Source organism: Oncorhynchus tshawytscha, linkage group LG04, assembly GCF_018296145.1.
Source record: "Oncorhynchus tshawytscha isolate Ot180627B linkage group LG04, Otsh_v2.0, whole genome shotgun sequence".
NCBI classification, from domain to species: domain Eukaryota; kingdom Metazoa; phylum Chordata; class Actinopteri; order Salmoniformes; family Salmonidae; genus Oncorhynchus; species Oncorhynchus tshawytscha.
The window spans coordinates 46,035,346-46,179,524 of NC_056432.1; the positions used below are offsets into that span (position 1 = coordinate 46,035,346).

A 144,179-nucleotide genomic window follows, 5' to 3' on the forward strand; every position below is an offset into this window, starting at 1 on the left:
TATTTGGAGAGTTTCTCCCATTCTTCTCTGCAGATCCTCTCAAGCTCTGTCAGGTTGGATTTGGAGCCTGGCAGCAGAGCTATTTTCAAGTCTCTCCAGAGATGTTCGATCGGTTTCAAGTCCGGGTTCTGGCTGGGCCACTCAAGGACACCAGTCTGAGCTCCTGAGCACTCTGGAGCAGATTTTCATCAAGGATCTCTCTGTACTTTGCTCCGTTCATCTTTCCCTCGATCCTGACCGAGGCAGCAGTGTAATGATCGCCCATGATCGCTCTTGGCATCTCCCTTTTTATTTATTTATTTATTTTACCTTTATTTAACCAGGTAGGCAAGTTGAGAACAAGTTCTCATTTACAATTGCGACCTGGCCAAGATAAAGCAAAGCAGTTCGACAGATACAACGACACAGAGTTACACATGGAGTAAAACAAACATACAGTCAATAATACAGTAACCCTTGGGGTTCCTTTAAGGGAGGGTTTCCCAAACCTCTTCTCAGGCCCCTCCAGACGTTTCACATTTTTATTTTAACCCTTAACTGGCCCACATGGTTCAATTAGTTAGCTAATCATCAAGCCTTTGACTAATTAAATCAAGTGTGGCAGTTTAGCGTTAAAACAAAAATGTGAAAAATCTGGGGGAGCTGGTGGAGAGGGTTGGGAAACCCTGTTTTAGGGTTAGATGCCCCAGGGTAAAGCTCTGTTAAGGGCGATACGCACCCCCGCCATTAGCTGCAATATGGTCGGTCACCTGTTCCGGTAAGATCAATGTCCTCCGCTGTGATGTTTGATGACAATAATATACAATTAACATGAGGCAGCCAGGACTGGCATATGCTATCTATATAGAGAAAATGGTTACACTTTTTGTTTGCGTAAACAAATACACAAAACTAAATAGGTACATAACACTTACTGTGTCCTGAGGCCTTCTTATCAGCATAAATTTTATCAGCATATCGATTGCGCAACCAGGGGTGGAAAGACCCTGGATCATTGTTACTCTAACTTCCGCGACGCATATAAGGCCCTGCCCCGCCCCCCTTTCGGAAAAGCTGACCACGACTCCATTTTGTTGATCCCTGCCTACAGACAGAAACTAAAACAAGAAGCTCCCACGCTGAGGTCTGTCCAACGCTGGTCCGACCAAGCTGACTCCACACTCCAAGACTGCTTCCATCACGTGGACTGGGAGATGTTTCGTATTGCGTCAGACAACAACATTGACGAATACGCTGATACGGTGTGCGAGTTCATTAGAACGTGCGTTGAAGATGTCGTTCCCATAGCAACGATTAAAACATTCCCTAACCAGAAACCGTGGATTGATGGCAGCATTCGTGTGAAACTGAAGGCACGAACCACTGCTTTTAATCAGGGCAAGGTGTCTGGTAACATGACTGAATACAAACAGTGCAGCTATTCCCTCCGCAAGGCTATCAAACAAGCTAAGCGCCAGTACAGAGACAAAGTAGAATCTCAATTCAACGGCTCAGACACAAGAGGTATGTGGCAGGGTCTACAGTCAATCACGGACTACAGGAAGAAACCCAGCCCAGTCACGGACCAGGATGTCTTGCTCCCAGGCAGACTAAATAACTTTTTGCCCGCTTTGAGGACAATACAGTGCCACTGACACGGCCTGCAACGGAAACATGCGGTCTCTCCTTCACTGCAGCCGAAGTGAGTAAGACATTTAAACGTGTTAACCCTCGCAAGGCTGCAGGCCCAGACGGCATCCCCAGCCGCGCCCTCAGAGCATGCGCAGACCAGCTGGCCGGTGTGTTTACGGACATATTCAATCAATCCCTATACCAGTCTGCTGTTCCCACATGCTTCAAGAGGGCCACCATTGTTCCTGTTCCCAAGAAAGCTAAGGTAACTGAGCTAAACGACTACCGCCCCGTAGCACTCACATCCGTCATCATGAAGTGCTTTGAGAGACTAGTCAAGGACCATATCACCTCCACCCTACCTGACACCCTTGACCCACTCCAATTTGCTTACCGCCCAAATAGGTCCACAGACGATGCAATCTCAACCACACTGCACACGGCCCTAACCCATCTGGACAAGAGGAATACCTATGTGAGAATGCTGTTCATCGACTACAGCTCGGCATTCAACACCATAGTACCCTCCAAGCTCGTCATCAAGCTCGAGACCCTGGGTCTCGACCCCGCCCTGTGCAACTGGGTACTGGACTTCCTGACGGGCCGCCCCCAGGTGGTGAGGGTAGGCAACAACATCTCCTCCCCGCTGATCCTCAACACTGGGGCCCCACAAGGGTGCGTTCTGAGCCCTCTCCTGTACTCCCTGTTCACCCACGACTGCGTGGCCATGCACGCCTCCAACTCAATCATCAAGTTTGCGGACGACACAACAGTGGTAGGCTTGATTACCAACAACGACGAGACGGCCTACAGGGAGGAGGTGAGGGCCCTCGGAGTGTGGTGTCAGGAAAATAACCTCACACTCAACGTCAACAAAACTAAGGAGATGATTGTGGACTTCAGGAAACAGCAGAGGGAACACCCCCATCCACATCGATGGAACAGTAGTGGAGAGGGTAGCAAGTTTTAAGTTCCTCGGCATACACATCACAGACAAACTGAATTGGTCCACTCACACAGACAGCATCGTGAGGAAGGCGCAGCAGCGCCTCTTCAACCTCAGGAGGCTGAAGAAATTCGGCTTGTCACCAAAAGCACTCACAAACTTCTACAGATGCACAATCGAGAGCATCCTGGCGGGCTGTATCACTGCCTGGTATGGCAACTGCACCGCCCTCAACCGTAAGGCTCTCCAGAGGGTAGTGAGGTCTGCACAACGCATCACCGGGGCAAACTACCTGCCCTCCAGGACACCTACACCACCCGATGCTACAGGAAGGCCATAAAGATCATCAAGGACATCAACCACCCGAGCCACTGCCTGTTCACCCCGCTGCCATCCAGAAGGCGAGGTCAGTACAGGTGCATCAAAGCTGGGACCGAGAGACTGAAAAACAGCTTCTATCTCAAGGCCATCAGACTGTTAAACAGCCACCACTAACATTGAGTGGCTACTGCCAACACACTGTCAATGACACTGACTCTACTCCAGCCACTTTAATCATGGGAATTGATGGGAAATGATGTAAATATATCACTAGCCACTTTAAACAATGCTACCTTATATAATGTTACTTACCCTACATTGCTCATATCATATGCATACGTTGATACTGTACTCTATATCATCGACTGCATCCTTATGTAATACATGTATCACTAGCCACTTTAACTATGCCACTTGGTTTACATACTTATCTCATATGTATATACTGTACTCGATATCATCTACTGTATCTTGCCTATGCTGCTCTGTACCATCACTCATTCATATATCCTTATGTACATATTCTTTATCCCCTTACACTGTGTATGACAGTAGTTTTTTTTGGAATTGTTAGTTAGATTACTTGCTCGTTATTACTGCATTGTCGGAACTAGAAGCACAAGCATTTCGCTACACTCGCATTAACATCTGCTAACCATGTGTATGTGACAAATAAAATTTGATTTGATTTGATTTGATTTCTTAGACCTTTTTTTTGTCCAAAGCTGTGTTCGAATACTCATACTAACCTCACTAACCGTAGGGTAATAAAAGTGTGGAAAAGTGTGTGTGTATGTGAAAACAAGTAAAAATGTAACAAAGTTTTGCTGTGTGCCTTCACTGTCTTCCTCTTCCCTGGGCCTGCTGTTTCAACATAGCACCAAGAACCTGACTGTCTCCCTGCCTGTATCCTGCTTTTCTCGCACTCTTTACCATTTGTAATGTGTGAAACTACATAATGTCCTGTGGGAACCTGCATAATGTTATTACAATACGTTATTTTGATACATTGTAAAAAATAAAATAAAAATTAAATCTGAATTTTCCCACTCTCTATCCCAGCAAGGTGCAAGTTGGGGGAGGGACACAACAAATAAATAGCTTTGCATGTGTGGCTCCTTACCACAATCAATCAGTTTGGCAAAAATAATCTCTGCTCAGAGGGCAATAAAATCATTTTTTTTCAGAGAGAGAAGCTAGTGTGGAAGGAGCATCTTCCACTTTGGAAGATTAAGAATATTCCGAATATGAGGATCATTGTCTCTGTCAATTCGGATTCTGACAGTGAGTTGGAAGAAGAGGGTGAGATTGACCCTAGTCCATCCCCAGCATCAGCAGCCTGGAGGAGGAGCAATATGGATGTCAAAAAGTTGTGAAATTGAATGGTCTTATTGCCCAAGGAATGAGCCACCTCGCATTGTTGCCAATGTGATGAGAATGCAACCTGGGCTGACGCAGATGGCTGTTTCTCATGTGCAGGACATCAAGTGTTCTTTTGAACTGTTCATCCCAGAAACCATTGAGAAAATCATTCTGGACTGCAGTAATTGGAGGGAAGGCATGTTTTTGGAGAGAGATGGAACGAGATGGACCAAACACATTCACATGCATACTCTGGGGTTCTTATCCTTGCTGGTATTTTCAGATCCAATGGGGAATCCACAGAATCCTTTTGGGATGCAGAAACTGGCAGAGAACTTTTACATGCAACAATGTCTCTGGAAAACTTCCAAATTTTTTCCAGGATTATCCGCTTCGATAACCGAGTCACCAGACCAGCTCGGCAGCAGAGAGACAAGCTATTTGCAATCAGGTCAGTAAACAAGTGGATGGACCGCCTTCCCGTTTTACAACCCTGGGCCCAACGTTACTGTTGATTAGCAGCTTATGCCATTTAGGGGCCACTGCCACTTCAGGCAGTACATATCGTCTAAACCTGCAAATGATGGAATCAAGATCGGGGCTGCCTGTGATGCTGCTTCATCATATACGTGGAACTTGCAAGTGTATACAAGGAAGCCAGATGGAGGAGCCCCTGAGAAGAACCAATGGATGCGGGTTGTCCTGGACGTGACATAGGGACTCCGTGGCCACAACATCACATGCAATAACGTTTTTACTTCTCACAAGCTGGGGCAGGAGCTAGCTGATGACGGTAGGAACAGAACGAAAAAAACAACCCAGAGCTCTCAACTCAGCTGTTGAATACACGGAACAGGCCTATCAATTCCTCTGAGTTTGTGTTCACAGCCGACACGTCCCTAGTATCCTACGTGACAAAGAAAGGCAAAAATCTGGGACTCATGAGTACGTATAGGAATGGGAGATTCTGTGGCCAGCAACATTTAAAAAAAACTGAAATCATAATGGATTACAATGCCACAAAAGGAGGGGTGGACAATTTAGAGGGTTGGACAATAGTATGGATATAGTTACATTCAGCAAATATGAAGTATACAAGCAGAGGACACCATTTCCGTGCTTTTAGGGCCCATAATACAATTCTTCAGAAAACGGGCATGGCTTCACGTTTTCAGATTTGAAGAAAATGGCGGAAAATATGCCAAATGTTTAAAAAATGTTGAGCAATGTAATAAAGTATTGACTTTTCAAATAAGTTACCTAACAAGTAATGTTGGCTGACAATTTGTTAGCTACACTATCCTTACGAACCGCATAGCATTACAGCAGAATGCACCGGTATATTAGCTAGCTACAGTGTCTTGCAAAAGTATTTCTCCCTTGGCATTTTTCCTATTTTGTTGCCTTACAACCTGGAATTAAAATAGATTTTTGAGTTTGTGTCATTTGACTTACAAAACATGCCTACCACTTTGAAGATGCTAAATATTTTTTGATTGTGAAACAAAAACAAGAAATAAGACCAAAAAAAAACAGAAAACTTGAGTGTGCATACAGTAACTATTCACCCCCCAAAGTCAATACTTTGTAGACCCACCTTTTGCAGCAATTATAGCTGCAAGTCTCTTGGGATATGTCTCTATGAGCTTGGCACATCTAGCCACTGGGATTTCTGCCAATTCAAGGCAAAACGCTCAACATCAGTTGAATATGGCCAGTGTCAGTAAACATTGTCAAAAAAGCATGATTAAATTGTTGCCAGCAGCACAATTATAGTCACCAACGCTCAGGATAACATGAAAACAGCCTGACCATCTCTGCTAGGGAATAGCTAGCAAGTTAGCCAGTTAGCTTGTGTGCTTGTCGGCTCAACCCTACTCCTCACCCAGAGCGTCCAGTGTGCGCTCTGAACGCTTCGAGAGGGAAACACTCTCAATTTACAATGCCCAGAGTGCACTCTGGCACTCCAGATTGAATTTCATAACACACCGGGCTGCATTCCAAACACTTAACAGACACACCCTCTCCCCTCAGCCCTCAAATTAAGTGCCCGGAAATTCGTCACTAGTTCGTCCCGCGATGATTGTGGTTTCAGCCACCAATAGCTTATGGGTGTTTTATATGCATTACAGTCAATTATGATTACATGTCTAATTATATTAACTATATAATTATTAATTAATATATGCCTATTGTATGATAGCTAGCAAATGAATTATCTAACTAACGCTAGCCTGCCTAGCTACTTCTGAAGAAGGAAAGAAAATATTTCTACAATTTGCAAAAGCTAACCAAACAAAAACATCATTACTTTTATGAGACGTGTTTGTGCATTAGTAGCACAATTTCTGACTTATTTACATTCTCCATATTGACGTTGAGGTTAAGTTTTCGCAGACTTTTCTTAGTGGATGTACAATCGTCGCAAATGTAATTATAGGGAGTTTCAATCCCCGAAGTGAACATAAATGTACACACGCAAACTCCATTAAAAACGAGGGCTGAGGGGCTTGGGTTGCAAACTTCCCTTGCTTGGCTAATCATTTGGACCGACGACAAATATGGCTGCGGGGATTCCCTCAGGGCATAAGGCGAAGGTAAGTGGACGAAGGTGTGTATTTTATGAGTTTGAAACGCAGCCCCAAGTCGTAAAATGTCTAACTATTAATTTGTTATGCTAACAAGCTAGCAAGAGGTTGCATAGCAACAGCATCAACTTCCCGTAGACAGGCCAAGCGTTAGTACGCTCAACTGAAAGGATACCATTCATTTACAGTAAATGAACTAGTATATAGTATATATTCATTCAAGTATGTAGTATGTTAGTATGGGTATTCGAACACAGCTCAGGTCTTTGGTGAATTATGTTGCCTCTGCTGTCCCTCTCTATCCATTGGACAGGGAAAAGTCTAGTGGCAGGAGCAGGTACCTGTCGCTTTGCAGCTCACTACTTCTGATCTTACAGTATTTATTAAAATCAAACATGTAATTTTAATCACAGAGAGATTTCCATTCTAACACAACAACATTGTGGTATGTACCCACAATTCAACTGCCCTAAAAATATACTGGGGAAATGGGAAGAAATATCACTTACAGCTACATGTTGAAATTATAATGCTGTGCGATAATGAGCTTCTCAAAGCGCCTCCTCAAATGCCACCCATACCGCATCACGCTCTTTGCTTAAGCTCATTTGGTAGAACATAAACATTATTGTATGTTAACGTAGAAAAACAAGTACCAAAATGTAATGAGTACCTTTGGGTGTCAGTGATTTTCTTCAGGAATGTAAAAATGTAAAAGTAAAAGTTGTCAAAAATATAAATAGTAATGTACAGATACCCCCACAAAATACTTGAGTAGTACTTTAACGTATTTTTACTTAAGTACTTTATACTACTGGTTATATTGTGCAAAATCAAAAGGCAAAGCCTCTACAGTTGGCTAACACTCAAAGGTTTTTGCTATTTATCTGCTGAAATTCATGAACATCTCATGTGCAAACATTTCTGGTGTTATTATTTATGAACTAGAATTGTATATTCACATTTACACAATTGGTATACAGACATCAAAATGACAACAGTTTACAGTTTAAAATGTGCAGACACCAGTGTTATCATATTTCTATGGGACACAAACAGGCCTTACATAAACTAGCCACGCCATCAAAGATCGAATTGAAAGGCAAAATTGTTGATTATATGCAGGGCAATTGTTCATTTTAAATTGGATGCGATATTCAGTACAACCACAGCAAGCGGGTAGGGTAAACACACGCGAGGGAGGTTCAGAACGTAGGAAGGAGAGAAGCTGGCTGGTGGAGAAGATGGCGGATGGGGACAATGGGAGTGAGCGCGGTGGTGGCGGGTTTCAGCACTACTAGCGGGATCAGGAGACCCAAGAGCTATCCTTGAAGCGGCTGGACATCCAGAACAAATGATTCTACCTGGATGTAAAGCAGAATGCGAAGGGCAGGTTCATCAAAATCGCAGAGGGGGGCTCGAAAAGTCGACCGACCCTTTCCTCCTGATAGAGCTGCTGTAACCGAGTCAGGTTTATAGGCCTCCTTGCAAGCACACGCTTTTTCAGTTCTGCCCACACATTTTCTATAGGATTGAGGTAAGGGCTTTGTGATGGCCTCTCCAACACATTGACTTTGTTGTCCTTAAGCCATTTTGCCACAACTTTGGAAGTGTGCTTGTGGTCATTGTCCATTTTGAAGACCCATTTGCGACCAAGCTTTAACTTCCTGACTGATGTCTTGAGATGCTGCTTCAATATATCCACATAATTTTCCTCTCTCATGATGCCATCTATTTTGTGAAGTGCACCTGTCCCTCCTGCAGCAAAGCACTGCAACAACATGATGCTGCCACCTCCGTACTTCACGGTTGGGATGGTGTTCTTCAGCTTGCAAGCATCCCCCTTTTTCCTACAAACATAACGATAATCATTATGGCCAAACAGTTCTATTTTTGTTTCATCAGATCAAAGGGCATTTCTCCAAAAAGTACGATATTTGTCCCCGTGTGCAGTGGTGATCCTAACTGCCTAAAACAGGGAATTTTTACTCCGATTAAATGTCAGGAATTGTGAAAAACGAAATTTAAACGAGTTTAAATGTATTTGGCTAAGGTGTATGTAAACTTTTGACTTCAACTGTACATACTTTATTAATGTAAATTGAACATAACTGGATAGGTGTAAACAACATGGCTATAGCTGCAGCTTGCCTTCTGGTATGCTAGGTGAAATATTCAACACTGCTTATACCTATTCAACAATTTCAGATCTACAGTTCCTAGACTAGGGGGAAGCATCTAGGGGTTGTTTCTGAACAATACTGACCATCAGGGTGTCAGAGGCAAAGGGTGTGTGTAATATGGTTGTCAGGGTATGTGTGTGGTTGTCTGGGTATGTGTGTGGTTGTCTAAGGTGTGGAGGAAATCGAACAGCAGGAAGCTGTACTTCTCCCTTTGTCAATATGTGCGTCCCAAATGGCACCCTATTGCCTACCAGGTCACATAGGGCTCTGGTCAAAAGTAGCGCAATACGTAGGGAGTAGGGTGCCATTTGGGATATTCTCAGTAGGCGTCAAGCAGATGGAAGGTGAAGTGATACTGCTGGGAGAACATAAATGAAACCCCATAAACTGTGTCCCAAATTCTATTCCCTATAGTGTACTATTTTGACTAGAGCCCTATGACTCTGGTCAGAAGTAGTGGACTATATAGGGAATAGGATGGCATTTGGACCATCCCCTGTCCTGACATGATGACTGTAAAGGCCGTAAAGTTGTGGAATCAAGTTGTGGTTTTATAAAGTACAGTCATATTTGACATGTTTTATGTAATGTACTTTAACTCTCATTGATATCAGAGAGATAAGTGATGGTCAAGCAATGGATGATTAGGGTTGTGTCCCAAATGGAACCCTCACTACATAGGGAGACATTTGAGACGCACAATAGATGCTCATGACAGAGTGAGCGGGCCAGGTTAGGAATTTAAAGTCACTGCATGGTCAATCCGACATCTGCATTGGCTGGGAAACGTCCTCTGCAGAAGTCAGGGCATTCATACTTATTGTACTTTGTGAAGCAGTGCAAAGCTGTTGAGTAGAGCTGTTGTCAAGGAAGTGAGTTTGTATTTATACAGGACCTCCCGCCCCACATACCGCTAACCAGTCATGTCAATACGGAGCCCTCTGCATTTTTTTTACAAAATTTGGGAGGAGCACGGTGTTGTGAAACGGAGCTCAACTTGGACTCTAAATTCCTCCGGAGGCTCCTCAATTGCATAACACCGTCCATACGGAACCTAGAGACACTTGGGTTAACACTTGTGTATTGACAACTGCCATGGGAAGTGATTTCGGTGGGAGTAGAGTGAAGTCAATTTAGCAATTTCCCCACTAATGGTTAAAATTAGGGAATGGGAAGCTGATCGTAGAACTTTACCTAGGGGAACAGCTTGGAAATATTCCATTGTGACACAATTAGCAGATTTGTGGAATTTTAGCAGCTTCTGAGAAAAGTGCTGTTTTTAGCACTGACACTCACAGTTAGTGATTTATTTATTGATGACAGCTGTATGGGAATTAATCACAATCAAGAATAAGAAAACAAGTTCTCTTTCAACTACTTGTTTCGATGTATTCCTATGGGAAATAGTTATATTTTCCTAAGTTCAAAGAACCAATCACATACAGTACCAGTCAAAAGTTTGAACACACCTACTCATTCCATAGTTTTTCTTTATTTTTACTATTTTCTACATTGTCGAATAGTTGTGAAGACATCAACGCTATGAAATAACACATATGGAATCATGTAGTAACCAAAAAATAGTGATAAACAAATCAAAATATATGTAATATTTGAGATTCTTCAAAGCAGCCACCCTTTGCCTTGACAGCTTTGCACACTATTCACATTATCTCAACCAGCTTCATGAGGTAGTCACCTGGAATGCATTTCACTTGTGCCTTGTTCATTTGTGGAATTTCTTTCCTTCTTAATGTGTTTGAGCCAATCAATTGTGTTGTGACAAGGTAGGGGTGGTATAAAGAAAAAAGCCCTATTTGGAAAAAGACAAAGTCCATATTAGCGCAAGAACAGCTCAAATAAGCAAAGATAAACTATAGTCCAGAATTTCTTTAAGACATGAAGGTCAGTCAATGTGGAACATTTCAAGAACTTTTAAAGTTTCTTCAAGTGCAGTCTCAAAAACCATCAAGCGCTATGATGAAACTGGCTCTCATGAGGACCGCCACAGGAAAGGAAGACCCAGAGTTACCTCTGCTGCAGAGGATAAGTTCATTGGAGTTACCAGCCTCAGAAATTGCAGTCCAAATAAATGCTTCACAGAGTTCAAGTAAAAGACACATCTCAACATCAACTGGTCAGAGGAGACAGTGTGAATCAGGCCTTCATGGTCAAATTGCTGTAAAGAAACCACTACTAAAGGACACCAATATGAAGAAGAGACTTGCTTGGGCCAAGAAACATGAGCAATAGACATTAGACCGGTGTAAATCTGTCCTTTGGTCTGATATGTCCAAATGTGAAATTTTTGATTCCGACCGCCGCGTCTTTGTGAGACACAGAATAGGTGAACGGATGATCTCGTGGATACAAGATGGCGCCGACAGATAGGAGCTTGAAGCAGATCTGCCCTAAGCAACTTTGCAGTATTTAGTTTATATATATATATATATATGCCTTATATTATTAGCCCAGGAATAATTTTGTGTTATTACCTACAGCCGGAAATAACTTTTGGATATCAAAGCGGCATAACTCACCAGCATTACGACCGGGAATATGACTTTTCCGAATTGGATCTTTGAACTGATTCCAGAGGCTGATCCAAAACACTGCCGGCTGAGAAGAGATATTTGGAGTGGACTTCTTGTCCGACTCAGGAGGTGCGCACACCGTAGTATATTACTCGTTAATGTTCAGTCTCTGGATAATAAAGTAAATGAGCTCAGGGTGAGAATCTCCTTCCAGAGAGACATGAGGGATTGTAACATACTCTGTTTCATGGAAACATGGCTCTCTCCGGATATACCGTCTTTGTCCATACAGCCAGCTGGGTTCTCAGTATATCGCGCTGACAGGAATAAATTACTCTCCAGGAAGAAGAAAGGTGGGGGTGTATGTTTCATGACTAACCACTCATTGGGTGATTGTGATAACATACAGAAACTCAAGTCCTTTTGTTCACCTAACCTAGAATACGTCACCGTCAAATGCCGACCGTATTACCTCCCAAGAGAATTATCTTCGGTTATAGTCACAGCCGTGTATATTCCCCCTCAAGCAGATACCACGACGGCCCTCAAAGAACTTCACTGGACTTTATGGAAACCACATATCCTGAGGCCACATTTATTGTAGCTGGGGATTTTAACAAAGCAAATTTGAGGAAAATGCTATCGAAATTCTATCAACACATTGGCTGTAGTACTCGCGCTACTAAAACACTCGATCACTGCTACGCCAACTTCAAGGATGCCTACAAGGCCCTCCCCCACCCTGCCTTCAGCAAATCTGATCACGACTCCATTTTGCTCCTCCCTTTCTATAGGCAGAAACTCAAACAGCAAGTAGCTGTGCTAAGGACTATTCAACGCTGGTCTGACCAATTGGAATCCACGTTTCAAGATTGTTTTGATCACATCTTGCTTCCAGACAAGCTAAACAACTTCTTCGCCCACTTTGAGGATAACACAGTGCCACTGCACACTGCCCTATCCCATCTGGACAAGAGGAATACCTACAATACATGGATGAATATACACAAGATATCCTAAGAATTATATGTACAGCAGTGGATACACTATATAGCCAAAAGTTTGCTGATACCTGCTCGTCGAACATCTCATTCCAAAATCATGGGCATTAATATGGAGTTGGTTCCCACTTTGCTGCTATAACAACCTCCACTCTTCTGGGGAAGGCTTTCCACTACATGTTGGAACATTGCTTCGGGGACTGGCTTCCATTCAGCCACAAGAGCATTAGTGAGGTCACTAATGTTGGGCAATTAGGCCTGGCTCGCAGTCAGCGTTCCCATTCATCCCAAAGGTGTTCTATGGGGTTGAGGTCAGGCCAGTCAAGTTCTTCCACACCGATCTCGACAAACAATTTTTGAAAGGACCTCGCTTTGTGTACAGGGGCATTGTTATGCTGAAACAGGAAAGGGCATTCCCCAAACTGTTGCCACAAAGGTGGAAGCACAGAATCATCTAGACTGTCATTGTACGCTGTAGCGTTAAGATTTCCCTTCACTGGAACTAAGAGGCCTATTCCTCCTCCACCAAGCTTTATGGTTGGCACTATGTATTCGGGCAGGTAGCATTCTCCTGGCATCAGCCAAACCCAAATTTGTGCGTAGGATTGCCAGATGGTGAAGTGTGATTCATCACTCCAGAGAACGCATTTCCACTGCTTCAGAGTCCAATGGCAGCAAGCCACTCGAGCCAACATTTGGCATTGGCTTTTGTGCAGTTTGCTCGGCCATGGAAACCGATTTCATGAAGCTCCCGATGAACAGTTATTTTGTTATGCGCTTCAGCACTTGGCGGTCCTGTTCTGGGATCTTGTGTGGCCTATCACTTCGCAGCTGAGCCGTTGTTGCTCCTAGACATTTCCACCTCATAATAACAGCACTTATAGTTGACCGGGGCAGCTCTAGCAGGGCAGAAATTTGACCAACTGACTTGTTGAAAAGATGGCATCTTATGACTGTGCCACGCTGAAAGTCACTGAGCTCTGCAGTATGGGCCATTCTACTGCCAATGTTTGTCTATGGAGAATGCATGGATGTGTGCTTGATTTTATACACCTGTCAGCAACAGGTATGCCTATAATAACTTAATCCACTTATTTGAAGTGGTGTTAACTGTCAAGGCTGTGGGTAACTGGTGAAAGGAGTCAGGCGCAGGAGAGTTGAGATGCGTGGACAAGTTATTTAATTCAAGAAAACACCAGTATTAACACAATACTATGGCACTGGAAAAATACCGGTACCACGAAATAAACGGGTGTAATAACAAAACCCGGCAACGATATACCAGCCATCAGACACAACCTTACAAAAACAAAAAACACGCACACAAACATGGGGGAAACCAGAGGGTTAAATAATTAACATGTATTGAAACCAGGTGTGTAAAAAACAAAGACAAAACAAATGGAGAATGAAAAGTGGATCGGTGATGGCTAGAAGGCCGGTGACGTCGACCTCCGAATGCTGCTCGAACAAGGAGAGGGACCGACTCCGGCGGAAGTCGTGACATTAACATACTTTTGGCCATAGTTTATAAACATTGGCCTAAATGTAGACACATTTTGCTGGAGGGCAATGAGGATATTTGGGATCTTTCCCCAACGGCCCTTTCTCCCAAGCGATTTTATGGCATTCCATTGTTTTGGTTGAGTTCAGTTGACTTATTTAACGCATATATGTGGACAATTACCTGGTTTGCTCCCCCACTCGGGAACAAGCAATACGAGACACAGCTTCTCTTGTAACCCACCTCTCCGAGCTAGGGTTTGAAAACTAGATAAAAAGCTGTTTGGTGCCAGCACAGAGAATAGAATATCTAGGTGTTATGCTAGACCCTCTCTCATCAGGCATCTCTTTGGGACAGGCGCATTGCATCGTCCCGACAGTGCCTCTCCCTGTTCCACATGGGCACTTGGTCACATTCCGAATGTGTCTCCGTGTGCTGGAGTTCATGGCTTCCACCATTTTAGTAGTACTGTGGATGAGAGACTTCCTGCATGGGTATCCTCCCTACGTCTGTGGTCCCGAAGTCACCTCAATCCTAATGGTAAAGGTGACCTCAGCATGTCTTTCAGCTCTCTGTCATTGAAGGACTCCTTCGCTCTTTGTTTTTGGACCACACTCAACGAGCTATGTAGGGCCATAAACAAACAAGAAAATGCACATCCAGAGGTGGCATTTCTGGTGGCCGGTGATTTTAATCCAGGGAAACTGAAATCCGTTTGACCTCATTTTTACCATAATGTCACCTGTGCAACTAGAGGTTACATTTACTCTACACACAGAAATGCATACAAGGCCCTCCGTTGCAAATCAGACCATAATAATATCCTCCTGCTTCCTGCTTACAAGAAAACACCCAAACAAGAATTACCAGTGACACTCTCAATACGGAAGTGGTCCGATGAAGCGGATGCTAACCTACAGGACCGTTTCGCTATAGCAGAGACAGGAATATGTTATGAGATTCACCTGATAAAATTGAGGAGTTTACTACATCAGTATGTATTTCATTCCTGTAAAATGAAAAATGAAGGATGGCACGTTGCACAAGCCCTGCACTTTTAAAATGTCTGTGTTCCTATGGAATATGCACATGTTTAGAGCGCCACCATTAGGTGAAGAATTAGACAAATTGCTAATAACAAATCCATTTGGAACAATAAATTGGTGACATATGTTATTTTAAACCTAGACTTTCCAATCTCTTAATCCCCAACACAGGAACATTTAGGGGAACATTTCTGCTGTATCTCTGTAGTAGTCACATTGTTTCTGACTCTCAGAATCCCACGGTTCTTATATTTCTAACAGTACTAAGCATGCGTTTGTAGGACTGTTTTGAAACCGAAATGTACTTCATGAGGGCAGTATACAATATTACGTGTCGTTTAGAAAATGCCACCAGAGGGCATCGGGGGTTTAAAAGGTTAAATTCAAGATCCTTTAATTCATTTATTCACATAAATCCACCCTGTCCCTTGGCAGCCAGTACACTTCTGGAGGTATTCAAACACCTTTCTATTAGTATCTCTTGTATGGAAGAGCACAACTTGATACCTGGTAACTACAGTATGGTACTAGCTATAATACATACTGTAAAAGTCTGCTCTTGAGCGGGAATCAACAACCATATCTGCCTGATAAGACTTGAAGTCTCATACGTTCTCTCTTTCTTACACCATGATCATTCTTATCGAGCTTTGGGAGTCTTGTGCTTTTCTGTGGCAATTATTTATTGCTTATGAGTACTTGCATTTATAATGCACATCTACATATTTGTACTTAGTTTATTATCACATGTTGGCTAAATACTAGACAGATCTTCATTGTAAATAAGTAATGTAGAAGTTAAAACTCATATCGAGGTTTCCAAGGCTGGACCCCATACTGAAGTCAACGTTTCGCATGGATGGACAGGATGAGGTACCTGTATGTAAACAGCATCCCAGGTGTCTTGGTTTGTCATTACAGTCATTGAAGCAACACACCTATGATTAATCTGAGTCTGGAATATACATTGGAATGTAAAGTGCATATGTTGGTTTGTGAGAACTCCCTATAATTAATTATGTTTGGATAAGCACATCTACTTCTTTATCCTCACCTCTCCAACTTGGACATTGATTTCTGTTTCAACAGTCAGTCTGGTTAGGACGAGCTTCAGCGGTCGCTCATTGTGAGGTGAAAGCATGTGACATCGGTCAAGTATCCGTGGCTCTATTCTGTAAAGATGAAGCGTTACAGATTCCGCCGTAGAAATGTAAAGACAATTTCTGATTGAGCGGACATATGTAGAGTTAAGCGTGAATGCAGTGAGCTGCTAAAGTGGTGTTGTGGCAGAATTGGGGTGAGCTTTTGTAACTTCAAGATGTATGCTCTGTTCTGTGTTGAACTGTGATGTTGTGCATTTCATAGACTCCTGTTATGTCTGCACCCTAACACAAGGCAATTGTGTTCTGAAATTGTAAAAAAATAACTGTGGTGTAAACAATATGATTGTATTATCACCTACCACTATATAAGGGACATGTAGCCTGACCATTTTCTCTCTGAGCTCCTTCCCTGTCCGCAATCAGAGTGATCTACCTTGTTGCTCATGTATTACAGATTCACTATTATAATTATAAATTAGACTCTCCTTAATATTCAGATTGAGTTTACCACATTACCTTGAAATTTCAATCACCCCATACCCCTATGATTTCAGGACATTTCAAGTGGCTTCATCTCCTCGCATCCTCGCTTTCATCTGGCTCCTATTCACTAGAAAACAAGCATAAGGAAACAGTCTGAAACAGGGAAGCACTGACAGAAAAACACCTGTTTTCATTTTGCTACGGTGTGTACTAATGAATACCAGTGGCGTGTATTCATGGATGCCAAAGGAAGCCAGGCTTCCTAAAAATATTGACCAAGAAAAAATATTTAAAAAACAAACAATTGTTTATTTTTTGTCTCTCTGTGTTTCATAATTTTCCTTCAATTCGCAAGATGCTGAATGTATCTCACCGGAGAAAGCATCCGAGCAAGCAAAACAGCACCCTTCTGTCTCGCTACGTGTAGGCCATCTATCTGATGCTGTCTAGTCAAAACGAGTATGAAATTGTTGCCGCCCATAGCATTGAATGGAATGCAAGGGAAGCCAGACAGAGGCCTCCCTTGATGAAAAAAAGCATAACAAATTTAGTAATCAGCATTGAGCTAAACTGAGCGAGCTCAACTATGAATGGTCCTGGCGCACCAAAAAAAACGTGATAAAACAAAGGTGTGGTTGAATTTATTCTGCCACTGTATCTTCCCCCTGGTCTTCTGAAATATTGAACATTTTGAACTGTTATTATGGTGGCGATTTGACACAATTACAATCATGGCCTTGAGTTAGACTCACTGTTCTGGTCTCGGTCCTGAATCAGTCTCCTTTAGGTGGCCTCGAAAACAACACTGTGATGCTGCACTGAAGACAAACAACTAGACAGTTGAAAGCTACATTCCTAGAGGGTGGGCATCATCCACCACCACCCTTGTACCTATTCCTGTACTATTAGATCAGGATTGATAGGCTAGGAAGAAACCAGGAGAGGAAGCACCACTTAAGAGTATTAGGATGTAGCCCTTAGTCTTCTTCAGCGTAGACCAGCTGAATATTGACCTGGTCTCTCAGTGCCTCGTTCTCTCTGTACACGTACAGATGGCCATTCGGGATGAGCCCGGAGCTGCCTTCATCCTCTCCGTCTCACTCCCTCGCCACATCTCTATCCTCCTCCTGGACCATGAGGTCAATTGAAGGAGTTAACACAGAGGTCGTGCTCCTGGAGGGAGGCGGGGTAGCGGAGTGCAGACCTATTGATCCTCACAGAGCGCCTGGCGTGGGTGAAAAACCTCAGCTCCTGTCCATCCCCCCACGCGGGCCACCGCCAACTCCCTCTGCTGGCTCCTGAAGCCACTGCGGGTGGGAAAAATCAGAGAGAACAGGTTACAGTACATACAGATGGTGATGATTTGAAATAGCAGCTCCAGTCAAAAATAGTGCAGGGAATAGGGTGCCAATTCAGACAAAGACATGGTGATGGATACGTGACATACACCAACCTGACTACTTGTTGTATGTAATGCATGTAGTGGCTGGGCACAAATATGTGGCATAAAATGAAGCCCTAGTCGGTGTATGTAAACTCCAGGCAGGGCCCAGACCAGCCAGAGATACAGATACAAAGTCTCTGCTTAGGTTAAATTGGCTGTACATCAAAACAAGTGGCGGGCTGCCGTTTTATTGTTTTTTTGAATCCCAGGTTGCACCTTTAAAATGGCTGACTGGATCAAGAGTAGTCAATCAGGACAATGTCAAACGAGGCAGTGAGGCCAGAGGTCACACAGTGAGAGGTCAAACGTACCCTGGAGTGGCTGTGATCTTGTACTTGACCACAGACGATCCTCCTCTGTCACCACGGATCAGGGCTTTGACAGTTGTGGGTGTGGCCATAGGGTCTGGTGTAGAGCCAGGCTCCACACTGTTCTCTTCATCCTTCTCCTCCTGTCCCTCAGCCCCATCTGACGCTACAGAAGACTTACCTGGAAGTAATAGGGATAATAATAACAATAATAAAGTTAGTCAACTACTGAGAAGTATGCATGCACTACTGTAAGTCTCTTTGGATAAAAGTCTCTGCTAAATGGCATTTAAAAAAAGTGCTCCGTTCTCTGTTCAAAGGCATTGCTAGAATTTACTAGTCCCAATTACCTTACTGGTAACATGAGTCAGAAAACTGAAAACTGTTCTGTTGTGAAATCACATGTTTCGCCACTATAATAGGGTTGAATGGAGGGAGTTCACAATGCATGTAGACCTATTATCGCATCATGGTGACTTAATTTTTTTGTGACAGGTAGGCCTACATTTTCTGCAGCATAGCCTATGCTACAGTAATATTAAGAGTCTAATTTAACCAGCTCCCTCTGGCTATCTGGGGTCACCTTGTTTTTTAACTGTAGAGATGATTTTTTCTCATTGCAGCTGCAGAGTTTGAAAACAGCCTATCACTCAAATATCGTTGCTTTAATTCAGTGTACTCTCTCGCTGTCTCTCTCTCCATCAACTCCATTCAAATTGCATCCAAAATAGAGAATCCTGTTCTAGATTGATATACAGTATGCATGTCCTAGCCTACCACTTTCAGGTAATAAATTCAAGGCAGTATTAGCCTTATATTTAGCTAATTAGTGATGGTTTATGCATAATAAGCTTCTCACTTATAGCTGCTGTCTCTTACGCAATATGCAAGCACCTGTGTTCCGCTGGCCTCTGCTTAAAAAAATGCCCCTTGCTCTTGGAGTCTGACTGTTTTAAATGCCATGATGAAACAACTTAGTTAAGGCATGCTCTTTTTCAGAAGCAAAATTATCTGAACTTTTTAAATGTTAAAGCAGCTCAGCCCTGGTAGGGTCAAAACAGAAAGAGAAACCCTGTGCACAGCAGTGCATCCAGATCCGGGTGCTGGTTTTGGCAGGAACAACTATGGCCAGGATTCAATTCAAGGCCCATTATAGCTCAACACACTAGGTAATTTATGCTTGAGCCGGTTTGAACAGCATTTACTACCACCAATATGATTTTATGCAAACGTAGGGGAAAATGCCTATAAAAGTCACTTTGCCTGCTGGAGGAGAGTTGTGACAGTCTTTTCTAGGAAACCTTATGTGACCTAATATTTAGGAAGAGGTATCATTTAATGGAGCCTGAAGGAAGAAACCCCAGATTATCCATTATGCTGACCAGATACTCCATTGGCCACTCTAACAATCAAAATAAATGTCTTCAAAAATGGAAGGCGGAGGCAAGGTCAAGTGGGAACATTCAAGCCAATGAGAGGGCAGATACGAGTGTGATAACAGGTACAACTCCAATAAAGTGTTTTTTCTCACATGTCCTACTGACATTGAGTGTGTAAAACATTAAGGACACCTGCTCTTTCCATGACAGACTAAGCAGGTGAAAGCTATGATCCCTTACCGATGTCACTTGTTAAATCCACTTTAAAATCAGTGTAGATGAAGGGGAGGAGACAGGTTAAAGAAGGATTTTTAAGCCTTGGATTGTGTATGTGTGCCAATCAGAGGGTGAATGGACAAGACAAAATATTTAAGTGTCTTTGAACAGGGTATGGTAGTAGAAGCCAGGCGCACCGGGAAAGGGGATACCTAGTCAGTTGCACAACTGAAGGCATTCAACCAAAATGTGTCTTTCGCATTTAACCCAACCCCCCTGAAATGCAGGGAGCTGCCTTAAATCGACATCATCCATGCCTGGGAGCAGTTGTTAGGGGTTAACGGCCTTGCTCATGGGCAGAATTGCAGATTTTACCACCTTTTCCACCTTCGAACCAGCGACCTTGAAGTTCAAATGAGGAAAAATGCCTTCCTCAGTTCGGTTTGCCCCCTTTAATTTTTTATTTATTTTATCCTTTATTTAACTTGGCAAGTCAGTTAAGAAAAAATTCTTATTCACAATGACAGCCTAGGAACAGTGGGTTAACTGCCTTGTTCAGGGGCAGAACAGATTTCTACCTGGTCAGCTCGGGGATTAGATCTCGCAACCTTTCGGTTACTGGCCCAACGCTCTAACCTCTAGGATACCTGCTGCCCCCTTTAGGTCACAATTGAAGTGTTTTCTTCCCAGACTTAATGCTAGGCATTATCACTGGGATATGAGGTTCCACCAGGGCCTGAGCCTATGTTAAAAGTGTTTTTAAAAAGTACAAAGTGTTAGAAAGTTGTCCCTATGCTCAATTTACCCCATAAAAACAGGGTAAGTTGTGCCAAGAGACCACTTTTTTGGAACAAGCTATGTTTTCAAAACTGCTATGTTTACATGAATTCTGATTATTTCCAAGGATACACAGAATCCAGAAATATTATGAAGAGAACTTTGTTAGAAAGAATACCATATTTCCCTTGATGAATTGATGCTGAATGTATCTAAAAACAAGTGTAAAATGCCACACCAGTGAGCTGAACCTTTTAGGGGCATCCAGTTAAGATGGGGAATCAACCTCAGAGCTCAGACACTCGTTGGAACTTCTATCTCAAATAATAATTCCTTGCATCCTTCTCAAACGTATTAGAGGAGAAAATCCACTGTCCCTGCCTTCAGACCTTCTTCTCCAACACGTTTTGAGACTGAGGCGAGGAGAGAGGATGCGAGGAAAGATTGAGATAGTCATTGTTTAACAGGGATGTTGCTGCCTCATTACCTTGTGTCTCTTCCTTTTTTAACATCTCAAACACATCAGTCCGCAGCTCATCAACTGGCTGGAGAGAATGGGGAGAGGAAATAGATAAGAAATAGATACCAAGGGAGGCAATAATTTTTCTTTTGATTACATGATGTTTAAGGAAATCTTCAGAAACAGACGAATCTCAGAAAGAGATTGATGATTGACATAACTAGACTCCCAGCCAGGTGGTTTAATAGTGATACAGAAAGGAGGGAGTGGGGAGTGTGGGAGGGAGACAAAGGATAGAATGTTTCAACTGTGGGACCACTCGTACTGCTTCCTCAAACAGGAGAGAAAGGCAGAGAGAAAGCCAGAGAGGGAGTCGTAAAGGAGGGAGAGGTAATAATTAATTAATTAAAATAGTCATCATCATTGAATTTACAGTGCATTCGGAAAGTATTCAGGCACCTTGACTTTTTTCACATTTTGTGGTGTTACAGCGTTATTCTAAAATGGATTGAATAGTTTTTTCCCCCTCATCAATCTACACACTATACCCCATAATGACAAAGCAAAAAGGTTTTTGAAAATGTTTGCAAATTATATTACATACTGAAATATCACATTTAAACAAGTATTAAGACCCTTTACGCAGTACTTTGTTGAAGCACCTTTGGCAGCGATTACAGCCTTGAGTCTTCTTGGGCTACAAGCTTGGCACACCTGTATTTGTGGAGTTTCTGCCGTTCTTCTCTGCAAATCCTCTCAAGCTCTGTCAGGTTGGATGGGGAGCATTGCTGCACAGCTATTTTCAGGTTTCTCCAGAGATGTCCGGGCTCTGGTAGGGCCACTCAAGGACATTCAGAGATTTGTCCCGAAGCCACTCCTGCATTGTCTTGGCTGTGTGCTTAGGGTTGTTGTCCTGTTGGAAGGTGAACCTTCACCTCAGTCGGAGGTCCTGAGCGCTCTGGAAAAGGTTTTCATCAGGGATCTTTCTGTGCTTTGCTCCATTCATCTTTCCTTCGATCGTGACTAGTCTCCTAGTACCTGCCCATGAAAAACATCCCCACAGCATGATGCTGCCACCACCATGCTTCACCGTAGGGATGGTGCCAGGTTTCCTCCAGATGTGACGCTTGGCATTCAGGTCAAAGAGTTCAATCTTGGTTTCATCAGACCAGAGAATCTTGTTTCTCATGGTCTGAGAGCCCTTTAGGTGCCTTTTGGCAAACTCCAAGCGGACTGTCATGTGTCTTTTACTGAGGAGTGGCTTCCGACTGGCCACTCTACCATAAAGGCGTGCTGCAGAGATGGGTGTCCTTCTGGAAGGTTCTCCTATCTCCACAGAGGAACTCTGGAGCACTGTCAGAGTGACCATCGTGTACTTGGTCACCTCCCTGACCAATGCCCTTCTCCCCCGATTGCTCAGTTTGGCCAGCCGGCCAGCTCTAGGAAAGGTCTTGGGGGTTCCAAACTTCTTCCATTTAAAATTATGGAGGCCACTGTGGGACCTAGGGACCTTCAATGTTCCAGACATTTTTTGGTACCCTTCCCCAGATCTGTGCCTCGAAACAATCCCGTCTCGGAGCTCAAGGACAATTCCTTCAACCTCATGGCTTCGTTTTTGTGGGACTTTATATAGACTGTGGGACGTTATATAGACGGATGTGCCTTTCCAAATCATGTCCAATAAATTGAATTTACCACAGATGGACTCCAAATCAAGCTGTAGAAACATCAAGGATGATCAATGGAAACAGGATGCACCTGATTTCGAGTCTCATAGCAAAGAGTCTGAATACTTATGTAAATAAGGTATCTATTTTAAAAATTTGTAATCAATTTGATAACGTATCTAAAAATGTGTTTTTGCTTTGTCATTATGGGGCATTATGTGTAGATTGATGAGGGGGGAAAAACAATTGAATACATTTAAGAATAAGGCTGTAACCTAACAAAATGTGGAAAAAGGGAAGGGGTCTGAATACTCTTCGAATGCACTGTATATAGCGCTTTTCTAGTGATAATTTACAATCTAAGGTTTTATATCCTCTGAGTATGAATAGATTATTTTTATAATATCCTTAGAGATTGAAAGTATTGTTTAGGTTCAAGTTCTTTGTGTTTGGGAAGTGTAATTATTTAGTGGATTGCAGTGGACTGTAGGAATCTATACTTTCAATAACTCAAGGCCTCTGATAAGAAGTCCTGTCATATGCACGGAGGAGTACGGAGAAATCCTGGGTACTGAAGTATATATTTGTGGAAGGGAGGTGGCGAGAGCTGAAGGTATAAGTGGACACAGCGGCAGGTAGCCTAGAGGTTAGAGCGTTGGACTTGTAACCGAAAGGTTGCTAGATCGAATCCCTGAGCTGACAAGGTAAAAATCGGTCATTCTTCCCCTGAACAAGGCAGTTAACCCACTGTTCCTAGGCTGTCATTGAAAATAAGAATTTGTTCTTAACTGACTTGCCTAGTTAAATAAAGAAAAAATTAAAATGTATTCAGCTGATACTTCTTTGCTGAGTAAGCATTTGAAACATTCAGAGTTTGGGCTCTTCTGCATGATATATACATTCATCACTAGTCACCGAAAGTGCTTTACATAGTAAGGGAGGAGAGAGGGATTAGGTAAAGGGTGTACGCTATACCTCTGACAACACCCAACCTGTACTGCCTCTTCAAACAGGGGCAGGACCTGCAGAAGTAAAAATAAAAAATAAATAAAAAGTGGTATAGGAGGTAGAACGAGAGAGCGGGAGGGAGAGAGTCATAGGTAGGGATGAGAGTATGTTACACATCTAGCATCACGCGTAGTGCCCCCTCAAACAGGGTCAGCACCTCCAGATTGCCCTGGAGTTCCATCAGGCGAACCTGTCAGATCCAGTACTTAGAGAACTTCCCGCTGTCACGGCCGTCCTCCTCTTCATCTGAAGAGGAGAGGCGAGAAGGATCAGACCAAAATGCGGCGTCGTAAGTGTCCATGGTAAATCTTTAATAAAGAAAGTACTGACACTGTATACAAAACAATAAACAAATGACGACCGTGAAGCTACAACATAGACAATCACCCACAAACAAACAGTGCAACCCAGGCTACCTAAGTATGATTCTCAATCAGAGACAACTAATGACACCTGCCTCTGATTGAGAACCATACTAGGCCGAAACATAGAAATGCCCCAAAACATAGAAAAACAAACATAGACTGCCCACCCAACTCACGCCCTGACCATACTAAATAAATACAAAACAAAGGAAATAAAGGTCAGAACGTGACAGTACCCCCCCCCAAAGGTGCGGACTCCGGCCGCAAAACCTTGACCTATAGGGGAGGGTCTGGGTGGGCGTCTGTCCGCGGTGGCGGCTCTGGCGCGGGACGCGGACCCCACCTCACCATTGTCTTAGTCTGCCTTATTGTCCGCCTCCGTGGCTTTCTCACCATGGCCACCCTCCTCAATGACCCCACTGGACAGAGGGGCAGCTCGGGACAGAGGGGCAGCTCGGGACAGAGGGGCAGCTGCTCGGGACAGAGGTGGGGCAGCTGCTCGGGACAGAGGGGCAGAAGCTCTGGACAGAGGGGCTCTGGCGCCTCAGACTCCGGCAGCGGCGCCGGACAGGCGGGAGACTCCGGCAGCGGCGCCAGACAGGCGGGAGGCTCCGGCAGCGGCGCCGGACAGGCGGGAGGCTCCGGCAGCGGCGCCGGAGAGGCGGGAGGCTCCGGCAGCGGCGCCGGACAGGCGGGAGGCTCCGGACAGGCGGGAGGCTCCGGCAGCGGCGCCGGACAGGCGGGAGGCTCCGGCAGCGGCGCCGGACAGGCGGGAGGCTCCGGCAGCGGCGCCGGACAGGCGGGAGGCTCCGGCAGCGGCGCCGGACAGGCGGGACCACCTGCAGGGAGGAGACAGAGAGACAGCCTGGTGCGTGGGGCTGCCACAGGAACCACCAGGCTGGGGAGACCCTCAGGAGGCTTGGTGTTAAAAGGAGGCAACTGAAGGACCGGGCTGTGGGGGAGCACTGGAGCTCTGGTGCGCAACCTTGGCACCACTTCCCCAGGCTGGACAACTACTCTAGCCCGGACCCTCCAGAGTGCAGGCACAGGTTGAACCGGGCTGTGGATAAGCACGGGAGATCTAGTGCTCACTACACGCATCTCTCCCCTAGGCTCCACTCCCACATTTGCCCGGCACGAGCGGAGCGCAGGCAGAGGACGCACTGCACCCTCCCAGCGCCCCGGAGACACAGCACGCAGAGCCGGCGCAGGATAACCTGGACCAAAACTGCGTACCGGCGACCAGACCCGCTGAGCAGGCACCATACACCATGGCTCGATGCCCACACTCTCACGGCACTTTCGGGGGGCTGCCCTATAGCGCACCGGGCTATGGGCACGCACTGGCGACACCGTGCGCTTAACCGCATAACACGGTGCCTGACCAGTAATGCGCTGCTTATAATAAGCACGAGGAGTGAGCTCAGGTCTGCTACCTGGCTCACTACCACACCTCGTCTGCCCCCCCCAAAAATTTTTTTGGGGCTGCCTCTCGTACCTGTCGCACTGCCGTGCTGCCTCCTCATATCGCCGCCGCTCAGCTTTCGCTGCCTCCAGCTCTGCTTTGGGGCGGCGATATTCCCCAGCCTGTGCCCAGGGTCCTCTCCCGTCTAGAATCTCCTCCCATGTCCAGGAGTCCTGTGATGCTGGCCGCTGTTTTTGCTGTTGTTGCTGCTGCTGCTGCTGCTGCTGTTTACCACGCCGTCCTCCTAGGTCCTTGGTCGGTGGGTGATTCTGTCACGGCCGTCCTCCTCTTCATCTGAAGAGGAGAGGCGAGAAGGATCAGACCAAAATGCGGCGTCGTAAGTGTCCATGGTAAATCTTTAATAAAGAAAGTACTGACACTGTATACAAAACAATAAACAAATGACGACCGTGAAGCTACAACACAGACAATCACCCACAAACAAACAGTGCAACCCAGGCTACCTAAGTATGATTCTCAATCAGAGACAACTAATGACACCTGCCTCTGATTGAGAACCATACTAGGCCGAAACATAGAAATGCCCCAAAACATAGAAAAACAAACATAGACTGCCCACCCAACTCACGCCCTGACCATACTAAATAAATACAAAACAAAGGAAATAAAGGTCAGAACGTGACACCCGCCATGGGCAACCTGGACAACATCTCCTGCACCTGTGTGGACGGGCAGCCCTGTAGGGGGTAGATGTTGACCCACAGTCAGAGACACGTACACACAAACACTCTTTACCAAATCTTTATGAGGCTATTACAAATTACACAAATATGTTAATCAACCGTGTTGTATTTTCCTACAACAAATTACCAGATGTGCTATTCAGTAAAGGGCTCTGCCAGGCCACGCTGGAAAGATATGAAGGTTCAACGAACTTGCTTGTTTTTCTCATTTATGATGTGTGTAAGAACTGATCAGACCCCAAAAGAAGTGATGTTGAACATCTCGGCTATTTTCCAATTATCTCTCTATCCTCTCAAAGTCTGCCATTGATCACTTCACTCTCCTATGCCTCCACAAATCCAATGGATTTTTTGGGAAGTAGTGTGGGACGCACCCCTTCTTTCCCCACCACAGGTCATAAGAGGTTTGGGAACAATAAACAACAATCTCTTCGTTATAACATTGCTACAGGAAATTAATCATTACTGTTGCGACCACGTGAACTTCAAGGGGAACTAAATGTTACTAACAGTTCATAATCAAGTGAAGTTAATAGCCACAGGTTATGCACGTATGTGCGCCTTACACAGCCTGGAAGAGTTGCACCACGAATAATATTACTGTTCTAGTGGAATTAAAACATTATTTCAACCTGTGGGTTGTCTCAGGGTTCAAAATAATTATGTTGTGGGTTGGAAACGTTTTAAATGAAGATCACACTTTTTACAAACCCAGGAGCTTGTTTGTGAGCGGCGAGGCAGCCATAAGGCTACCAGCCATGCATGCATTGAGTGTGTGTGGAGCAGGGAACTGTCCATTATTTGTGTGGCACGGAAACATTCTAATTTGTCCACTTGCAAAGCTTTATGTTCCCTCTCCCCACGTGAGAATACGACACGTTGCCAAGTTTACTTACCCTGGCTAGCCCAGCTCACACGAAAATGGCTAACGTAGGCCTAGCCGGAGAAATAAAAATAAAGGTTTTGATGGGGGAATACATTATAGTAGCAGGTGCTGCGAGAGTGAAATCCCCCGTTTGAAAGGACAAATGGATATACACAGCCTGCACAGACCCACAGGTTGAAATAATGTTTTATTTCGATAATTCAGTCAATTATAACATTAATTCAGGCTTTTGTTCATTAGACCATAGGCTATGCAGGCCATTAAAGTGTAAACCAGTACAGTTTGACTACCCCTACTAAATAAATGTAGCCTATTTTTGCAGCCTATATTCAATTCTGGGAAATGTTTATTTATGTTTTATTAGGCCTAAACCATTTGATTATCGAAACAATATCGAATGGAAAGGGTATTGTTTTGATATGTAGGCTATAGGCTTTCATTAGGTGGAAGGATAATTAAAAGGCTTTTTTGCAAAGCGATTTGAGTTGTCAATGTGAGGCATATTCAAATATTGAATAGAATGCAGACAAATTCATTCAGGCAGGGAAGGGGAATAATAATAATAGTAATTATTGTTATAATAAAGCCTACCTACTATGGAGGCATACAAATAATTAAATCCCAATTTCAGCCCAACCCCTTAAAAAAAAAAGCATTCTGGTGAGAAGTTGTAGGTGGGGGAATTGATCATAAATATTCGTTTTGGTGGTGGGTAAACATAGTTGTACCTGATCCCAACAGTTTCTCACTAAAGCATACTTGCCAGAAGTCCACTGGCATGCTCTGATAATAACATTATGTGCATCACGAGAATTGGATAGTTAGCTCACAGTAGTAAGGTGCAGAGATCCTGACTTCTATTGCCACTTGCGGTGTAACTTCAAATCCCCCATGGGGTACCCAAAAAAATCTTTGAAATGTGGACTCACTTTTGTTGCAGTATTGTTTGGGAAGATAAGTGCAATCGTCACCTTTAAAATTAAGATGCGGGGCTCAATTCAATCCAAACCGCATTGCAGTATTTACACAGTAGCTCTTTTTAGAACGGTCTCATAGATTGGTTACTGTATAAATCCTCTATGGGCTGAGATCCCGCTAATGGGATCGATATGACAACAGCCAGTGAAAGTGCAGGGCACAAATTCAAAACAACAGAAATCCCATAATCAAAATTCCAAGCATACAAGTATTTTACACCATTTTTAAAGATACCCTTCTTGTTAATTTCTGATGTATCAAATACTTATGTCATGCAATAAAATGCAAATGAATTACTTAAAAATCATACAATGTGATTTTCTGGATTTTTGTTTTAGATTCCGTCTCTCACAGTTGAAGTGTACCTATGACAGAAATTACAGACCTCTACATGCTTTGTAAGTAGGAAAACCTGCAGTGTATCAAATACTTGTTCTCCCCACTGTATTAGCAACTGGGCCTGAGTAGCAGACAGTTTACTCTAGGCACCTTATTCATTCAATCTACTCAATACTGCCCCCAGCCATAACAAGATAAAAACTATAACTAGGTCGACCCCCTCATAGATATGCTTTCACTTTTCTGAATTACAACTGTGTGGGCACGGGATTAATATTTAAAATAACTATGAGCCAACTGACTAAACAGACACCACCGATCAGTCATTACAGTTAGGAAAAAATACAATGTGTTGACACCAGTGTCATCCACTTCTTGTTAGGATGAATATAGCTACAAATATAAACAATGATCGTGGATTTCAGGAAACAGCAGAGGGAGCACCCAACCTATCCACATAGACAGGACAGCAGTGGAGAAGGTGGAAAGTTATGTTCCTCGGCGTGCACATCACGGACAAACTAAAATGGTCCACACACACACACACACACACACACACACTGTGGTGAAGAAGGCGCAATAGAGCCTCTTCAACCTCAGGAGGCTAAAGAAATTTGGCTTGTCACCTAAAACCCTCACAAACTTTTACAGATGCACAATAGAGAGCAACCTGTCGGTCTGTCACCGCCTGGTACGACATTGCACCGACCCCAACCGCAAGGCTCACCAGAGGGTTGTGCAGTCTGCACAACACATCACTGGGGCCAAACTACCTGCCCTCCAGGACACCTACAGCACCCGCTGTCACTGGAAGGCCAAAAAGATCATCAAGGACAACAACCACCCAAGCCACTGCCTGTTCACCCTGCTACAATCCAGAAGGCAAGGTCAGTACAGGTGCATCAAAGCTGGGACCGAGAGACTGAAAAACAGCTTCTATCTCAAGGCCATCAGACTGTTAATCAGCCATCACTAACACAGAGAGGCTGCTGCCTACATACAGACTTGGCAAATCATTGGCCACTTTAATAAATGGATCACTAAGTCACTTTAATAATGTTTATAATGTATACTGTATTTTATACCATCTATTGCGTCTTGCCTATGCCACTCTGTCATTGTTCATCTATATATTTATTTATATGTATATATTCTTATTCCATTCCTTTACTTAGATGTGTGTATTAGGTAGTTGTTATGGAATTGTTAGATTACATGTTAGATATTGCTGCACTCTCAGAACTAGACTAGAAGCATTTCGCAATAACATCTGCTAACCATGTCTGTGACCAATAAAATTTGATTTCATTTCATTTTTTATCATCATAGCCTACATGTTTTTTTTACTTCGTAAAAGTACAGATGTGTATGAAACAGAAAGCAAAAATGTTGAACTTGGTCATATGCGCCTTACTGCCTTTTAAAATTTTGTGTAAAGCCAGTAGTCTAGTCAAAGTAGCATCATGCAAAATATTGCCACACTCAACTAACCAAGACCATTGCCAAACAAGGCGCACTGTCAGCTGTTTTTATAATAAGCCTTGAGGTGGTATCACCCAGTACATCTATAAAGGGTGTATTTCATACTGAACCCCTCCCTTGAGATAACTCAGAAACACCTTCTCAAGGTGCCTCAACATCACCATTTCAATGGTAGAGTTGAACCGCTAGGGCCAAGAGCTAGATTTACTACTAAAAAGACCAAAATATATCACTTTTGCAACAAACTGTCAAAATGAAGACCCAGATTATAAAAGTATTTCACTATCACAAGTCTAAAACTACTTTTCTCAGAAAAAAAACAGATTTCATTATAGTTACTATGAACACTTCTATGCGGGTGGGTTGGTTGCAGTGAAAAAGCTGTCCTGATGTCAGGTATTGGGTGGGGCTTGGAATTAATGTGCCCGGTGTGGGGCAGCTCCAAAATAATGGCCCGTGCCAGGTTCTCATTTATAAACGTTGTGTGCCCAAATATGGGCACAAATATGCCCAAAAACACACGTGTGCCAGTTTAAATGCTTAAATTAGCATTTATAAAAATGTAACTTGATGTGCTTATACTCCCACAAACTTTAGGCCATGTGTACACACAGGCAAAAAAGTAGCCTATAGTAGTAGCCTTGTGCAGGAATATACAGTGCCTTGCGAAAGTATTCCCCCCCTTGGCATTTTTCCTATTTTGTTGCCTTACAACCTGGAATTAAAATAGATTTGGGAGGGGGTTGTGTATCATTTGATTTATACAACATGCCTACCACTTTGATGCAAAGTATTTTTCTTGTTAAACAAACAAGAAATAAGACACACAAAAAATTACAGCTGCAAGTCTCTTGGTATAAGCTTGGCACATCTAGCCACTGGGATTTCTGCCCATTCTTCAAGGCAAAACTGCTCCAGCTCCTTCAAGTTGGATGGGTTCCTGCTGGTGTACAGAAATATTTAAGTCATACCACAGATTCTCAATTGGATTGAGGTCTGGGCTTTGACTAGGCCATTCCAAGACATTTAAATGTTTCCCCTTAAACCACTCGAGTGTTGCTTTAGCAGCATCATTAGGGTAATTGTCCTGCTGGAAGGTGAACCTCCATCCCAGTCTCACATCCCTAGAAGATTAAAACAGGTTTCCCTCAAGAATTTCCCTGTATTTAGCGCAATCTACCATTCCTTCAATTCTGACCAGTTTCCCAGTCCCCGCTGATGAAAAACATCACCAATGCATGATGCTGCCACCACCATGCTTCACTGTGGGGATGGTATTCTAGGGGTGATGAGAGGTGTTGGGTTTGTGCCAGACATAGCGTTTTCCTTGATGGCCAAAAAGCGACATTTTAGTCTCATCTGACCAGAGTACCTTCTTCCATGTTTGGGGAGTCTCCCACATAGCTTTTGGCGAACACCAAAAACATGTTTGCATATTTATTTTTAAAGCAATGGCTTTTTTCTGGCCACTCTTCCGTAAAGCCCAGGGTTACCTTTGTTGCTTCTCTGATTAATGCCCTTGTCACACCCTGACCTTGGAGAGCCGTTTTATTTCTCTATTTGGGTAGGTCAGTGTGTGATGTGGGGTGGGCATTCTATGTTCTATTTCTATGTTTTGTATTTCTTTGTTTTGGCTGGGTATGGTTCTCAATCAGGGACAGCTGTCTATCGTTGTCTCTGATTGGGAACCATACTTAGGCAGCCCTTTTTCCCACCTGTGATTGTGGGTAGTTAACTTTGTTTGTGGCACTTAGCCCTGTTGAGCTTCACGGTCGTTTTCTTGGCGACATTTATCTTAAATAAAAATAAATCTACGCTTACCACTCTGCACCTTGGTCCTCTTCTTCAGACGCCAGTGACAGCCGTCCTTGCCTGGTCCATGAGTTTTGGTGGGTGACCCTTTCTTGGCAGGTTTGTTGTGATGCCATATTCTTTCCATTTTGTAATAATGGATTTAATGGTGCTCCGTGGGATGTTCAAAGTTTCTGATATTTTTTTAATATCCCTCCCTGATCTGTACTTCTCCACAACTTTGTCCCTGACCTGTTTGGAGAGCTCCTTGGTCTTCATGGTGCCACTTGCTTGGTTGTGCCCCTTGCTGAGTGTTGTTACAGACTCTGGAGCCTTTCAGAACAGGTGTATATATACTGCGATCATGTGACACTTAAATAAAGTCCACCTGTGTGCAATCTAACTAATTATGTGACTTCTGAAGGTAATTGGTTGCACCAGGTCTTATTTAAGGGCTTCATAGCAAAGGGGGTGAATACATATCCACGCACCACTGTTCCGTTTAAAAAAATTAAAATTCACTTCACCAATTTGGACTATTTTGTGTATGTCCATTACATTAAATACAATTCAAATTCAATTTAAAATTACAGATTGTAATACAACAAAATAGCAAAAAAGCCAAGGGGGTGAATACTTAGTCTTATTCATAACAAAAAAACAGTTAGCTAAATATAATAACTAGATGCAATCATTTACTGTAAGCAAGAAGAGCGAACATTTATTTTCTTTTATTTGCATTTTAAAATAATTACAAATAGACATTTATTTTGCTCTATGCATCTGAAAGAGTGTGGTTTATAACATACAGTCGAATTTAACAGGTGAACAGAAAGTTTTTTTTTTTTGCAGTGTGATAGCTACCACTGTAAGTAGGCCTACTGCAGTTTTCATTTTTTTCAGAGTAGACATGTTTCAGATTTCCCAGGCAGTGCAGTATATTTAGGTTCAGAAAATTTAAACGATCTGTTTACAGGTCCACAATAATTAGCAATTGTTTTTGTCTTTTAGAAACGGTCAGATACAACAAAGGTTGTAAATTATGCCCTAGGACTCTGTGTTCCTCCAAATGTCTTGCTCTCACAGTGAAGGCAGAGGCTGAATCACAAATGGCACCCTATATCAGTGGTTCTCAAACCTCGGGAATCCCAAGTTGTTCCATGCATTTGATCTATTCCAGAACTAGCACACCTTGAACTTGTCCACTAATCATCAAGCCCTTGACTAGGTGAATCAGCTGAGATATTTCAGGACTACAACAAAATTGTGAAACAGCTGGGTGTCCCCGAGGAGTGGTTGGAGAACCATTGCCCTACACAGTGCACTACTTTCAACCAAAGCCCTGACCGTTTCAGCATAATTCCACAAGTATATGTTATGACTTTACTTTCGTTAATCTGATGACTGTTATTTATCGAATCAACTATGTTTAATTGTTACCTGATTAAATTTAATAATGTAACCATTAACTCATTAGGAATTTGGGGCACCACAAGAGTGGTCCTTTAAAGAGTTACAATCTCCCGAATTAAACTCCTAAAGGTCTTTACCGATCACAGCCATAAAACAGTCAACGTATTAATAACCTCTTATCATATCTTCATTCTGAACAGTCGTAACCTCCTGCATCTGCAAAATCCCCAGCCTTATAAGGCAGTAATACACAAATTGTGTAATTAATTATGTATTTACTAACTAAATAAATGATAACACAGGATAAACATAGACACTTAAGACATTAGAAAAAATGAAGTCTGTTTTTATATCCGTTGAGAATGACCATAGTTCCTCTGTCACGCCCTGACCATAGTAAGCTGTTTTTTCTCTGTGTTGGTTGGGGTGTGATAGTGACTTGGGTGGGTCATCTAGGTGTTTTTGTATTTCTATGGTGGCCTGATATGGTTCCCAATCAGAGGCAGCTGTTTATCATTTTCTCTGATTGGGGATCATATTTAGGTAACCATTTCCTCATTTGTGTTTGTGAGATCTTGACTATGTGTAGAGCGTCAGCACTATTTTGTATAGCTTCACGTTTCTTTTGTTCATTTTGTTGGTTTGTTCGGTGTTCATTCAATAAAAGAGAATGTACTCATACCACGCTGCGCCTTGTTCTCATTCTAACGACGGACGTGACAGAAGAATCCACCAAAAATGGACCAAGCAGCATGTACAGGAGGAGTGGACTTGGGAGGAGATCCTGGATGGAAAAGGACCCTGGACGCAGGCCAGGGAGTATCGCCGTCCTAAGGAGGAGATAGAGGCAGCGAAAGCGGAACGGCGATGATACGAGGAGATAGCTCAACGGAGCAAGAACGAGAGGCAGCCAATCTCCCCGTGGGGGGGCTCACGGGGAGATTGGCGGAGTCAGAGTTTAGACCTGAGCTAACTCCCCGTGCTTACCGTGGGGAGCGTGTGACTGGTCAGGCACCGTGTTATGCAGTGATGCGCACGGTGTCTCCAGTACGCATTCATAGCCCAGTGCGCTCTGTTCCAGCTCCGCGCAGTTGCCGTGCTAGATTGGGCATTCAGCCAGGATGGATTGTGCCGGCTCAGCGATCCTGGCATCCGGTGCATCTCTTCTGCCCAGGATATCCTGCGCCAGCTCTACGCACGATATCCCCAGTGCGCCTTCACTCCGGGCTGGAGAGAGCATCCAGTCAGTGCGAAAAGTGCAAATCAATCCCAGAGGGTTGTGCCAGCTCTGCGCTCTAGACCTCCAGTGTGCCTCCACAGTCCAGTACGTCCTGTGCCTTCTCCCCATACTCGCCCTGAGGTGCGTGTCATCAGCCCGGTGCCACCTGTACTGGTCCCACGCATCAGGCCTCCAGTGCACCTCCACAGTCCAGTACGCCCTGTGCCTCCTCTCCGCACTCGCCCTGAGGTGCGTGTCATCAGCCCGGTAACACCAGTGCCAGCACCACGCATCAGGCCTCCAGTGCGCCTCCACAGTCCAGAGCTTCTGGCGAAAGTTCCCATTCCAGAGCTTCTGGCGAAAGTTCCCATTCCAGAGCTTCTGGCGACTGTTCCCGGTCCAGAGCTTACAGCGACAGTTCCCAGTCCAGAGCTTCCGGCTATGGGCCACAGTCCAGAACCTCCAATGATGGGCCACAGTCCGGAACCTCCAAGAATAGACTAACGAGTTTCAGAATAAAGTTTCAGAAGAACTTTAAAAGTTATTTGTTTCTGGACATGTTTCTGGACATTTTGAGCCTGTACTCGAACCCACAAATGCTGATGCTCCAGATGCTCAACTAGTCTAAAGAAGGCTAGTTTTATTGCTTCTTTAAATCAGAACAATAGTTTTCAGCTGTGCTAACATACAGTTGAAGTCGGAAGTTTACATACACTTAGGTTGGAGTCATTAAAACTCGTTTTACTCTACAAATGTTTTGTTAACAAACTATAGTTTTGGCAAGTTGGTTAGGACATTTACTTTGTGCATGACACAAGTAATTATTCCAACAATTGTTTACAGATGGATTATTTCACTGCATCATAATTCCAGTGGGTCAGATGTTTACATACACTAAGTTGACTGTGCCTTTAAACTGCTTGGAAAATTCCAGAAAATTATGTCATGGCTTTAGAAGCTTCTGATAGGCTAATTGACATAATTTGAGTAAATTGGCGTAATTTGAGTCAATTGGATGTGTACCTGTGGATGTCTTTCAAGGCCTACCTTCAAACTCAGTGCCTTTTTGCCTGACATCATGGGAAAATCAAAAGAAATCAGCCAAAACCTGTAGATCTCCACAAGTCTGTTTCATCCTTGGGAACAATTTCCAAACGCCTGAAAGTACGACGTTCATCTGTACAAACAATAGTACGCAAGTATAAACACCATGGGACCACGCAGCCATCATACCACTCAGGAAGGATACATGTTCTGTCTCCTAGAGATGAATGTACTTTGGTGCGAAAAGTGCAAATCAATCCCAGAACAACAGCAAAGGACCTTGTGAAGATGTTGGAGGAAACAGGTGCAAAAGTATCTATAGCCACAGTAAAACAGGTCCTATATCGACATAACCTGAAAGGCCACTCAGCAAGGAAGAAGCCACTGCTCCAAAACCACCATAAAAAAGCCAGACTACGGTTTGCAACTGCACATGGGGACAAAGACCGCACTTTTTAGAGAAATGTCCTCTAGTCTGATGAAACAAAAATAGAACTGGCCATAATGACCATCGTTATGTTTGGAGAAAAAAGGGGCGGCTTGCAAGCCGAAGATCACCATCCCAACCGTGATGATCGGGGGTGGCAGCATCATGTTGTGGGGGTGCTTTGATGCAGAAGGGACTGGTGCACTTCACAAAATAGATGGCACCATGAGTTAAGAAAAATTGTGGATATATTGAATCAACATCTCAAGACATCCGTCAAGAAGTTAGTTTGATAGCAAATGGGTCTTCCAAATGGACAATGACCGCAAGCATACTTCCAAAGTTGTGGCAAAATGGCTTAAGGACAACCAAGTCAAGGTATTGGAGTGGCCATCACAAAGCCCTGACCTCAATCCTATAGAACATTTGCAGGCAGAACTGAAAAAGTGTGTGCGAGCAAGGAGGCCTACAAACCTGACTCAGTTACACCAGCTCTGTCAGGAGGAATGGGCCAAAATTCACCCAATTTATTGTGGGAAGCTTGTGGAAGGATACCCGAAACGTTTGACCCAAGTTAAACAATTTAAAGGTTAATGCTACCAAATACTAATTAAGTGTATGTAAACTTCTGACCCACTGGGAATTTGATGAAAGAAATAAAAGCTGAAATAAATCATTCTCTCTACTATTATTCCGACATTTCACATTCTTAAAATAAAATAAAGTGGTGATCCTAACTGACCTAAGACAGGGAATTTTTACTAGGATTAAACGTCAGGAATTATAAATGTATGGGCCTCTGTATGCCTATGTAGATTTCCATAAAAAATAAAGTCATTTACAACATTAACAATGTCTACACTGTATTTCTGATCAATTTTATATGGACAAAAAAAACTTGATTTTCTTTGAAAAACGAGGAGTGACCCCAAACTTTTGAACGGTAGTGTGTGTGTGTGTGTGTGTGATATGTATACATATATATATATACAGTGGGGCAAAAAAGTATTTAGCCAGCCACCAATTGTGCAAGTTCTCCCACTTAAAAAGATGAGAGAGGCCTGTCATTTTCATCATAGGTACACTTCAACTATGACAGACAAAATGAGAAAAAAATCCAGAAAATCACATTGTAGGATTTTTAATGAATTTATTTGCAAATTATGGTGGAAAATAAGTATTTGGTCAATAACAAAAGTTTATCTCAATACTTTGTTATATAGCCTTTGTTGGCAATGACAGAGTTCAAACGTTTTCTGTAAGTCTTCACAAGGTTTTCACACACTACTGCTGGTATTTTGGCCCATTCCTCCATGCAGATCTCCTCTAGAGCAGTGATGTTTTGGGGCTGTTGCTGGGAAACACGGACTTTCAAAGATTTTCTATGGGGTTGAGATCTGGAGACTGACTAGGCCACTCCAGGAGCTTGAAATGCTTCTTACGAAGCCACTCCTTCGTTGCCCGGGCGGTGTGTTTGGGATCATCGTCATGCTGAAAGACCCAGCCACGTTTTATTTTCAATGCCCTTGCTGATGGAAGGAGGTTTTCACTCAAAATCTCATGATACATGGCCCATTCATTCTTTCCTTTACACGGATCAGTCGTCCTGGTCCCTTTGCAGAAAAACAGCCCCAAAGCATGATGTTTCCACCCCCATGCTCCACAGTAGGTATGGTGTTCTTTGGATGCAACTCAGCATTCTTTGTCCTCCAAACACGACGAGTTGAGTTTTTACCAAAAAGTTATATTTTGGTTTCATCTGACCATATGACATTCTCCCAATCTTCTTCTGGATCATCCAAATGCTCTCTAGCAAACTTCAGACGGGCCTGGACATGTACTGGCTTAAGCAGGGGGACACGTCTGGCACTCCCATCTTAGCCACAGCTGCATGCATGGCCCTACTCAGAGCCTTGGCCTGCCTTTGGTTCCCTGTTATCCCGGCGGAGGCTTGAGAGGCAGGCTTACATGTCCGAGTGGTGGCCCCTCCGGCTCCTCTAACCTGTGCTTTGGTGGAGCCCTCTTCACAGGCTCAACCACTTGGATCGAATCTCTGGCTGCGTTTTTCCCTTTCTCCCCTGGCTTCATAGCTGCAGTCTTGGATCCAGGTAGACCAGTAGGGCTTTGGATGGTTGGTTTAGGCCCAGTGACAGGTTGCCTCAGCCCTGCTGGTTTACTGGTTCTCCCTGGAAGTGGTTTAGAGTCAATTCTGCTGAGAGCTTGGCTCCTCCTTTGCCCATTGTCCACAGCCGAGGCATCTGTCCTCTGGTTATGTTTTACTCACGGTAGTGACTCAATTAATTCTCCCCTGAGTGGCCCCCACAACTGGCCTCTGAGCCACTGGGATTGTGCTTGGGCAAACTCTGTTTAAGACAAAGGTGGTGGTGGGGGTTGCATCAGGTGCAGGGATGGTGGCTATGGGGTATGTATTTCTAGGCTGCACCTGAGCAGACATGAGGCCTGTCTTGGTTTTAGCCGCTGTACTAAGACTCATTCTCACACTGCTAGATGTGCTGGGGCGGGTGCTGGCTGTATTGGAGTGTGTGCTCGATGTATTGGTATTGTTGGTGTGTTTCCCAGTAGTGTTTGGCAGTGGTCTGGTTGTGTTGGCAGAATATGTCCTAACAGTGTTGGCCAGAAGTTTGGCAAAGTTAGGGCATGCATTGCTAGCTTTAACAGCTGGGTTGGGCTCAGTTCTGGGGTGGTTGGTGGTGCCTGGGCATGTTTTTGTAGGGAGAGTGGAGTGTGGTCTGGCTGGCACTATTTTCATGTGGGCAGGGTGACAAGTGAAAAGCATGAGCTGGGGCATACACAAAAAAAGTTGGTAGAGGTGCTGAATTACGGCGAGTAAACTGTAGACTATACAAATAAAGAGTTGCACACTGAGTGTACAAAACATTAGGAACATCTGTTCTTTCCATGACATAGACTGACTAGGTGCATCCAGATGAAAGATATGATCCCCTCTTGATGAAACCTGTTAAATCCACTTCTATCATTGTAGATGAAGGGGAGAAGACAGGTTAAAGAAGGATTTTTAAGCCTTGAGACATTGTGCATGCGTGCCATTCAGAGGGTGAATGGGAAATACAAAATATTGAAATGCCTCATGGTAGTAGGTGCCAGTCGCACCGGTTTGAGTGTCAAGATCTGCAACACTGCTGGGTTTAACACAATTAACAGTTTCCCATGTGTATCAAGAATGGTCCACCACCCAAAGGACATCCAGCCAACTTGACACAACTGTGGGAAGCATTGTCGTCAACATGGGCCAGCATCCCTGTGGAACGCTTTCAACACCTTGTAGAGGCCATGCCCCAACAAACTGAGGCTGTTCTGAGGGCAAAAGGGGGTGCAACTCAATATTAGGAAGGTTTTGTACACTCAGTGTGTAAGCTGCCAGTAATTTATTGGGTAAACCACCAAAGTTTTGGAGTTACTGTGCCTTCTTCAGCGTAATATCATGAGTGCTTGAACCAGGTTACTATGACAGATCCCTCACTATTGTCATTGGTTGCACTAATTGTCTACATAACCTGGCTCATGCATTCATGATATTACCTTGAAGGTGGCACAGTGATGCCGAAACATTGGTGGTTTTCCCAATAAATTACTGGGAGCTTATATATAGTTTGCGACTATTTCTATATATGTGTAATAACAAAACAACATCCGTTAATATAGCTAGCTAGCTTAGCAACTTTTCTGCTTTGAATCAACAGTGGTTGCTGGATCGAATCCCAGAGCTGACAAGATAAAAATCTGCCGTTCTGCCCCTGAACAAGGCAGTTGACCGACTGTTCCCCGGTAGGGCGTCGTTGTAAATTAGAATTTGTTCTTAACTGACTTTCCTAGTTAAATAAAGGTTAAATAAATACTAAACAGTGGGCCCAACTTCTCAACATCAGTAAATTATAATTGATAGTGCGCAAACTGCCAAGCTTGCTTTGAGAGAGTGTCAAGGAGGAGAGAACAGGGAGAATTACTTACGTCATCCTTCACTGCAGACATGCTGCTTCTCTCTGCTTTAATGTCATCACGGAGATAAGGTCTGAAATACGTAATGTGTGATAAGACATTATTTACACAAGTCCATGGATAAGACATGTCAAACTGAAGTATTGCCATTAATGGCAGTTAGTTACTTCATACAGGCCATAGATACTGTAGCTGTCTAGCCAGGCAGATGTATTACTTTGGGTTGGGGGGCTTCAGTTTTCCCTTGACTGCTAAGTACTCCATCAACTTCTGCTTGCGCAATTCTGTAAAAGAAAGAAGCAACGTCAATTGATAAAAATACATGTTTGTTCATTTTATTTTTTAAAGCATTCAATCTTCAATAGCTCTTACACAAAGTGTGCCAAGACTATGAACATGATATATTGTGAATCAGGGGAAGATGGATACAAATCCACAGCGTTTGAAGATTTAAGGCAAAATAAATAACATTTCAAAAACAAATTAAGCCGTGAATTTTTGTCCATCCTCTCCCGATTCAGAATATATAACTTCCATAGTTATGGCACACTGTGTAAGAACTATTGAAATTGAAAGCCAGAAAAAAAGCTGTGGATTTTTCTCCATCTACCTCTGATTCAGAATATACCATCTTCATCGTCATGGCATGCTTTGATCAATAACTATTGACCGAATATCCAGTAAAAAAATATTTTGACCTCGGTAACGCCAATGTGCCCCGCAACATTGTTGTTGCAGGATGATGGCTGTTCTCAAACTTTACGAACTAGCTAACGTTAACTAACTACGTAAAACGACATTCACGTACACTACTCTCCGTTGAGCTACGTTTGCATTTAGCTAACCGTACACCTTACCTTTTCTGTGGATTTTAGTCACCATTTCTTCCGCCTCCATTGCTGTTTGTACGAAATCTAGTCACTTGAGAAAAGTTTTATTAGTGTAAATTACTTGCTATTTCAATGGAATAAAAGTTACGGTTCGCTATTAGCCGGCTTCCGAGTTGGATGACCGTTCAAAACGATTTATCACTGTCTTGAACGCACTGTATTCAGAGATTTCCTAGTTTCCAGTTGATTTGAACGCGGCATTAGACGCTCCTGACACCTGCCAGATCTACAACGTCTGAATAGCAATATCATCCTGCGCCTAACTATGCGCCATTACAGGGACATCATTTGGAAAATGGCCAAGGGGAACAAGTTTCTGGATGAGAAGAAGCTCCGCATCAAAGAAGCTCTGATAATGCAGGATCAGGCTGCCAGAGAGAAAATGTGGCCGCTTATACAGAGGACAAGAGGGAAAGAAGGCTGGGTTCAAGGGCCCACACGCGTTTATCCAAGGAAGAATGATATTGGAACTGTGAGTACTACCAAGAGTAGAGTTAACGTACTACCACAAATAAATGCACTACAACTGATGAACACTTGCCAACTAAAAAAAGGAAGTAAATAGATGTGTTATTCTGCTACCTCAGCCGAGTGTAATTTTCCGTCGGAGTAATCCTCTCAAGGTTCACTGTTTGTTTTATTGTTCACATTACTACTTGTGTTATCTAATTTGTGTTCTTTCTTTTTTTAATGGGGGAGTTAGTTTTCAATTCACTCAATATCGTTAGTCTGAATGCTAGGGGTTAGAGAAATCTATTTTATTTGTAGCTTTATTTTTATATTGTAAATGCAGTAACGCAGATTTTGTCCTTCAGGAAACTCATCCGGGTGAAAGTGATTTGAAATTTTGGAAAGCACAACCAGATGCAAAGGGTTATACCTGGACCAACAAAACTAAGTCACGTAATTAGAATAGATTTATTCCTAATTTCCCCTTTTTTGTTACAATTTGTTATAGAAGTAGATCATCAGTTGGCTTCCTTTTCTGATCATCACTTGATTTCCCTGAATTTACAAGCTACCAAAAGATCAAAAGGTACTCGAGGATACTGGAAATGAAACAACACACTTCTTAAAGATACTGATCTCATTGAAAACATCAAATCATTAGCTAAAGATATTTTTGCAAGAAAAGACTTGGGTCATGGAAGTAGATGGGAATTCTTCAAATATAAAGTCAGAGTGGTAGCCATTAAACGCCCAAAGAGCTGATGCAATTAAAGAACCTTAAAGAAGCTTGACAGTTTTCTAAAGAAAGATAATCTATCTGAAGAAGAGGAGTCTGTATTAAAATCTTTACAACTAGAATTAGAACAGACTTACACGGATCTGGCAATGGGTGCCTTTGTAAGGTCAAGTGCAAAATGGATTGAAGAGGGTGAAAGAAACACTAGTTCCTTTTTTGCACTTGAAAAGAGAAACTACAAAAGAAAAGCAATAACTGCACTCAACATCAACGATGTTTTATGCAAAGATCCCATTACAATATCATCATTTGTCAATTCCTTTTATGAAAAGCTTTACAGCTCTCAATTTCAGGAAGAGGGTTGTGAAATCTACATTTGCCACATTCAGAATTATTTCCCTGTGATTGAGGATGATTTCCACTCAGTTTGTGAATTCAAAACTGATTTCCACTCAGTTTGAGGCTCTGAATTCAATGAAAAAAGGAAAACACCTGGCCCTGATGGCCTGTCAGTTGAATTCGATAGACAGTTTTGGGAGTTACTAGAAGAACCAATTTTTTATGTTTCAAGATTGCATTAAGTGGGCAATGGTCTCCACTATGAAACAAGGCCATATTTCATTGATTCCGAAACCCGATAAAGACCCTTCTCTCATTGACAATTGGAGACCAATTACTTTATTAAATAGTGATTACAAATTGATTGCTCTGGTTTATGCCAAAAGATTAAAGAAAGGAATAGATACCATTATAAATGAGATGAGACTCAAACAGGATTTATGAAGGGCCGTTGCCATAAGCTCTAACATTTGTTTAGTCTTGAACCTTATAGATTATTCAGATGCAATTGACTCTGATGTGGTTGCCTTATTTTTGGACTTCTGAAAAGCCTTTGACACAACTGAACATGAATTTCTCTTTAGGTCTCAAACTTTTTGGATTTGGTGAAAATTTGATCAAAATAATTTGCATGTTTTACAAAGATATAAATAGTTCTGTGTCACTAAACCTTAATACTTCCAAAAGATTCAGTATCAACAGAATTGTACGACAGGGATGCCCAATTTCGCCATTTTTATTCATTTTGGTTGTGGAACTTCTATCTCTCAATATTTCTGAATAATGCAAATTTGTATGGCTTAAACATTTTTACCAAAGAACTCAATTTCCCAACTGGCTGATGACACTACTATTTTCTTAAGAGACAAAGACCAGGTCGCCCATGCCCTTAATGCTATAACTGTATTTTCTATTGCATCAGGATTAAAACTGAATGTTTCTAAATGTGAAATCTTATGTTTATTTGACTCTGATGATAAAGAAATAGAAAATATTCCTGTAAAGGACTCTGTTAAATATTTAGGAATACATCTGTCAAAAAACACAACATTTGAATTTCTCTCCTAAAATTAAGAAAACCAAAAATATATTCAATAATTGTCTACAAAGAGATCTTCCTATACTTGGGAGAGTACTGTCCAAGGCAGAGGGACTGTCTCATTTTGTGTACCCCTCATTATCGTTATGAGTAAATCCTGCTACTTGTAAAGAGATCAATAAGACCTTTCTTGACTTCATCTGGAAAAATAAGTCTCACAAACTAAAAAAGTCAGTCCTTTCTAACAATAGAGCTGAAGGCGGTGTAGAAGTGTTGGATTTTTTGGACATAAATAACACATTTAAACTGGTTGATAAGATGTTTGATCAATACTGATTCAATATGGTATGTCATTCCAAATAATGTGTTTAATAAGTTGGGAGTCTTCAATTTTTACTGAAATGTAATTATATTCCTGAAAGATTACCTGCTAAATTGGCTAGGTTTCACCAACAAGCTTTAATGGCCTATTTTCCCATAAAGCTCATTGTTCTACCCCAGCTGGCATGAGAGGAATATTGACTTTGTTCTTGATGTTTTTGACAACAAGGGTAATATATATATATATATATATATATACCCCTTTTTTCTCCCCAATTTCATGGTATTCAATTGTTAGTAGCTACTATCTTGTCTCATCGCTACAACTCCCGTATGGGCTCAGGAGAGACGAAGGTTGAAAGTCATGTGTCCTCCGATACACAACCTAACCAAGCCGCACTGCTTCTTAACACAGCGCGCATCCAACCCGGAAGCCAGCCGCACCAATGTGTTGGAGGAAACACCGTGCACCTGGCAACCTTGGTTAGCGTGCACTGCGCCCGGCCTGCCACAGGAGTCGCTGGTGCGATATGAGACAAGGATATCCCTACCGGCCAAACCCTCCCTAACCCGGACGACACTAGGCCAATTGTGCGTCGCCCCACGGACCTCCCGGTCACAGCCGGTTGGCGACAGAGCCTGGGCGCGAACCCAGTCTCTGGCAGCACAGCAGTACAGCGCCCTTAACCACTGCACCAGTGGTCTAACTACACTAATGAAAACTCTTCTTAGCTTTGGTATTTTAAGTTTTGTGACGACCCTCCCACACTGTCTGCCGAATTCTTAAGACACACCCTCGTCCACTTACCCTCGCCTTATGCCCCTGGGGGAATCCTCGTCTCCATCTTAGGGGTCGTTCCAAATGTTTAGCCAAGAAAGGGAATTTTGCAAGGTAAACCCCTCAACCCTCATTTTAGTCGGCTTTGCGAGTGTACAATTATGTTCACCACGGGCCTAAAACACCCAATAATTAAATTTGCTACAATTGTACATCTGCTAAGAAAAGTCTGCGAAAACTTAAAAACAACATTCATGGATAATGGAACACTGTCACGTTTTGACCTTAGTTCCTTTGTTTTGTCTTTGTTTATATGGTCAGGGCGTGAGTTGGGGTGGGCAGTCTGGTTGTTTTTCTATGTTTGGTTTTTGTGTTCGGCCTAGTATGGTTCTCAATCAGAGGCAGGTGTCGTTAGTTGTCTCTGATTGAGAATCATACTTAGGTAGCCTTTTTTCCACCTGTGTTTTGTGGGTGTTTATTTTCTGTCTTTGTGTTATGTGTGTATGTCACCAGACAGGACTGTTTCGTTCATTTAGTTATTTTTGTATTGATTCAGTGTTTTCTTTAATTAAAATTATGAACACTTACCACGCTGCATTTTGGTCCGATCCTTACTCCTCCTCAGACAAAGAGGAGGAAATCCGTTACAAACACACAAGTGTAAGTAAAAACGAATGCAAATATGTTAGAAATTGAGCAACTAATGCACATGACGGCACAAACACGTCTCATAAAAAGTAGATATGATTTTTCCTTCTTCAGCAGTTCCAGCTAGGTAGCCTCTCGTTAGTTAGCTAATTAATTTGCTAGCTGTCATACAGTAGGAGCATTGTTAATAATGATATATTTAATATAAGTAGACATACACTCTTAATTGACTAGCACATATAAAGCAATCACAAGCTACCGGTGGCTGAAAACACAATCATCGTTGAATGAACTAGTGACGAATTAAAAAAATAATTTATTCCGCCCTTGCCCTGCAAGTGTATACTAGTCAGACTTCATAATACGTCATCAGAAGTGTCCACTTAATTTGAGGGCTGAGGGGATAGGGTGTGTCTTAAGTGTTTGGACCGTATTCTTTGCTCTTGTTTTCCGTAAAGCCGGAAGTGTCGTCAGTGAAATGGGTATATCTGGGCTCCAGTGTGTCCCGGGGATAAATACACCTTTCCCCCATACATTGAAGAGACTCTTCACACAGACACATTGTTGTTTTTGCTTGTGGCATTTTGGAGCTTCTTTGTGTTTTTGTTTTGGCACCCCTCATTATCACCATCTATGCATGCATCCACTCACTGGCACTACTGACTACACACACCATTGTTACTTGTATATAGTTTACGTTGTTTAATTAATGTTTGTTACGTCTTTATCTCTGTGTTGTCTCCCTCACTGTTATGGGCTATGAGCCAGTGCAGTAACAGTGTCAGCTAACCACACCCAGAGCCATGTATTTAGAGCAGTAGCGACCTGTCATTTTGAGCCCCACATTTTAGCAAAAAATACAAAGAAGTAGAAATACACTTTTTTTGTACTTTTTTAATCATTGAAAAAAAAGTTGCATACAAACATGATCTCTTTTTTTCTTTCTTGATTAAGGCAGCTCCAACATGCAGGTGTTTCAGCTTGCTCAGTGCTTTCTGTGGTGGGGCAGCCAGTGGAAAATACGGAGCGTAGGGGTTGGTAATGTTCTCTAGTTGCGCAGTGATTGGCTCAGTGTTCTGTCACTCATGGAGACACTACATCGCTGCCAAATCTAGTGGTAGGGCTCGAAAATTCAAGCTCCTTGGGTGCTGCCATAGAGTTACATTAGAAGTGTTCATCCAAGAAGGCTCAAAGTCATTGGCCACGGATAAAATGACATCGAATCACGTTATGTCTACATTAGCTTTGATTGGACTGATCATGTCAACATCATACTTTCAAAATCTTAGCTAGCAGTAATCATCATGAAATAAGTCAACAATCTACTGACAAATCCATTTTAATCCTTGTCATGTGAATATAAATAATTAAGAGAAATAATAGATGAAATATATTGGTGCTAATCATCCATTGGACATAAACATTCCACAACAAGTTGTAAATTGCAAATTCAACAATGAGTGGTTTCGAAGGAATCAGTTGCTGCTAACTGCAACCATTGCAAAGCAATCACTAGCTTGCTATTCAGTGGAGTGGGTGTGGAGTTTCAAGTCTGTGTCTCTTTTCCAAGCTTAAAATGATAAACATTCAATATTGGCCATGCTGTCAATCCAGCATGATTTCTGCCTCACTTAAAACAACTTAACTCCAGACTGGGAAATCTGACATCAGTGAGTTCAAGACAACTGGGAACTCAGGAAAAAACGAGCTGGGAAAATACGTTTTGAATGGTTATCCAACAACGGAATTGTAAGTCGGGAACTTGGGACTCTTTCTAGCGCTACGACCTGAAGATCATCATCATGATATGACCTTGTTTTTTTCAGAGTTTCCAGTTGTCTTGAAAGCACCATAAATCCAGAAAATGCCAGACTTTGATGGCAAAATTTGCCCACGAAGGGCTGCAGTGCCACCTTCCTGTTCAAGTGAGCACAGCACAACAAGGTGAGTCCAAAAATGTTTGGTATGCTGCTGAATAAATGATGTAATATGCCAAGGAGATATGTATACGGTAGCTAAGAAAGTAATACTAATTGTCTGTTGTGTAGTAAGCTGTTAGTAGCCCATGTGCCTCATCCTTATAATTTGGTATATTTTCCCCTCTTAATTTCGCCCAGTGTTCTGACTTGGTGCTGCACATGTAGCCTATAACCTGTTGTAGAGAAATGTAATCATTGAATATTGTACAAGCTTTCATTGTCTGCTTATATGCCCCTTTTATTTATCCTTGACACGTCCTGACCATAGAGAGTCCTTATTTTCTATGGTGGAGTCGGTCAGGGCGTGACTGGGGGTTAGTCTAGTTTATTATTTCTATGTGGGGTTCTAGTTTTGTTTTTCTATGTTGGTGGATTTGTATGATTCCCAATAAGAGGCAGCTGATAATCGTTGTCTCTAACTGGGGATCATATTTAGCCTTTTTCCCACCTGTGGGTTGTGGGATATTGTATTCTGAGTAAATGTAGCACCGGTTCGTTGTTCTTTTATGGTTTATTGTTTTTGTTAAGTTTCACTATTAATAAATGATGTAGAACCCAACATTCGCTGCGCCTTGGTCCATTTCTACAAATGATCGTGACAATCCTACCATTCTGACTTGGTGTACAGGGAGAATACTGTAAGAATGGCCCATGTTCTGAATTCTGTCGCTGTACATTTCAAAAGTGCTGAACAAATAGTTATATTGACTACGTAGTGTCCTAGCTCTATATATATTTTTTAAAGTCAGAAAATGAGGCTGAATGAACTGTTTCGCTGCCAGACAAGGCTTCGCTGATAGCCAGGTCTAGCAATAGTAAGGTGTTGGGACAGCTTTAGGCTCTAACAGTTTGTGGGCACCATTTGTCACAGTTATAGTGCAATTAATGTATTGTTCAGTGTTTGTATTGTGTATTGTTTAGTGGCTTTGCTGGCATGCATCCCCAAAAATGTTTTTTGTTTGCTCCACCAAGAATTTGTCATCGCACCAGAGGGTGGCAGAGACCGTCCTAGAGAACTTTTATTGGACTCAGGTGTCTTATTATTTCATGATTGTCTCCCTGTTACAAGAGGTGTGATTTCTGTGGTCATCTGCAGACGCTTGAATTGTTTACTGTGTGCAATTGGTTCCTGAGTGAGTAGTCAAGACTTAGTGGTGTTTTTTCCAAGTGTACTGTGATCCTGCGTCTACCGTATCACAGTAAAGTATTATGTTTATCCTTTAACCACTGATTCCTTCTCTGGTCTCTTCGCTGCACCTGGGTCCAACCTTACCACGTCACAGATTTACATGCTAAAATCACCACTGATTTATAGAGTTAGAGGCTAATGCAGTTTCTACATTATGATGCATTTACATGACACTTCAACGTTCTATGGCAGCCATGGTAGCTCCCCATTAACATTACATGGAGAATATAACAATTTTAAAAATGATACAACTGAATGTATAGACTGAGCATCATGATGCATTTACACAGAGGAAGAGGCGGTGCGAGATGTTTCACTCGCACCAAAATATGTCTAAAACAAGCACAATGCATTTCTATGGGCTTATTTTGTACCTAAGCTTGGGTGTATTGTAGAGCCCACTTGTCACACAGTTACAGTCAACAATGCTCTGGATATCATGAAACCAGATCTGCTAGGGCGAGTAAAATGGTCAGAGTGAGGTGTTTTCTCATTTGTGTCTGGAAGTAGCTAGCCAATGTTAGCTAGTTAGCTTGGGTGTTTGACTGCCGTTGTGAGGTCAGAACGCTCTACTCCTTGGCCAGAGCATCCAGTGTGCGCTCAAAACACTCTGAATTTTTTGAACGGACAACCTAACAACACCTAGATCGCACTCTGGCACTCCGGAGTGAATTTACGAACACACCCCTTGTCTTTTGCCTTCCCTCCTTTGGGACAATGACTATCATTGTTAGGGTGGAGACATGAGCATCTCCTCATTTTATACAGATTTCTGATTTACATGACGCTATAACATTCTATGTTAGCCATGTTAACTACCCATGAACATTTAATGGGGATTATTGAAACAATGCCCTCTAACTGAATGTCTAGAATTAGAACAATATTAAACATTCTAAAAGTTGGCCAAGTGCAGCATTCAAAACAACTGGGAACTTGGAAATATCAGACTTCAGTGTGTTCAAGACAACTGGGAATTTGGGAAAACAACTTGATCTGGCTGTGAGAAATTGTTTTGAACGGTCATCCAACTCAGAATTCCAACTCGGGAACTCTTTAGGCTCTTTCTAGAACTCCGACTTTCTGTCCTGAAGATCACTGATGTCATGATTTGACCTTGTGTTTTTCAGAGTTCCCAGGTGTCATAATTCTACATATATGACTCTGACCACATATGTTATGGTGCTTTGAAGACAACTGGGAAATCTGGAGAGAAAACAAGGTCAAATCATGACATCCATGCTCTTCAGGTCGGAATGTTGGCACTCTAGAAAGATGAGTTTCCAACTTGGAATTCTGAGTTTTTCCCAGTTGGGGCTCATTTTTTTCAGGGTTCCGAAATTGTCTGGAATTCACTGAAGTCAGAAGTCGTAGATTTCCCAGGTGCGACTTGTTTTGATTGGATATTATAGCAATCTATCAGTCGATGATGTAGCACTCAACCATACATTGGTTATTGTGTCACATCGCCTTTGCTGTAGAATGTAGCCATAAGTATGGTTCTATATCTATGGGTACGCCCAGAGCCATATATAACATTTTCTTAATATATGGCTCTGGGTACTCCTACTAAAGTTGTGAATTTATAGAAAATTCATTAACATAGTGGTGAACTATGATTTATATACATTTGTCATCTTTTTTTTATTGGTGTGTTGTGGTTCTGGTATTTGGTCTCCCAATTACCATGTTATTACAGTACCATGAGAGAAAAAGATATATTCAATTTAAATATGTTTATTAAAAAGAGCACATAAGAATTTTAAATGTTTGCATGTATCAATGAATATGTGCAACATCAACAGAGCCAAATAAATACATTGATAAATAAGTATAAATTACTGAATTATAGATATATTAATAAATAGTAGAACAATAATGACTTAGTTTTCATTTTAAGCATATTTCGATTATATCAGGGGTGCTTACCACAATATTGACTACGTCAATACACCCCAATGGTAACATGCTGTACTCAGTACATACTCTAAACCTCATGAAATTCTTGTGTCTTACAAGCAATACACTTAAATCTGTTGATGTGCGTGCACCCACAGTGGCAACCCAGTCCTGATCACAGAGGCCCAATAGAATCACATGAATTGTAGAGGATCTCTATTGGAGGCCTTGGCCTGACTGGTGTTGTGTCAGTGTTTGCGGCCATCTTAGTTGTGGCGCTGGATGGTGAAGGTGGTAAGGCGGTTGGGGGCTGCCTTCTGACACATGTCCACCGGTTTGGTGTAGTCCTGCTGCATGTCCGTGCTGATGAACCAGTTCCTGAACCTGGCAGACTCCAGGGTACTGATGTCAACCCCGGTGTTCCGTCTGTAGAAAAGGAAACGCACCATGTCGCTCTGCTGGCTGATGGACTTCAGCTGCTCCTTGTCCGCAACCTCCTGAGGAGAGAGAGAGAGGATCAGGGGTTAAACTCAATATTAACGGTCAGAGGTCACCACCAGGAGTGAATATAAATGTTTCTCTGGCTATTGGTTTAAGGATGTGGCTGTTGGAACAAAACCTGTCCACACTGTGGCTCCCCAGTACCAGGGTTGGCCACCCCTGCCCTAGCTATCGAGTCTTATTTAACTACACTGCAACTATCTCCTACATTCCACATGTAGTAGTATGGGGTGCCATTTGTAAGGCTGAACGGTCTATTTTTCTAGGCACTTTTCCCCAAAATGTAGTTCTGTTTATTCAGAAGTAGTAGTATTAACTCAGTAGTATTTATCCAGTCATAATATTATTCAGTAGTAGTATTATGCATTATTATTATTATTCAGTTCTAGTATTATTTATTCAGTAGTAGTTTTCATTCAATAGTAGTATTGTAATGCTCCGGGTGTCGTGGGTGTGGAGTCAAATGCAGGAAACAGAGATTTCAATGCTGTGCGTCTTTTAATAGCGCTTAACACACCACAGGGTGCTCACAAAAGTAACGTTCCCAAACACAGGGAATCAAAATGTACAATGGAACAAATCACGACCAGGCACAAAACACGTACCTCTACAACAGAGCCGAAGGTTACATAGAAATAATCCCGCACAACAACCAGGCGGGCCGGCTGTCTAATAAAGACAAACTAATTAACCCTACACAGGTGCTACCACTAAACATACAAGGAGGGGGAGGAAAAACAATCAGTGGCAGCTAATAGGCCGGTGACGACGACCGCCGAGCGCCACCCGCCCGGGAAAAGGAAACACCCTCGGTTGGACTCGTGACAAGTATTCATTTAGTAGTTGTGGTATTTACCTCTAGGTGCAGGGTGGGCCTGCCTCCCGATTTGGAGCAGGACAGGTAGAGGTTGGATCCCTTTATGCCTAGGGCTACAGGTCTGGCTTCAGTCTCAATGGGGACGGGCGTGACGTACGAAGACAGGTTCAAATGCACTGGGACAGAGGAGAGGAGAAGAGAGTCAGTCAGCATCATTCATCAGAACTCAACTGTGAATTAAAATCATCTTATTTAATTAGTTCATATATTTAGCATGTGATAAGGCCACACAGAGGGCCAAAAATGATTACAGACAGCTGTGATAATCTGAAGTACCCAAATGGGCCACTAGATGTCTTGTGATATATTACACAAAATCCTTGAAATTTGGGACTGAGCCTCAGTTGTTAACATACCTTTGTGGTAGCTGCTGCCTCCCTGGAGCATCATGGCGTGCAGCTCCATAGCCTCATTCATCAGGACCCAGCACTTGTTCTCAGAGTCAGTGACGCTACACTCATACTGTGATGTACTGCTGAACCCTGCTGCCCTCCTCCTTGTTGAGGGCGCCGACTCCAACTCCAACACTATATGTTCTGGTGAGAAGAGAGAAAAGGATGTAGGAGATGAGTGAATGGTTGTATGAATACACTTGATTGAGCTCCCGAGTTGCACAGCGGTCTAGGGCACTGCATCTCAGTGCTAGAGGCATCACTAGACACCCTGGTTCGATTCCAGGCTGTATCTTAACTGGCTGTGATTGGGAGTCCCATAGGGCGGCGCACAATTGGCCCAGCGTCGCCCAGGTTTGGCCGGTGCAGGCCGTCATTGTAAATAACAATTTGTTCTTAACTGACTTGCCTAGTTAAATAAAGGTTAAATGTCAAAAATTATAATTTAATTCCATCCCTACTGGTCTATGGGCTCTGTTAAGATATCCACACTACAGTAGCATACCACTTTTAATGAAGCAATGTGTTGGGCATGCATTTTAAATGGTATTCTATAGTGTGATGTTTGGAACATAGGCCAGTGGTGATAGCTAATGGTATTGTGTGGTACACATTGGAAATCCCCTTAGGGGTAGCCTGGTCCCAGATCTGTTTGTGCTGTCTTGCCAAATCCTATGGTCATTGTCATACCAAACAGTACAAACTGATCTGGGATCAGGCTAGCCCCTTAGGGTGCTCCTCCAGTCCATTGTCTTTGACCTTGCTCCCTACCTTCCACAGCACTCTCCAGCAAGAAGTTGAGCAGGTCCTTGTCCTTGAACTCGGTTCCCATGGTAACCCCCTCGCCACCCTTTAACCTCTCCATGGCGATGATGAGGTTGGCAATGTGGCGCATGGTGATGGGGTGATGGGATACCTCCAGATCCAGACCCTGAGGCAGCTTGGAGCTCCATGCTGTGCTTTCAGAGGTGTTCTGCACAGGACACACACAGGGGAAGAGGAAATATTACATTATATGTTGTATCAGTGTAGAATTGTTTTGGGGGGGGTTTAACATTTCCTGTATAATTAAATTTGAATGTTTTATGTCCAACTGTATGTCTTGTCCTTGTAGTAGCTGGGGACTCACCTTTATTAAACTGTAGTTTGACTCAAAATCCATGTCTGTGTAGTTAGATCTGGAAAATAAAAGCATCCGTTTGTAAAGCTCTGTCCTGTCCATAATATATTGGCATCATGCTTAGTCAGTTGCTTAAAGATGCTGAAGAGTTGAAAGCTCATTCAGATCTGATGTTAACAGTAAATACATATGCAGTTCAAACTAAATAAACATTTTAAATATGAGTTATTACTAACACTATATAGCAATAAATAATGCTACCACAATTAGCTGTATAATACATGGACATCAATACAGTAGAAGTATTATTGCAAACATGAGTAAAGTATAAAGTTAATTTACCTTAATGAGTTGTTTTGAAGTTTGTAGGTAGGTAGCAGTGTCTTGTATTCAGTCCTTAGTTCTTGTGAATCGTAAATTGTTCTCTGAACCAATGTTTTCTGACTACATGTTGTGAGCTGTATGTCCTATATACACCCTGGGCACACACTGGGAATTTCCCTCTACACACAGGAGGAAGTGGGATGGTTTTACCAGACCAGCTAGCACATTGTATTGTTTAAAGGGACAATCCGCAGTTCAAACTATAACAAAGCGTCCTCCCGCCCGTATCATTAAAAAGCTGAGGGATGGGGCTGGAGAAATGTAACCACTCTCAAATTCAGAGACAGAGCTATGAATGCAATTACTGACCATCCACGATATTTAAAAAAAATAGTTTTAACCATGTTTTGAAGCTATATAGTGTTTGTTTATATGTTCTGTTTACAAACATTGTAGTGAAACCAGCTATGTTTTGGGTTCTGATGGGGTACTATAGATATGCTGAAATATGCTCGTGAGGCATTTATAAATTCAAGAATCAATGTGTATGCCTAAATGTCATTAATTTTTTCCAAAAAGGAATGTAACACCTGCAGATTGCCCCTTTAATGATGTTGGTGATGAAATACTGGACAGTTTGACGTACAGTATTACACTCATATGTTAAATTCTAGCTTGTGTACATGCTCGTTACTGACGTGCCACTTATTGTATTGATTTATCTTCTTCTGGTTGATGTCATGTGCCTGTTTGTCTGATACTGATGTGTTGAGGCTGCTGTCGTGCTCCAGGTCTCTCAAAGAAATATGTTTTTTAACTCAATGGGACTGGTTAAATAGAAATGTTTTAAAAACAGGATACTAATGCATTTGCCTTTTTCCCCTGTTGATAGAGTAAGTGTATTGTAATAGTGCCAATATACTTTATTAACGACATTCGTGTGTTTTCATGACTTCAAATCTCAATATAACTAAATGAATAGAAGATAAACCATTGTTCATGTCAACACTAAGTAAGATGAGTCCGATTAAGCAACTTAACACCTGACTTTATAATAAAACGTATTATAATACTACCTTGTAATTTTACTTGTAAATTACTTTTCATACATTACGGTTAAAGTGCAAAGAATGGTCTATAGTTGAAATGACTGTGGTATCATATGTTGTTGTTTTTCCCTACTCAATTTAGTTACAAGCACTGACTGACTGTAAAATACATGTAGCTCTGGATAAAAGCCTCTGCGAAATGACAAAAAATGTAATGTATATGTAAATACGAATACAATATTTACTGTATGTTTAAATCCATCTTCCTAAAGGCCTAGGAAACTAAACTTCATTTCTAAAGTTGTCTGAGGTCATAAAAATAAATGGAGAGTAGGCTTAATCCTGTTGTTCCCTCAGGTGAAATACTATAAGTTTTTGTTCTATTCTATCATTTCCTAATCTTGTCATTTCTGCTTATGTCAAGCATGCTTAAATGTAATGAATTTTCAGATGTGAGTAAATTCCTTAATCCCGGCTCATCATATTGTGAAGTAACAAGGGACTTCCTCTACTATTTCCCCACTTCCTGAAGTACTGTAGTTGTCACGAGAGGTTAGAAAAATAGACCACAATCTGCCAGGACAACAGACAGACAGAATCTTGGACTGTGTCCAGCTACCTACTACCATATTAGCATATCTTTGCCAGTCATTGTTAGAACCCATTGAGTGAATCTCCCAAATTCACTAAAATATCAGGAATATTTGTATAATATCTGAATTGGAAACATGCTCAATCTGGTCAATATGTTCAATAATATGCCACAAAATGAGTCTTCTTCTAATGTATTATGTTTGGCTCACTAACGTTTCACCTGTATAGAATAACCATTGGACATAACGAAGAAAGTTGTGTAACAGTATATCAATCCTTATCACCCCTGTAGGCTGTATGAAACCTACCAAGGTATAACTATCTGGCGTGTGTCTAAAAATGTTACCTATTCCCTACATAGTAGACTACTTTTGACCAGATAAGTAAAATATGGACCCTGGTCTAAAGTAGTGCACTATATAGAGAAATGGGATACTTTCCAGACACAGACGGTGTCTTTTTGGTTATGGATCTCACAAAACCGGTTTACCAACGGATTTCCCAGTGATTCAACATGTTTAGAAAGCCGTCGAGGATTTCTCAAGATGATATTTGACACCCCCCACTTCCGCTCTTAAAATCTTTGTATTTCACTTCCAGATTCACACTCATGGTATTAGGTTTAGGCCTACGCCATTTCTGACCACAAAAACTAAAATGTCACCAATATTGTCACACAATGCCACCACAATGCCACCTCATTCATGTTTGAAATAAAATAGAATAAGTATGTTTTATTTGACTGGCTTAAATACAGTTGAAGTGAGAAGTTTACATACACCTTAGCCAAATACATTTAAACTAAGTTTTTCACAACTCCTGACATCTAATCCTTGTAAAGAATTCCCTGTCTTAGGCCAGTTAGGATCACCACTTTATTTTAATAATGTGAAATGTCAGAATAATAGTAGAGAGAATGATTTATTTCAGCTTTAATTTCTTTAATCACATGCCCAGTGGGTCAGAAGCTTACATACACTCAATTATTATTTGGTAGCATTAACTTTTAAATTGTTTAAACACGTTTTGGGTAGCCTTCCACAAGCTTCCCACAATAAGTTGGGTGAATTTTGGCCCATTCCTCCTGACAGAGCTGGTGTAAGTGAGTCAGGTTTGTAGGCCTCCTTACTCGCACACGCTTTTTCAGTTCTGCCCACACATTTTCTATAGGATTGAGGTCAGGGCTTTGTGATGGCCACTCCAATACCTCGACTTTGTCCTTAAGCCATTTTGCCACAACTGTGGAAGTATGCTTGGGGGTCATTGTCCATTTGGAAGACCCATTTGCGACCATGCTTTACCTTCCTGACTGAAGTCTTGAGATGTTGCTTCAATATATCCACATAATTTTGCTTCCTCATGATGCCATCTATTTTGTGAAGTGCACTAGTCCCTCTTGCAGCAAAGCACCCCCACATTATGATGCTGCCACCCCCGTGCTTCCCGGTTGGGATGGTGTTCTTCAGCTTGCAAGCTTCCCCCTTTTTCCTCCAAACTTAACGATGGTCATTATGGCCCAACAGTTCTATTTTTGTTTCATCAGACCAGAGGACATTTCTCTAAAAAGTACAATCTTTGTCCCCATGTGCAGAGGCAAACAGTAGTCTGGCTTTTTTATGGCAGTTTTGGAGCAGTGGCTTCTTCCTTGCTGAGCGGCCTTTCAGGTTATGTCGATATAGGACTCCTTTTACTGTGGATATAGATACTTTTGTACCTGTTTCCTCCAGCATCTTCACAAGGTCCTTTGCTGTTGTTTTGGGATTGAGTTGCACTTATCGCACCAAAGTACATTCATCTCTAGGAGACAGAACGCGTCTCCTTCCTGAGTGGTATGATGGCTTCGTGGTCCCATGGTGTTTATACTTGCGTACTATTGTTTGTACAGATGAACGTGGTACTTTCAGGCGTTTGGAAATTGTTCCCAAGGATGAAACAGACTTGTGGAGGTCTACAAGTCTTGGCTGATTTCTTTTGATTTTCCCATGATGTCAAGCAAAGAGGCACTGAGTTTGAAGGTCGGCCTTGAAATACATCCACAAGTACACATCCAGTTGACTCAAATGATGTCAATTAGCCTATCAGAAGCTTCTAAAGCCATGACATCATGTTCTGGAATCAGACAGACATTGCCATCGTAATGCAAGGGTGCTCTCTTGGGGTTCCACACCATCCTGGGTAAACAACAGCTCACTGCTCTCCGACCAGGACTCTCATCCACAGAAGGGAGGCTTTGTAGACAGTTGTCTACATAGAAACAGCATTCTATACAGAAGCGCACATCTTCTTCATGGTCGCTGTGGTCGAACACATACTTCTGAAGGGCAAACGAGGCGCAGCAGGAGCTACATGTTGTCCCAAAGTGAAGAACCTGCCACTCATAGCCATCAGGGAAATCATCACGGATTAGGTCTCGCCACAGAAACCGGAGAAGAGGCTGATCTCGGGTAGCAAGCAGACTTGATGGAACATCCCCTTTATGTCACTGAAGAAGGACTCCAAGCAGAGTAGCTCCCAAGGTAGATCCGGGAAAGAGTTGTTCGTTCAAGCTCTTGCCACCAATATCTGAAACACTCTATTGCATCTACCGGTAGCACATTGTCGAGGGCCACCTTCAGTCTTGTCGAGGGCCACACTCTTGGGTCTTCATTGATGAAGTTGGGGATGTTAGGAGTTGGTCCACGGTAGGAGTGCTCCCGGCTGGGTGCAGTAGGGGACAGGTGAGTACCAATGACGATCAGGTGAGTAGGCCCAGCGGCGATAGTCAGGCGAATAGTCGCAGCAGCAACGGTCAGGTGAGGGCTGACGACAATGGTCACGTGAGTAATCGTAGCAGCAACAGTCAGGTGTGGGCTGACAATGGCAATCAGTTGAGGGTTTACAACGGTAATCAGGCGCAGGCTGACCGTACTCCTCAGGTGAGTAGTCCCAGCGGCGTCGGTCAGGTCAGTAGTCACGGCGGCTACAGTCAGGTGTGAGCTGATGGTGGCGATGAGGTGTAGGCGGCCCGTAGCGGCCCAGTGAGTAGTCACGGTGGCGACGGTCAGGTGTGGGCTGACGATGACGATCAGGTGTGGGCTGACGATGACGATCAGGTGTGGGCTGACCACAATGGTTAGGTTTTGACTGACATTGTCAATCATGTGAATTCAGCCCTCTAAGTGGCTGGTGATGCTCCATCTTCACTGTTGCGAGTCAACCTGGGTAATGACTTGAACGGTTGGGGACCCATTGAAGTGGATGAATTTAGCTCTTCCGATAGCTCCAGAATCTCCAGTGTCAACTGTGGACGGTGGACCACAGCTTGTTACTGCATCCGGCTCGAATGGGTTGTTTAGGAATTCGAAGGACCAATAAGAAGGGATAAAAACTTAGGTGCTGGATTTTAGGCCGGTAGCAACCACAACAGGGTGTCCGTTCAGAACATGAGGGAGCAGTAGTTTCAGTTCAAGGGTTTAATGAAGATCCACACACACACACATACACCACCACTCTCTCTTATAATAATTGTGGTTCTGTAAAGAAAATAGGAGAACTTAGGGTATGGGTAATATATAACTATTTGCATGTCAACAAACTAAACAGGCTATGTGGACCCAAACACATGTTAGATGCACAAAGAAACAATAGAGCAATGTAGAAATATATACACATTATAAATTACCATGAGCATGAGCGATCTACAACCACATTCAAATGCTAACAAATGCTAATTAGCATACCAAAAAGTAATGCATTCCGGATGACAATGCTAATGTTCATGCTAACTCTAGCGGGAGAACGAGCGCTAACTAGCTAGCTAGCAAGTTTAACACAAATTGTTCATACAGTGCATTCGGAAAGTATTCAGACCCCTTTCCCTTTTCCACATTTTGTTACATTACAGCCTTATTCTAAAATTGCAAATTTTTACTTAAAAATCATGCAATGTGATTTTCTGGATTTTTGTTTTAGATTCCGTCTCTCACAGTTGGAGTGTATCTATGAAAAAATTACAGACCTCTACATGCTTTGTAAGTAAGAAAACCTGCAAAATCGGCAGTGTATCAAATACTTGTTCTCCCCACTGTACATATGAGATGAGTAATGTAGGGTATGTAACATTATATAAAGTGGCATTGTTTAAAGTGACTAGTGATACATTTATTACATCCAATTTTTATTATTAAAGTGGCTAAAGATTTTAGTCAGTATGTCGGCAGCAGCCATTCAATGTTAGTGATGGCTGTTTAACAGTCTGATTGCCTTGAGATAGAAGCTGTTTTTCAGTCTCTCGGTCCCAGCTTTGATGCACCTGTACTGACCTCGCCTTCTGGAGGATAGTGGGGTGAACAGGCAGTGGCTCGGGTGGTTGTTGTCCTTGATGATCTTTTTGGCCTTCTTGTGACATCGGGTGGTGTACGTTTCCTGGAAGGCAGGTAGTTTGTCCCCGGTGATGCGTTGTGCAGACCTCACTACCCTCTGGAGAGCCTTGCGGTTGTGGGTGGAGCAGTTGCCGTAGCAGGCGGTGATACAGCCCGACAGGATGCTTTCGATTGTGCATCTGTAAAAGTTTGAGTGTTTTTGGTAACAAGCCAAATTTCTTCAGCCTTCTGAGGTTGAAGAGGCGCTGTTGTGCTTTATTCACCACGCTGTCTGTGTGGGTGGGTGGACCATTTCACTCTGTCTGTGATGCTGAGGAACTTAACTTTCCACCGTCTCCACTACTGTCTCGTCGATGTGGATAGGGGGGTGCTCCCTCCTGCTGTTTCCTGAAGTCCACGATCATCTCCTTTGTTTTGTTGACGTTGAGTGTTAGGTTATTTTCCTGACACCACACTCTGAGGGCCCTCACCTACTCCCTGTAGGCCATCTCGTCGTTGTTGGTAATCAAGCCTACCACTGTAGTGTCATCTGCAAACTTGATGATTGAGTTGGAGGCGTGCATGGCCACACAGTCATGGGTGAACAGGGAGTACAGGAGAGGGCTGAGAACTCACCCTTGTGAGGCCCCAGTGTTGAGGATCAGCAGGGTGGAGATGTGATTTCCTACCCTAACCACCTGGGGGGCGGCCCGTCAGAAAGTCCAGGACCCTGTTGCACAGGGGGTGGTCGAGACACAGGGTCTCGAGGTTAATGATGGGTTTAAAGGGTACTATGGTGTTAAATACTGAGCTGTAATCAATGAACAGTCAACAATGAACAGAATACTTACAAAGGTATTCTTGTCCAGATGGGTTAGGGCAGTGTGATTGCGATTACGTCGTCTGTGGACCTATTGGGGCGGTAAGCAAATTGAAGTGGGTCTATGGTGTCAGGTAGGGTGGAGGTGATGTGATCCTTGACTATTCTCTCAAAGCACTTCATGATGACGGAATTGGGTGCTACGGAAGTGAGTGCGATACTCGTTTAGCTCAGTCACCTTTCTTGGGAACAGGAACAATGGTGGCCCTCTTGAAGCATGTGGGAACAGCAGACTGGGATAGGTATTGATTGAATATGTCCGTAAACATACCAGCCAGCTGGTCTGCACATGCTCTGAGGACGCGGCTAGGGATGCCGTCTGGGCCGGCAGCCTTGCGAGGGTTAACGCGTTTAAATAATTTACTCATGTTGGCTGCGGTGAAGGACAGCCCGCAGGTTTGGGGAGCTGGCTGTGTCAGTGGCACTGTATTGTCCCCAAAGTGAGCAAAGAAGTTGTTTAGTTTGTCTGGGAGCAAGACGTCGGTGTCCACGACGGGGCTGGCTTTCTTTTTGTAATCTGTGATTGACTGTAGACCCTGCCACATACGTCTTGTGTCTGAGCCATTGAATTGCGACTCTAATGGGTCTCTATACTGATGCTTAGCTTGTTTGATTGCCTTGCGGAGGGAATAGCTACACTGTTTGTATTCGGTCATGTTTCCGGTCACCTTGCCATGATTAAAAGCAGTGGTTCACGCTTTCAGTTTTGCACGAATGCTGCCATCAATCCATGGTTTCTGGTTGGGGAAGGTTTTAATTGTCACAGTGGGTACAACATCACCGATGCACTTGCTAATAAACTCGCTCACCAAATTAGCGTATGTTGTGGTCTGAGGCAATCCGGAACATATCCCAGTCCACGTGATCAAAGCAATCTTGAAAAGTTGAATCAGATTGGTCGGACCAGCGTTGAACAGACTTGAGCATGGGTGTTTCCTTTTTATGGGCTGGAAGCTACCTAATGGAGTTGTTGTCAGATTTGCCGAAAGGAGGGCGAGGGAGGGCTTTGTAAGCTTCACGCAAGTTAGAGTAGCAATGATCCAGAATTTTGCAAGCCCAGGTCGCATTTGATATGATGATAAAAGTTAGGGAGCCTTGTTTTCAGATTAGCCTTGTTAAAATCCCCAGTTACAATAAATGCAGTCTCAGGATATGTGATTTCCAGTTTACATAGAGTACAATGAAGTTATTTTAGGGCCGTCGAGGTGTCTGCTTGGGGGGATATACACGGCTGTGATTGTAAAGGAAGAGAATTCTCTTGATAGAGAGAATCGGCATTTGATTGTAAGGAATTCTAGGTCAGGTGAACAAAATTACTTGAGTTCCTGTATGTTGTTATGATCACACCACGTCTCATGAATCACAAGGCATACACCCCCACCCTTCTTCTTACCAGAGAGATGTTTGTTTCTGTGGCACGATGGGTGAAGAAACCGGGTGGCTGTACCGACTCTGATAACATATCCCGTCATGTGCCTGTTTACTAATGACTGGCTTCCGTCTGGCCCCTCTAACATAAAGGCCTGATTGGTGAAGTGCTGCAGAGATGGTTGTCCTTCTAGAAGGTTCTCCCATAACCACAGAGGAACTCTAGAGCTCTGTCAGAGTGGCCATGCGGTTCTTGGTCACCTCCCAGACCAAGGCCCTTCTCCCCAGATTGCTCAGTTTGGCCGGGAGGCCAGCTCTAGGAAGAGTCTTGGTGGTCCCAAACTTCTTCCATTTAAGAATGATGGAGGCCACTGTGTTCATGGGGACCTTCAACTCAGCAGAAATGTTTTGGTACCCTTCCCCAGATCTGTGCCTTGACACAATCCTGTCTCTACGGATAATTCCTTTGACCTCATGGCTTGGTTCTTGCTCTGACAACTGTGGGACCTTATATAGACAGGTGTGTGCCTTTCCAAATCATGTCCAATCAATTAAATTTACCACTGGTGGACTTCAACCAAGTTGTATAAACATCCGAAGGATGATCAATGGAAACAGGATACACCTGAACTAAATTTTGAGACTGATAGCGAATGGTCTGAATACTTATGTAAACAAGATATTTCTGTTTTTTATATTTAATAAATTAGCAAACATTTCTAAAATGTTTTCAAAACCTGTCATTATGGGGTATTGTGTTTAGATTGCTGAGGATTTGTTATTTAATCAATTTTAGAATGAGGCTAAAACATAACAAAATTTGGAAACAGTCAAGGGGTCTGAATACATTCCGAAGGCACTGTATTTACAACAGACAGCTCCAAACAACAAGACATCAGGATGTTGGCACTTACATTTAGCTGCGCATACCATAAACATCAGAAAGAAAAGCAATTTCTTCTAGAATAAATTAAACTGGTTGGTCGTCAGAATGGAAACTACAGACTGCCTGAGGCCCTGCCTGGTCGGCTGGTCATGCCAACCAGGCATAAGTCCCGGGGGGAAAAGGCTGCGAAGTGGGTAATACAATTATGATGATTGGCGTGACCTTATTCCAACAGTAAGGCCAAAAGAAAGTTGGGGTCTTGGAAAGGAGATGAGTTGGCTGTTTTTACAGGTGTAATCATCTACTTCTCTGTGGACGTGGATGAACGTAAGCACCTGCCTCTGATTTGATGTGTAAGCAACATGGATGAACATCTAATTATGACGTGAGACTGTGAGAGCTGGTAGCCCATACCACCTAGACCTGTTCTCCTTCTCCCTGGGCACGCCCTCCGTGAGTGTTGCAGCACATTATCATTGTCTGTTTGAGTATGTGAATGAAACGTATAAACCTATTGATATTTGTTTGTGAGATCTGATATTGTCTGATTCCCATGCTCCACTCCTTGATGTAAAATAACCTGTTATGTTTAGCTTAGTCTTGAGGACCTCCCATCGTGTATAAAAAAGGGAGCGTAGTACAACGTTCTGGGATAGTTAATTCATCAGGAACCCACTGATAATTAGAAAACAACTTGAGTGAGATTAAAAATTGCATACAAGGACATTTACTAGGGCTTTTGCAGTGCATCGCCGGACGAACCATGTCTCGGGCCCTGAGAAGGAACATTTTAATGGACCGCCACTTGGCAATGGAGAGAATTTTGCAGTATGAGTTCATTTCCTGCAATTCTACACATTTTGTCATGTGGCAGAGAACTTTGTTACAGTGCATTTATGTTCCAAAAAATTATTTGGAGGATTACGAAAAGGAGTACTTTGGATACCAATATCCCTGTGAGGCTCCAAGGCCCATGTTGCCCAGGGTTAAGAACATATTGTATATTCAAAATATTACATTGTATTGTATTACACCCTCAAAAATTATTCCATGGATCCCTTGGCCAAAATTAGATTAATCTGTTAGTAATATTCATATTTTGGGGGGAAATTGCCATGCTGTAGAAGACGGTTGGGGGCTAGCTGATGATATCCCTCACTACCAGCCACAGGGTTGACATTTGAAATGGGTTAAAGTCAGAATGGCATTATGTCAGCACTGTAAAAAAAGAAAAGAAAAAAAGTAGTTTCAACAAATTATTATAAAGTAACTGGTTCCACAGCCTTTTTTAACTAAAAAAAAAATGGTTGGCCCAAACTCAGGCAATAATTCAGTCAACATAAAATGATGTGTTTGCTCAATTTGTCTCATATGTTCATTCAACTATTATTTGGGCATCTTAACAAAAAAAAGCTTTCAGCTGGTAACACACACTATGCTTTTAAAACTTCTTTGGGATCGGTGTCCCGTCTACGGGACAGTTGAGCTAACGTAGGCTAATGTGATTAGCATGAGGTTGTAAGTAACAAGAACATTTCACAGGAAATAGACATATCTGATATTGGCAGAAAGCTTATATTCTTGTTAATCTAACTGTCCAATTTACAGTAGCTATTACAGTGAAATAATGCCATGCTATAGTTTGAGTAGAGTGCACCATTTTTAACATGAAAAGTTATTAATAAACAAATGAGGCACATTTATTCAGTCTTGATACAAAAATGTGAACATTGATCCAATGAACCATTGCATTTGTCTAAAACGTTGCACATACACTGTTGCCATCTAGTGACCAGAATCTAATTTACACCTGGGCTGGAATGATACACTAGGGCCATTCTCTTGCATTTCAAAAATTGTATAAATAGTTTTTTCTTTGTATTATCTTTTACCAGGTCCATTCTCCTACATTCAATTCACATTTTAACAAACTTTTAAGTGTTTCCTTTCAAATGGTACCAAGAATATGCATATCCTTGCTTCAGGGCCTGAGCTGAAGCAAGGATATGTCATTTGGGTATGTCATTTTAGGCGAAAATGGGAAAAAAGGGGCAGATCCTCATACAACGTTTTTAACATAGATTATTTGACACAGGTTGACATGCGCTGTGTGTACAAAACATTAACCATGTACCAAATCTATAGTAGTGGTCCAAATGCACAACATTGTTTTACCAAATAATCACTTTATATTTCCTCTCAATTTATCAATGTTTTGTAAATCAAACACAGTACAACTGCAGATTCCAAAAAGAACACAGTCACCAAATGGATATATTCTCTGTAATATCTTTGCGCTGGACTGGTAGGCCAACACTCACCTCCTTTAAAATAACAAGTGTTAACATTGATCCTGGAACCAAAACTGGACTCTACACCGAGTGTATAAAACATTACGAACACCAGCTCTTTCCATGACAGACTGACCAGGTGAATCCAGGGTAAAAGCTATGATCCCTTATTGATGTCACCTGTTAAATCCACATCAATCAGTGTATATGAAGGGGAAGAGAAAGGTTAAGGGAAGATTTTTAAGCCTTGAGACATGGATTGTGTATGCATGCCATTCAGAGAGTGAATGGGTAAGACAAAAGCTTGAATTGCCTTTCAACATGGGCTAGCATCTTTGTGGAACAGTTTCAAAAAAAATGGTATGGTTGAGAGGAATGAGGCAAAAGGTATGGCAAATAAATCTGGCAGCCCAACTGATTGGCAAACGTACTGCAAATTAAGAAATCACGTGATTAGGCTAAATAAAAATAAACTACTACTATGAAACAAATTATATAAATAATGATAGTAAAAAGCTTTGGAGCACCTTAAATTACATTTTGGGTGGACAAGCCAACTCGGCGCCATCATTCATTGAATCAGATAGCTAATTTATCATAAAACACACTGATATTGCAAACTACTTTGACTTTTTCATTGGCAAGATAAACAAATTTAGGGATGATATGCCAGCAACAAACGCTGACACTACACATCCAAGTATATCTGACCAAATTATGAAAGACAAGAATTGTACTTTTGAATTCCGTAAAGTCAGTGTGGAAGAGGTGAAAAAATGGTTGTCTATCAACAATGACAAGCCACTGGCGTCTGACAATCTGGATGGAAAATTACTGAGGATAATATCGGACTCACCACCTGGATTTGGCCTTATGTAGCGAAATGTGAAATTGTGTTTTTTACATTGGATAACAGTAGACATTGGATAAATGGTATATCATACACTGCATTTGAGGAACAATGGGAAAGTAATTCTGCTTTTGAGAAAATCGCCTTTGAATGTTTTGGTATCTAGTGAAGAGCTATTTGTCGACACCCATTCAGCATCGTTCACACTTAAGCTTTAGCCCCACCCATCTCGTTTCGCTCTCAGAGCGCAGACTTCACGATCTGGCCGATGACTTGTTTTACCTCTTGGATAACATGAAAAACAGACTAACCAGCTCTGCTGGCAACAATTTCATTACGCTTTTTTGCAGACGTTTACTGATACCGGCCATATTCAACGGGGGATGTACACACGTCACGTAATGTTAGCTTGTTAAAACAACAATGAACAAAGTGCCAACACTGCCTAACATTAGGCTCTAACTAGAAAAGCAAACAGCTCTGGGGAATGAATAATAACGTCCGCCAGGGAGCCAGCCAGCTAACAGTATACTTTAGCTTAAGACATAGCTGGCTATCTAGGTAAACAATGAACCTTACTAGGTAAACAACGTTTACGATCACACATGTCACAAAGTTAGCTAAAGAGCCAGCCAGCTAAACAACAATAAGCAAAGTGGCAACAATGTCTCAGTAGGCTGGACACATGACATTCTGTTGTCATCAGAGGCCACAAAATACCTTTCGCGCTTGGAATTCTGAGCTCCCCCCATTGTTTTCATATGGAGATGCACGCTGGTATATTTCGCCAAATATCTCGCAATGTGTATATTCTGATTTTTTTCAAGTCGGACACGTATTCTGTTGCCATCAAACGCTAGAACAGAAATAGTCAGAAGTTGCCATTTTTTCCCTACTTCCTAATTATGCAGACATAAGCACACTTGGCACCATCGAGGTTCGGATGTTTACTTTCTACACAAGTTATTTTTCAGTTACGTCCTAAGAACAGATTGTAGTGGTCAAATAAAAAGGGATACATTTTTTGGTGCCATTTAGGGGCGAAATGTAATTCTAAGCGTCACTCCAGTCAAAACAGACTGTGAATGTTCGACTCCATTAATTTTCTATGGGTTTGCACAAGTGTTCCAGCTTAACCAACGTTCTTTTGCCATTTTTCAGCCTTGGGTGAATTTGGACTCTTCTATTGTCCAGCCTAGCCACAGTGCTGGGAACTAACCAACCAGGTCCAATGTTAGCTAGACTAACTAGAAAAGCAAACGATCTGGGAAACAAATAATGACGTCAGCTAGCTAGCTAACAGTACACTTTAGCTTGAATTAAAACCACTTTCTGTCAAAATTAGAAATGTATAATATATGACGATAAACTATCTTATTTTTACGTTCAAACGGCTCTCCTGTGAAGTCGTGACTTGCGACATATGCCTAGTTTCCTGAATCGGGTCACGTATTGCCACTCCTATTTTTCACATCTTCAATTTAAGCCTGCAAGAAAGTGTGTGCCCTCAGCCCTGGAGGGAAGCTAAAGTCATTCTGCTACCCAAGAGTAGCAAAGCCCCCTTTACTGGCTTAAGTAGCCGACCTATCAGTCTGTTACCAACCCTTAGTAAACTTCTGGAAAAAATTGTGTTTGATCAGATAAAATGCTATTTTACAGTAAACAAATTGACAACAGACTTTTAGCATGCAAATAGGGAAGGAAACTCAACAAGCACGGCAATGAAATCAATTACTGATGATTAGCTGAGAGAAATTGATGATTGTGGGGGCTTTCTTGTTAGACTTCAGTGCAGCTTTTGACATTATCGATCATAGTCTGATGCTGGACAAACTTGTGTTAGGGCATTACACACCCTGCTAAAATGTGGATAAAGAGTTACTTGTCTAACAGAACACAGAGGGTGTTCTTTAATGGAAGCCTCTCAAACATAATCCAGGTAGAAGCAGGATTTCCCAGGGTAGCTGTTTAGGCCCCTTGCTTTTTTCAATCTTTACTAACGACATGCCACTGGCTTTGAGTAAGGCCAGTGTGTCTATGTATACGGACTCAACACGAAATACATCAGCTACTACAGCAACTGAAACACTTAACGAAAAGCTACAGTTTCAGCATGGCTAGCAAGGAATAAGTTAGTCCTAAATATTTCCTAAACTAAAAGCATTGTATTTCGGACAAATCATTCACTAAACCTTTAACCTCAACTAGATCTCGTAATGAATCATGTGGAAATTGAGCAAGTTGAGGTGACTAAACTGCTTGGAGTTACCCTGGATTGTAAAGCTGTCATGGTCAAAACATATTGATACAACAGTAGCTAAAATGGGGAGAAGTCTGTCCATGATAAAGCACTGCTCTGCCTTCTCAACGACACTATCAACAAGGCAGGTCCTACAGGCCCTGGTTTTGTCACACCTGGACTACTGTTCAGTCGTGTGGTCAGGTGCCACAAAGAGGGACTCAGGAAAATTTCAGTTGGCTCAGAACAGGGCAGCACAGCTGGCCCTTAAAAGTGTACAGAGAGCTAACATTAATGACATGCATGTCAATCTCTCACAGCTCAAAGTGGAAGAGAGACTGACTTCCTCATTACTTGTTTTTGTAGGAGGTGTTGACAAGCTGAAGGTACCGAGATATCTGTTTAAAATACTAACACACAGCTCGGACACACATGCATACCTCACAAGACATGCCACCAGAGATCTCTTCACAGTCCCCAAGTCCAGAACAGACTATAGGAGGTGCACAGTACTACATGGAACTCTATTCCACATCAGGTAACTGATGCAAGCAGTAGAATCAGATTTAAAAAGCAGGTAAATATACACCTTATGGAACAGCGGGGACTATGAAGTAACACAAACATAGACACAGATACATGCATACAAACACATGATAACATACGCACTATACAAAGATGTACATATGGATTTTGCGTTGTAGATATTATAGTGGAGTGTGGGCCTGAGGGCACACACTTAGTATGTTGTGAATTCTGTAATGAATGTATTTTTATACACAATTATATAACTGCCTTAATTTTGCCTTGGCATCAGCTAATGTGGATCATAATAAATACAAATACAAACACCTTGTAGAGTCCATGCCCTGACAAATTGAGGCTTTTCTGAGGTCCAAAGGGGGTGCAACTCAATATTAGGAAGGTGTTGCTAATGTTTGTACACTCAGTGTACATTATTACTTTGCATGGTCATTTATACAGTGATTATGCAACATATCTTTTGGTTCACAGCATGCCGATCATCCTGCTATGCCACCATGTTTGTATCAATTCTCAGTTAATCCAACTATACTTTTGACAGATCTGATATTTACTTTGAAGTGCAAAGTGTAGCAATAAAAAAATCAGTCATTGACACAGACATGGTGGTGCAGCAGGAAGCTCAGTATGCCTTGAACCAACCGGTTGTGAGTTCAAATCCCAGGTATGAATAATTGAATAATAATTACTGTATAAATGATCATGTACTTTGTGTTAAACATGTACGTTGAAATTATTGAATGTCAAAAGCACCGTCTGTGTGTAACTAGTTCCACAACATTTTAAATTGACTGAAAGTTCTCAAGTTGAAGCCAAGTTTGGCTCAACTAAAAATTGTAAGTTCAGGTAACACTTTGATCAAATAGTTGAGTAAACTAAAAAAAGTGTGGAACCAGTTTCTTAATTATAATTAGTTTAAACAACTATAATTTTTTCCAGTTAGGATGTGTGTATGTCTGTGTGTTTTTGCACATGTACATACACGTAACTGCCAAAATAAAGGAAATCCCAACAAAGTGGCTTAATAGGGCATTTGGCCACCACGAGCCAGAACCGCTTAGATTCTACAAGTGTCTGGAACTCTGTTGGTGGGATGTGAGACCATTCTTCTACAAGAAATCCCATCATTTAGCGTTGATGGTAGTGGAAAACACAGTCTCAGGGATCGCTCCAGAATTTCCCAAATTCTGGAGTGTCGGAAGTGTCGGAAGATAGTTTGCCGGGAGTGGTGGTCAAAACGGGGGACGTGGTACCCTCCAGTCGAGGCTGGCCGAAGTCAGGTGACTGGGGGATGGAGTCCTGATGAGACGACATCACACCATTCTGGTACTGGGCCTGCGAGATCTGAGAGAAAGGAAGGGAGAGATGGAGGGAGAAGGAAGGAGAAAGGGATGGAGAGAGGGAGAGAGCGAAAGAGAGACTAGAGTAAGAGGAACAATGATCATTGTAGGTTATGGTTGGGAATCCTTTCAAATGTATTGTATTTCTAAAGCTTGGCATTTGCTTTGATATAATTATGCAGAGAATTCAGTCTCTTAACTTTCTGCACCTTAGCTACTTTGTTGTGTTAGATTTCTCCAATGGATGATGGTCCTCCTTACCTTGACAAACTGCAGGTCTGTGAGAGCTCGTACGTAAAAGTCGGGGGTGTATGTTGGTGAGGGGATAGTGAACTGAGTAACGAGCTGGCTATTGCTGCCGCTGACAGACAGAGACGCTGTACTATCTTCAGCGCTCAGAGATGCTGTCCTGTTCAAACCACTGATGTGTGACGGACAGCGGAACCCTGAAACACACACATAAAATGTAGCGTTAGTCAGCAAAAAAAAACACACATGTGCAGACGCATGCACACAAGGATATGGCGATGGCACACAAAAAATGCATACACACTCTAACACAGGTAAAACTGTAATGAACTGGTAGGCTAAATGTGAATAATGTGAATGCCACTGTCAAACCAGGCAAAGGTGCATTCTAGAGACATTAATACAGTTAATGCAAGAGACATTACTTCTCAAAGCAAACACACATACAAACACACACATATCCACTTTATGTTAAAATGGCCTGTGAGAGAAAGTCAGAAGTGAAACACACACACACAAGACATCTGTTAATTTCACACTGATACCACCAAATGTTGCACTTCGGAATGTTAGGCTACCATTGAATAACATACGATGCCAGTGCCTCAGTGAAGCAGAGCCACATGGATTTATAAAACACCTTAGCTGTCTGAACAGCAAAAAGGCACATGGAATCTGATATTTCAAGACACTCCAACTTGCTGTTTGGACAGTCAGAATTACGAAACTGATTTGAAAAACAAATGACCCCATTTTGAAATCATCAGACCCAACATGGAAATTAGCATTAAAACTACACAATTTTCTCTGCATCCCATGGCAACGTTTATTGAATTGCAGGTAATTAGTCTTAAACTTACAAAATGTTGTCTCTGCCAACAAGAGGCGTGTGGACCGTTTTTGTCATGAACAGTGCTTGTGCCTATAGATATAGACGTGGTGTGTGCGCAATGCTGGAAGGGGGGCCTGAGTGAAAAGGTTTGGGAACACCTGGAGTACAGTAGAGTATGGTACAGTACAGTAGTTTAATTCAATGGAGTAGAGTATGGGACAGTAGAGTTTAATTCCGTAGAGTACAGTATAGTGAATTAAAGTTTAATTCAATAGAGTAGAGTACAGTTGAATTCAGTAGAGTACAAAACAGTACACTATACTTTACTTTTCTTTGCTTTACCTGTACTCTAATGTGCTCTACTGTATTGTACTTTACTATAATTTTCTTTACTGTACTGTACTCTGCTGTGCTTTACTGTACTATACTGTACTGTTCTTTCCAAACTTGTGAAAGATAGATTTGCATTTGCCAAGGCAGTAGCTTCTCTGCCTGGGGTCCAAACACATCAAGGCACTTACATTGCATATAAAACAAAATATAAAATATAGACGTCTATGATTGGTTCCGTGGATGTTGAAATCACGGCCTGTCCAGACTGCACCAAAAAAGACTCTCGGTCCGGATGGGACCAAAAAAAGATGTCCTTAAGACTTCGCCTGACCATAAATGCTTAGTGGGATGCCTCTGTTGACTGGAAACGTTATTTTGCTGAAACCGAATTGTTTAGATTTGGTTTATCAAGGGCGCCAGGCTACGGAAACGTCGGCAATGTGCCATCTGTCCGTAAACAACGGCTCGTGCGGGACGAAGTAAAATATAATTTGCTGAAGGAGCAATCACAAAGCACTCCTAACCAATAAATTGGAAAACTGTATGCCCTCCATGACAGTGCCATAATAATAACAAGTCCTAAACCAGGGGTTCACAAACTTTTGGCCTGTGACCCCATTTTGAGATCAAATTCTTTTCACAATCCGGCCAGTGTTTACTTTTGTAATTGACACTGTGACAAAAATCTGTCAAAAATACTGTCAGACTGATTTGTAAGTATGGTTTGAAGTGAATGAAATGCATCAGAAAGGTATTGGGAAGTTTAGGAAAACATCAAGGAAGCTCATTCAGCAATAATTGTGTGAATGTGCTTATTTATATAATGAATATGAGTTTGCGGGGATAAAATAATTCAATATTAAAGAATTAAACCTCTCACTAAAAGCATCAGTCATACGAAGGTTATACTTAAACCTGAACTGGAGAACCAGATGCTTTTAGTGAGAGGTTTAATTCTTTAATATTGAATTATTTTATCCCCCCCAAACTCATCACTTGTTCAAAAATTGAATTTTTCACTTTATCCAGATTACAACCTCTCACTTTCAGTTAATCGAAAATGGATCATTTTCAAAATATCTCCCTTTCAAAAACAAGCCATACACAAAGCTGGTTGTAATTTCAGTTCCATCCTCCAGAAAAGACAGAATAAATAGTATGACAAAATATACAAATGGATTAAAAAATATATATTATGAAAAAAGGAATTATCTTTGTTACTGATATTATGAATAGGAAAGGTGGAGTTATGGAACTATATATGGAAACGTTTGCTCTATCCAAATTGGAGGCAAGTGGAAGGGGTAGATGGTAGGAAATAAGTTTGTTTGCCCTTTATTTGCCTTTACAACAAAAAATGTAATAAATACATATCAGTTTTACTATAGGACCAATTTGATCTTGTCCCATGTTTTCCTCAGATTACACAGACCCACAAAGAATGTGAAAACAAATCCAATTTTGATAAACTCTCATATCTATTGGTTGAAATACCAGTGTGCAATCACAGCAGCAAGATTTGTGACCTGTTGCCACAAGGAAAGGACAACAAGTGAAGAACAAACACCATTGTAAATTCAACCCACATTTATGTTGATTTATTTCCCTTTTGTACTTATCGATTTGCACATCGTTACAACACTATATATAGCCATAATATGCCATTTGAAATGTCTCGAGTCCTTTGTAACCTTTGTGAGTGTAATGTTTACTGTTTATTTTTGATTGTTTATTATCTAGTTCACTTGCTTTGGCAATGTAAACATATGTTTCCCATGACAATAAAGCCCCTTGAATTTAATTTTGAATTGAGAGGAGAGAGAGAAAGATTGAGAGAGAGAGAGAGAGAGGAGAGAGAGAAACAGACAGAGCATATCATGGAAGAGAGAGAGGACTTGCCTAACGTGGGAGCACTGAGGGCCATGACACCGTAGAAGGAGAATGGTCCTGTCTCAAACTTCATGTTTTCGTTCCCGGCCTCCACTTCCACTCGCCCCTGAGAGACACAGAGAAACACAGACAATGGATCAGGGACAAGCAACAACACAGGGTGTCACTGTAATATTAAAATCTTGGGCGTTCCTGAGATGACAGAAAACAAAGACATGATACAGTCCCTACAGAGGAAATCCCGAATAAGCTGGAATGCCAGTTTGAGAGGCCACTTGAGATACAGTCCCCCACAGGCCCACCCAGAAGAGAGCAGAAAGAGGGAGGCCTGCCGCGGCCCATCAAATCAAATTTTATTGGTCACATACACATATTTAGAAGATGTTATTGCGGGTGTAGCAAAATGCTTGTGTTCGTAGCTCCAACAGCGCAGTAGTATCTAACAATTCACAACAATACATACATCTAAAAGTAAAATAATGGAATTAAGAAATTTATAAATATTAGGATGAGCAATGTCGTAGTGGCATTGACAAAAATACAGTAGAATAGCATACAGTATATACATATGAGATGAGTAAAGCAGTATGTAAACATTATTAAAGTGGCCAGTGATTCCATGTCTATGTATATAGGGCATCAGCCTCTAGGGTGTAGGGTTGAGTAGCCGGGTGGTAACCGGCTAGTGAGGGCTATTTAACAGTCTGATGGCCTTGAGATCTTTTTCAGTCTCTCAGTCTCAGCTTTGATGCACCTATACTGACCTCGCCTTCTGGATGATAGCGGGGTGAACAGGCTGTGGCTCGGGTGGTTGATGTCCTTCGTGATCTTTTTAGCCTTCCTGTGAAATCGGGTGCTGTAGGTGTCCTGGGGGGCAGGCAGAGTGCCCCCCGGTGATGTGCTGGGCAGACCGTACCACCCTCTGGAGAGCCCTGCGGTTATGGGCAGTGCAGTTGCCGTACCAGGCAGTGATACAGACCGACAGGATGCTCTCAATTGTGCATCTGTAAATGTTTCTGAGGGTCTTAGGGGCCAAGCCTCATTTCTTTGTTATTTCTACATTATCAGGTGAAGGAGGATATTCTCAGAGCAGCGAGAGAGAAGAGACAGGTGACATGGCAGGAATCTACAATTATGTTCTTCCCAGTCTATTCCAAATGAGTTAACGACCGGAGGATGGCATTCAAACAGGTAAAAACTGAGATAAAACTCAATGAAGCCAGGCACAAGTTTGACTCACCAGACGAAGCCTCAGCTTCATCCAGAGAAGATCCGCCAGAGAGAACCATTGAACCCAGAATTCTATTGGATGCAGGACTATCAAGGTCTGTCATTAATAATCATTACTATTAATAATAATAGACTCAGCCCTAGGGCTGGATTTGCCTGGACTGTTTCTTACCAGTAGGCTATTTTTATTTAATGTTTTTCTCAACAACAAAGAAATCTTTATATTTTTTAAGGGCCTTCAGATTAGCTCTATTTAAAGATTAAGTGTGAATTCAATGCAAAGCTATGCTTTTCCAGTAGGTGGTGACAAAGAACTATAGCCATAGATATAACAATGAGACAGATATTCCACAGGATGTAGAAATGTGAAGCAATCGCTTCACGTTTCCAGTCACTACCAATTACAGTGCATTCGGAAAGTATTCAGACCCCATGACCTTAATGAAAAACTGCTCCAGAGCACTCAGGACCTCAGACTGGGGTGAATGTTCACCTTCCAACAGGACAACGACCCTAAGTACACCGCCAAGACAACGCAGGAGTGGCTTTGGGACAAGTCTCTGAATGACCTTGAGTGGCCCAGCCAAAGCCCGGACTTGAACCCGATCAAACCTGAAAATAGCTGTGCAGCGACGCTCCCCATCCACCCTGACAGAGCTTGAGAAAATCTGCAGAGAAGAATTGGAGAAATTTGTCTAGTACAGGTGTGCCAAGCTTGTAGTGTCATACCCAAGAAGACTCAAGGCTGTAATCTCTGCCAAAGGTGCTTCAACAAAGTACTGAGTAAAGGGTCTGAATACTTATGTAAATGTATATATTTCAGTTTTTTTATATACATTTGCAAAAAATTCTAAAAACCTGTTTTTGCTTTGTCATTATGGGTTATTGTGTGTAGTTTTATGAGGAAAATAATAAGCCTGTAACATAACTAAATGTGGAAGAACTGTACATACTGTCACGTTCGTCGTATAGAGGAAACCAAGGCCGAGCGTGGTCCCCGGACTGGGGACCGTCGCTGGAGACCCTGGCCTGGAGACCCCGGGCTGTGGCCCGTCGCTGGAGGCTCCGGACTGTGGCCCGTCGCTGGAGGCTCCGGACTGTGGCCCGTAGTTGGAGGCTCCGGACTGTGGCCCGTAGTTGGAGGCTCCGGACTGTGGCCCGTAGTTGGAGGCTCCAGACTGTGGCCCGTAGTTGGAGGCTCCGGACTGTGGCCCGTAGTTGGAGGCTCCGGACTGGGTACTGTCACAGGACGCTCTGGACTGGGTACTGTCGCTGGACGCTCTGGACTGAGTACTGTCGCCGGATGCTCTGGACTGGGTATTGTCGCCGGACGCTCTGGACTGCCGAGGCGCACTGTAGGCCTGGTGGGTGGTTCCGGGACTGGTGGTACTGGGCTGGGGACACGCACCTCAGGGCGAGTGCGGGGAGGAGGAACAGGGCGTACTGGACTGTGGAGGCGCACTGGAGGTCTGGAGTGTAGAGCTGACAACCCATCCTGGCTGGATGTTTATTTGCAGGGCGCTGGCACAGGACGCACTGGGCTGTGCAGACTCACAGGAGACACAGTACGCAGAGCCGGCGCAGGATATCCTGGTCCAAGGAGGTACACTGGAGACCAGGAGCGCTGAGCCGGCACCCTCCTTCCTGGCTGGATGCCCATTCTAGCCCAGCCAATGCAAGGAGCTGGAATAGAGCGCACCGGGCTAGAATAGCATACTGGAGACACCGTGCGTTCCACCGCATAACACCACGCCTGACCAGTAACAGGAGTTGTCTCAGGTCTCCAACCTGACTCATGCAATCTTCTCGTGTGACCCCCAAAAATGTTTCTTGGGGCTCCCTCTCGGGCTTCAGTGCTAGCCGTGTACCCTCATAGCATCACCGTTCCTCCCGTGCTATCTCCACCTGCCTCCATGGTAGGCGATCCTCTCCTGCCAGTATTTCCTCCCACATCCAGGATCCTTTACCGTCCAGTATTTCGTCCCATGTCCATGCTGTCTGCTCCAAACGCTGCTCCTCCTTTTCACGCTGCTTGGTCCTTTTATGGTGGGTTGTTCTGTCACGTTCGTCGTATAGAGGAGACCAAGGCGCAGCGTGGTAAGTGTACATAACTCTAATGAAAGAGAGAACACTGAACAAAACTATACAAAACAACAAAACGAACAGTGAAACTATATGGCTAGTGCAGAACAGGCAACTAAACATAGAATAACAACCCACAAAATAACCAAAGAACATGGCTACCTAAATATGGTCCCCAAACAGAGACAACGATAAACAGCTGCCTCTGATTGAGAACCAATCTAGGCAACCAATGACATATAAACACCTAGACTAGAAAATCCCCTAGACATACAAAACCCCTAGACAATAAAAGATAAACAAACCACCCTTGTCACACCCTGACCTAACCAAAATAATAAAGAAAACAAAGATAAGTAAGGTCAGTGCGTGACACATACGCTTGCTATGACTTCTTTATAACTCAATGACCAATATAGCTGAATTAAAATGTGGAACCTTAAATGGATTAACCATGTAATCAAGAAAAAGAAAACGTTAGCATTTCTCAAGTCTTCTAAGGTGGATATAGCTTTTGTACAGGAGACACATTTGAATAAAAGGAATCAGAAAAACGAAAATGCTCTTGGGTGGGAAAGGCTTTCTCTGGCCCAGGTACAGGCATATGCAGGGGAGTATCTATTCTCATACATAAGGAAGGCCGTGAACTTAACCAAAGTGCTAATTGATTCAGATAGACGTTATATAATAGTTTACAGGCTCTGGATGGGAACTTCAGGTGTTCTTTGCAATATACTGCATATGCACAGGCACAATTTTTTTCATGTCTTATCTTAACTCTCTTAGAACTGGGTGACATCCAAATATTGTTGGCGGGTGATTGGCAGCTGCAATAAGACTTCTAGCTAGGGATATAGGCTTAAAAGATACCTAGAGGTTAATGTACCCGATGGGAGGGACTATTCTTTCTCCCCCCCCACCCACAATGTTTACTTTGGGATTGATTACTTCCTAATCTCACAGTTACTATTGGATATATCTCTCAGTGCTACTATAGGTCATATTATAATTTCAGACCATGCTCCTGTGTTCATATGCCTTTCCAAGTTTTCACAGACTCCTAAGAGCCGCAAGTTGTACTTGAACATGTCTCTGTTAAAATATAGTATATTCATCAAAATGATTAGTGATGAAATATCTATTTTTTTAGCAAACTAGCAAGAGGCAGGAAAGTACTCTGACGGTTTGGAGAGATACTCTTAAAGCATATTTGAGGAGGAGGATTATATCTTATGCTTCATTCAAGAAAAAGACAGCCAATCTACTCTCCACCAAAGTAGAATGTTAGCTTAAGGCACTTGACACCTTATACACCCTAAACAGAGACAGAACTAAGTTAAACAAGATAATCGCTACTATGAGTTTAATAGATTATATCATAAAAAAGCTGAGTTTGCACTGTTCCACCTTAACCAATCTTACTGGGAGATGGGTGAAAAACCTGGCCGCTTGCTGACATACAGACTAAAGCTGCAAAACAGTAGGAACCATATAGCTGGCATACGGTTGCAAGATTGTGCAATTTCTACCTCTTCAAAGCAGATAAATGAGGAGTTTAGAGGCTTCTACAACACCCTTTATACATCACAGGGTGTACTGGACAAACAAAAGTTGGATAGCTTGGTTGCACACCTGAATTTACCACAACTCTCAGATAAGAATAGAGATTATTTAGATGCACCACTTACGGTTGAAGAGATCTCTTAAGTTTTCAAGAATATGCCTTCTAACAAGCCTCCCTTCTGACTTCTATAAAAAGTTTGAGACAATTATTACTCCAGGTTTGCTAGAGGTAAATGCATATAAAGTTGGATCTTTTCAGCAATTATCTCTCATCCACAAAAAAGATCCACTTGACCCGATAGGATATCAGCCTATTTCTCTTATTAATAATGATGAAAAGATCTTAGCAAAAATGCTTTAAACAGATCGTCGGTCATTGGTAGCATCATCAACCTGGATCAGACTGGCTTTATCCCCCACTTACACGATTTGGCATTTAAGACGTTATATGACACTCCTTATGCCTGTGTTTTAACGAATGGTCTCATATCCAACCCTTTCCAGTTAAATAGAAATACAAGATAGGGATGGCCTTTAAGCTCCGGTCTATTTGTGCTAGCTTTGGCCCAGAAACTGAGAGGTCACCAAATCTGGTCAGAGAGCGACGCCTTCATGGCACGCCAATGACGCGGCCGGTCTTCACTTGATCGAATCTAACTTTGTAAAATAATCACCAATCAGGGTGAAACAAAGCTAGCTAGATAGCCAATGAGCTGAGCCAATGAGCTGAGCTTTACGAGAGTATCAGGAAACCCTGTATCCGTCGCAAAATGTAGCTGCTAACCTTGTGCAACAGCATGCCTTTTCGTTTTGGACAAAAATTATGAGAATTTTCAGAGTTAGGGAGCTATGAAAACTGGTTGTTTTGCAAATATTGAACTTGCAATATGGCTACTAATACTGAAAAGCTGAATCAAAGTCCAAGTATACAGATTTGCCGATATTCTTGCAGAAAAAGTTAATATGAATGCAAATGTCTCCTTCACGATTTGCCCAAATGTAGCTGGGTGACTTCACAGTAAATGTCATGCCGTTTGCACATACTTCAAGTTATCCATCTGAACCTTTGCACATACACTGCGGCCATCTTGTGGACACCATCGGAATTACAACCAGAGTCATGGCTAGAAGTGGGACCTTTCTGTTGCATTTCAAAGATGGCAGTAGAAAAAAAATGGTTGTTTTTTTCATTGTATTTTCATCTACCAGATCTATTGTGTTATATTCTCCTACATTCAAGTGTTTCCTTTCAAATGGTACAAATGATCCTTGCTTCAGGGCCTGAGCTACAGGCAGTTAGATTTAGGTATGTCATTTTAGGTGAAAATTGGAGAAAAAAAAGGGGGCTAAGTTTTATTAATTGATAAAAAAGTATATATATTTTTGGGATTGTTTTAATCTTACGGTATAATCTTTGTAAATGATATCATAAATAGGACTGGTGGAGTTATGTCACACATGCAGCTAACAAAAATATATGGAAATGTCTGCTCTACTCAAAATTACAACTAACTAATTGCAGCATTACTGCAAAAATGGAAGAGGCAAGTTGAAGGGGAAGAAAGTAAGGAACTCGTCTAATGGCCCTGCATTAAAGACCAAAATCTAATAAAGAAAATAGTGATATATAAAAAATGATTCCAGTTTATTTAAAGGACCAGAAAATTGACATTTACATGGAGCTAACTCCGTAAATAGCACTGCTCGGTGATTTAACAACTCATAGTCAATCGATCAATAATATAATAATACTCTTAGCAAAAATGTATTAATTAATTTACAATCGGTAGAAACTATGAGGATAGAAAGGTTCAGAACTTTTGTGAAACATCACAGTACAGTTGAAAAATATATGGCAGATACAAATCAAAACTGGATGGTCTTCAGAGATAGATGGGAGGGGTTGAGGGTAGCTGAAGGATGGGACTAAAAATAAACAGAAGTAACAAACAAAAGTAACACAGTAAATCATACTGTGTCCGTAACATTTGTTTAAACTGCAAAAAAAGAAACGTCCTCTCACTGTCAACTGGGATTATTTTCAGCAAACTTAACATGTATAAATATTTTCATGAACATAACAAGATACGACAATTGAGACATTAACTGAACAAATTCCACAGACGTGACTAACAGAAATGGAATAATGTGTCCCTGAACAAAGGTGGGGGTCAAAATCAAAAGTCACAGTCAGTATCTGGTGTGGCCTTAAGTACTGCAGTGCATCTCCTCCTCATGGACTGGACCAGATTTGCCAGTTTTTGCTGTGAGATGTTACCCCCCTCTTCCACCAAGGCACCTGCAAGTTTTGACACATTTCTGGGGGGAATGGCCCTAGCCCTCACCCTCCGATCCAACAGGTTCCAGACGTGCTCAATGGGATTGAGATCTGGGCTCTTCGCTGGCCATGGCAGAACACTGACATTCCTGTCTTGCAGGAAATAATGCACAGAATGAGCAATATAGCTGGTGGCATTGTCATGCTGGAAGGTCATGTCAGGATCAGCCTGCAGGAAGGGTACCACATGAGGGAGGAGGATGTCTTCCCTGTAACACACAGCGTTAAGATTGCCTGCAATGACAACAAGCTCAGTCCAATGATGCTGTGACACACCGTCCAGACTATGATGGACCCTCCGCCTCCAAATCGATCCCGCTCCAGAGTACAGGCCTCGGTGTAAAGCTCATTCAGTTGACGATAAACGCGAATCCGACCATCACCCCTGGTGAGGCAAAACCACAACTCATCAGTGAATAGCATTTCTTACCAGTCCTGTCTGGTCCAGCGATGGTGGGTTTGTGCCCATGGGCGATGTTATTGCCGGTGACTTTTGGTGAGGACCTGCCTTTACAATAGGCCTACAAGCCCTCAGTCCAGCCTCTCTCAGCCTATTGCGGACAGTCTGAGCGCTAATGGAGGGATTTTGCGATCCTGGTGTAACTCGGGCAGTTGTTGTTGCCATCCTGTACCTGTTCCGCTGGTGTGATGTTCGGATGAACCGATCCTGTGTAGGTGTTGTTACACGTGGTCTGCCACTGCGAGGATGATCAGCGGTCCGTCTTGTCTCCCTGTAGCGCTGTCTTAGGCTTCTCACAGTATGGACATTGCAATTCATTGCCCTGGCCACATCTGCTGTCCTCATGCCTCCTTGCAGCACGCCTAAGGCACGTTCACGCAGATAAGCAGGGACCCTGGACATCTTTTTTTTTGTGTTTTTCAGAGTCAGTAGAAACGGTTCTAAGAATTCATAACTGTGACCTTAATTGCCTACAGTCTGTAAGCTGTTAGTGTCTTAACGACCGTACCACAGGTGCATGTTCATTAATTGACTATGGTTCATTGAACAAGCATGGGAAACAGTGTTTAAACCCTTTACAATGAAGATCTGAGAAGTTATTTGGATTTTTACAAATTATCTTTGAAAGACAGGATCCTGAAAAAGGGACATTTTTTTCTTGTTGCTGAGTTTAGTATGTATAACCTGGAAGTGGAACCCTAAGTGCTGTTGTAGTTTACTCCAATTAGGGGAACAGTGGTAGGGTTATGTGAAAATAATGAAGTAAAATATATTGACAAATATTTATATATTATATATACAGTGCCTTGCGAAAGTATTCGGCCCCCTTGAACTTTGCGACCTTTTGCCACATTTCAGGCTTCAAACATAAAGATATAAAACTGTATTTTTTTGTGAAGAATCAACCACAAGTGGGACACAATCATGAAGTGGAACGACATTTATTGGATATTTCAAACGTTTTTTAACAAATCAAAAACTGAAAAATTGGGCGTGCAAAATTATTCAGCCCCCTTAAGTTAATACTTTGTAGCGCCACCTTTTGCTGCGATTACAGCTGTAAGTCGCTTGGGGTATGTCTCTATCAGTTTTGCACATCGAGAGACTGAAATTTTTTCCCATTCCTCCTTGTAAAACAGCTCGAGCTCAGTGAGGTTGGATGGAGAGCATTTGTGAACAGCAGTTTTCAGTTCTTTCCACAGATTCTCGATTGGATTCAGGTCTGGACTTTGACTTGGCCATTCTAACACCTGGATATGTTTATTTTTGAACCATTCCATTGTAGATTTTGCTTTATGTTTTGGATCATTGTCTTGTTGGAAGACAAATCTCCGTCCCAGTCTCAGGTCTTTTGCAAACTCCATCAGGTTTTCTTCCAGAATGGTCCTGTATTTGGCTCCATCCATCTTCCCATCAATTTTAACCATCTCCCTGCTGAAGAAAAGCAGGCCCAAACCATGATGCTGCCACCACCATGTTTGACAGTGGGGATGGTGTGTTCAGGGTGATGAGCTGTGTTGCTTTTACGCCAAACATAACGTTTTGCATTGTTGCAAAAAAGTTCAATTTTGGTTTCATCTGACCAGAGCACCTTCTTCCACATGTTTGGTGTGTCTCCCAGGTGGCTTGTGGCAAACTTTAAACAACACTTTTTATGGATATCTTTAAGAAATGGCTTTCTTCTTGCCACTCTTCCATAAAGGCCAGATTTGTGCAATATACGACTGATTGTTGTCCTATGGACAGAGTCTCCCACCTCAGCTGTAGATCTCTGCAGTTCATCCAGAGTGATCATGGGCCTCTTGGCTGCATCTCTGATCAGTCTTCTCCTTGTATTAGCTGAAAGTTTAGAGGGACGGCCAGGTCTTGGTAGATTTGCTGTGGTCTGATACTCCTTCCATTTCAATATTATCGATTGCACAGTGCTCCTTGGGATGTTTAAAGCTTGGGAAATCTTTTTGTATCCAAATCCAGCTTTAAACTTCTTCACAACAGTATCTCGGACCTGCTTGGTGTGTTCCTTGTTCTTCATGATGCTCTCTGCGCTTTAACGGACCTCTGAGACTATCACAGTGCAGGTGCATTTATACGGAGACTTGATTACACACAGGTGGATTGTATTTATCATCATTAGTCATTTAGGTCAACATTGGATCATTCAGAGATCCTCACTGAACTTCTGGAGAGAGTTTGCTGCACTGAAAGTAAAGGGGCTGAATAATTTTGCACGCCCAATTTTTCAGTTTTTGATTTGTTAAAAAAGTTTGAAATATCCAATAAATGTCATTCCACTTCATGATTGTGAATACTTTCGCAAGGCACTGTACAGTACCAGTCAACATTTTGTACACACCTACTCATTCAAGGGTTTTTCTTTATTTTTATTATTTTCTACATTGTAGAATAATAGTGAAGCCATCAAAACTATGAAATAAAACATATGGAATCATGTCGTAACCGAAAATCAAAGTAGCCACATTTTGCCTTGATGGCAGCTTTGCACACTCTTTGCATTGTTTCAATCAGCTCCACTCGGTCCACTCGGTCCACTGCGGTCCAAATCATCCCAAACCATCTCAGTTGGGTTGTGGTCGGGTGATTGTGGAGGTTAGGTCATCTGATGCAGCACTCTATCACTCTCCTTCTTGGTCAAATGACCCTTACACAGCCTGGAGGTGTGTTGGGTCATTGTCCTGTTGAAAAACAAATTATAGTCCCACTAAGCGCAAACCAGATGGGATGGCGTATCGCTGCAGAATGCTGTGGTAGCCATGCTGGTTAAGTGTGCCATGAATTCTAAATAAATCACAGACAGTGTCACCAGCAAAGCACCCCACACACCAGCACACCTCCTCCTCCATGCTTCATGGTGGGAACCACACATTCGGAGATCATCTGTTCACCTACTCTGCGTCTCACAAAGACACAAAAATCTCAAATTTGGACTCAGACCAAAGGACAGATGTCCACCTGTCTAACGTCCATTGCTCGTGTTTCTTGGCCCAAGATAGTCTCTTCCTATTATTGGTGTCCTTTAGTAGTGGTTTCTTTGCAGCTCTTCCACCATGAAGGCCTGATTCATGCAGTCTGGCTTAACGGCTTACTGGTGCTCTTCCATGTCGCCCCTAGTAGGGGTGCGGCACTTGAGTGGGTTGAGTCTCTGATGTGATCTTCCTGTCCGGGAAGACGCCCCCCTCGGGTTCGCGCAGTGGGGGAGATCTTCGTGGGCTATGCTCGGCCTTGTTTCAGGGTAGTAAGTTGGGGGTTGAAGACATCACTCTAGAGTGTGGGGGTTGTGCTTTGGCAACGTGGGTGGGGTTATATCCTGCCTGGTTAGCCCTGTCCAGGGGTATAGTCGGACGGGACCACAGTGTCTCCCGACCCCTCCTGTCTCAGCCTCCAGCAATTATGCTGCAATAGTTTATGTGTCGGGAGCATAGGGTCAGTCTGTTATATCTGGAGTATTTCACCTGTCATATCCGGTGTCCTGTGTGATTTTAAGTATGCTCCCTCTAATCCTTTCTCTCAGAGGACCTGAGCGCTAGGACCATACCTCAGGACAACCTGACCTGATGACTCCTTGCTGTCCACAGTCCACCTGGTCATGCTGCTGCTCCAGTTTCAACTGTTCTGCCTGCGGCTATGAAACCCTAACCTGTTCATCGGAAGTGCTACCTTGTCCCGGACCTGCTGTTTTCGACTCTCTCTGCCGCACCTGCTGTCTCTAACTCTGAATGATCGGCGATGAAAAGCCAACTGACATTTACTCCTGAGGTGCTGACCTGCTGCACCCTCTACAACCACTGTGATAATTATTATGTGACCCTGCTGGTCATCTATGAACATTTGAACATCTTGGCCATGTACTGTCATAATCTCCACCTGGCACAGCCAGAAGAGGACTGGCCACCCCTCAGAGCCTGGTTCCTCTCTAGGTTTATTCCTAGGTTCCTGCCTTTCTAGGGAGTTTTTCCAAGCAACCGTGCTTCTACATCTGCATTGCTTGCTGTTTGGGGTTTTAGGCTGGGTTTCTGTATAGCACTTTGTGATATCGGCTGATGTAAGAAGGGCATTATAAATACATTTGATTGATTGATTGATTGATTGATTCATGCAGTCTCCTCTGAACAGTTGATGTTGAGATGTGCCTGTTACTTGAAATCTGTGATATCACAACTCAGGATATGACCCAGATGCAGACACGGGAGGAGGATAGTACAGTTCTCAGATTATTTATTGGAAACACGGGGCAGGCAAAGGGCAGGTCGAGGCCAGGCAGAGGTTCTTGATCAGGTCAGAGTCAGGCAGGTACAGGACGGCAGGCAGGCTCGAGATGAGGGCAGGCAAAAGGTCAGAACCGGGAAAAACTACAACTAGAGAAACAGGAAGGTCGGAAAGAACACTGGTAAGACCTGACAAGACAAGATGACCTGGCAACAGACAAACAGAGAACACAGATATAAATACACAGGGGATAATGGTAAGATGGGAAACACCTGGGGGGGTGGAGACAAGAACACAGACAGGTGAAACAGATCAGGGTGTGACATGTGAAGCATTTATTTGGACTGTAATCTGAGGTGCAATTAACTCTAATGAACATCCTCTGCAGCAGAGGTAACTGGGTCTTCCATTCCTGTAGCGGTCCTCATGAGAGCCAGTTTCATCATAGTGCTTCATGACCTTCATGTCTTAAAGTAATGATGGACTGTCGTTTTCTTTGCTTATTTAAGCTGCGAAGGAAAAAAAATCCACAAATTAACTTTTAAAAAGGCAATCCAGGTGACTAGCTCATGAAGCTGGTTGAGAGAATGCCAAGAGTGTGCAAAGCTGTCATCAAGGCAAAGGGTGGCTACTTTGAAGAATCTCAAATATAAAATATATTTTGATTTGTTTAAATAATTTTTGGTTACTACATGATTCCAGGTATGTTATTTCATAGTTTTGATGTCCTCACTATGCAGACAATTACATTGATGGAAGCCACAATCTGTCTGCAATATTAAAGCTGATCTCAACCTAAAGAGAAAAATCAATAAACAATATAAAATAGCTCTAAGAGAATTACCTGGAAAGACTCATAGCTGTAATCGCTGCCAACGGTGATTTTAACATGCATTGACTCAGGGGTGTGAACAGTTATATAAATTAGATGTTTCTGTATTTCAACACAGGTGAGGGGCATGAGGGTAAGGGGGAGGGGAGGAGAGACCGCACATGTCACCTACTGCTCCACACCTCCTCCCTCCTATGTCTGAACAGAAACATCCCACTGACTCGACCCAGCTCCCCATGGAGGCATGTACACGACTGCAGTATATTTTGTGGAAGTGCTGGGGATGGCCAGGGAGTGTGTGTGTTGTGAGTGTGTGCAGTGCCCAGGGTTGAGTCACACAGTAAAGGAGTATACAAAAGAACATATGGACTTACAAGTAACAAACTCAATGGTTTACACAAATCAAAACCATATATGGTATGTTTAACGCAGGAGAGGGGTGGAGAGCGAAATAAAGAATCTATCCAGAGAGAAAGTGGGAGGAGGACACAGGACAGACGGTAGAGAGTGAGGGTGGAAAAGAAATAGGCGAAAAGCTATGCGTTATCCATCAGCTTTAACAATATACCGCACTGACAGCAGACACACACACGCACACCGTCGGTGAGTCTGCTATTGAGCACACATAGTCAGACAGGCTTTTAGAATATGCTGAAATCATCCCTGGACAAAGGCACCTCTGGAGCACTTGCTATCACTCAGTCCTATAGTTATTAACCTGGATATAAAGCCTTTTCATAAAGTACAGTTTACACCAGACCTGGGTTCAAATACTGTTTGAAATAATTTCGCAATACTTTATATGTATGTGCTTGATTGACCTTGGTTTAATTGGACTGATAGAATAGTCCCAAAATGGCAAAATCTGCCAATCTGGTACTTCAAGTATTTAAAGATTTCAAATAGTTTTTGAACCCAGGTCTGGTTTGCAGTGCAACACAAAACAGCATAGTCCATTACATTATGAGAAATATATAGTAGGTCAGGGTATCCAAAGTTCAAAGTTCAGACTGAATCATCAAAATATGTCTCTTGCATTTGATGCTTCCTGTTTTCAAGCAATGTGGACAGAAACCATGAGATTGAGATCATGATTCCTTTATTATTTGTGAGATAGTGCTCAGCTTTTTCATATTGTCGGCTCAGGGATTCGAATTAGCAACCTTTCAGTTACTGGCCCAAGGCTGTAACCTGCTAGGCTGACTGTCACCCCTGATTGGAGAGGGTTTCCAAGGTGTGTGTGTGCTAAGCCCTTGTAGGGGTCAGAGCTCTCCGTCAGCCAGTTATGACCCCTTCACTGGGGGGTCAGGAGCATGCGTGTGCCTGTGTGTTTTGCTCTCCCCTCTCCAATCAGTTTTCAATTGCCACACAGGCATCTCAGACCTAGCAAAAATACATTTCCTGGGAAACATTATGTAGTCATACATTTCCTGGGAAACATTAAGTAGCCATTTTGAGTCAACATCAATGTCGGATTCACCTCTGGGGGGTCCTGAGTGTGTGTGTGTGTGTGACCGCAGCCTGCGGCACGGTCTGACACACACACACACACACACTTCTGAGAAACCATGCAGAGAAATCATCAATAACAACACACACACACACGCAGGTAGGGAGGCACAGACGAAAGCACACACGCGCTTATTACTTCATTTCGATCCAAAATGTACCTTTGTGAGTAAGCTTGAGTAAGCTTGTGTGAGACTAGCAAACATAGGCTACACACACACAAACAACCCATCCCACCCATAATCATTCTCCCATCCCAACAATAATAATTCTCCCCTCTCTCCCTCATCCACCTCTCCCCTCCCTCAGTCACACCAAGGAATACATTTTTGTGTGATGATGACAATATTCAGGAAACTGAAAGACAGAAAAACAAACAAACAGAAATGTTTATATACATACGTAATGGTTAGTACCAGGATAGACACGCACACACACACACACACACACACACACACACACACACACACACACACACACACACACACACACACACACACACACACAGTAGCTATAATGGCGGTTGAATGAAGATTGGGGTTCCCATGCCTATGCTCTTTCATAAACAAATGCAGCCCACACACACATAGTACATTTCCGGGAACAACCAATTCATTAATTCGTGACCACACAGGTCATAGTACCACAAACACAGTTACTATAGGAACCTCATGATGTGTACAAACATATGATTACACAAAACTAACCGAATATCTCCTCTTTCCATCTCCTCTCTGTTCCTCTCTTTCTTTTACAGGCAGTCCAATCCCCCTGTAGGAGTATAACATTATTTTCAAGAGCAACAATAAACAGTGAGGGAAAATTCCCATTCCATCTCCTAACATTCTATTGTTGGCAACATGGCTTTGCATGTTGACAGTGTTGCTCTCCCACCCCTAAACATAGCTCTATGGATTATTCCACCTGTGGGGTCTCCTATGTCGCCCACTGGGTGTATACCATTATCATGAGTGAGGGGTGGGGAGGCGAATAAGTTGCTCAACGATAACTGGATTACTGGCCCTGGATAATGACTATTTGGGGACCCTAATGCCATCAATGACTTATGTGAAATCTATGGGGTGGGGGGTTGGGTGTTTGTGTGTTTCTAGTGTGTGTACACAAAGTGGGGCAGAGGCTGGCTGGGGGGTTAGAGGGGGGGTTGGTATTTTTAGCCTTAGCACAGCTCTACCAGACCCCGGTCCATTACAGCACAGCTCAACCAGACCCGGTCCATCACAGCAGAGCTCTACCAGACACGGCCCATCACAGCACAGCTCAACCAGACCCGACCTATCACAGCACAGTGCTACCACACCAAGCCCACCTCAACTCAGCCCAGCTCTACACAGCACCGACCACTATCCTAGGGTCTATTAAAACACTGTCGAGGGTAGGGCACCACATGATGCAGTCCACACCATGTATCATTCACATCATCAGCCCTCATATGCTGAGAGTTTGGAGCGTCGGCAGCCACACTGCCCTCCACACCACCCTCCTCCTCATTCCCCCACAACCGCCCTCCCAGGCTAGTTTTGGTTAACTTCCTTACTCCCATCCCCAGGACAGGCCCAATTGGTGGGGATAGGCAACAACACATTCGACACGCTGACCCTCAACACAGGGGCCCCTCATGGGTGCGTGCTTAGTCCCCTCCTGTGCTCCCTGTTCACCCACAACTATGTAGCCAAGCACGACTCCAACACCATCATTAAGCTTGCCAATGACAAGACGGTGGTAGGCCCGATCACCGAGGACGATGGACATGCAGTGTGGTGCCCGATCATGGTCCATACACACCAAGGCAGTCATGAAGAGGGCACAACAACGCCTTTTCAGGAGGCTGAAAAGATTTGGCATGGAACCTAAGGGCCTCAAAAAGTTCTAAAGCTGCATTATCGAGAGCATGGTTGCATCACAGTTTGGTATGGCAACTGCTCGGCATCCATCCTCAATGTGTTACAGAGGGTAGAGCGTATGGCCCAGTACATCACTGGGGCCAAGCTTCCTGCCATCCAGGACAGAGGAAGGCCCTAAAAATTGTCAAAGACTCCAGCCACCCAAGACCAAGACAGTTATTTCTGTTACCGCATGGCAAACAGTAATGGAGTGCCAAGTCTGGGGAAAAAAAACTCCTCAACAGCTTAACAGCTTCTTCAAATTCCTTGGTGTCCACATCACTAAGGACCTAGCATGGGCCATAAGACTGCTGAACCCTTAAAACTTCATTCCACGGGACGGTTGAGCTAATGGAAGTTATGCGATTAACATGAGGAGTACTTTGGATACCAATATCCCTGTGAGGCTCCAAGGCCCATGTTGACCAGGGTTAAGAACATACATTGTAGATTAATAATATTACATTGTATTGTATTACACCCTCAAAAATTATTCCATGGATCCCTTGGCCAAAATTAGATTAATCTGTTAGTAATATTCATATTTGGGGGGGAAATTGCCATGCCGGAGAAGATGGTTAGGGGTTGGGGGCTAGCTGACGATGTCCCTCACTACCAGCCACAGGGTTGACATTTGAAATGGGTAAAAGTTACAATGGCATTATGTCAGCACTGTAAAAAAAAAAAAAGTCGTTTCAACGAATTATTATAAAGTAACTGGTTCCACAGCCTTTTTTAACTTAAAAAAAATGGTTGGCCCAAACTTAGTCCGTTAACTCAGGCAATAACTCAGTCAACATAAAATTATGGGTTTGCATCTTAAACAAAAAAAAGTTGCAGCTGGTTACACACACAGTGCTTTTAAAACTTCTTCGGGATCGGTGTCCCGTCTACGGGACAGTTGAGCTAACGTAGGCTAATGTGATTAGCATGAGGTTGTAAGTAACACGAACATTTCCCAGGACATAGACATATCTGATATTGGCAGAAAGCTTATACTCTTGTTAATCTAACTGCACTGTCCAATTTACAGTAGCTATTACAGTGAAAGAATACCATGCTATTGTTTGAGGAGAGTGCACAATTTTGAACATGAAAAGCTATTAATAAACAAATTAGGCACATTTGGGCAGTCTTTTGAACATAAATCCAATGATTCATTGGATCAGTCTAAACCTTTGCACATACACTGTTGTCATCTAGAGGGCAAAATCTAAATTGCACTTGGGCTTGAATAATACATTATGGCCTTTCTCTTGCATATCAAAGATGATGGTATGAAAAAAATACAAATGAACAGTTTTTTTTTTCTCACAAACTTCAAATTGTTTCCCTTTAAATGGTACCAAGAATATGCATATCCTTGCTTCAGGGCCTGAGCTACAGAAAGTTAGATTTGGGAATGTCATTTTAGGTGAAAACTGAAAAAAGGGGTGGATCCTACTCAAAATGGCTACCTGGACTATTTGCATTGACCCCCTTATTTATTAGATTTTTTTTGCACTGGCTCTCTTGCACAGGCTCGATGTACACTCACTGGACCAAACCACACAACATACTACACTGACATTCCAACACACACAAAACACAAGAGGGCAGAGCAGGCCCCCTCTCACAACGATGGGGCCATAGGGAAGCACTTCAAATTGGTGTCCACATCACTAAGGACCGATCATGGTCCATACACACCAAGGCAGTCATGAAGAGGGCACAACAACAACACACACACACACACACACACACACACACACACACACACACACACACACACACACACACACACACACACACACACAGAGGAAGAGGGAGAGAGCACTGGGGGAGTGGAGGCAGGTTAGGGAAACGCAGGATGAGAAGTAGAGGGTGTGGCAGGAGCAGATGCAACACTCAGACCATGAGAAACAAGATTCTCTGGTCTGATGAAACCAAGATTGAACTCTTTGGCCTGAATGCGTCACCTCTGGAGAAAACCTGGCACCATCCCTACGGTGAAGCATGGTGGTGACAGCATCATGCTGTGGGGATGTTTTCAGCGGCAGGAACTGGGAGACTAGTCGGGATTGAGGGAAAGATGAACGGCGCAAAGTACAGAGAGATCCTTGATGAAATCCTGCTCCAGAGCGCGTCCTCAGACTGGGACAATGACCTTAAGCACATAGCCAATATAACACAGGAGTGGCTTCGGGACTCTGAATGTCCTTGAGTGGCTTAGCTAGAGGCCGGACCTTAACCCAATCGAACATTTCTGGAGAGACCTGATACTAGCTGTGCAGCGACGCTCCCCATCCAACCTGACAGAGTTTGAGAGGATCTGCAGAGAAGAATGGGAGAAACTCCCCAAATACAGGTGCGCCAAGCTTTTAGCATCATACCCAAGAAGAATTGAGGCTATAATCACTGCCAAAGGTGCTTCAATATGTAAAAGTGATATTTCAGATGTTTTATTTTATTATACATTAGTTAATCATTCTAAACCCTGTATTTGCTTTGTCATTATGGGGTGTTCTGAGTAGATTGATGAGGGAAAAAACGATTTAATCAATTTTAGAATAAGGCTGTAACGTAACCAAATGTGGAAAAAGTCAAGGGGTCCTAATACTTTCCAAATGCACTGTACTTTCATAAAACTCTGTATTATTGGCTAAGGGCTCGTAAGTAAGCATTTCAGCTGTTGTATTCAGTGCATGTGACAACTACAATTTGATTTGATTTGGCACTTATGCCCCGAATTGCAGTCCCAACCCTGCAACGGGAGCCACACCAAGGCCTCTTGTGTACACCAGAATGGAGCATTGGCAGTCCCCTGCAGCAGTTCCACCCCTTTGGCGGAAGCTTCATCCGGGTGGACTGAGCCAACACTGCTCTCCCAGTTCCCGCCCCAGTCCCTGCATCCAGCAACTTGAGGGAGGTCTGTCAAATACTCAGTCTGCTCTGCTCTCATGTGGTTGGCCAGTGACCTTGGCAAAGTCTCAGCTCACTCACCAAAAAGTTGCAGCTGACCCTATGCCTGTTAGCACTTATGGGAATGAGCTGAATACCCCCTCTGACTTTAAATCTCGTAGGAGGTTTGGACTAATGCACCTAAATGTGCGACGTATGATTTAAAACATGTACACAATTGACATTTGGGTCCAGGACTTGTGTCCTGACATTCTGGTTCTCTTGGAAACATGGTTAAGTGACCAAGTGAAGTATTTGCATATGGTCTCAGTGATGTTTGTCCCATAGTATGTATTAGAGATACAAAAATACCAATCTTCATTTATTTAAGAAGATACATTTTCTCCTCAAGGGTTATTACATGTTCTACTCTGATTTATCCACTGTCTCCTGTATTCCTGACCCTGAGTTGGCACTAGAAAATGTATCCTACATTAAAAATAGATCTAACCCTTGGTTTTCATCAAAGCTATCTGAGCTCATTCAGAAGAGAAAGCAGGACTTTCTTAACTGTATCTCTAACTGCTGGTGAAATTTGAGAATGCACGAAAGCATACACATTCCTTATCTTCCCTGCCTAAGCAAGTTCTGTCTGACTCTGGCATCATAAGTGAGGAGAATGGGAAAATTGATGCTTTTCATCATAATTTATCATCTCGGCAGGCTTTTTATTCGAGAGAAACAGTGGTTTCATTGACCCTAGTCAGTCAATCGACTGCGCTTCCCTCTGACTCGATGGTTAACCCGTCAACTTCTAGTGAATCTTTGTTTTCATTTCAACAATTTACTATCTGTGATGTCCTAGATGCCTTGCTTAAGATTTATGTTTTAAAAAATCTACTGGAGCTGACATGCTTGATCCATTTTTGCTGTTGATACATTGCTATGTTTTCATTTATTTACAAAAATACCCACTGTACCTAACATCATAACTAAACTTTATACACACGAGTTAACACACTCAGTCTCACGGATGGCTAACTCTGGAAATTCCTTAGGTCGCTAGTGAGTTAGGTGAATCCGATTGAAGTTTTCTTGCACCTCATTTGTGGAACAATCTTGAAAATATTCTTAAATGTGATGTTTCAGAAAGCTAATTGAGGACCTTTTTTACTGATGACCGTGTTTTTCTTTTTGCTTCCATTTTGTATTTATATACAGTGCAGTCGGAAAGTATTCAGACCCCTTACTTTCTCCACATTTTGTTACGTTACAACCTTATTCTAAAATGGATTAAATTACCTTTTTTCCCTCATCAATCTACACACAATCCCCCATAATGACAAAGTGAAAACAGGTTTTTATAAATTTTTGTAAATGTATTAAAAAGAATAGCTATCTTCTGTATACCACCCCTGCTGTGACGTTGGTATGAAGAGATTCGGGAGACAGGCGCAGGAATGCGTAACAGGGTTCTTTATTAAGCCAAAATTACTGTGTGCCGCGTGAAGGCACGGGGACGAAGACCAAACAAGCACGCAACAAAACACAGGGTAGAAACCCAAAACAAAAGAGTGAGGAGTACCTCGAATAAATAACACACACACACACAATGATTAACACACGGGAAGAGACCCGTAATCATCTGCGGAATCACAATGGCACGAAAGCCAAAACACACAGCACAGGCACTCACACGCACCAACGGACATTGCAACAATAATTGACAGCACCATGGTGAAAAAGGGCACATATATACAAATACAATCAGTGGGAATAGGGGCCAGGTGTGCGCAAGGAATGTTCTAGAGCAGGGGTGTCAAACTCAAATACCCAGTGGGCCAAAATGTTAAACCTGAACAAAGTCACGGGCCAACATTGAACAAATTAACCTTTTAATATGGACCCAAACAAGTTTTGCTTTAACATTGAATATGGAACAAGCATCGCTTATTACCATACAATATATAATTTAATAGTGGAGATATGCAAAATCGAATTTCAAATGAAAAAACACATCAATGGCATTCATTTATTAAATAAATAAAATTTAAATAAAAATTGTATGCCTCTTTTCTATTTGCAGCCTTCTGATTTAAATACCAAAATAAACTTTTTCCACTGGCTAATAATTTTACAAATAAAATGATAATAAATCAATCAACCATTCAAGCCCATGCCTTGTAGCAAGAAAAAGTGCATAAAGAAAACGTTAATTATGGCACACTGGTCTAATCTGATGTGCCCAAGCCAGATACCTGGCATCTCTTCTTGGATGCTAGTTCATCAATGTCTGGGCTCAAGCTCTGAGCTGAAGAAATCCTCAGTATCGAGCGAAGATGTTCATCAGTCAGACGTCTCCTGTGAGTTGTTTTGGTCATCTTCATCGAGGAGAAAAGTTGCTCGCATAGATAAGTGCTGCCGAACATGGAGAGCATCTGAGCAGCTTGGGTGCGGAGCTGAGGCATTGTGTCAGGGATGAACCGTGGAAACTGTGCGGCGCCCACAGCATCATACTTTGACTCGTGTCGTTGCACTGGAGTTCAATCAGCTCCATTTGGATGTTGGTTGGTGCATTTTCCACATCAACTGCGAAGGGATTACTAAGCAGTTCAAACTTGCATTTCTGGGCATCGAAGTCGGCAAATCGCCGGCTAAACTCAGCGGCGAGAACACTGAGTTTTTCAGCAAACTGTGCACATGGGAACACGGCGGTAGAGATCTGCGCTTTTATGGATTGGCAGCAGGGAAAATGGCAAGGGTTTCCTTGCAGCATCTGATTCTCCCACAGGCACAGTTTAGTTTTGAAGGCCCTCACTGCAGCGTACATGTCTGTGATGATGCGCCCCCGCCCCTGAAGCTGCAGGTTCAGCGCATCGAGATGGCTCGAGATGTCACAGAGAAAGGCCAGCTCACACAGGAACTTTTGCTCCCGGAGCTCTGCTGTATCCTTCCCTTTGGTTTCCAGGAATTGACATATTTCCTCACGCAGCTCGAAACATCTGTTCAGTACTTTTCCTCTGCTTAGCCATCTCACCTCTGTGTGATACGGCACGTCTGCGTATTCCGAACCACACTCCTCCAGAAAAGATTTAAACTGGTGGTGATTTAGACCTTTGGCTCTTATAAAGTTAACTACCTGTGTTACTGTGGTCATAACATGTTCCATCTTTAGGGCTTTGGCACACAGTGCTTCCTGATGTATGATGCAGTGGTAAACAGTTAGCTCACCTGCACAGTTCTCTTCCCGCATCTTCTCCCGAACCATGCCCACCAGTCCACTCTTTTTACCGCACATCGCTGGCGCACCATCTGTCGTTAATCCAACGAGTTTATCCCACGGCAGCTTTATTTCAGTTACACATTTGGAAACCTCCTCAAAGATTTCCTTTCCTGTGGTTGTGCCATGCATTGATTTGAATCCTAATAGCTCCTCCGTAACACACAGATTTGAGTCCACTCCACGGATGAAGACTGACAGCTGAGCAGTATCAGATGCGTCGCAGCTCTCATCCACAGCGAGGGAGAACGCAACAAAATCTTTTCCCTTTTCCATCAGCTGGTCATACAGATTGGTGGCAAGATCACATGTGCGATCAGCTACTGTGTTCCTGCTCAGGCTCACGTTTGAAAATGCTTGTTTTTTCTCTGGGCATACGAGGTCACAAACCTTCATCATGCACTTTTTCATGAACTCTCCCTCATTAAAGGGCCGGGCTGATTTTGCGATCTCTGCTGCCACTATATAACTAGCCTTTACAGCAGCCTCGCTTTGTGATGTGGCTTTTTTAAACATATTCTGTTGTGAAACCAAACTTCTTTTCATCTCCTCTACTTTCTGGCTCCTTTGAGTCATGTCCAGGTCCTTGTATTTGTCATGGTGTTTCGTTTCATAGTGTCGTCTAATGTTGTACTCCTTACTTACAGCCACGTTGACTCCACAAACAAGACAAACAGGTTTGTCTTTTACATATGTAAACAGATATTCTGCCTCCCACTTGTCCAGAAAGCTCCTGTTTTCTGCCTTTCTTTTCGCCATTTTTGGGAAGGGTTAGCTCGCTGACAGTTGTAGCGTCTATGTTGCTATGACTACTGTCACAGAGGAGAGAGAGTTTCTGGGTCCTGTCCTGATTGGCGCGTGAAAACAGCAGAGCATTATGGGATTCGTAGTATTAGTGGTGAATGCGCTGTATAATACCGGCGGGCCAGCTCTAGTAGTAATTTGGTATTGTCTCGCGGGCCAAATATAATTACCCCGCGGGCCAAATTTGGCCCACGGGCCAGAGTTTGACACCCATGTTCTAGAGGGATCCATGACACCTTGTTGATGATACCTTGTTACAACAACTGATTGGCTCAAGCGCATTAAGAAGGAAAGAAATTCCACAAATTAACTTTTAACAAGACACACCTGTTAATTGAAATGCATTCCAGGTGAATGCAGGTGACGCAAGACAGTCGCTTTGAGGAGCGTGTGACCCTTCAGACGCCATGCTTTGCGGTTACACGTACTGTGTCTCCGATACGCATCCACAGCCCGGTGCGCTCTGTGCCAGCTCCCCGCATTTGCCGTGCTAGAGTGGGCATTCAGCCAGGACGGATTGTGCCGGCTCAGCGCTCCTGGTCTCCGGTGCGTCTCTTCGGCCCCGGATATCCTGCGCCGGCTCTGCGCACTGTGTCTCCAATGCACCTTCACAGCCCAGTACGTCCGGTACCAGGGCCCCGCAGTTGCCGGGCTAGGATGAGCATCCAGCCAGGACGGGTTGTGCCAGCTCTGCGTTCCAGACCTCCGGTGCGTCTCCACGGCCCAGTATATCCTGTGTCAGGATCTCCTGTGCGTCTGCCCAGCCTGGTAAGCCCTGTGCCAGCTCTACGCACGAGGCCTCCAGTGAGTCTCCCCAGCCCGGTGCGTCCTGTGCCAGCTCTACGCACCCGGCCTCCAGTGATGATCCATGGCCCGAAGTCTCCAGTGGTGTTCCATGGCCCGAAGCCTCCAGTGGTGATCCATTGCCCGAAGCCTGCAGTGATGATCCATGGCCCGAAGCTCCAGTGATGATCCATGGCACGGAGCCTCCAGTGATGATCCATGACACAAAGCCTGCAGTGATGATCCATAGCACAAAGCCTGATGATCCATGGCACAGTCCAGAGTCCAGAGTCTCCAGCGACGGTCCCCAGTCCGGAGCCTCCAACGACGGTCCCCAGTCCGGAGCCTCCAGCAACAGTCCCCAGTCCAGAGCCTCCAGCAACGGTCCCCAGTCCGGAGCCTCCAGCGAGGGCTCCCAGTCAGGAGCCTCCAGCGAGGGTTCCCTGGCCGGAGCCTCCTGCAACGATCGGTGGCTCGGTTTCTCCAGCAGTGGTCCGTAAGTACCCGGCGACGATCCCCGCACCAGAGGTGCCACCGAAGTGGGGGGAGCCTCAAGAGGAGGCCTCTGCGTCCCACACCGGAGCCTCCACCAAGATGAGATGCCCACCCGGACCCTCCCCTATAGGTTCAGGTTTGCGGCCGGAGTCCACACCCTTGGGGGGGGTACTGTCACGCCCTGACCTTAGAGAGCCTTATCTATTTGGTTAGGTCAGGGTGTGACTTGGGTGGGCCTATTTTCCACCTGAGTTTGTGGGATCTTGACTTTGTTAGTTGCTGTATAGCCTGAAGAACTTTACGTTTTTTTTTTTTGGTGTTCATCTAAATAAAGAAAGATGGACGTTTACCACGCTGCACCTTCTTCTCATTCCAACAACGGGTGTAACAGCTGTCATCAAAACAAAGGGTGTCTACTTTGAAAAATCTAAAATCTAAAATATGTTTTGATTTGTTTAACACTTTTTTGGTTACTACATGATTCCATATTTGTTATTTCATAGTGTTGATGTCTTCGCTATTATTCTACAATGTAGAAAATAGTCTAAATAAATAAAATCCCTTGAATGAGTAGGTGTGTCCAAACTTCTGACTGTTAGTGTTTTTATTTCGTTTTTATATTTGACATGTATATTTTCTGTAATTTATGTAATTCAGGGCTCGTCTGTAAAAGCGACCTTGGTCTCAGTATGATTCCCTGATTAAATCAAGGTTAAAACATGAATAAAACACATTTTTTGGTGTTTTGATACACAGATAACTGACAGCATGGTACGCATAGTGTCTTCTCCTCCCTCCCTTTTCCACCTCTCTTTCCCCCTTACATAAGAGGGATCAATTACTAAAGGCCAGGCCCCTCTGGACCCAAATATATCTCTCTTTTTCCCCCCCATCCCTTCCTTCCTCTGCACTTACACTCTCTCGCTCCACCCTCCCCTCTCTCACCCACTGTTCACCACACACCATGCCCTCTCCAGGAGCCCCCAGTACCTTCCGCTCCATCCCTTGCAGCCTCTAACCTCCTGCTGCAGTAACGCTACCCCCTGACTATACCCCCTGCCCTGCCCAGCATCTCAATAGTCTAGTGGCCTCCTCGTCTCTTATCCTCTGCTTTATCTGAACGGATATGAATATACAGGTTTGGGAGCGCTACAGTATATGTTGAAGAGAGTGTAGGTGTGAGTCCAAAGCCGTCATTCTCAACAGTCCTTAAATAGAATGGTTAATCTGGCTGTGTGGTTGATTGATTATTTTTATCCAACCTTCATTTAACTAGGCAAATTCTTATTTACAATGACGGCCTAGGAACAATAGGTTAACTGCAATGTTCAGGGGGCAGAACGACAGATTTTTACCTTGTCAGCTCAGGGATCTGCTCTAGCAACCGTTCGTTTACTGGCCCAACGCTCTAACCACTAGGTTACCTGCCGCCCCAAAATGTATAGGCTCCCTCTGGGTTAGTGTTGTTACACAAAAAGCTTCCCTCCATCAACCCAGTTCATTGTTGAATAAGGGTTGGGATTAAAAATGCTTTGTGGACCCTTTTGTGACCCCACTCAAGACAGGACGGGGAGCTGCCATTTGTTGACATGTAGCAAGGGATGTTAGAGCGTGTTGCTCAGGCCTATATAGTGCAGTATGAATAGAGTGAGCAATGATTAGTGAACTAACAAAGGAGGAACCTTTCATGTGGGAATTTGATGTAGCATGTGATTTGGTGGGTGCACAGAATCCAGTTTTGGACCAGAATTAACGTGTTAGTTGTTTGTTATACTTGTTTGTAGAGGTTATAAAAGAGTTGAGGGAGAAAAAGAGAGACAGAAAGAACAATCGACCATTGAGAGGCCTTACCTGCAATATGAGTATGAAGTAGTCAACTGCCTTCCCTCTCTGGTAGACATAGTGTTGAGGACAGCGTTTGTCACTGTCATTAAACTTGATCTCCTGGATCACGTCTGGGCGTCTTAGAATCCTCAACAGAACCTTGTCTGATATCTGGGACGGGCTGAACAACGTCACCTCTGGATGAGGCAGGAAGATAAATATATTGTACATACAATATGTAAGGTACGTAAATGCATATATGAGATCTGGTATGGGCTGATTAACCTCTGGATGGGAGAGAGACATACAGTATACTAGACGTATATTATAGACAGACATTTATGAGGCTGTGGTTTATCACAGCTATATATTGAATTGAAATGATCCAAAGATAAAGTAGTCCAACAATATGCTGCTTGTCTTTAGTGGTGATGGCATGATGTCAGCAACATCACAGAGACATAAAGACAGAGAGAGAGAAGCAACAGAAAGAGAGGAGACAGGAGAATGACAGCATCAGAGAGTGGTGAGATAGACTGATATAGACACTGAAACAATCCCAGTAGTGACAAAAGGGAAAGACAACGAGACTTGTAGAGGCAGACACAGACAGGCATGCTGTAACACTGCTCTGTCTGTTATTTTAGAGAAAGAGGTAACTGCAACGGCATTCTCGCTCTAGCTGACAGCATGCTACAACAGACCACATGACTAGTGGTGCTAGCAACACTTTGTGTTACATAGATTACTACAAGTGAATCATTTATGTAATTACATTCAAACAGGTTTGAGAATGTTTCATTTTTACAATGAATGTTTAATACCTGCAGGAATTGAAACCATGACCTTGAGTTGTAACTGTATCTTACCAATTGAGAATCAAATATTGTGCTATATGGTGATTCTATAGTGCATGTGAGTGTTCTGCTTTGTATGGTGTGGTTGGGAGGTTGATTGCCCCAACATGTCATTATTTTGGTTCGTGGGCAGGGTCACATGTTCTAACCTGTAGTCAGGAAGCGGTGAGCGGCCAATAGCAGTTGAGGGGAGATCTTGACTTTGGATTCGCTCTCGCTCTGTTTGAAGGCAGAGAAGTTCCTCTTGTTCTTATTGGGTGCCACCTTTTTCCTGTTTCTGCTGTTGTCAGCTGGGTGGGGGAGAGACAACATAAAGGACAGGTCAGAATCAGAGATACATCCTTATGTCTTATATAAAACCAATAACAGCCTTTTCCAATACCCTTTTCACACTATCCATCCTGAACCTTACTGAACCACACTGTGGTAACAATTCACATTGTCCATTCCAGCATGGTGGATGCATAAACAGGTGAGCAAAGTACAGCTCAGCTTTGTTTGGCTCAGTAAGTGTGAAAAGGGTATAGCTTGTATCTATTATTTCAGTGCAAGTAATTAATGTGTTACAGGCTCATATGACATAAGAGAAGATGCAATAAATGTGTTATGAGCGTGTTACATTTTATAGACTCACTGTAGAGGTCAGACTCATCCAATATCTCTGATTTGATGATCTCCTCGATGACGTCTTCCAGGGTGACCAATCCCAGCACCTCGTAGAATGGATCCCCCTCCCCCTCGTCATTCACCTTCTGAACAATGGCCAGGTGGGACTTACCTGGAGAGAGAGAGAGGGGGGGGGGGGTTAGGAGTTGATCAATATATTACAGTGCAAAGTTAATGTCCATGGAATGTTAGAGCCATGCATGACTTTGTCACTGCCTCCAGGACATACTTCTAGTCACCAATATTAAAATATCATTGTTAGCCTACGTTAATACTAAGTTAATGCTAAAGGGCCAGTATGACTGCATTAAAACAACTACCTGCCCAGTCCCAATTTTACCATACACTCCTCTGCTTGCCCTGCTTTGATCGCTGACAAGATGTTGTGTATCCGTATGTCATTAAGACTGTCTGTAGCCATGGTCACTGTTACAGTACAGCAAACACATCGTAACACAGTGGTATTCAAAGTCGGGGTCCCGACAGCTAGTGGGGTCGCAGGGGAACTGCACTAGGGTCGCTAAAATGTTTTAGGAACAAAAAAATGTACAGTACAGGTTATTGTATGGGTCAACATGCAGACGTTTTTGAGAAAGATCATTTGAAAGATACAATTTCATTGAGTAAATGTATTCATTGGTTTCTTTTCATTTTGATACATACATTTCCATTAAAATGGGCAAAAATGGCTTTTGTAGCAAAAACCTACTTCTCAAGCAATAATTTTGTTAGGACTGTTCGGGAATGGTCTGAGTTAGGAGGGGAAAACTGAAACTGAGCTGTTATTGGCAGAGAGGTTTGTCACTCTCTTTGATATTGGTCTATTAGCAAATTTACCACATGGTGATTTCACCATGTAAAACAGAAAAACTCCCACCCATGCAAACCTACTAATTAGAAGGTCCTGTGTAGATTGTATTTTCAACCAGCAACTACACTACATGACCAAAAGTATGTGAACACTTGCTCGTCGAACATCTCATTGCAAAATCAATGGCATTAATATGGAGTTGGTCCCCCTTTTGTTGCTATAATAGCCTTCTGGGAAGGCTTTCCATGAGATGTTGGAACATTGCTGCAGAGACTTCCTTCCATTCAACCACAAGAGCATTAGTGAGGTTGGGCACTGATGTTGGGCGATTAGGCCTGGCTCGCAGTCGGAGTTTCAATTCATCCCAAAGGTGTTCGATGGGGTTGAGGTCAAGGCTCTGTGCAGGCCACACTGATCTCGAAAAAACAATTTCTGTATGGACCTCGCTTTGCGCACAGGGACATTGTCATGCTATAACAGGAAAGACCTTCCCCAAACTATTGCCACAAAGTTGGAAGCACAGAGGCATCTAGAATGTCATTGTATGCTGTAGCGTTAAGATTTCCCTTCACCGGAACTAAGGGGCCTGAACCATGAAAAACAGCCCCAGACCATTATTCCTCCTCCATCAAACGTTACAGTTGGCACTATGCAATGGGGCAGGTAGCATTCGCCTGGCTTTCCGCCAAACCCAGATTTATCCGTCGGACTGCCATATGGTGAAGCGTGGTTCATCACACCTGGGAACGCGTTTCCACTGCTCCAGAGTCCAATGGTGACTAACTTTACACCACTCCAGCCAACACTTGGCATTGTGTATGGTGATCTTAGACTTGTTTGCGCGTGCTCGGCTATGGAAACCCATTTAATGACGCGATTTCGATTTCAAATTATTTTGTTTTGTTTAACACTTTTTTGGATACTACATGATTCCATGTGTTATTCCATAGCTTTGATGTCTTCACTACTATTCTACAATGAAGAAAATAGTAAAAATACAGAAAAAACCTGGAATGAGTATGTCACACCCTGATCTGTTTCACCGGTCTTTGTGCTTGTATCCACCCCCCTCCAGGTGTCACCCATCTTCTCCATTATCCCCTGTGTATTTATACCTATGTTATCTGTTGCCAGTTCGTCTTGTCTTACCAGCATTCTGACTCTGACCTGATCACAAACCTCTGCCTACCCTGACCCCGAGACTGCCTGCTGTCCCTGTACCTGCCTGACTTTGACCTGATCACAAACCTCTGCCTGCCCTGACCCCGAGACTGCCTGCCGTCCTGTACCTGCCTGACTCTGACCTCATCACGAACCTCTGCCAGCCCTCGACCTGCCCTTTGCCTGCCCCGTGTTTCGAATAAATCACCTGAGAACTGTACTCTCCTCCTCCCGTGTCTGCATCTGGGTTATATCTTGAGTCATGATAGAGTAGGTGTGTCCAAACTTTTAGACTGGTACAGCCTTATTCTGAAATGGATTAAATAAAAACAATCCTCAGCAATCTACACACAATACCCCATAATGCTAAAGTGAAGACAGGTTTTTAGACATTTTTACAAAAAATAACCTTATTTACACAAGTATTCAAACCCTTTGCTATGAGACTCGAAATTGAGCTCAGGTACATCCTGTTTCCATTGATCATCCTTGAAATGATTCTACAACTTGATTAGAGTCCACCTGTGATAAATTCAATTGATTGGACATGATTTGGAAAGGCACACACCTGTCTATACGGTCCCACAGTTGACAGTGCATGTCAGAGCAAAAGCAAGCCATGAGGTCGAAGGAATTGTCCGTAGAGCTCCGAGACATGATTGTGTTGAGGCACAGATCTAGGGAATGGTACCAAAACATTTTTGCAGCATTGAAGGTCCCCATGAACACATTGTCCTCCATCATTCTTAAATGGAAGAAGTTTGGATCAACCAAGAGTCTTCCTAGAGCTGGCCGCCCGGCCAAACTGAGCAATCGAGGGAGAAGGGCTTTGGTCTAGGAGGTGACGAAGAACACCATAGTCACTCTGATAGAGCTCTAGAGTTCCTCTGTGGAGATGGGAGAACCTTCCAGAAGGACAACCATCTCTGCAGCACTCCACCACTCAGGCCTTTATGGTAGAGTGGCCAGACAGAAGCCACTCCTCAGTAAAAGACACATGACAGCCCACTAGGAGTTTGCCAAAAGGCACCTAAAGACTCAGACCATGAGAAACAAGATTCCAAGATTGAACTCTTTGGCCTGAATGCCAAGCGTCATGTCTGGATTGAACCTAGCACCATCCCTACAGCTAATCATGGGGGTGTGAGCATCATGCTGTTGGGATGTTTTCAGCAGCAGGGACTGAGAGACTAGTCAGGATCGAGGCAAAGAGAACAGAGCAAAGTACAGTGAGATCCTTGATGAAAACCTGCTCCAGAGCACTCAGAACCTCAGACTGGGGCAAAGGTTCACCTTCCAACAGGACAATGGCCCTAAGCACACAGCCAAGACACCGCAGGAGTGGCTTCGAGAAAGTCTCTGAATGTCCTTGAGTGGCCCAGCCAGAGCCTGGACTTGAACCCGATCGACCATCTCTGGAGAGACCTGAAAATAGCTGTATAGCAACGTTCCCCTCTAACCTGACAGAGCTTGAGAGGATCTGCAGAGAAGAAGAATTGAGGATGAAATCGCTGCCAAAGGTGCTTCATTATGTAAAAGTGATGTAGTGCTGTAAACACTGCCAAATTTGCATACATTTCTAAAAAAAACTGTTTTCGTTTTGTCATTAGGAGGTATTGTGTGTAGAATGCTGAGGATTTTTATTTTTTAATCCACTTTAGAATAAAGCTGTGACAAATTGTGGAAACAGTCAAGGGGTCTGCATATTTTCCAAAGGCACTGTATATATAGAAACACACTCACACATATATACTCTGGACTCTGACGTTGCGCGCCCTAATATTTCTATATTTCTTAATTCCATTCTCGTACTTTTAGATTTGTGTGTATTGCTGTGTATTGTTAGATATTACTGCGCTGTGGGAGCTAGGAACATAAACCTTTCGCTACTCCCGCAATAACTTCTATGAAATATGTGTATGCGACCAATAAAAATGTATTTGATTTGAAAACAGTAGAGGAGAGGCCCTGTGTTAAATCTCATAAAGTGGCTGTTGATATGTGCAGTTACAAGAGACTCTTTTTTTCTTAATTTCTCCATTGAATTCTAAGTAGGCTATACTGTATACAACTTTTCTACTTGTATAGCCACTTTAACCTGTTAGTGTCCTTTTTATGACTCTTTCTGCAATGAAAAGCAGAAGAAAATATATACAGTGTACTATTAGTATGATCAAGAATTAGGACAGAATGACAGGCTTCTCTCCTGTTAATTTGTAGCAGCCTGTTTAATTCCCAGAAATAAAAGTGTATACAATATGTACAGGTCATTCAGAAAGTATTCACACCCCTTGACTTTTTACACATTTGTTATGTTACAAAGTGGGATTAAAATTGATTTAATTGTCCTTTTGTGTAACCGATCCACACAGAATTATACATTTAAATGGAAAATAGAACACTAATATATCTTTACTTCATCCACCTGAGTCAATACATATTAGAATCACCTTTGGCATCAATTACAGCTGTGAGTGATTTTGGGGTAAATCTCTAAGAGCTGTGCATACCTGGATTGTACAATATTTGCCCATTAGTCTTTAATAAATTATTGTTTTTGAGACGTTAAGTCAAAACTATAACTAGGCCATTCAGGAACATTCATTGTCATCTTGGTAAGCCTTGGCCTTGTGTTTCAGGTTATTGTCCTGCTGAAAGGTAAATTCATCTTCCAGTGTCTGTTGGAAAGCAGACTGAACCAGGTTTTCCTCTAGTATTTTACCTGTGCTTAGCTCTATTTAGTTTATTTTTATCCTAAAAAAACTCCCTAGTCCTTGCAGATGACAAGCATATCCAAAACATGATGCAGCCACCACCATGCTTGAAAATATGAAGAGTGGTACTCAGTGATGTCTTGTTGGATTTGCCCCAAACATAACGCTTTGTATTCAGGACAAAACGTAAATTTCTTTGCCACATTTTTTGCAATATTACTTTAGTGCAAACAGAATGCATGTTTTGGAAAATGTGTATTCTATACAGGCTTCTTTCTTATCACTGTGTTAATTAGGTCAGTATTGTGGCGTTACTGCAATGTTGTTAATCCATCCTCAGTTTTCTCCTATCACAGCCGTTAAACTCTAATGGTTTTAGATCACCATTTGCCTCATGGTAAAATCCCTGAGTAGTTTCCTTCCTCTCCGGCAACTGAAGTAGGAAGAAAACCTGCATCTTTGTAGTGTATGGGTGTATTGATATACCATCCAAAGTGTAATTGATCACTTTACCATGCTCAAAGGGATATTCCGTGTCTGCTGTTTTTATTTTCACCCATCAACCAAAAGGTGCCCTTCTTTATGAGGCATTGGACAATCTTCCTGATCTTTGTGGTTGAATCTGTGCTTCAAATCAACTGAGTGAGGGACCATACAGATAATTGCATGTGTGGAGTACAGAGATGCAGTAGTCATTAAAAAAAATCATGGGGTATTATTACTACTATTATTGCACACAGAGTGAGTCCATGCAATTTATTATGTGACTTGATAAGCACATTTGACTAGAGACAATTCAGCTTTTCATTTTTAATACATTTCTAAAACATTCAACAACAACAAAAAATCTGTTTTGACATTATGGATCTTGTGTCTAGAGATCAGTGACACAAAATATCATTTTAATCCATTTTAAATTCAGGATGTAGCACAACAAAAAGTGGAAAAAGTCAAGGGGTGTGAATATTTTCTGAATAGCTTTTTAGTGAATTTCCATGAATTAAAAAACCCTGCAGAAGTCTCAACAGCCAATTATTGCAGGATATCCAATGATATGCAGTAACAACAACTACCAGTGTTTCGGTTCTCAAACCATAGTAAAGAGGAACGACAGTCCTGCAGGCATGGTCAGTGAGTCAGTGCTGTGTGTGTGTGTGTGTGTGTGTGTGTGTTTGTGTGGTTGGTTGTGGTTGTAACAGACAACCTTACACAATTCACCCCTTCTCACCCAATATGAGCAAACAGTGTGGTTGAGGAAGTGGTCTGGGTTTAGGGTCAAGACATTAGTCAGATTCCTTTGCAGAATGTTCGGTCTGTTGCAAAATGTGGTTACCGTTTACCTTTTATGATAGACACCAAACTGAAGCAAAAGGGGAGGGACCTACCTGAATTTGTCCAATAGAAACTCTTGTTTTCGTTGAAAAACTTTTTCCGCTTGGAGTAAACGGATGCCTAATGCCTATGTTGACATTATCACCCTGTGTGGTATTTCAAGACAAAGACTTTGCAGTTGTACCCAAAACAATAGATGTTCTGAGGCTGAGAGAGAGAATGAGGGATATTAAGATGGCCTCTAAATCGTAATTTGTCACTTTCATGACACTTTGTTGCCCTGTTTATGCTTTTAGCAAAATCAGATCTTGAGGTAAAATTGATTCAACTGACAGTTCAATAGGCTTGGAAAGATTTGTGAAAGCTGCAATGAATTTGTACTTCAGGAAGGCTACGTTCACATCACATTTCTCAGGTTGTGTTTCTCCATCTCTGACCTAATTAAATCATATGACCACAGAGCCTCAATGTATTGGTTAAGTGTTGGTCAATTCTTAGGCTTGACCTGTTCTGTGTGTGTATGTGTGTGTGCACGAGACATTCAAAGACTCATTCAGTGAATCAGCAGCAGAACACTTGGGGGTCAGTCTTGTTAAATTAGAACACATCACACTGGCCTCACACATGCTTCACACCGACCAATGAAAACCTCAGCAGCAGCCAGTAGTTAGTGAGGAGTGAGGAGAGGAAGCAACACCTAGGCCTAAGTCCTCTTTCCAGCTGTTTGATAGAGGGAAAGAGAGTGAGAGCGATAGAGAGAGAAACAGAAAGGGAAACACCCTGGCCTTGCGTTGTCTAACACACAAAGGAGGAGTAGACAGAGAATCACTCATGTCTGACTGTCTCGTGCCAGGTCTTGTCAGCACGAGGATTAGGCAACATCTTGACAGTAGTCATAAAGGTGTGTGTGTGTGTTTATGTGTGTGTACGTATGTGTGGTGTGTGTGCATCACTTGTTCACCTGAAGTAGTATGAAGTTGCTTAGATACCGATCTAAGGTCATAATGTTCCTAGATATATGCGCCAAAGGTCAATTTACAGTTAACCACCCCAGAGCGGTGTGTCCCGAGCTCAGCCCTATGTGTCTGAGGGAGTGCCTTGTACAGGTGGAAAATGTTGCTGGGTACAAGGTTCAGAGGGCGATGATTGACTATGAAGACATCTGAAATAATGTGCCAACTGTTTAAGATAAGAGATGAGGAAGAGAGAGGGAAGGGAAGAGAATGAGAGAGAGGAGAAATCAAATCAAATTTTATTTGTCACATACACATGGTTAGCAGATGTTAATGCGAGTGTAGCGAAATGCTTGTGCTTCTAGTTCCGACAATGCAGTAATAACCAACAAGTAATCTAACTAACAATTCCAAAACTACTGTCTCATACACAGTGTAAGGGGATAAAGAATATGTACATAAGGATATATGAATGAGTGATGGTACAGAGCAGCATAGGCAAGATACAGTAGATGGTATCGAGTACAGTATATACATATGAGATGAGTATGTAAACCAAGTGGCATAGTTAAAGTGGCTAGTGATACATGTATTACATAAGGATGCAGTCGATGATATAGAGTACAGTATATACGTATGCATATGAGATGAATAATGTAGGGTAAGTAACATTATATAAGGTAGCATTGTTTAAAGTGGCTAGTGATATATTTACATCATTTCCCATCAATTCCCATTATTAAAGTGGCTGGAGTTGAGTCAGTGTCAGTGTCAGTGTGTTGGCAGCAGCCACTCAATGTTAGTGGTGGCTGTTTAACAGTCTGATGGCCTTGAGATAGAAGCTGTTTTTCAGTCTCTCGGTCCCAGCTTTGATGCACCTGTACTGACCTCGCCTTCTGGATGATAGCGGGGTGAACAGGCAGTGGCTCGGGTGGTTGATGTCCTTGATGATCTTTATGGCCTTCCTGTAACATCGGGTGGTGTAGGTGTCCTGGAGGGCAGGTAGTTTGCCCCCGGTGATGCGTTGTGCAGACCTCACTACCCTCTGGAGAGCCTTACGGTTGTGGGCGGAGCAGTTGCCATACCAGGCGGTGATACAGCCCGCCAGGATGCTCTCGATTGTGCATCTGCAGAAGTTTGTGAGTGCTTTTGGTGACAAGCTGAATTTCTTCAGCCTCCTGAGGTTGAAGAGGCGCTGCTGCGCCTTCTTCACGATGCTGTCTGTGTGAGTGGACCAATTCAGTTTGTCTGTGATGTGTATGCCGAGGAACTTAAAACTTGCTACCCTCTCCACTACTGTTCCATCGATGTGGATAGGGGGGTGTTCCCTCTGCTGTTTCCTGAAGTCCACAATCATCTCCTTAGTTTTGTTGACGTTGAGTGTGAGGTTATTTTCCTGACACCACACTCCGAGGGCCCTCACCTCCTCCCTGTAGGCCGTCTCGTCGTTGTTGGTAATCAAGCTGATGATTGAGTTGGAGGCGTGCGTGGCCACGCAGTCGTGGGTGAACAGGGAGTACAGGAGAGGGCTCAGAACGCACCATTGTGGGGCCCCAGTGTTGAGGATCAGCGGGGTGGAGATGTTGTTGCCTACCCTCACCACCTGGGGGCGGCCCGTCAGGAAGTCCAGTACCCAGTTGCACAGGGCGGGGTCGAGACCCAGGGTCTCGAGCTTGATGACGAGCTTGGAGGGTACTATGGTGTTGAATGCAGAGCTGTAGTCGATGAACAGCATTCTCACATAGGTATTCCTCTTGTCCAGATGGGTTAGGGCAGTGTGCAGCGTGGTTGAGATTGCATCGTCTGTGGACCTATTTGGGCGGTAAGCAAATTGGAGTGGGTCTAGGGTGTCAGGTAGGGTGGAGGTGATATGGTCCTTGACTAGTCTCTCAAAGCACTTCATGATGACGGAAGTGAGTGCTAACGGGGCGGTAGTCATTTAGCTCAGTTACCTTAGCTTTCTTGGGAACAGGAACAATGGTGGCCCTCTTGAAGCATGTGGGAACAGCAGACTGGTATAGGGATTGATTGAATATGTCCGTTAACACACCGGCCAGCTGGTCTGCGCATGCTCTGAGGGCGCGGCTGGGGATGCCGTCTGGGCCTGCAGCCTTGCGAGGGTTAACACGTTTAAATGTCTTACTCACCTCGGCTGCAGTGAAGGAGAGTCTGCATGTTTTCGTTGCAGGCCGTGTCAGTGGCACTGTATTGTCCTCAAAGCGGGCAAAAAAGTTATTTAGTCTGCCTGGGAGCAAGACATCCTGGTCCGTGACTGGGCTGGATTTCTTCTTGTAGTCCGTGATTGACTGTAGACCCTGCCACATGCCTCTTGTGTCTGAGCCGTTGAATTGAGATTCTACTTTGTCTCTGTACTGACGCTTAGCTTGTTTGATTGCCTTGCAGAGGGAATAGCTACACTGTTTGTATTCGGTCATGTTTCCGGTCACCTTGCCCTGATTAAAAGCAGTGGTTCCCGCTTTCAGTTTCACACGAATGCTGCCATCAATCCACGGTTTCTGGTTAGGGAATGTTTTAATTGTTGCTATGGGAACGACATCTTCAACACACGTTCTAATGAACTCGCACACCGAATCAGCGTATTCGTCAATATTGTTATCTGACGCAATACGAAACATATCCCAGTCCACGTGATGGAAGCTGTCTTGGAGTGCTGAGGAGAGAGAGAGTGAGGGGTAAGATAAAAGAGAGAATGTAAGGAAGAGAAAGAGTGAGGAAGGAAATAAAGAGAGAGGCTCTGAGAAAGCAGATGAGTCACACCCACGCAACAACTTCCTTAAACCATAGGCTTAACAGTCAACAGATCTTCACAACAACCTCCACAGCTTTCCAACGATGTGACATCACCAGGCAGTACAATAGTTAATAGACCAATAAGAAAGAGCATAAATGATAAACATGCTGTTTTCCATGCCATTACAACAGTGCAGGACAGAAAGTTAGCCTATAACCTGGATATTGACCACTGACCAGACTTTTTCAGTGATTCATGTAGGCCTACACTCTTCAGAAAAAATGGTTCTGGATAGCACCTTTTTTTCTAACAAATAGTTTTCAGTTTTCCACTCCCCACTCAGACCAAATCCTAGACAGTCCTAGCAAAATGATTGCTTAAGAAATTTTAGCTATTTGCTAAGAAGTTATTTTAGTTTCTTTTTGACTATTTTAATTGGAAACAATCACAGTAAGGTTACCCTGAAATTATTTGATATTGAGATTTTAAAAAACAGCTGCATTGGACCTTTAAACAGAAGGATTTTAACGGCATTTTGTATTATGCTAATTAGATGTTTGCACAGGCATGGACATCGACTCAAGGACCAGACATAATGTCTAAAGGGTAAGGCTAAATTTCTAATTTCATAGACAATGAACAACATCGGGCTGGGTTATCATGAAGCAATGTCACTCATGCACGCATATACACGCTTCCTAACAACTGCCCAAGCACAGTGTAGGGTGGCCATATATCTGCCAGTACAGATAGACAAGGCTCAGGATCACAATGACAATCTATAGACAGTTGACAACTGGCGTGGAGACACAGCAGCTGTGTGAAGAGACTAGGGATATATTTAATGATGTAATGAATCTACAGGTAGCCTAGTGGTTAAGAATGTTGAGCCAGTAACTGAAAGGTCACTGGTTCTAATCCCTGAACTGACTAGGTGAAAGATCTGTTGATGTTCCTTTGAGCAAGGCACTTAACCTTAATTACTCTTGAAAATTGCTGGATAAGAGTGTCTGCTAAATGACTAAAATGTACATTAAATCAGTGACTGATACATTGAGGAATAATAGAGACTTTAGCCATATATTTATGATTATTTGTTACTTTATTTAACTAGGCAAGTCAGTTAAGAAAAAAATATTATTTACAATGACAGTCTACGCCGGCTAAACCCGGACGACACTCCGCGCCGCCCTATGGGACTCCCAGTCACAATCATGTGATGCAGCCTGGATAAAGAAAAGGTTTGTGATATTATCTCTCTATGACGAGGAAATGATGAGACATACATACCATGGAGCATCCTTTAGGATGAGGAATACACACACTTCATGAGAAATCGATGAGTAATGTTGTACTACATCAGAGCACAAATGATAAACATGTTGTTTTTTCATGCCATTACAACAGGAAGCTAGTCTATAACCGGGACATTGACCACTGACCAGACTTTTTCAGTGATTCATGTAGGCCTACACTCTTAGAAAAAAATTGTTCTAGATAGAACCTTTTTTTCTAAGTAAGTATTTTACCCAGGACCATCTACACCACCATCTACATCATGGGTTCCCAAACATTTTTGCTCCGCGACCCCATTTTGAAATCAAACATTTTTTGCAACGCCACCATGTAAAAAACGGATGTAATCAACGGCCAATGTAGACTTTCTTAATTGGGGCTATGACAATCTTTTACAAATCAGTCTGACTACTTAAATCTGAAGGAAGTATGGTTTGAAGTGACTGAAATGCATCAGGAAGGTTGGGAAGTTCAGAAGATCATCAGGCAATCATTTTGTAAGAACTTCATCACTAAACAGGTTACCATCCAACCCTTTTATGCGAGTAAAGTGGAGGTCGGATAAAAAATGTCATGACAGGCCTGATGGAAACAGAAAATGTTTCAGGTAAAGTTTCCAAATGTCTACAAAAACAAAATACACTAGACCAGGTGGGATTATTTTGTGTCAGTAAAATGAAATATGCGAGAAATATCAGTGGAAACGCTTATATACGCACACGTGTATATAATAACCATCATATCGAAGTAAACTTGGAGTCACGCAATGACATGTTGTGTGGTCCTCCCACTAAAACTCCTTGGGAAAGCGTGCAGTTTATTAGGCTACAGATGATTTAAGTTATGATGAACTTCACAGGGTGTTGAAATTGCAAGGTAAATATCTAGTCTTATTTTTGTGATATGATCATCAATGTTTGGCTGCTGTTTGACAAATAAAAATCATTTGGTATTTTTGTCCATAATAATCTCTTCATTGTCTGCTATACTTGAGCTCTAGCTCATTGCCAATACCAGAGTGGGCACACGCAACATAATGCAACATTTTGGGTGAGAAACCCATCAGTAAAATGCAATGGAAACCCATTTACCTTAAAATGTATATTTGGTACATGGGAATTTAACTGCAAAAGGTATTTTATATAGAGTAATGTCATCATGCACAGCCTTTTATCTCCATCAATTTGATGGAAATCATATTCATAATCATCATAATATTTTATAGCTTAAACCTTTCAAAAGATAGAGCAACATTTGGAGGAAGAAAACAGAAACAGCTGTGTTTATTACAACTGCATCTAGTGGCTACCGGAAGTTACTGACACTACCTATCACACCTTGACCTGTTTCACCTGTCTTTGTGCTCGTCTCCACCCCCCTCCAGGTGTCTCGGTGTCGGCGAACCATATCGCATTTTGCAGCGTACAGTAGGTTATACCTCTAGTCCATTCGCACATTGTTCATGCCAATGACATGTGGTAATGATCAATAATGGTGCAATAGCCTACAGTTTTCTTGATATTTTGTTTGAATTATTGTACCATCCCGGATTATGTTGTGTATTGTTGATTAAATCAATATTTTTAAACCAAAGAGTATTGTCTACCAGGGTGAGTGTGTCTAAAGTCGAGGGATCATGCAGTGAAGGAATGGCACCGTCACTGGCTTCATCAATAAGTGCATCGATGAAGTCGTCCCCACAGTGACCGTACGTATATACCCCAACCAGAAGCCATGGATTACAGGCAACATCCGTACTGAGCTAAAGGGTAGAGCTGCCGCTTTCAAGGAGTGGGACTCTAACCCGGAAGCTTATAAGAAATCCTGCTATGCCCTCGGAGGAACCATCAAACAGGCAAAGCATCAATACAGGGCTAAAATTGAATCATACTACACCGGCTCCGATTCTTGTCAGATGTAGCAGGGCTTGCAAACTATTACAGACTACAAAGGGAAGCAAAGCCGAAAGCTGCCCAGTGACACGAGTCTACCAGATGAGCTAAATTACTTCTGTGCTTGCTTCGAGGCAAGTAACACTGAAGCATGCATGAGAGCATCAGCTGTGTGATCACTCTCTCCATAGCCGATGTGAGTAAGACCTTTAAACAGGTCAACATTCACAAGGCCGCAGGGCCAGACGGATTACCAGGACGTGTACTCCGAGAATGCGCTGACCAACTGGCAAGAGTCTTCACTGACATTTTCAACCTGTGACTGAGTCTGTAATACCAACATGTTTCAAGCAGACCACCATTGTCCCTGTGCCTTAGAACACAAAGGTAACCTGCCTAAATGACTACCGACATGTAGAACTCACGTCTGTAGCCATGAGGTGCTTTGAAATGATGATCATGGCTCACATCAACACCATTATCCCAGAAACCCTAGACCCACTCCAATCTGCATTACCGCCCCAAAAGATCCGCTGATGATGCAATATCTATTGTACTCAACACTGCCCTTTCCCACCTGGACAAAAGGAACACCTATGTGAGAAAGATATTCATTGACTACAGCTCAGCGTTCAACACCATAGCGTCCTCAAAGCTCATCACTAAGCTAAGGACCCTGGGATGAAACACCTCCCTCTGCAACTGGATCCTGGACTTCCTGACCGGCCGCCCCCAGGTGGTAAGAGTAGGTAACAACACATCCGCTACGCTGATCCTCAACACAGGGGCCCCTCAGGGGTACGTGCTCAGTCCCCTCATGTACTCCATGTTCACTTATGACTGCATGGCCATGCACGACTCCAACACCATCATTAAGTTTGCAGATGACACAACAGTCGTTGGTGAGACAACCATCAATGATGAGACAGCCTCTAGGGAGGAGGTCAGAGACCTGGCCGTGTGGTGCCAGGACAACAACCTCTCCCTCAACGTGATCAAGACAAAGGAGATGATTGTGAACTACAGGAAAAAGAGGACCGAGCACACCCCCCTTCTCATTGACGAGGCTGCAGTGGAGCAGGTTGAGAGCTTCAAGTTCCTTGGTGTCCACATCACCAACAAACTATCATTGTCCAAACACACTAAGATAGTCATGAAGAGTGCAAGGGAAAGCCTATTCCCCCTCAGGAGACTGAAAAGATTTGGCATGGGTCCTCAGATCCTCAAAAAGGTTCTACAGCTGCACCATCGAGAGCATCCTGGCTGGTTGCATCACTGCCTGGTATGGCAACTGCTCGGCCTCCAACTGTAAGGCACTACAGAGGGTAGTGTATATAGCCCAGTACATCACTGGGGCCAAGCTTCCTGCCATCCAGGACCTCCTTACCAGGCGGTGTCAGAGGAAGGCCCTAAAATTGCCAAAGTCTCCAGCCACCCTAGTCATGGACTGTTCTCTCTGCTACTGCATGGCAAGCACCGCCGGTGCACCAAGTCTATGTCCAAGAGGCTTCTTAACAGCTTCTACAAACAGCCATAAGACTCCTGAACAGCTTATCAAAAGGCTACCCAGACCCCTCTTTTAAGCTGCTGCTACTCTCTGTTTATTATCTATGCATAGTCATTTTAACTCTACCTACATGTACATATTACATCAGTTACCTTGACTAACCAGTGCCCCCACACATTGACTCTGTACCGGTACCCCCTGTATATAGCCTCGTTATTGTTATTTTACTGCTGCTATTTAATTATTTGTAACATTTATTTTCTATTTTTTACTTATCTATTTTTTTCTGAATGTTTTTTTCCTAAAAACCTCTTAAAGCATTGTTGTTTAAGGGCTTGTAAGTAAGCATTTCACTGTAACATTTGATTTGAATCTGCCAACCCTTGTAGGACTATGTTGTTCAAGGTTGAGTGAGATGGTGAGAGTAGAATGAGAATTACAAGGCTGCTGGGGTTCGAATTCTAAATGAATGGAAACATAAACATAGATAAGGTATATGATACGTTTCGACAGTGTGAGAGATCGGCTGGGGTAAACCAGGAACAGAGCAGGAAGCATACTCCAGGCAAGAGATACTGAAAACATAAAACAAGCCCACAGAAAAAATCAATAACTACAGCTGCTCTCCAACAACCACTTAAACGTGGCTGAAACTGAGTGAGAGAAAAACATGTTTGTATTTGTGCACAAGTGTCTCTGTCATTTGTCAAGTGATCATTTGTCAGGTGAGGGTGAGGTGTGCCACAGTGACCTCTCTCTCTCTCACACACACACACACACACACACACACACACACACACACACACACACACACACACACACACGAGTTGAATCCTATCACCTCACCTTACATACACATTTCCATCCTAAGAGCCCCCATCAGCTTGTTGTAAATAACTTGTTTACTGACAAGGTAAACAAACAAATCAATGTGAAACAAAACCACCTTCATTACATCACCCTCACTACTTTCCCTCCCTGTGACCCTGACTGCGTCCCAAATGAGCCCTATGTGCCCTGGTCGAAAGTAGTGCATAGGGAATAGGGTGTCTTTTGGGATTCAGCCCCCGTGTATCCAAACAAACCTTTCTTGAACTCCTCCAACATGGAATCCAGCTTGGTGTCATGGAACACAAAGTGGACTGTGTGGTTGTAGAACTTGGTGATAGTCTTCAGCGTCGTACAGTCATCCGGGTCAACGAAAGCCAGGTCCTTGACAAACATGATATCCACAATGTTCGACCGCTCGTGCTCGAACACCGGTATGCGTGTGTACCCGCTCTCCATGATCTCTGACATGGTGTTGAAGTCTAGCACAGCATCGCTGTGGATCATGAAGGAGTTACTGATCGGTGTCATGACATCTTGAACGGTTTTGGTCCTGAGCTCGAGCGCACCTTGGATCATGTTTAGTTCCTCTTTGACCAGGTCATTGTATGGTTCTGTCACCCTCAACATCTCCACTAGCTTCTCCCGGTTGTACACAGTACCAATCTCCTGGCCCAGGACACAGTCCAGGAGTTTACTGATAGGCCATGACAGGGGGAAGGTGACCAACATGAAGAACTTGGTCACCATGATAGTGTTGGCTCCTACAGCCAACCCGTGGCGAGAGCACAGAGCCTGGGGCACAATCTCCCCAAATATGACAATACTTATAGTGGAGGCGACCACAGCACCCAGGCCTGACCCTATCAAGTCATCCAGAAGGATAGTGAGAGTTGTGTTGACAAGCACATTACCCAGGAGCAACGAGCATAGCAGATAGTTCCCTTTCCTCCGAATGGGATCAATCTTGCTGGCGTACCTCTTCTCCTTCTCGGTACCACAGCTCTGGACTATCCGGAGCTCCATAGGATCCAGGGCCATGAGTCCCAGGTTGAGCCCGCTGAACATACCTGACAGTACCAGCAGGCAGCAGATGAGGATGCACTGGAACCACATAGGAAGCATGGACTTCTTCTCCTCCACCACCCGCAGCCTTCCGTCATCCTCACCCAACAGGTACCACTTGCCATCCTGGCTTTCCTGGACACACAGCCCATACTCCTTCTGGAGCTCGCTCTTCCTGAGAGGCTTGATTTTCAAACTCAGAACCCCCCAGGTTCGGAGGTGGCTCACGTTCATGCCACCCCTGATAACGATATCTTTGCTATAGTCTGCACAAGTCCTGTTAAAAGGAGTATTGTTGCTGGTAACATCACCTTCCTCATGTTCATGGTCGGTGAATCTGATCTGTGATGAGGTGTCAGGAAGAATCTGTAGCCCGTAGAACCTCAGGAAGATGTTGCTCTCTTCTGTTACCTGAATCACCCCGTCATTGGTGGTCGTGGCCGGCTTGTCACTCCTCTCCAGCCGCATGCCGAAGATCCGGGTGGGACTACCAGTCTCCGGGACTCCCGTCTCGGCTCCTGTGCCTGCCATCCACCATATGAAAGCTATTAAAGTTAGTGTATATCCCTGCCAGACACTCCAGTCTGTTGCCATGTTTATTTCCCTTTGTGCTAACTGGGAGCTGAGATCACCTACTCATTCTGCACAGCCTGCCCGTCATTAACATAATGCTACTGTGCCTCCAATCCGCATCAGAGACATCACATAATGAATATGAGCGAGCCCCTCTGCTCTTGTTTTTTTTTTTTTAGACAATCAGCAGTTGAAACAATAACAAAGACTTTTCCCCGCCCCTGTTTCAGTAAAAAGCTGAGGGATGGGGCTGTAGAAGTATACCCACTTTCAAATCCATAGACAGAGATATGGATGCAAGGACTGACCATCGATGATATCAAAACTATAGCTTAAACCATGTTTTGAGGCTATATAGCTTGTTAGTTTACATTTACTTTGTTTGCAAACATTTGAGTAAAACAAGCTTATATTTGGGGTTCTGATGGGGTACGACAGTTGAAGTAAGCTCATGAGGCATTAATAAGTTATATTCTTCAAGAGCCATTGGGTACATATCATTAATTTATAAGTCTAAAAATGAATGCAGCACTGGACACGCACTGGTTGAATCATGTTTCCACATAATTTCAATGAAATTACCAATGTGGATATTTAACCAACGTGGAATAGACGTCTGTGCCCAGAGAGGCAGATAGCCCCTTCATGGTGGGATGCTAGAATTTATTTGTATTTTTAAATGGACTACAGGTTATCAAAAACATTTTTGGCATGGTTTGTTTGTTGTTGTTTTTTTTAGCACACACTGTATACTTTTAGTCTGCACATGCTCCTATGCAGCCCATGGCACCCCACCTGGTTGGTAAACAGTACAGTACACCGTTACAAAAATACCCCCCTCTGATTGGACAGCGATGAGAGAATTTCAGTACTGGGGTATAAAATGTATTTCAAACTGAGTGCGCCCTAACCTGCAATATATTTTGAAACACTTGAAAATAGGCTTGTTTTTAACGACATGTGGGGGCTCATATTGATAGGACAGCTAGTACCTGTACTACATTGTCAATGTAGATACCCATCTTGTTATGAGGGACTGGAAGCAGGGCATTGTATGGCCTAGTATGTGCCTGGTGCTTCTGGCATCTGCCACTGTTACCTAAGATCATGACCTGCTTTGGTGGCCAACACTGTACACAAATGGGATTTCTTGGAAATTAGCTTTCATGGAGCCAGCTGCCATAATGCAGGAGTCAGGACAAAATAGATGCTAGAAGAGATCCTGGCCCCTGTATGCGTTAGAAGAAAATAATTAGATTGGGATCTACTCAATTTGAACCTTTTTACAACTCCCCTATTTCCATCCTGTGTGTGAAGTATTGTGGCTCACGTCTCAGTGTTAGTTCGCCCCCTTGTGTACAGACCACAGAAAGACACCACAGGTTCTCTTGGCCAGGGTTGGGGTCCATTCCTGTATTGTCAGTTGAATGTAATTTCTCCATAGGAGTGCTATTTAATTCTGAATGGACTAGTTTATTTTACTTTGAACATTCACACCATTACCAAATGATAAAATACAGACAGTGTAAGCCTAGAATTGTTACAGCAGATACATACGTGGAGGTGATGACCATACTATGTGAATGTATGTTCACTGTATTGGAAAACAAACTTTTAAAACTTTTTTTTTTACTTTCCGTGACCAAACATTTGCTCACTTAATTTATAGTCTGTAAATGTTAGGATGGTCTTACCACCTGTAAGGGATGAATATTGTCTTGACAAATCCCCCACCGGTCATACACTTTCAGTTAAACGCCTAGTTTTGATTTACATTTGGTAGAGTTGTGAACTAATGTGAATTCAACGTGAAATCAACAACAAAAGTCACCATGTCATTGGATTTAGAATAAAAACTATGAAATGCCCTTACGTTGATGTCTTTGAAAATGTTGAGGGTCTTATTCTGGTGACATGATGATCGATGCTTGACTGATGTTTGACAGATAAAAATATTCTTGCTTTTATCCATAATAATCTCATCACGTAAGACTAACCTGCCCGCAGAGCCCACACTGTATCTGCAAGCTGTTGGCTAAAACGCATGTACCAAGACTAGACAAGGCACATTTATTATTTAACACAGCAGTTTTTGTGACAAAACTATCGGTGGAGTTCATAATTCAATGGAAACATGTTAAAAAAGTACATTTTGTGTGCACTATGTCATCACACATGGATTTTCATCTACAACAAGTCAGTTTGGTGGAAACACCACTGGTGGGAAAATGCATATTTTCTTCATTATGATTTTAGAATATTTGCATGAAAATTTGTCGCCAATTGGATGGAAATCTAGTTATGGACTGACCAGGTGAAAGCTATGATTCCTTATTGATGCCACTTGTTAAATCCACTTCAATCATTGCTGATGAAGGGGAGGAAACAGGTTAAAGAAGGATTTTTAAGACAATTGAGACATGGATTGTGTCTGTGTGCCATTCAGAGGGGGAATGGGAAAGATTTAAGTGCCTGAACGGGGTATGGTAGTAGATCAAGAACTGCAATGCCGCTGGGTTTTTCACGCTCAACAGTTTCCCGTGTGTGTCAAGAATGGTCCACCACCAAATGACATCCAGCCAACTTGACACAACTGTGGGAATTAGAGTCAACATGGGCCAGCATCCCTGTGGAATGCTTTCGACACCTTGTAGAATCCATACCCCAATGAATTGAGGCTGTTCTGAGGCCAAAAGGGGGAGCAACTGAATATTAGGAAGGTGTTCCTAAGTTTTGTACACTCAGTGTATAGTACTGTACAAATATGGTGTGGATATGCCAGACTGTTTTTAGTTTATAGTTGCCTTTTATCTCTATCCGATCAGGTTTCTCCATGCCTGTCTGAGAGTCTACTCAAATGCATAGGGTGCTTCTTAACTGGTATGTTTTCTTCTAAACTGTCTGATTTCAATTGTGTTTCTGTGTTCACAGTGTGGACCATCTACGCCCTAGCTGCTTTCCTGACTCTGACAGTCATAGCCATGGTGGCTAAACTACTACTGCATATTACAGTGAAGTAAGTATTACATTTTATGGTTTGATGTGAATTATGGACAATAACATTGTATTGTACTAATGCCTCAAAAGTGTAACAAAGTGTAGTTTATTGCATGTAATGTATTTTTAACACTGTGAGAGCCCCACTGCCATACCAAGCAATTCATTTGGTCATTTTCGACCAAATTAGCAGTTACTGATTGGTCGTGCAGCCATAGCTAGCACAGGTGGTTACCTCTCTTCTCCCTTCTGTTTCCGTAAAGAAGTGATGTAACATGGAGATATGGCCGTGTGGGAACACAAACCCTAACCAGCCTGGTCACCTGTGAGATGCAGGTCAATATTCAACGTCCATCCATTTCTGACGTCAGGAGATGACGTAAAAACCGTCCACTAGGGGTAAATGAGCGTTGTTACATTCAAGAAGGTTTCAGTTTTGCTCGAGCGTTCTGAACAGGGATGGCGTAAGCGACTGCCTCTGATTCCAAAGTTGTAAATTCAAATCCAGCGATAGTTTTTGAGAAGAAAAAAATTAAGCCTATCCCAAACCTTAAGCATCTGCCTCTGCTTCCAAAAGTAATTTAGAATTCAGTGATGGAAAGTCATCTTTGATTTTTTTAAATTAAGTCTCTCCCTAAACTTAACTCTTACCTTATTAACCATTCAGAGTTAATGCCTAAACTTAACCTTAAACACTTGAAGTTTGCAACATCGAAATTTGACGTTTGAGAAACATGAATGAATCTCTAAGTCTGATGTGAGACTGTGAGCTAGTTGCCCTATCAAGGTGTGTATCAATTTAACCTTTTTTAAAATTATTATTTCTAACTGATATGAAAGATACGGTCTTGATGCTTCCAAAACCATACCGCAAACGATGCATGTTAATGTTCAGACCGAGCGTCGGGGATCTAACAAAACTCCACCATACACTTCGTCCAATGACTCTTATGTGAAATGTAATGGAACTGAGAGTCATTATCAAGGGCTAGATGCTGTCATGGTGGAATAAGTCCCCTAGTTCCAGTGCCTTCATGAAGTATTCACACCCTTTGACTTCTTCCACAGCCTGTTACAGACTGAATTTAAAATCGATTACACTTTGATTTTTGGTCACTAGCCTACCCCCATAATGTCAAAGTGGAATTATGTTTTTCAAAATGTTTACAAATGAATAAAAAATGAAAAGCTGAAATGTTTTGAGTCCATAAGTATTCAACCCCTTTGTTACGACGAGCCTACATTAGTTCAGGAGTAAAAATGTGCTAAACAAGTCACATAATAAGTTGCATGGACTAATAGTGTTTTTTTAATGACTACTTAATCTCTGTACTCCACACGTACAATTATCTGTACGGTCGAGCAGTGAACTTCAAACACAGATTCAACCACAATGACCAGGGAGGATTTCCTGATGCCTCGCAAAGGGCACTTACTGGTAGATGGGTAAAAAAAAAAGCAGACATTGAATATCCATTTGAGCATGGTGAAGTTATAGATTACACTTTGGAAGGTGTATCAACACACCCAATCACTGCAAAGATACAGGCGTCCTTCTTAACTCCAGAGAGTTAGGAAAATCTATGGAAAGACCTGAAAATGGTTGTCTAAGTGTGAATCAGCAACCATTGCAAATGTTGCACAATCCAGGTGTGGAAAGCTCTTAGAAGCATTTTCAAAAATACTCACAGCTGTAATCACTGTCAATGATGATTCTAACATGCATTGACTCAGGGGGTTGAATACTTATCTAATCAAGATATATTAGTGTTTTAATTTTCATTAATATTTTACAGATGACAGAGTATTTTGTGTACATCATTGACAACAAAAAAATGACAATTAAATCCATTGTAATCTCACATTGCAATACAACAAAATGTGGAAAAAGTCAAGGGGGTGTGAATCTTTTCTGAAGGAACTAAGCTACACAAAAAAAGGATTTTTAGCCACAATAGTGGAATTTGCTGTTCGCCTTTGTTAGCGAGATGAGACGTGGAGCCATAATATAAATAACAGTTTAGCTAGCTATAAATGTATATGGATACCATGTCATTTGTCATAGCCAATACTTTTAAATCAGCTCTATTGTTGTCATTTACAGACATGAATTCGATGTAGACAAACTGATACATGAATAGCTAACTCGTTGATGAAACACTAAGGTAATTGTGCACAAGCCTAATCAGCCAAATTATATGAAAACACAGTGGAATTAGGAGGGGCATTTTCTTTGACAACTTTAAGTCACCAATAGATCAATAAACAGGCAGGTGAAGAAAATAGTTTGACAAAAAGTGTTCAATAGTCAGTAACTAGCCTTTAAAATATAGCTAGTTGTTATTTTCTAGAAAACTAGCCACAGTCCACTAAAGTGAACTCTGATGGTGGGAGTAAACTAACGTTAGCTAGCTTTCCCCCAGTTTCAAGACAGCTGGTTAGTTAATGGCATTTTCATGAACTTCATCTTCATGAAAAAGCTGGTAATATGGAGAAGCGTTGTTTTCAGCAGTGGCCATGTTTGCCAGGTCAAGCAAAAACGTATAGGCCAATGACCACTCAATAGCCGCCCTAAAGGCCTGAAAACTAGCCCAATTATTGTTTTTTTCACAGCAAGAGAGGAGTTACCATATCTATACAATAAACCATTTTTCCATAACATTACCGAGCCTATTAAGAATGAATATCATAGTGTTTCAAACCGACTCGTAGCCCATAACAAAAAGGGAGACAACGCGGAGATAAAGAAATAACAGAAATATATTTATTAAATAAAGTAACCTATATACAAGTAACAATGGTATGTGAAGTCAGTAGTGTATGTGAGTGGATGCGTGCATATGGAGCCCCCCTCTGTCATACGGTACGTACAATAAGGACAAGCGAACTCTGGGACATCTGTTATTCCAGATAAATATAGTGAACATATTTTTAAGCCTTGTAAAAGACGGATGGCGGCGGCGGCGGCAAGGGAATGTTCTGAAATAGATACAACAGTTTTGGGAGGACATTCATTTTCAGAATGTTAATCCGGCCAATTAAGGATATAGGTAAAGATGACCATCCATCTATTGATTGAGTTATTGAATCTACGACAGGGTCATAGTTAGTTGAGACCATGCGGTCCATCTCTGCAATAATACGAATGCTGAGATATGTAAAGCATTCTGTTGCATTAAAAAAAGAAGAGGTGTAGGTCTATGTCTTTCCTCCTCCTTTTGTATCACAATTGAGGATTTTGCATTATTTATTTTGTATCCCGAGTATACCCCAAACTCTTTGATTAGGTCCAGAAGTACGGGTATGGAATTGCACAAGTCTGCAAGAAACAAAATTACATTATCTGCATAAAGGTCAATTCGATGTTCCATGTGATCTATTCTGATACCTGAAATATTGGGGTGGGACCTAACAGCTACGGCTAGAGGCACAATGGCTAGAATAAACAGGAGAGGAGAAAGAGGGCAGCCCTGCTTAAAACCCCTGCAGATGTTAAAAGGTTTAGATACCATATTATCAGTACGGATCTCTGCAGTGAGATTTGTATATAGTATCTTTATCCATTTACAAAAGCTCTCACCACAACCAAAACGAGTTAACACTTCAAAGAGGTAGAGCCACTCAACCCTGTCGAAGGCCTTCTCTGTGTCCAACGACAGGATAGCAGAGTCTGACGACCGAATTCTTGCATGTAAAACATTTAGCACTCTCCTAACATTATGAAATCCTTGACAACCTTGAATAAAGCCATTTTGGTCTCTACCCACCACATCCGGGACAGAACCCTCCAACCTCCTCGCAAGTGCTTTACAAAGAACCTTAGAGTCAGAATTCAAAAGTTAAATTGCACGATAGGAATCACATTTGGTATGCAGCTTTCCAGGTTTTAGGAGCAGAGTGATTAGAGCTCCTCTCAAAGAAGGGGGCAGGAGACTATTTTCATAAGATTCCAAATACATCTCCAGGAAGGGAGTGCACAGTTTGTTCTTCTTCAGGCTAGGGTCTATTTTTCTCCACTTCCTGTCTGACTGACGTGCCCAAAATAAACTGCCTGTTACTCCGGCCCAGAAGCCAGGATAAGCATATAATTGGTACCATTGGATAGAAAACACTTTGAAGTTTGTAGAAATGTTAACATAATGTATGACGCTATTAACACTAATTAATATGGTAGGAGAAAATCCAAAGAAAAACCAAACAGATTTTTTTTTTGAGAGCCCATGCTCTTACAATGGAAAGCTATGGGGCAAATGCAATTCTAGCTCCCAGATTGCAATTCCTATGGCTTCCACTAGATGTCAACGGTCATTGTTCAAGGTTTCAGGCTTGTTTCTTCCCAAATAAGGAAGAATTTTGAGTTTTGGTACTGGCAGTCAGAGTTGGAAATCAGTCTGTGCACGCGTGACGAAGAGGACACGCACCTGCTAATTTTACTTTACTATTGAACATACTTCTTTCCGTATGAAATATTATAGTTTAATTACATTTTAGGGTACCTGAGGATTAAATAGAATTGTACTGTATTTTGACTTGTTTTATTAAAATTTACTGTTTGCTTTTTGGATTCCTTTCTCTGCATGTTGAACGAGTGGATCACTCACATCGATGGCGCCAACTTTTGAGATATAAAGAACGATTTTATCTGACATGCATGGTCGTTTTTATCTAACAAAACAACCATGCATGTTGTAGCTGGGACCATTTGGATTGCAAATCAGAGGAAGATTTTCAAAAAGTAATTGAATATTTAATCGCTATTTAATTTTATGTTGCCTGTGCTGGTTGAAAAATATTTTGATGTGGGTCGCCGTCCTCTAACAATCGCATGGCATGCATTCGCTGTAAAGCCTATTGTAAATCGGACAATGCAGTTAGATTAACAAGAATTTAAGTTTTTAACCGATATAAGACACTTGTATGTACATAGATATTTAATATCCATAATTTTTACGATTATTTATTTGAATTGCACGCCCTTCAATTTCACCGGAATTTGTCAACAGGTGTCCCACAGGCGGGACGCCTAGCCCTAAGAAGTTTTAAAAAAAAATCTCTTGTAAATGTCAGTGGGCAGACCATCTGGGCCAGATGACCTCCCCGCCCTCATACTATCAATTGCATTGGACATTTCCTCCACAGTCAGCTCAGCGTGAAGAATATCCTGAGATTTATCTGAAATATTGGGAAACTCCAATCTATCTAAAAAGCTAGCTTGGGTATCAGTTTCAGGAGGATACTCTGATGCACATGATTTTACATTACGTCACAGCTCCCCCTGCATCCTTAATTTAATTGATTGCTCTCTCTGCTTGCTGCAGTTTCATTCGCCAGGCCAACAGCTTTCCAGCTTTTTCACCCTGGTCATAATATGATTGGTTTAGTCTCAATAAGCTTGCTGCAGCTCTACCCGCAGAAATTCTGTTATATTGAGCCCTGAGCAAGAGCAAATCCTTGTGTGCACCTGTGGAATTAATGAGGAACATTTCTCTCTCCAGAGTTTTAATTTTGGGTTCAAGTATTTTTTGACTTGGAGCTGGTGAAATGTATAATTTGACCCCTTATGAAAGCTTTAAATGCTTCCCATCTAGTACAAGCTGAAGCCTGTGTTGTATTCATTGAAAATTATAGGTCAATTTGCTGTCCAATGTATTCTGTAAAACTTGTATCTTGCAGCCATTTAGGTTGGAAGCGCCATTTAGGTGGGTCACCTGCTAAATTATTATCGGAATATATAAGAGATGCTGGAGCATGGTCAGAGATGACAATACTGTCATAAAAGCAATCTTCAATTTTAGAGCGTAATGCTGCTGAGATATTTTTAACAAAAATAGTCGATTCGAGAATAGGTCTGGTGAGTGCTAGAGTAACAGGAGTATTCCACATCATCTGGTTTCATTTCTCTGAAAATCTCTAAGTTTAAATCCTTCATAAAATGCTGTATGGTTTTCCTAGATTGAGTGTGGGAGTAGTTCGAACCCGAGGTGTGATCTTTAACAGGATCTAAAGTGCAATTAAAGTCTCCTGCAACAATATAATTACCTGGAAGTGTGGAAAGGTTTAAAAACAAATCGTTAAACAAGTTAGTCATCTTCGTTGGGACCATACACATTAATTACATTTAACTGCTCGGACAGCAAGGTATCCCGTATAGTAATATATCTGCTGGCGGGATCACAAATTGTTCGCAATATCTGATATGGAATGGATTTATGGATAAGAATAATAACTTTCCTTGCATGGGAACTAAATGAGGCTGCAATGACCTGCCCAGGCCACCTTTTGCATATCTTAGGAATGTCGCCAGATAGTAGATTTGATTCTTGCAAAAATATGATCTTCGCCTGAAGTTGTTTTAATCTACTTACTACCTGTTTTATTTTGCCGATTTTATTTAATCCCCTACAGTCATCGAATTTACCAGGGACACTTGAACTAAAACATTGCCCCATCAGAGGATCAGCCTAATATACCAATAGACCTCTGTTACCATCATAAACAAAAACACATGCCTAACAATCAACCACGAACGTGTGATTAACCCCAAAGTCTCGAACAGACCTCCCCCCTCTCAGTGACGCGATAGTTGTTGGATTGCAATTGATAGAGGAGGTGCAACGAAGAAGAGTAGTAATATGTTCGGACTCTGCATCAATTCTGTGTAGTTTAAGATCTGGAAAGTCAGAATGTGAGGATTAATGGTTAGAAATAATGATGCTGTCCAATTCTGTTGGATTCCGGCTCGTACAGGTGTTTATGGAAATGATATAGTAGATATAATGGCAAAACGAACCCTGAAATACAATATTGTGGAAAAATGGGTTAGATTGCTGTCAGAGACAATGGGATGAAAGTAGTAAGGGCATACCTTTTTATAGTACAAGGAAATCTTTACAGGAGATATTGTCATATAATGGGAAAAGAAATGATGAGGATATGTTGTGTAGGATGAGATTAGCGCATACGGGATTGTATTAATCTTTGTAATTGATAGGGAAACATGGTACTGGAATGTGTAATGGATGTATGGTAGAGGAGATAGTTAAACATGTATTATTATTTTGTGAAATGTATGATGTAGAAAGGGTGAGGTTGTTTGACAGGGTCAGAGGGGTTGGATGGGAATGGGGAGTGGGTGGTATTTTGGGTAGGGTTGATGGGAGTAGTGAGGTTTGTATGGAATTATTTTATTAGAATTTCATGGTCAGTTAATTAAGAGAATATGGTGGTATACATAGGTCGTGACCGGCCTCGCACTCCAGTAAAGTAGGTGGAATATGCACCTGTCAGTTGGTTGCGATCCACCAATAAAACTTGAAGAAGAGATTTATACTATAGTCCAGTTGGGGGTGGTAATGCAACATTTTGGATGCCAATCGCCGTTAAACCCCACCGAAGAAGAAACTGAGCAGCAAATACATATGTTTAACAAACTAAAGTTACCTGCGGCCACAATGAAAGGCAAACATGCTAAGGTTGTCAAGTAAAAACATATGTATTGGTTCGTCCGTATTCATATGTGACCAGAGTTTTAGAATACAGCAGAGGATGACGTGTGCCTGGAACCAGATATCTGTCTCATCAGGTAACGTTAATGTCAGGCTCTCCACGTTAGTTCTGAGAACATCATCGTTGTGTAACTTAAGGTAGCTAACGTTAAATATTCTTCGTGATCGGTGTCCCTTCCACGAGACGGTTGAGCTAACGTAGGCTAATGCGATTAGCATGAGGTTGTAAGTAACAAGAACATTTCCCGGGATATAGAGATATCTGATATTGGCTGAAAGCTTAAATTCTTGTTAATCTAACTACACTATCCAATTTACAGTATCCATTACAGTAAATAATACCATGCTATTGTTCTAGTAGAGTGCACAATTTTGAACATGAAAAGCTATAAATAAGCAAATTAAGCACATTTGGGCAGTCTTGACACAAAATTATGAACAGGAATGCAGTGGTTCATTGGATCAGTCTAAAACATTGCACATACACTGATGCCATCTAGTGGTCAAAATCTAAATTGCACCTGGGCTGGAATAATACATTATGGCCTTTCTCTTGCATTTCAAAGATGATGGTACAAAAACAATACAAAAGAATGGTTGGGTTTCTCTTTGTATTATCTTTTACCAGATTTATTGTGTTATATTCTCCTACATTCCTTTCACATTTCCATAAACTTCAAAGTGTTTCCTTTCAAATGGTACCAAGAATATGCATATCCTTGCTTCAGGTAGTTAGATTTGGGTATGTCATTTTAGGCATTTTTTTTTTTAAAGTGGCTAATCCTTATTAACTAACTAACAACGTTACTTGCCACTCGTAGCTGCCAAATAGATGTCCGAAAACAAAATGGTTAGTCCGTATGCCTTTGGAAATGTGAAATTTGACACAAGATATCTACAGGAAAGTTTAAAAAAATCAAAATACGTGTCAGGAGATGCAGGTTCAGACTGGCACATGCGTACACGATTTAATAACATATTGTTTTCATTCTCATTTTCAGCACCTGGGTAACTCTCGCTGTCTCAGAACCCAGTCCGCACCAAATGACACATTTAAGACTCTGGTTGTCCCGTTGACTGCCCTATGTTCATCAGAGGTAGCTGCACCAGCATATTGGCTTACAGGAGACATTGCATGTGGATATTCAAATTTTTGTTGTGTGGAGGGGGAGCAGCAAGGTGTAGAACCTTGGGCCATGTTAATCAACAGGTCCTGGAAAGCCACAGGGCCTGGTGTGTAGGCTTTTGTTCCGGATGATTCAAATAACTAATTACCAACACCTTGACTAGTTGAAGGTACTGGGTGGGAATAAAATCCTGCAACTCACACTGAACAATCCAGTACCAGGGTTGGTGACCGCCAGCTGACAGCTGACTAGGGTGCTCATACAGATTTTTTTTATGATGTCACACAATGACATTGACAACACTGTATGTGTGTTTCTCTGGCCTAGTGGTCACATCACCCATACATGCAGAGGGAAACGCTGTTCAGATAAGGTACTGTGGGAGACGAGAGGAGTGGTAGCAAAGTGTAGTAGCACCATTGATGATACATGCTCATCTTATTTCATCTCTTGTGAAGCTCCTCATGGCAACATTAATGATTTGTAACTGCAGTATTACACTTGGCTGCAGTATACACAGTACAGTATGTTTAATCTCCACTTTGTGGATGGGCTTAGCCTTACTTGTTTTGTCAGATGGGTCAAGCGCAACTCATATCAAATTGACCTCTCTGCTTTTTACACTCATTCTGGCCATAAACCTATGTGTTTATCTTCTCTCCAGTGAGATCAGTGGAGGCAACCTATGAGAAGCTGGCAGATGAGGCTCTGGATGCGTTGGCTGACTACTTTGAGGATCTGATGGATTGACCACTAGCAGGGCCTGAGTTTGATGTTCTCTTCTCTGTAAGTGCACACGTGTTAAGTTCTTATTTTTCAGAGTAAATAACTCACGGACACTAGAGAAGCTTAACCAAGATTAATTCTTCCCAAAGGGTCGTTACAGCTGTAATTCAGACAAAGACATGTTCCCATCATCACAAGTATATAAACTCCACGTTAGACACCCCTCCTTCTCTCCAATACTTACATCCTATGATTCGACAGGAAGAGGGTAACAGGATAATAAACCATTATTTCTCCATTCAGGGGATCTGACCTGACCTCCTGACCTCAACCCCTCCTTCGCATAATCCACAGATGTCCTCTCGTATCACCTACCGCACTCCCGTGACTCCCTCTCGTCCACCCAGCACATTCCACAGCCACTCTGTCTTACTACAGAGAACCATTAACATATACAATGCGTCTGATTTATCATGTCTTTAATATCTCAATGTTCAAAGTTTACCCCGAATCCAACACATGAAACGTTGTCTTCTCTGTAAGTAGGCTACTGATTGTATTCTGATTGTAAGTCAATCTGGATAAGTGTCTACTAAATTATGGAAATGGCCAGAGTATGAAAGTACAGGGACTTCTCTATAAGTACAGGGAGAGACTGTACATACCAATTGCGCTCCTTTTGGGAAATTCTTATCTTTATCTATCCTTATTTTGTCCACTAGGGGTAGCTGTTTAATTACATATCATTCCGTTGGAAGTTTGTCATTCCTTATTTGCATCAAAACCCTTTCTTTATGTTAGTTTCCCAGAGCACAAATGTAAAAAATAATCTTGGCATTTTATTATATTGGTGAGAAGTAACGATGTTGCAAATATAGTACTCTTTTCTGTTATTTTTTCATCCTTTCTTGTCACCCTTCATCAGAGCAGTTCTTCATCAGAGCAGACTACTTGTGAATGTTGATTGGTAGCCTATGTACCTATTAGGGATCCGTGAGTCATTAGAGCTGCAGGATTGTGCTGTTGCTGTAATGTGCAGGGCCAATTACTTCCCGAGTGCAAAGGTCACAGGAGGAAATAATGATTGTAGTGTCTTCTAATCACTGACGCACAGGGCACTAAACACCACGTCAATACACTGATGGCACTGTGTGTGTGTGTGTCCATGAGATTAAATTGGTCTAACATGATGCTAAAAAGTGTTTCATGGTAATAATGACCAGACCTCTTGACCTGGGTCAGTGCTGTATTGAACAGCCAGAGGATCTATTGATGCCCAGAGAGCTGACTGACTAACCCACCCAGTACTGCTTGTGCTGATGATGATGATGGTGTGTGTGTGTGTGTGTGGGAATGTACCCCTGTGAGATGTTTTTTTTGCTGAGTGCACAACCTAGGCTACCCTAGTTTTGGTTTATTTCATTCCATTTACAAGTTGTCAATTTATAAATTGTCTTTTGTTTGGAGCCTCCTGTCAGTCTTGAGTAAGGACACAAACCTGATTACGCATAGAAGTAGGCCTATGCTATCTGGCCTGCATGCAAATGTAGGCCCATAAATGTATCCATTTGGGTTTCTGATTTAACTCACCATCACTGTGAAGCTTCTCACCAAAGTAATTTTTTCTTTGCCTCAAACAGCAACTAAATTAAGTCTGTTTTTACATCCAATAGTTCCCTAATATAGCCTATTTGAAAAATCTTTCTAGCTTTCTCCCTTTCGATAACCACAGCATGAAAGATGAAAATAAATGTCATGCTCTGATCCGGTGGGGAAACATCATGAAATAGGCACACCTGATTACTTCTTATCCCTTGCAGAAATAGTCTACAGCTGTGTCTGTCTGTCTGGAGCTCACAGGTGCAGGTGCCGGAAACTCTGAGGGCCCAGAATATTGTATGCAATGTTGCAAGTTTGCTAGCATGCGTTTTGGGCTGGACCAAGTTAACGGTTGATACAATGTTTCAAGTTCCTTGTAGACAGGCCAATGTGATTTATAGGATATTTATTTTCATCAGGATATTTTCTACCTTTGGGCTGCAATGTTTTTATTTGTTGGCTACTAAAAGTAGTAGCATACAAAAAAGAAAAATTCCAGGTAAACAAAGTGCCCAGATAAAAATATGTTATAAATATTAGATGACGCTTACCCAGACACACTTGTCTAAATTGATGGGTCATGTGAAAGAAATGCTTTCACCCCCAGCCACAACTTGCTAAGTGGATGGTCTCTACAATAAGTGTAAATGGTAGGGCCAAATGGTTACTTACATAGTAGCAATATCAGAAATAGATTGTGTCAATATAAATAAAATAATATACAGTATGTACAAGAACAATATCAATAAAAATGTCAGTGATAGATGAGGTAGTTATATGCATACAATCAGGGGTAAAGTGACTGATCAGCAGTAGTAGCAGCAACGTATGGCGTGTGTGTTAGGAGAGAGTCATTTGAATTGAGGCACTGCAGAAAGTGCTGATGACTGGTCCGTCCGAACCACGCACGATCAAGGGAATCTATATTCAGAGAACCTGTTTCTGTCCTGCCCTTGACTTTGGTGCAGGGCATGTGATGTCCATACCCTCATCTCAAAGCTCCTTGATATTCTAAAAAATATATGTTTGTCTAGCTGTGTCCAGTCCAGGAGGTGCTTGTACAGGCAGACCATCAATGGGAGGAAGGATGTCAACGTTGCGCAGCAGCTGATACCTGATCCCCACTGAGTCCGAACACTCCTTGGCGACAACACCAGGCTCAGAGCATCAAAGCTGTAAAACAGGGAATAACAAAAAAAAATGAAGACATTACAACCTTGCACAACATCAATTCACCTCCCAAGTTTATATAAGAAGAATGACCTCGTACAATGCAACAAAAATTATATTCACCCGAAGTGCTGGTACTGCTTGATCTGTGGCAGTGGCCTGAAGTACGGAGTCAGGTGTTGTTGCCAGCCGTAGCTTTCCACCAGCACCATACCATCCTCCAGTCCAACCAGCTGTATGTTGCCCCCTGTCACTGTGCTGTCCTTCACAACACCAGCAATCTCAGACAAAGTGTTCACTCTGGTCTTTCTAAAGCGCTGCTTGATGAGGCCTAAGCACCAGTCAGGGGCAAACTTGGTTTGGCCTGTAATCAGGAAGTGAAGGTCCAGACTGTGGTGGAGCTTGTGCCTGGTCCGCCAGGCACAATACCAGAGCACAAACTTGTTCTTGTTTTGGCCACTGCAGTTATCACAATTCAGGTCCACACGTGTTTCCCAAACTCCGTAGTTGGAGAAGAAATGGTGCATGTAGTTGATGACTGCGCTGCTGCCTTTGCTGGATGACATGCCTTCATCAATCAAGTAGTTGACTTGTGGTATTCCTTCACAGCAGACACCAAAGAAGCCACACTTGCGAGGAGTTAAAAAGTAGGTGGGACCTGGCTGCATAGGGTGAGAAGGATAGTGCACCTGCAAACAACAAAAGAACATTAAGATAAGTTCATGAAAAGAAAATGTAACGTAATATAATTTTTTTATGCATCATTATCAGGTAAGTTTCACTTACAAAGGTGCAGTGCAGCAGCACTGCATACAGAAGCATCATCTTGGAAACTGGATTATTAAAATGCTAACACACAGCCTGACTACACGTACCTCTGGAAAATACAGAAATAATGTGAGATCAATAAAAGTAGTGCCAATCATGTTGGAGGTCAATTAAATAATTAAAATGTGTTGTAGAGAAGCCACACTCCTGCTTTTGTCACATGGGATGGCAGCAGCTTTCCTCCAAAGTGTTTGTGTCCTGGGTGGCGTCCTGGTAATCCTATTGCATTATCCTCTGCATAGTTGTTGATGTTCACAACTCGCTGCAAGTCCTCATGCTTCAGGAGTAACCTGTGCTTGCTTGGGCCAGCTCTCTTTTTGATGGGAGGCATTAGACCATTCTCCTTGTATGACTGGTGGAGGAGGAGAGTCAGGCTTGTTCTACTGATGCTGAAAGACAAATTCCAGATACAAATATTTTGGCATTATTATACAATAGATAGCCGTAATCACCGTTAGACACACCTGGCTAACTTGATGGGTAATGTAATCATCTGGCGAAGTGGAGTCTTTTGTTTAGACATGCTAGCTAAAAAATTAACCCTAATCCTAATCCATAGAGTACTAGCAATACAAACTGATTGTCATAGCTAGCTAACATTTGGCTATAACTAGCAATGAAAAATGGCATTCTGAGAACATGACTACACACAGATCATAAACGTAATGTTAGCTAGCGAGCCAGCCATCTACCATCAGCCAGCTAGCTAACAGTAAAATTTAACTTGCAATGAAAACACATTTCTGACATTATTAGAAATGTATAATATATGAAACTGTAGCTAGACTCTTACCCGTATACATGGATGAACGCTTCATGGCAGACTGCAACCCCTTTCATTAAATAAGACGTCCTGTGTCGTTTCAATTTTGTTTGTACAGCATGCCTAGCATCAAGTCACTCTGGTTCACACTGACCATGTGCAATGCCATAAGAATCATCTTGAGCTTGAAACCCCACCCAAACTCTGACCATTTTACTCACCCTAGCAGAGCTGGTTATTCTGTTTTCATGTTATCCAAAGCATTAGTGACTGTAACTGTGGTCCACAACAATTGAATTACTCTTTAATTACGTTTACTGACACAGCCATATTCAACCGGTGTTGAGTGTTGGTAAATTCATCAGTTATTCTGCGTTCTTGCGTTCTTGCACACTCGGACGAGAGTGCTCTGAAACAGTTGTTGCAGTGATGTTCTATTCCATTCTGCAAGCAAACGTGCAATCTTTGGAGAATGAAATCGATGACCTGCATACAAGATTAAACTACCAACTGGACATTCAAAACTGGAATATCTTATGCTTCATGGAGTCGTGGCTGAACGATGACACAATCAACATACAGCTGGCTGGTTATGCGCTGTACCATCAGGATAGAACAGCGGCGTCTGGTAAGACAAGGGGCGGCGGACTATGTATTTTTGTAAATAACAGCTGGTGCACGATATCTAAGGAAGTCTCAAGCTTTTGCTTGCCTGAGGTAGAGTATCTCATGATAAGCTGTAGACCACACTTTCTACCTAGAGAGTTTACATCTGTATTTTTTGTAGCTGTTTTACATACCACCACAGTCAGAGGCTGGCACTAAGACAGCATTGAATGAGCTGTTTTCCGCCATAAGCAAACAAGAAAACGCTAACCTAAAGGCGGCACTCCTAGTGGCCGGGGACTTTAATGCAGGGAAACTTTAAATCCGTTTTACCAAATTTCTATCAGCATGTTGAATGTGCAACGAGAGGAGAAAAAAAAAACTCTGGACAACCTTTACTCCACACACAGAGACTCATACAAAGCTCTCCCTCGCCCTCCATTTGGCAAATCTGACCATAATTCTATCTTCTTGATTCCTGCTTACAAGCAAAAACTAAAGCAGGAAGCACCAGTGACTAAATCAATAAAAAAGTGTTCAGATAAAGCAGATGCTAAGCTACAGGACTGTTTTGCTAGCACATACTGGAAAATGTTCAGGGATTCCCCCGATGGTATTGACGAGTATGCCACATCAGTCATTGGTTTCATCAATGAGTGCATCGATGACGTCATCCCGACAGTGACGGTACGTACATACCCCAACCAGAAGCCATGGATTACAGGCAACATCCTTACTGAGCTAAAGGCTAGAGCTGCCGCTTTCAAGGAGCGAAGACTCTAACTCGGAAGCTTATAAGAAATCCTGCTATGTCCTCCAACGAACCATCAAACAGGCAAGCATCAATACAGGACTAAGACCGAATTGTACTACACCGGCTCTGATGCTCGTCGGATGTGGCAGGGCTTGCAAACCATTACAGACTACAAGGGGAAGCATAGCAGAGAGCTTCCCAGTGACACAAGCCTACCAGACGAGCTAAACTACTTCTATGCTCGCTTCGATGCAAATAACACTGAAACATACAGGAGAGTATCAGCTCTTCTGGAAGACTGTGTGATCACGCTCTCCGCAGCCGATGTGGGTAAGACTTTTAAACAGGTTAACATTCACAAGGCCGCATGGCCGGAAAGATAACCAGGACATGTACTCTGAGCATGCGCTGACCAACTGGCAAGAGTCTTCACTGACATTTTTAACCTCTCCCTGTCCTAGTCTGTAATACCAAAATGTTTTAAGCAGACCACCATAGTGCCTGTGCCCAAGAACACGAAAGTAACCTGCCTAAATGACTACCGGCCCTTGGCACTCACGTCTGTAGCCATGAAGTGTTTTGAAAGGCTGATCATGGCTCCCATCAACACCATTATCCCAGAAACCCTAGACCCACTCCAATTTGCATACCGCCCCAACAGATCCACAGATGATGCAATCTTTATTCCACTCCACACTGCCCTTTCCCACCTGGACAAAAGGAACACCTATGTGTGAATGCTATTCATTGACTACAGCTCACTGTTCAACACCATAGTGCCCTCAATGCTCATCAATAAGCTAAGGACCCTGGGACTAAACACCTCCCTCTGCAACTGGATCCTGGACTTCCTGACGCACCGCCCTCAGGTGGTAAGGGTAGGTAACAACACATCTGCCACGCTGATCCTCAACACAGGGGCCCCTCAGGGGTGCATGCTTAGACCTCTTCAGTACTCCCTGTTCACCCATGACTGCACAGCCAGGCATGACTCCAACACCATCATTAAGTTTGCCGATGACACAACAGTGGTAGGCCTGATCACCGACCATAATGAGCCCGCCTATAAGTAGGAGGTCGGAGACCTGGCCATGTGGTGCCAGGACAACAACCTCTCCCTCAGCGTGATCAAGACAAAGGAGATTATTGTGGACTACAGGAAAAAGAGGACCGAGCAGGCCCCCATTCTCTTCGACAGGGCTGCAATGGAGCAGGTTGAGAGCTTCGAGTTCCTTGTCGTCCACATCACCAACAAAATAACATGGTCCAAGCACACCAAGACAGTCGTGAAGAGGGCACGACAAAACCTATTCTACCTCAGGAGACTGAAAAGATTTGTCATGGGTCCTCAGAACGTTCTACAGCTGCACCATCGAGAGCATGCTTGGCATGGCAAATGCTCGGACACCGAACACAAGGCACTACAGAGGGTATTGCGAACTGGTCCGGTACATCAAGCTTCCTGCCATCCAAGACCTCTATACCAGAAGGTGTCAGAGGAAGGCCCTAAAAATTGTCAAAGACTCCAGCCACCCTAGTCGTAGACTTTTCTCTCTGCTACCGCACGGCAAGCGGTACCGGAGCGCCAAGTCTAGGTCCAAGAGGCTTCCAAACAGCTTCTACAACTAAGCCATATGACTCCTGAACACTGATCACCTAATCAAATGGCTACCCAGACGATTTGCAATGCCCTCCCCTCACTCTACCTTCATGTACATATCTGAACTAACCGGTGCCCCTGCACATTGACCCTGTACCGGTAGCCCCCTGTATGTATCTTATCTGTAAAAAAAAAAAATACTGCATTGTTGGTTAGGGGCTCGTAAGCAAGCATTTCACTGTTCACTGTTGTATTCAGCACATGTGACTAATAAAATTTGATTTGATACTTGCATAGTCAAGTCTTTTGTTAAGTTTTACTACATGACACATTTAAAACAAAAAAAGCTGTGTTAGACAGGATTACCTACACAACCTGACCAGCTAAAATAGACAGAAGCGTGCTATATGGCAGACCAATCCAAACTCATCTCTCGGCATGTCCAGCCCACTCATTATCTCAGCCAATCATGGGTAGCGTGAAGGTTGCTGTCATTCTGTGGCTTAACCAACTAGGCTCGTAATTTAACAATTGTATTCGTATTTACAGATGGCATACAAGTTTGTTATTAATGCACATGAAAGTTCACATGTTCGAGAAGGCATCTCTCCCAAAAAAGTGACCCGCGACATATGCCTAGTTTCCTGACACAGGTCACATTTGTATCTTCATTTTTAATCGCAGTGCTTAAAAGCATCAGACAAGCTCAGTATCCTACATATAATTCATTTTATTAAAACATAGGGTTTGTCTATATGGAAAAATATATATTTTTAAATTTGATTGAAAAAGCAGACTACTTTCAGTTCCAAGATTTTTTTTTGTTTGGGACAACCTTAAATTCAAGACATTTTGCCATGGACCTGAGAGAAAATATATAGTTTAAAGGCAATTTTTCAGCAATTCTACAGATTTTAGAGGTTTATGCCATGTTTGTGACTCAAACAAAATCAATGGAGGCCCCATGCCATGCCATTTTTAGAATTTTAGATTCTCCCCTGCTGTCTAGATTTATGGGGGGTGAGTTCTCAAAGATAATCTTATTTCAACATATATAGGTCCATTATCTAATCTACATACTTATCCCTTGTTTCAGTCGTTAAATAAAATAAATAAATATATATAGATATATATAAAAAGTCTAAAACCAGATAAAGTATGTAGAATAGATCATAGACGTATGTGTGTATGCATGCATAATATACAAACATGCATATAGGCCCATTATCTATACATACAGTACCAGTCAAAGGTTTGGACACACCTAATCATTCAAGGGTTTTTCTTTATTTTTACTGTTTTCTACATTGTAGAACAATTACTGAAGACAAACTATGAAATAACACATGGAATCATGTAGTAACAAAAATGTGTTAAACAAATCTAAATGTATTTTAGATTCTTCAAAGTAGCCACCCTATGTAGCCACCCTATTCCTTGATGATAGTTTGCACACTCTTGACAATGTGATTAAGAAAACATCAACAGTTGTTTCCCCGCCAAGATGCAACAAACCGGGAAGACTAAGAAAAGAATATCTGTTTTAGTGTGTGTGCGTATGTTTTTGTGTGTGATGGTGGTGTTGTCTTTTCAGCCCCATTGCAGTATTGATTTCTGGCCTAGTTCAGCAGATGCAATTAGGAATTTACTGTGGGTCGTGTAGAGGAGCTACCAGACCATCTAAAATATGTGTTTGTGTGTGTGTGTGTGGAGGAGCTGCCTGCCTGCCTGCCTGCCAGACCAACTGAAACCTACACATTATATTATATTGTGGACCCCAGGGAGTTGCTGTGTTAGCAGCAGTTAATGGGGATCCTAAAATACTATACTGAACAAAAATGTGCAATAATTTCAAAGATTTGACTGAGTTACAGTTCGTATAAGGCAATTAGTCAATTGAAATAAATAAATTAGGCCCTAATCTATGGATTTCACATTACTGGGAATACATATATGCATCTGTTGGTCACACATACCTTAAAAAACAGGTTGGGGAGTGGATCAGAACCAGTCAGTATCCAGTGTGACCACCATTTGCCTCATGCAATGCAACACATTGTCACGCCCTGGTCTTAGTATTTTGTGTTTTTATATTTATTTGGTCAGGCCAGGGTGTGACATGGGTTTATTTTGTGTTGTGTTTTTGTAGTGGGGTTTTAATAGGTATTGGGATTGTGGCTGAGTAGGGTTGTCTAGTAAAGTCTATGGCTGCCTGAGGCGGTTCTCAATCAGAGTCAGGTGATTATCGTTGTCTCTGATTGGGAACCATATTTAGGTAGCCCGGGTTTCACTGTGTGTTTGTGGGTGATTGTTCCTGTCTTAGTGTTTTGTATTTCACCAGATAGGCTGTATAGGTTTTCACGTTCCGTTTGTTGTTTTGTATTTCGTGTTTATTCGTTCATTAAACATGTATCTAACTTACCACGCTGCATTTTGGTCTGACTCTCTTTCGACGGAAGAAAACCGTAACAGAATCACCCACCACAACTGGACCAAGCAGCGTGGTGACAGGCAGCGACAGCAACAGCAGCGAAAAGAGGAATGGACATGGGAGGACGTTATGGACAGCAAGAGTATAGAGTATACGACTTGGGAGGAAATAGATAGGTGGGCGGTCGACCCAGAGAGAGTGCCGGAGCCCGCCTGGGATTCGCTGGAGCAGTGCGAAGAGGGCTATAGGAGAATGGAGTTGAAGAGAAAAGCATGAGAAAAGCAAGAGAAAGCGGAGAGGCGCTGGTATGAAGAGGCAGCACGGCGACGCGGATGGAAGCCCGCGAGTCAGCCCCATAAATTTATTGAAGGGGGGCTCAGGGAGAGTGTGGCAGAGTCAGGGTTCAGACCTGAGCCAACTCCCCCTGTTTATCGTGAGGAGCCAAGGAGGAGACCAGAACCAGAGCCGGTGTTGGAGGTGAGTGAAGCAGAGACTGTGAAGGAGTTAATGGGGAAAGTGGAGGAGAGAGTTATGAGGGAGTTGCTAGTTTGGTGCTTTAGGTATGATATTCGTCCGACGGAGCGTGTCGGGGATTTGATGGCACCTGGGTCAGCGCTCCATACTCGTCCTAGGTGCGTGTTAGTCTGGTGAAGAGTGTGCCAGCCTCACGCACTAGGCCTCCTGTGTACCTACCTAGCCTTGCACGTCCTGTGCCAGTCCTGCTCTCAGGCTCTCCAGTACACCTTCACGGTCCGGTCCATCCTGTGCCACCTTCACACACCAGTTCTCCGGTGGCAGCTCCCCGCACCAGGCTTCCTGTGCGTGTCCTCGGTCCAGTACCACCAGTGCCAGCACCACGCACCAGGCCTTCAGTGTGCCTCGCCTGTCTAGCGCTATCAGAGCCTTCCTCCTCTCCAGCGCTGCCGGAGTCTCCCGCCTGTTTAGCGCTGCCAGAGCCTTCCTTCTCTCCAACGCTGCCGGAGTCTCCTGCCTGTTCAACGCAGCCAGAGCTGCCAGTCTGCATGGAGCAGCCAGAGCTGCCAGTCTGCATGGAGCAGCCAGAGCTGCCAGTCTGCATGGAGCAGCCAGAGCTGCCAGTCTGCATGGAGCAGCCAGAGCTGCCAGTCTGCATGGAGCAGCCAGAGCTGCCAGTCTGCATGGAGCAGCCAGAGCTGCCAGTCTGCATGGAGCAGCCAGAGCTGCCAGTCTGCATGGAGCAGCTAGAGCACCTACATGTGCCCCGGCACACTGACTCTGTACTGGTACCCCCTGTATATAGCCTCGCTACTGTTATTTTAATGCTGCTCTTTAATGATTTTTTTTATTCAAATGTTTTATTTAACACTTTTCTTAAAACTGTATTGTTGGTTAAGGTCTTGTAAGTAAGCATTTCACTGTAAGGTCTACTCCACCTGTTCTATTCGCCGCATGTGACAAATAACATTTGATTTGATGGCGGCGGATGAATGGCACGACTATGGGCCTCAGGATCTCGTCATGGTATCTCTGTGCATTCAATTTGCCATCAATAAAATGCAATTGTGTTTGTTGTCCGTAGTTTATGCCTGCCAATACCATAACCCCATCGCCACCATGGGGCACTCTATTCACAATGTTGACGTCAGCAAACCGCTCGCCACACAACGCCATACACGTGATCTGTGGTTATGAGGCCGGTTGGATGTACTGCCAAATTCTTTAAACTGAAATTGGAGGCGGATAATGCTGTAGAAATTAACATTAAATTATCTGGCAACAGCTCTGGTGGACATGCCTGCAGTCAGCATGCCAGTTGTGGCATTGTGTTGTGTGACAAAACTGCACATCCTAGTGGCCTTTTATTAACCTCAGCACAAGATGCACCTGTGTAATGTTGTTTAATCAGCTTCTTGATATGCCACACCTGTCAGTTGGATGGATTATCTTGTCACAGGAGAAATGCTCACTAATAGGGATGTAAACAAATTTGTGCACAACATTTGTGAGAAATAAGCTTTTTGTGCATAGGATCTTATATTTCCACTCATGAAACATGGGACCCACACTTTACATGTTGCATTTTATATTTTTGTTAAATGTAAACATACACTCTGGACCCTAATGCTTTTTTTAAATTTTATTTTTACCCATACCTGGAGGCATTTATTATTCAAGAGAGGTGACAAAGATGAAAAATGTTGTGAGAGCTTCAAATGGGCTACTGACTGACCACCTCAGGGAGAAGGCTATGGCCATTAGGATTCTGCTTTGTTTTTTGTTGTTGTCTTATTTGGGAAGCAGAGGCTTTGCTGGTGGCAATGACTGTGTATATGAATGGACAAAGCCATCACTATGGCCCTGTTGAAATCTGTTAATTTTTTTCCCAAATTCATTTTTTTCCTTTTTCTGAACTCTGTGTTTTACGATTTACGCTCATTTTATCATCAGAGTGTCTAATAATCTGAATGAATAAAAAGTCAACAATTTAATAAGATAACAGTACATTTGTAATGATGCAACACAACATTGCACAATTTTTTATCAAGGCAAGGGCTCAATACAGAGTTCTACTAAGTATTTCATTATTAGTGAAAAAAAGTATTGCAAGAATCTAGGCAACAATGCAGCAACCTTCTCTGTTTCCAGCTGGCTGAGGATGTTTGAGACTACCTCGGATGATGACTTTTCTGCCAACAAAAACTCTCTGTACAGAAGAACATGCACTGCATGGTACTTCACTGCCTCAAACCAGCTATTCCATCTGGAGCTCACTGCTTCAGGAGGAGCCTTGGCCTGCACAAACTCCTTCACAATGAGGAAGCTCACCCATCTTATCTCATCTCATCCATGTCACAAGTGATGCAACTTCAGAGCAATAGTTGTAGTGCTGCCAGGTCTCACCCACCAGATTGATGACATGGCAGAGACAGGTTACATGGACACTGTTGGGCATCACTCCTTTCAGAACCTCCTTGTATGCCTTCAAGCAGTAGGATGAATTATCTGTGACCACTGCCAAGGCATCAGTCAGGTTCAGATGGTTGCTGTGGAGGGAGGCTAGTATAGCTTGGGAAAACGTTGAGTCGTTGCATCTGTCCATGAAAATGACATCCACCAGAAAGTACTGGTTTTCAACACCTGCAATGAAAGATAAGGAAAAACTTGAATTATGTTTTAACCTAAAATAATATTGTGACAAAATAAAAGTGTTATTTAAATGTCAAGTGTAAACACAATATAGATACAGCGATAGTTAGCTAGATGGAGAGGCAGACGCCTGCTGACATTATGCATCGCTATATTTCACCATGATAGCTCATCATTTGGAATATCCCAATTTACATTTAAAGGCTACTGCAATGGTATATTAATAGGCTGTTAACTCACCAATGACGATGTTTACAACGCTGCAATCCCTTGCATCTGTTGTCTTGTCAACAACCACCGCAAACTTCTTCCCATGGATCTTCTGTAGAACGGCAGTCATATGTTGGTCGAACACACGGGGCAGGTGCGTTTGACGGAGGCTGCTCTCATTTTCAGGCAACGCTCCTCCCTGTTTGCAATACTTCACTACAAAGGGGCGTGGCTTTCTTAGCTTTTCTAAGGGGACGTCAGACTCGGCGTACACAGCCACAAAGTCCTGAATAAATTATCGTCTTGAATCTGCTGATGCGCACGGTGCTTTTCCTTGTTCATCACATGGGCTTCAGACTTTAAGTGATCATCACACATATTTTTCCGGGTCCATCAATATAGTATGTTGACATAATTTGCAAAACAGCTTATCGCCTGACTAGTAATAGTCCTTTGGGTATTGCTCTGCTCTGAAAATAGGGGTTAGGGTCGAATATATGTTTTTTTGATGACTTGGCCTTCTCAGACAGCCACTTCAACATGATTCTCAAAGTGACAGCCAAGTTGTGAAGTGGCGTAAGGGTTCCACGCACGCAAGACCGAACCCCCCCCTCTCAAAACACCCCAATCGAAAACTGAAATATTTTTCTCTAGGCCTACTCGTCTGTAATTTTACAATTATGAAATCATTTAGGTTACTACAATAATTAGGACTACTTTAGATATTTTTTAAATAAATTTCAGCCAAATTATGGGAAATTCTGCAATATTCCACGTTTTACAGTTGATTCAATTTTATTACCAACATCCGTGATTCCGTTCGCGTTTTCCGCATCGAGGAGATCATTAGGGCTCAACGTCACTCACGTGACACCATTCAATCTTATGTTTAGACTCAATAGCACATTGAAGCCAAATTAAGTCTCA

General features: G+C 42.7%; 2 protein-coding genes across 2 annotated transcripts; both read right to left on the reverse strand.

The window, feature by feature from the left end:
- Positions 1-50,122: 50,122 nt before the first annotated feature.
- LOC112248882 (interleukin-1 beta) lies at positions 50,123-53,678 on the reverse strand. Its single transcript, XM_024418276.2, has 6 exons — positions 53,533-53,678; positions 53,200-53,248; positions 52,842-53,043; positions 52,035-52,214; positions 51,658-51,794; positions 50,123-50,797 (listed from the first exon to the last, which is right to left on the reverse strand). Exons 2-6 carry the CDS (start codon positions 53,230-53,232, stop codon positions 50,567-50,569), a joined length of 783 nt encoding a protein of 260 aa, XP_024274044.1. The 5' UTR covers positions 53,233-53,248; positions 53,533-53,678; the 3' UTR covers positions 50,123-50,566.
- A 16,034-nt stretch (positions 53,679-69,712) lies between these two features.
- LOC112249539 (metal transporter CNNM4-like) lies at positions 69,713-117,856 on the reverse strand. The gene is made up of 7 exons (XM_024419343.2): positions 116,430-117,856; positions 100,895-101,038; positions 100,410-100,550; positions 99,431-99,600; positions 73,208-73,304; positions 70,156-70,340; positions 69,713-69,898 (listed from the first exon to the last, which is right to left on the reverse strand). The coding sequence occupies exons 1-7, from the start codon at positions 117,829-117,831 to the stop codon at positions 69,713-69,715; spliced, it is 2,325 nt and encodes a 774-aa protein (XP_024275111.2). The 5' UTR covers positions 117,832-117,856.
- Between the last annotated feature and the right edge of the window lie 26,323 nt (positions 117,857-144,179).

Excerpts from the sequence above, each read along its gene's own strand:
- LOC112248882 (XM_024418276.2), bottom strand. The coding sequence starts at position 53,232 with ATGGATTTTGAGTCAAACTACAGTTTAATAAAG. Across the intron at positions 53,044-53,199 it reads CAAACTACAGTTTAATAAAG|AACACCTCTGAAAGCACAGC; the intron begins GTGAGTCCCCAG and ends TGTCCTGTGCAG. Across the intron at positions 51,795-52,034 it reads AGGCAGCAGCTACCACAAAG|TGCATTTGAACCTGTCTTCG; the intron begins GTATGTTAACAA and ends CCTCTGTCCCAG.
- LOC112249539 (XM_024419343.2), bottom strand. The coding sequence starts at position 117,831 with ATGGCAACAGACTGGAGTGTCTGGCAGGGATATACACTAACTTTAATA. Across the intron at positions 101,039-116,429 it reads GTTGGAGGAGTTCAAGAAAG|GTAAGTCCCACCTGGCCATT; the intron begins GTTTGTTTGGAT and ends CTCTCTCTCCAG. Across the intron at positions 73,305-99,430 it reads ACTTCATACTCATATTGCAG|GGGCGAGTGGAAGTGGAGGC; the intron begins GTAAGGCCTCTC and ends TGTGTCTCTCAG.